The following is a 144,179-nucleotide window of genomic DNA, read 5'->3' on the forward strand; positions in this document are numbered from 1 at the left end:
ATTTCTAAGGCAGAATCAGTGAAATCTGTGTCTCATCACATGTTGGGGAGGGCAGGACTTGAGAAAAGGATGAGTCAAAATTTAAAACTTTGAAATACTGACACCATTAAGCAAGCGAAAGGACAACCCATGAAGAAAAGATGATATCTGCAAATTATACACCTGATAAGGGGCTTGTATTCAGAATATGTAAAGAACTCTTACAACCAATAATGAAAGATAAATAGCTCAGTTTAAAAATGGGCAAAAAGAGGCTTCCCTGGTGGTCCAGTAGCTAAGACTCCAAGCTTCCAATGTAGCGGGACACAGACTTGATCCCTGCTCAAGGAAGTAGATCCTATATGCTGCAACTAAGACCCAGCATGGGTTTCCCTGAAGGCTTAGATGGTGAAGAATCTGCCTGCAATGCAGGAGACCCAGGTTCAATCCCTGGGTTGGGAAGATGCCCTGCAGAAGGAAATGGCAACCCACTCTAGTATTCTTGCCTGGGAAATTCCATGGACAGAGGAGCCTGGCGGGCTACAGTCGATAGCATTGCAAAGAGTTGGATACGACTGAGTGGCTAAAGAACAACAACAAGACCTGGCACAGCCAAACAAATAAATATTAGGGGGAAAAAATATTAGGGGAAAAAAGGAAAGAGGTGCTCAAAGTACAGCTCTCTGCTTTCTTTCTAGAAGATGAATGAACACATCTTCCTTCTTGTTTCCTTTCAACCAGTACATTAGGAACAGCAACCACCTTCCCAACTGGAAGCTCCCAGTTATAACTCCCAGGGGACCTGGGCATCTGTTTTCAGAAGAGGATCCCCATGCAGCTGGAACCACAGCAGGGGCGCAATCCTCGTCTCAGGGGAGGGCTGCATTCCTGCCTGCTCCACGCTCACAAAGTGCCTCTCAGAAGGCCTGTGAGTTACCAGGAAGAACCCAAATGCAGGGAGAGGCATTCCTCCCAGGGGTGGGGTGTTGATCACAGTTCTAGGTTCTAGACCACAGAATCCACTCAAGCAAGTTTGAGCAGAAAGGTATTTATGAAGGGTTAAAGGCTTCCCGGGTGGCTCAAATGGTAAAGAATCCACCAGCCAATGCAGGAGACCTGGGCTTAATCCCTGGGTCGGGAAGATCTCCTGGAGAAGGGAATGGCAACCCACTCCAGTATTCTTGCCTGGGAAATCCCATGGACAGACGAACCTGGTGTGTACAGTCCATGGGGTCACAAAGAGCAGGACATGATTGAGCACAACACAACGACAGCAACAACAACAACAAAGAGGAAACAAAGCAGCAAAGGCAGACCACAGAACCAGGGGAGGGATGAAGAAACAGACACCAGGATAGGCTCTGGGAGGAACTCCCCAAACCACAACACACAACTGGGCAGCCATGGGACCTTTGGCTCTTGCATGACCAAGAAGCTTCAGAAGCAGGAAATCTTCCACCACAGGCACCTCTGAGGAGTGGCTTCCTAAATCAGGACATCCCCAGCAGCCACCAGGTCCACACGGCTTCTCCCACAGCCCCTGGCATATTTTCCTCCCAACATAACTCAACATCACAGGCGAGGTCATCTGGTTGGTAAAAAGTAATTCATACTTGTATACTTGGGGGCAAGGAAGTCAAGAAAATGCCATTTTTAGCTCCAGCCTCTCATTTACAACGGGTATGTGTGTGTCTATTAATCCATGTGTCCACCACACATGGTTTGGTACCTTTCACTGGGTCTAGTATATGTTTGTTTGTTTGTCTGTTTAAGATATTTTTTGATGATGAGGACCATTTTAAATTTATTGAATTTGTTACACTATTATTTCTGTGTTATATTTTGTTTTTTTGGCTCCGAGGCATGTGGGATCTTAGTTCCCTGATCAGGGATTGAACCCACACACCCTACATTGGAAGGCACAGTCTTAACCACTGGACTGCTAGGGAAGTCCCTACTATATGTTTTTAAGGGACTAAGCATGTTTACTTTTTTTTCCATTTATTTTTATTCATTGGAGGCTAATTACTTTACAATATTGTAGTGGTTTTTGCCATACATTGATATGAATCAGCCATGGATTTACATGTGTTCCCTGCATGTTTATTTTTTTATTTTATTTATTTTTTTTAGTTTACTTTTTTAAAACTGTGAGCAACTGGACAAAATTCTGTCCCTGAATCTCAGTGGCTATGGCCCTACTCCCCACGATCCAGTTTTCCAGATGTTCACGGTCCACTGTCCTGGACATTTAAAGATTGCTGTTTTCTACCTCTGTTGGCGTGTACATGGCTTTTTAGAACGTAGACCCAAATATTTGCCCAAACTGCAGCTAAAGATGATAGCTGCTTATCTAGAATGTGCTCGTGTTTCCCAGCTAGACAAGCCATTATTTTTGGCTGGCTAGCTCACGAGGCTTAGCAACTGCTCTTGACCTTTTCTGTTCCCCTGAAATGCATTTTAAAAAGTCCCTGTAGGGTGGGAGGATGAGGGGAAGGTATCATTAGGGAGTTTGGGATGGACAGGTATACACTGCTATATTTAAAATGGATAACCAACAAGGGAACTCTGCTCAATGTTCTATGGCATGCTGGATGAGAGGGGAGTTTGGGGAAGAATGGACACATGTATTTGTATGGCTGAGTCCCTTTGCTGTCCACCTGAAACTATCACAGCATTGTTATTTGGGTATTTTCCAATATAAAAAAAAGTTTAAAGAAAAAATCCCTGAAACCCACAAGACACACAGGTGAGGAATACCTTGTCAGTATCCTTGGGATTTATTACATCAAGATCTCTGAGTTCACATCCTCAGTCTCCCATGATTTCTTTTTTTTTTTCCCATGATTTCTATGTGTAATTTTAGATAAGTCATTTAACTTCCTGAGACAGCAATTTTTTCACCTATAAAACAGGCCTGGTAGCAACTACTTCATAAAGCTATTAAGAAAAGGAAACAATACATATAAAAACACTGTGCAAACTGAAAAATTATTGACCTGAGCTAGCAAGTAGACTTCATCTCATGAGCCAACTCCCATGAATTTATTAGTGCTGCCTGGAGACCTGGGTTGAGAAGGATTTTGAGGCTGTATCTGAGTTCATTGGGAAACAGCGCAATGGATGGGTAGAAATGGCTGTTGTGATCACCAGAGATTGCTGGCATTGGGAGGGTGTCACCTATATAGACGCCACCTATATGACATTACCATTCTGGATGTGTGGGTGCTATAATTACCATCATAATGGCAGAAGTCTTCTTTGGTGGCCTTAAGAAAACCAGCCATGAAAGAAGCAACAGAAAATCACCTGAAAAAGAACAAGGCTTGAAAGATCAAGGGAGGGACTTCCCTGGTGGTCCAGTTGGCTAAGACTCTACACTCCCAATGCAGGGGACCTGGGTTCCATCCCTGGTCAGGGAACTAGATCCCAGTTCTAAAGATCCCACAGTTAAAGATCTTCATTGCCACAACTAAGACCTGGCACAGCCAAAAAATAAATCAAATTAAGAAAAAGAAAGAAAGAAAAATTAAGTGATTTATTTTGTCAGACTAGGAATCCATTTCCCAAAACAGCAAACTCTGGCAGGGCCTCGGTGTGCTGAGAACAGGGCTGAACAACTTGGTTCCTTCTCACTTTCCTGGGAGCCCCTTCACATCTGTTACCTGTCACATCTCCAGGCCGGGCCCTCTTCCATTGCCATGACATGGACTCCCAGATCTATCTTGTCCCCTCCCATGGCTTCACACCCTTCCATGGGTATCTCTGGCTTAGATCTCCCCAGAGTTCTCCACCTGCGTATCCAACTGCTATCCTTACAGAATAGCATGGACCAAAAAAAATTTTTTTTAATAAAAACTTTTATTATTTTAGGCCATTGATATTGTGGAAATTTATTTTTCTTTATTTCTTCCTTTATTTATTTATTTTGCCAACTGTGCAGCATGTGGAGTCTGAGTTCCCCGACCAGAGATCAATCTCAAGCCCCTTGCAGTGAAAGTACAGAGACTTAACCATTGCACCACCAGGGAATTCTCTGCAATTTATTTCTTAGAGCAGCTAGTATTATCCTAACTTCCACAGTGGCCAGAATTAAATATTTCCATTTCATTGTCTCAACAGGTATCTCAAATTCAAGAGAATTTAAGGTAAAATTATCTTTATCCAACACCTCCAAACTTGCTCTCTTGCTTTCTGTCTCCCCTGTCCTCTGTCAGAACCCTGGTTGTCACCCTGCATTCCTCTCTCTGCTTCCCTCCTGAAATTCAACCAGAGACCAAATCCTGCATATTCTCTCCTGTCAGCTCTCTCCTCAACTTTCCCACTTGTGCTGCCTTGGTCTACTCACCAATTCTCATCTTTTTCTTGCCCTGACAATTGGGTCAGTCTCTTAGTTGGTCCCTGTCTGCTTTAGCTCTAGTTTATCCATCCATCCATCCAACCATCCAACCATCCATCCATCCACCATTAATCCATCCATTCAACCATGCATCCATTCAATCATCCATCCATTCATCCATCTATCCATCCACCCATCCACTCATCCATCCATCCATCTATCCATCACTCATCCATTCATCCATCTAATCATCCACCCATCTATCCATTCAACTTGCATTTATTAAATGTATTACCCTGCTAAATAGTATAAATACTAAAACAAATGAGTCTCTGACAGAGATGATTGGGAGAACCAACATTAATGAAATAGTCCTACTAATAAGTAAATAATTACAGGTGCTATGAAAGAAAATGACAGGTTGTAATGAGAGTATCACACTGGGGCCTTAAACTGGTCAAGCGGCCAAGGAAGCCATCTCCATGGAGATGACCTTTGAGCTAAGGTCTAAAAGATGGAGGAGGTGCACTGGCAAAGGTGGGGGTTGAGAGGAATAGGACTAAGATCTTCCAAACAGAGGGAACAGTGAGTGTGAAGGTTCTGAGGCAGGGAGGAGCAAGACACATTTGGGAACCTCAAGTCCCATGTGGCACAGGAAGTGTTAGTCGCTCAGTGGTGTCTGACTCTTTGTGACTCCATGGACTGTAGCTCGCCAGGCTCCTCTGTCCATGGGCTTCTCCGGGCAAGAATACTGGAATGGGTTGCCATGTTCTACTCCAAGCGGATCTTTCTGACCCAGGGATCAAACCCGGGTCTCCTGCATTGCAGGCAGATTCATTACAATCTGAGCTACTGGGGAAGCCCATATGGCACTGGAACCAGTCTTATTTATCATCATATTCCCCAGATCTAACAGAGTATCTGGCACATCATAGGGTTTCAACAGTTTGTGAACAAGCCAATGAATGAATAGATAAGTGAAGTGATGGGTGACAGGACAGATGGGCAAGGCACTAAGCTGAAATTCATGGCATACAACATTCACGATGTACAACCAAGGATTAGAGCTTCAGCCTCGTCCTCTCCCTACTCTGGGTTTGCCCACCTTCAGCCCCTGCTCCACCCTATGTCCACAGGTGTTTATACCCTGTGTATAATTGTCTGGTGATTGCCTTCCTCCTCCTTGATGATGAGTTCCACCTGCACTCGTCTTGTTTACCAATGTAGCCCAGTGCCCAGTCCACCACCTGCACAGAGGAAACACTGCATATAAGCATTTAATGAGCTGGTAGGTACAGGAGGCCAACACCAAGAATCAAAGTCATGGGGGCAGGTGAGGGTGGAGTCAGCTGTGAGTAAGACATGAGTCAACTGCCCGAGTCAGTTGGCATGAAAGAGGCTGCAAACCAAATGGGGCACACACACACGTTGGTGGCACTTAAGAGCCACTTCTGGAGACAAGCCCAGAGCCAGCACAGGTGAGCAAGGACGCAGGTGGAGGCAACACAGGGCAGGCCTGAGTCACCAGCAATGGCACACTTCCGGCTCTTCAAAAGGTTTGGCTTACACCTGATGGGTCATGCCATGGCTGTCAAAAGGAAACACCCACATTGGACACTATATGGCTTCTCTACCACATCATGGCTCTGTGAGTGTCTGGGCCGAGTTCCTCTGGGACACATGCACTCTCAGGGGAGTTCATTTTTCTATTAGCTTCAGCACCCTGCTGGGCTTCCCAAGTGGCTCAGTGGTAAAGAACCTGCCTGCCAAGGCAGGAGATGCAAGAGACGTGAGTTCAATCCCTGGGTTGGGAAGATCCTATGGAGGAGGAAATGGCAACCCACTCCAGTATTCTTGCCTGGAGAATCCCATGGACAGAGGAGCCTGGCAGGTTATGTTCCATGGGGTTGCAAAGAGTCAGACACGAGACACGACTAAGTGACTGAGCGTGCACACACCCTGCTATTGCCCACCCAGTCCCCTTGAAGTTGGATCCAGCAAGTGTGTGTTGGAGGAATGAACAGCTGGCAGAAGACCTGGCAGTCAGACCAGCTGGTGGGGAGGACCCTGAACAAACAGACCTTCTGCCAGGAAATCTAGCAACACAAGGCCTCCAGGATGACTATGAGGTTGTTGTCTGACTGCTTCCTGTTTGCTGCCTTGTAACCAGACTTCCTACAGTTGTCTATTCCTGTCCTCTTGTTTTGACTTACCAGCTTTCAGAATGATCAGCTTCACCATGTCATCTTGTCCTTTTAGCTCCTAGTTTCTGCAAGAGCTAAATTGAATCTTCCTGTATTTATTCATTAAACATTTGCTTAGTTCCTATTATGTGCTAGATACTAAATTTTCAGACTCAAGATTCTGAAGGGTCTGGTAGGAACAACAGCCAAAGAATAAAAATGCAGGACTTTCCTGGTGGTCCAGGGGTTAAGAATCTGCCTGCCAATGCAGGGAACACAAGGTCGATCCCTGGTCTGGGAGGATCCCACATGCCTCGGAGCAACTAAGCCCATGTGCTACTACTACTGGGCCTGTGCACCTAGAGCTGGTTCTTGGTAGCAAGAGAAGCCACCACAATGAGAAGCCTATGCACCCCAACTAGAGAGTAGCCCCTGCTCGCCACAACTAGAGAAAGCCTGCTTGAAGCAATGAAGACCCAATGTAGCCAAAAATAAATTAAAAAAAAAATTTTTTTTAATTTAAAATAAACACACAAGATGTCTCATTAGCACAGTAGGTAGTGCGTCAGTCTCATAAAATAAACATGCACAATCCGGGGTGATAAGACAACAAAGCACCCAGGGGCCACTGGGAACAGATACCCAAATCAAAATAATAGATGGTTTAATCTTTAGTGCTTTTTCTGACTTCATTTCCTCATATATAAGAATGACTAAAGAACCAGAATTGGAGGAATCTGGGTCAGAGATGCCACTCACTAATTGATTCCCACACACCCAGCCGTGGTGTGGTCCTTCAGACCATCTGGGAACAAACACCAACCCTGCATCCTTCAGGTTTCCAAGGCTCGAGCCTAGGGAGTTCACCTCGGGGCCAGCTATTACACACTTTGTGTGTGGCCACCCCTCCTTCTCAGCTGCCCGAAGGCCTCAATCCTTGGGCCTCATGGCTCTCTGCCAGAGAGACCAACTGTCTCAGTTTCCCCAGGACTACTTCCATTTTAGCATCATGCCGGGAAGCCCTTCAGTCCCAGGTAAACAGGAGAGCTGATCACCATCCTGCAGTCTGTACCCTTTGCCATATGTGCTGGTCTGCACACTTGGGCCAGGGCCGCAGGTCTGGGGCTCACGGAGGGAGAGGCGGTCCCTGGCGCACTTGGAGGGACCTCAGTGTCAGCATCTGCCCTTCTGATGTGGCGCCCTGCCAGCCCCAGCTCCCAGGCCTCAGGCTGTTCCAACCTGCTGCCTGCTGACACAGCCACACCTCAGCTGCTGAGTCAGTCCCCAGGGAGGCAGAAAGGGCAGGTCTGAGCTCCATGAGGGAGGACGGAGACCCTGCTGCTCTCATTCATTCCTCCGTCCTCTGTCTTAGCAGCTAGCAGAGTGTTCCAGGCCACAGTGGCCAAGGATGGATGCACTCAGAGTAGCCTGGGTCTGTCCATTCAGTGGGGCGTAGGGGACACCCTTGACCCAGGCCGCATGACCCTCTACTCAGGTCACCTCTGTTAGGACTGCACATAGGACGTCCAGACCCGAGAATCAGCCTAGAGCACCCACATTGCCTGGAATCCAGCCCTTCTCGTTTTCCCACTCCATGGGGACGCTTTAGAGCCGCGGTTAGGCAGCTTTAGGACCCATGGCCATTACCCGACAGCCCTCTGCCCCTTCCTGCCCCAAGGTGGCCTTGCTCCTGCCAGCTCCTTCCCACTGCTTAGAGCCAGGGCATCCACCTCCCGGGCTCAGCTCCAGGGTGCTGGCTTCCCAGTCGCCCACAGTCTGCAGCCTGGCAGCTGCCTGGACTAGGATCCTGTGTTTTACCCTGCACCTCCCCTGGGAAATCTCAATGTTGAGTTTTCTGAACCTCTGAGTTGGCAGCTCCCTGGGACCATCCCACTGTACCCAGCTGTCCTCTCGGGTCAGAGTCAGGCAGCTGATGAGGTGACAATGAGGCACCCAGGGAAGTGTCAACCTTCCTCTTTTCCTTCCCAATCAACACTCTCACCACCAGCTGGCGGCTGGGTCCCCTGAGAGCTGTGAGGAGGGTGTGGGAGGAGTGGGGGCTATTTCTAGACTAACCACCTCAGCGCTGAAAGGAGCCCGGCCTCCCACCTGTGCAGGGAAGCCATCTTGCTGCTTTCTGCAGAGAAGTCGCCTGTAGCCTCAGCTTAAATCTACCTGGTGGGCCATATCTAGTGTCCCATTTCCGGTGTCTAGGGACTGGTTGGGTCATGCCCATTGTTAGGAAGGAGAAGGAAACATGCTTCTCTCTTAAAAGGAAAGCAGCCCCTTTGTGTACAGACAGATTCCAGGGTTGAACTTTTAGATGAGCTGAGAGGGCACCCTTGTGTTTGGGGTAAGAACTCTCCTGAAGTACATGTTGTCATTGTTTAGTCGCTCAGTCGTGTCCATGGCAACCCCATGGGCTGTCTGTCACCCCCCAGACTCCTCTGTCCATGTAATTTCCCAGGCAAGAATCCTGGAGTGGGTTGCCATGCCCTCCTCCAGGGGATCTTCCTGACCCAGGGATCAAACCCATATCTCCTGTGTCTCCTGCATTGGCAGGCGGGTTCTTTAACCAGTCTAGCCATCAGGTAGCACTGGGGCTCTTTCTCCATAAGCCTGCGAGACCAAGGAAAGAAACCTGGGCAGATGGAGTCTGTCTATCAGGATGACCTGAGGCTTTTCAAACAGACTCCCAGTGCTGGGATGGGGCCCAGGGGCAGGGGTGGGGGTTTCAGGTTTTCTTGGACCAACTACTGGTGAGTGCAAGCTGGATCAGCAGGACCTGCAGCACAGAGAATCTGGATTTGATCGGGCTGAGAAAGAGCAAAGTTCTGAGAGCTCAGGATTCAGGCAGCTGCCGGCCTGAGCAGGAAACATGGGCAAAGTGCACAGAGAGCCTGCGAGAGGCCCCACAAATGGGGTGAGTGCACGGGGCCTGTTGTAATTGGGCTGTGGCCCTGGTCCAGGCCTCTACTGCTCCCTAAGATTTTTTTCTTGCTCCAGACACAGAAGCCATTTCCTTGAGTAGCAGATCACACCTTCCTCTCCCCACCAGGGAACTCCTTCCGTCTGGACTCTTGTGTCCCTGTCCATTCAGATGGGGACCCTGTCCTGTCCTGCTAGTTGGTCCTGCTCAGTGATGGTCTCTCCTTTGGGCCTAGTCTCTCCCCTTGTTCTAGGGGCCCATGCACTGACGAGCCAAGTCTGTGATCCAAACTAGTGCTTCTCAAAGTGTAAGATGCATAAAAATCCTCTGGAGATCTTTTCTTTTTTAAAAATTAATTTTTTGTCTGTGTCCGGTCTTAGTTATAGCATGCAGGATCTTCAATCTTTGTTGCAGCATATGGAATCTCTTAGTTGCAGCATGTGGGATCTAGTTCCTTGAACACAGATCAAACCTGGGCCACCTGCATTGGGAACTCAGAGTCTTAGCCAATGGACCACCAGAGAAGTCCCTGTGTCTGTTTTTAATATAAATATGACCTCAACATAGTACTGTTCCGTGACTTGCCTTTTCACTTAATATATTACTGAAATACTTTCCTAAATCTTTGGTTTTATTCACTTAAATTCTACAGGCAGTTTACAGACTGTCTGTAAACTGAAATATTCAACTGAATAGTTATTGAAACTCACTTAGCATTTCTTTGCTGTTATTCCTGATTTTATTTTTTAAATTATACAAACAGTATGTGAATGCATTCAAAGTGTAAAAAATTCAAAGTACAAAGAAAAAGGAAAAATCTCAGTCTCCTTCCTTCCTTCCCCACCCATATTCCCCCTGTCTAGCAACACCTGCTAGTGACCGTCTTTTGTATGCATTGACATGTATGTACATATTTATTTAGATAGAATCACACTGATTCCATTGTTATGCAACTTGCTCTGGTCATATACACACAAGTCAAAAGGACCTTTACCAGCCTTGAATTGCCTTTACCTTTTACCAGATTTAGAAAAAGGCACTCCTTCCTCAGATAAAATATTTTTGTTAGGGTATTACTGCACAAGCTGATCAGCTCTGCCAAGGGTACAAAGAGGTCTGGTTATCCCCAGCATCCACACTCTTACCCATATAACCTGAACTCCCTGGACACAGGGTACCTGGGCCTCCAAACAGCGCACCCTCCATTTCCAGATGAGGAATGGGTGTGAATCTTCAGACTCAGAGTTGGGCAGGAGGCAGGAATTGGTGCAGCAGGTGAACAAGAAGAGACTGCAGTGGGCTCTCTTGTGTGGTGGGCAACCTGGAGATGCTTTACCGACTGAGCTACTCGGGAAGCCCCTCAACCTGGAGATGAACTTAATCATATTCCACAGCTGCATAGTCACCCACAGGATGGCTGTACAAAATTTAGTCAGCTGTTCCCTTACTGACAGATAATTAGGTGGTTTCATTTTTTTATATTTATTTTTTAAAATTTCTTTATTGAACTGAAAGGTGCTTTCCCGGTGGCTCAGATGGTAAAGAATCTGCCTGCAATGCAGGAGACCTAGGTTTGATCCCTGGGTCGGGAAGATCCCCTGGAGAAGGGAACAGTACCCAGTCCAGTATTCTTGCCTGAAAAATCCCATCGATAGAGGAGCCTGGTGGGCTACAGTCCGTGGGGTCACAAAGAGTTGGACACAACTGAGCAACTAACACTCACTGGACTGTGGTGGGTCTTACGTTACGGCACGTAGGATCTTCTATCATCCTTGTGGTATGTGAAATCTTAATTGAGGCATGGGGGATCTAGTTCCCTGACCAGGAATGGAACCTGCATTGGAAGCACTAAGTCTTAGTGACTGGACCACCAGGGAAGTCCTGCATTTTAAATTTTGAAGACTATGGTGTTCTGGTATTGTGGAGGCCCCAAACTGCATGATTGAGAGTCTTGGTTATGTCCCTTTCCAGCTTTACATATTATGAAAGCAATTTCCTAATTTTGTAGGCAAGACATAGTCTCTCACTATTATTTGCATTTCTTCGCTTCCTGGTTAGGTTGCCTGTGTTTACAGCTTTGCTGGCCAGTTCCTTCTAGTTGCTTGCTAATTGTCTGCAGGCTACTCATTCATCTATTGCAAAAGGCCACATAATTTTAGCCATGACTGGATTAGATAACTAATTAGACAACATTTATAACTACTGTTTACCGAATGTTTTTGTGCCAGACACTGTGCCAAGCACTTTGCATAAACTCTTTTTACATTTAATCGATGTAGTGAAGAAAATGGAATTATCTCCACTTTGAAGATAAGGAACTGAAGCTCAGAGAACTTAACTTACCCCACATCACTCACCTGGTATATGAAGGAGCCACAATTTAAGTCTAGCACTGAGTGCCCAGTGTTCTAATCACTGAGCTCCTTTTTGGCCAGGGTCTCTTGTAACTTTAACACTCTGTGATTTATTGACCAATTCATTTGACAAACATATACTGAGTTTGGGGCTTACAAGGTGGCACTAGTGGTAAAGAATCTGCCTGCCCATGCAAGAGACTTAAGAGACATGAAAAAAAAAAAGAGAGACATGAGTTCGGTCGCTGGGTGGGGAATATTCTCTGGAGGAGGAAATGGCAACCCATTCCAGTATTCTTGCCTGGGAAACCCCATGGACAGAGGAGCCTGGCAGGTTACAGTCCAGGGTGTCACAGTCAGACAAGACTGAAGCAACTTAACAAGTACAAGCACAATATTGAGGGCGCACAAAGGGACAAACACACATCTACCTGGTATCCAGGCACCGGAGGGGTTGCCAGGTGCTACCTCTCAGGACAACACCCATAGTGCTGAGTGAAGGCTGTGCTGCAGGCAGATAAGGGATCAGGGGATCCAAAGTTACTGGAACCTGGATGAGTAGCTGAATGGAACAGGCCAGGAGGACAGGAACTGTGTAAGCTTCTGTGACCTGGCAGGACTAGGACCAAAAACAGGTAACCTAACTTCACGATTCTTCCTCCCTCCCACCTTCTGCCAGGGTTTCCCAAGGACCGACCCCAGATGGAAGCTGAAAGACAAGGATGCTCTCTGAGGCCATCTATGTGGGTCAGCTTCTCAGGGCCCAGAGTTGGGGGTGAATAGGAAAAAAGTGTATCCTAAGAGGCAGACAGAAAACAAAAATAGGAAAGGAAACTATCCAGCATCATCAATGGTGGGTTCTCAGCAACGACTGGGCATTCAGTTGTCTTGCTCACTGAAGAGGACACACCGTAGAAGTGGCCAGGAGTGGGGCCTGTTGGTCCAGGGTCCGGCCAAGGCAGGTCACTGATGCCTGAGAGAAAACAGGTTCTGATGGCTGTCAGAGGAGTTACTGAGAGATTTTTTAAATAATTATTTTAGAATAGTTTTAATTTCTTTTTAAAATAATTTTTTGGAGTATAGTTGCTTTACTATACTCCAATAATGTTAGAATGTTGTGTTAGAATAATTTTTAGATTTATAGAAAAGTTATAAAGATAGGATGGAGCACCCAGTTTCCCCTACTATCAACTACTTACTGTACATTTGTCACAATTAGTGAACCAATACTGGTACCTTATTAACTGTAGTTCATAAATACCTTACTGATATTTCAGTGTTGTTATTTGCTAAGTCGTGTCTGACTCTTGTGACCCTATGAACTACATGTAGCCTGCCAGGCTCCTCTGTCCACGGGATTTCCCAGGCAAGAATATTGCAGTGGGCTGCCATTTCCTTCTCCAGGGGATCTTCTCGACCCAGGGATCGAACTCACATCTCCTTCATCTCCTGCATTGGCAGGTGGATTCTTTACTACTGAGCCACTTGGGAAGCCCAGTGTTTATATTCAGGTGAGAAATGACAAGGGGGTTGTACAGGACAGTGGGGGTGCAGTACATTTCAGAGATATTTCTAAGGAAGAATCAGTGAAATCTGTGACTCATTAGATGTTGGGGAAAGGAAGACTTAAGAAAAGGATGAGTCAAAATTTAAAACTTTAAAATGTTGCCATTATTAAGCAAGTGAAAGGACAATTCATAAAGGGGAGATGATATCTGCAAATTATGTACCTGATAAGGGGTTTATATTCAGAATATGTAAAGAACTCTCACAGCCAACAATGAAAAGATCAATAACTCAGTTTAAAAATGGCAATAGATCTGAGTAGACTCTTTTTCCAAAGATGATATACAAATGACCAATACATGGAATGATGCTCAGTAGCCACTAGGAAATGTAAATCAAAACCACAAGATATCACTTCATACTCACCAGGATAGTTACAATCAAGAAGATATGTGTTGTCAGGACTTCCCTGGTAGTCCAGTGGTGAGGCCTCCACACTTCCATTGTCTGGGGCTCAAGGTTGATCCTTGGTCAGGGAATCAAGACTGCACATGATGCCCAGTGTGGCCAAATAATAATAACATTGTCAAGGGTGTGGAGAAAGTGAAACTCACTCTTTGCTGATGGGAGTATAAAATGGTATAGCCCCTCTGAAAACAGTCTAGTACTTCTTCAAACGACTAGACAATAGAGTTACCATAATTCCACTGTTAGGTATGTACTCAAGAGAAATGAACACATATGCCTCCACAAAAACTTGTATACAAATGCTCAGAGAAGCACCATTCAGAGTAGGCAAAACGTGGAAACAACTCAAATTATCCATGAACTGATAGATAAATAAAATGAGGTATGTCCATATAATGAAATATGATCCAGTAACAAAAAAGACTATAAAGCAATGATACAACATAGATGAACCTCAAAAATACCATGCTAAGTGAAAGAAGCCAGTCATAGAAGGCTGTGTATTGTGTGAATCCATATTTATGACTAAAATAGGCGGATCTATAGAGACACAAAATAAGTGGTTATATAGGGTTGGGGGGGGCAAGACTGTTAATGGGTAGAGGGTTTTTTTGGAGGGTGATAAAATGTTCTAAAATTGATTATGGTGATATGAGTACTACTCTGTGAATATACTGAAAACTACTGAATTGTACCCTTTTAAAAAACTGAACTATAGTTGATTTACAATATTGTGTTAGGGTCAAGGGTACAGCAAAGTGATTCAGTTATATACATTATAACTGAGTGTATAATATATATAACATTTCCATTATAGATTATTACAAGGTATTGAATAAAGTTCCCTGTGCTATACCGTAAATCTTTTCTTTTTTTTTTTTAGTTCTACCACTTTATTGCTACCAACCCATCTCCCTCCACCCTCGTGCACACGTGCTCGGTCATGTAACCCCATGGCCTGCAGCCCGCTAGGCTCCTCTGTCCATGGACTTTTCCAGGCAAGAATACTGGAGTGGGTTGCCATTTCCTTCTCCACGTAAATCTTTATCTATTTTATATATAGTCACGTTATCTGTTGATCCCATACTCCTAACTGATCCCTCCCCCTCTTCCCCTTTCATCAATTTGTTTTCTATATCTGTGAGTCTGTTTTTGTTTTATAAATAAGTTCCTTTGTATTTTTAGATTCCACATATGTGATATCATGTAATATTTGTCTTTCTTTGAATTGTGTCCTTTCAATGGGTGAATTCTATAGCATGTGTATTAAACCTCAATAAAGGTTTTCTTAAAAAAATTTTATGAAGACAGCAAAAGGATGAGGTTTAGCTTTAACTACTGAAAATGAGGTGTCGCCATTGGTCAAAACTGGGACCAAAGGAAGTAAGAATGTGTTTGGGGGAAGAAAATGAACTTTGGACATATCGAATGCCTCTGATAAGCAGACACTAGATCTCAAAGTCTGGAGCACAGAAAAGAGGAAGGACTGGAGACAATAAAGCAAATTATCATTTACTGAGTATCTATTAAGTGCCTGTGCTATAAACGCTGGTTTATGTACACCCTGCCAGTAGGTTTTATACAACCATGTCAATGAGAGGGGGGCCTTTAGCTCTCTTTCTTCCTGCTACATCCTGGTGCTTAACAACACAGCCTGGCAGAAAGTCAGCATGCAATGTTCACTGGATGGATACAAATGCAGTAGCTTTTAAACCACATAACAACCCTCTGAGGTAGGTTTTTGCTCATTTTACATGATTTGCACAAGACCACAAAGCTAATCAGCCTCCCTGGTGGTTCAGATGGTAAAGAATCTGCCTGCAATATTGGGGACCTATGTTCGATCCCTGGGTTGGAAAGATCCCTTGGAAAAGGGAATGGCCACTCACTCCAGTATTCTTTCCTGGAGAATTCCATGCACAGAGGAGCCTGGCGGGCTACTGTCTATGGGGTTGCAAAGAGTCGGACACGAACACTTTCACTTTCATAAAGCTAATTAGGGGCAGCGATCTATCTGAATTCCAAATCACTATGCAATGCTGTCATCTCTCAGTACAGACTTGGGACACAGAAGAGTGAATAGGCCACTGAAACCAATTTCTGTAAATTCATAACAAATATACATGAATACCCAACTGTGTTAGGTGCCAAGGTTAATACAATGATACACTGGGTAAGGAGTGTAATGAAATTTAAGACAAAATCCCTATGAACTTGCTCATGTCCTTGCCAGTTCACAAAGATCCTTCACAAATATTACCGTAAAAAAAGTGAAAAACTGCAAGTGTTAGTCACTCAGTCATGTCAGACTCTTTGTGACCCCATGGACTTCAGCCTACCAGGCTCCTCTGTTCATGGGATTTCCCAGGCAAGAATACTGGAATGGCTAGTCATTCCCTTCTCCAGGGGATCTTCCCAACCCAGGTCTCTTGCATTGCAGGCAGATTCTTTACTGCTTGAATGGCCAGAGAAGCCCCAGTCCTCTACATAAACACAAGTTTCATTCCAAGAGTGAGTTGGTTAAGTCCAATTTGTTTGAAAGTCCAACAAAGTTAGCCTAGGTACCCAACTAATACAATTGGCTATATAATACTGTACTGTCATAGGTTTATAGTATTTTTCACACAAATAATAAAACAAACAAACACAAAAAATAAAGAAAACATTTTGAATCTTACAGTACAGCACCTTGGAAGGTATAGTATAACAACTGGCACATGGGGCTGGTGTGCACATTCACATCTTTGAAAGTTTGCAACTTAAAAGGTTCGCATGTAGGAGACTTACTGTGTTGCGTTAACTGCCCCCCTGCCCCAAATCCCCAATAAGAAAATTTTATCATCACTCCCATCAGGTTTCTACCCTCCACCAAAGTGATAACTCTCCAAGGTGAATTCCATGTCACTAAATGCAACAGTCAATTCTCAGTCCTCTTCATACTTGAAGGACCAGTAGCTTTTGACACTCCCTATGTGACAGTGTTTCATTTGGCTTCCAGGACACCAAACTCTGTTTTCCTTCATCCTCTGATTCCTCCTTCTTGGTCTCCCCGGTGAATTCCTACACTTCTCCGTGAACTCTGAGTTCTCAGAACCCCCAGGGCTCAGTTCTTGGTCTTCTGAGTACTCATTTCCTGATCCACCTCCAGGCTTTAAGTGTCATTTATGATGATGACTCCCCAACCTGTAACCCTCCGACACCTGTGCCACAAACTCCAGGGTTATACATCCAACTGCCTGCCTGATGTCTCCACTGGGATGTGTAGACAGAATCTCCAGTGCGGTGTGTGCAAGAAGAATCTCCTGATCTCCCTTCTGGCTCCCTCTGTCAGTTACACAAGCCCCAAACCTGGATATTACCTTTACCTCTTCTCTCTCCCACCCTCCATCCCATCTATGAGTAAATTGTTGGTTCTACCTTCAGATTATACCCAGAATCTGACCACTTCTCACTGCTTCCACTGTTACCTGATCCAAGTAACCACTATCTCTCACATGGATGCTAATGTGCGAGCGTGCGTGCTTGGTTGCTTCATTCATGTCTGACTCTTTGCGATCCCAGGGACTGCAACCCGCCAGGCTCCTCTGTCCATGGGCTTCTCCAGGCAAGAATACTGGAGTGGGTTGCCATGCCCTTCTCCAGGGGATTTTCCTGATCTAGGGGCTGAATCTGCGTCTCCTGTGTTTCTTGCATTGCAGGCGAATTCTTTACCACTGAACCACGGGGGAAGACGTGGATGCCGACACTCTGTCCTAAAAGATCCTGTTTCTACACTTTTTGCCATGTTGGTCTACTCTCAACACGACAGGCAGAATGATCCTACAAAATCTAAGTCAGATCATGTGACTTTTCTGCTCAAAACCTTGCATTGGCTGCACTTCCACCTTTCACTCACAGTCAAACGCCATGGCCCCCAAAGTCCTATGTGAGCAAGTCCTCCCAACCTCTCTAACTTCCTTTCCTACTCTTCCCAGCTCACCTGGTTTCAGGGTCACTTTCCTTGCCATTCCTGCCTGGGGACCCATGTTCTAGCAGTTCTTTATGGGGAACACTGACTGAAACCACCCACCCTATCCAGGCACCACAGTAAGCAGGTGCATGAGTTATTTCATGACAGGAGGTCCTGCTAAGAAACACAGAACAAGCCACCATCAAACCAGAAGAATCTGGGAAAGGTCAAAAGGAGATGCCACATGTCCTGCCAACCTCCCAGAGTCCTCCGCTGGAATCCATCTTGGCTGAGTGATGCACCCGCCACTGGAAGGACCCTGAGTCACCAAATATGGGCCAAGCAAAATGACTGACCAGAGACAACTCGGAATCTAACTCCATCACCATAAAACCCGAGACTGTGAGCCACATAGCAGAGCTGGTCTCCTCGGTTCCCTCACCCTGCTGCTTTCTACCTGGGCACCCCTTCCAACAGTCTTTTGCTTTGTCAGCCTGTGTGTCTTCTCCAACAATTCATTTCCGAGTGTTAAAGAGCCCACTCTCGGGCCCTGGAAGGGGGTCCTCATTCCTGCAACAATTCTCTCAGTCTGGAATGTTCTTCTCCCAGGTTTTCATGACTATACCTTCATCTCTTACAATTCTGTTCAAACCTCACTTTCTCAGTGAAGCCCACCTTAACAACCCTGTTGAACAGGGCGACCCACCCTCCCCCAACCACCACCCTGCTCTACTTTTTCTTCAATCTGTACTACTTACCATCTTCTTACTCACAACAAAAAGACCTAACTGTGTTTTATATTTTTATTTCCCCAATGGGAATGAAGAATCTATAAAGGGAGTAATCTTTGTTTGCTGAGGTTTCCCAAACTCATTAAAAAACTGAGACCCAAGGAGGTTATCAGTACTGATCAAGGTCACTGAGTGACCCATCTGATTAGGAACCTGAATCCTGGCCAAAATCTTAAGTTCTTTCCATATAGTTCTTCCACCTGGTGACAAGAGGGCAGTGAACAGCTGAAAGTACCCCAGGTGGCCCAGGCTGCAAAATTATTCCTAGTATCAGAAGAATCCACCAAATTGTTCTAATTTACCATTTCCTCTCTTTTTTATAGTTCTTGTTCTATGATGCTTTCCTATTTCCCACTAAGTCAAGGACTCAATGTGGCTTTGAGGATCTGTCAAATACCTGACCCTAAAATGGTCTCTAGTCTCCATAACCTGATCTCCAGGTCTGCATTATCAGGGATGATGACCTTGGGCAAAATCCTCTTGTGCTGGGTGAGTCCACTGTTTGTATGTATGTTTTTACAATTAAATTTGAATGCGTTTTAAATCAACGTTCCTGGGCAAGTCCCCCTTCTAATGCTCACAGGAGGTTTAACTCTACAGGATGTTCCTTACCTTGCCCCTAAAGCATCTGTCTGTAACCTCACAACCTTTCACATTCTGTTCTTCCAACCCCACACTGCATTTTCCAGCCTCTTTAGGAGAGCAAGAAAATGTTTCTCCAGGTTGCCAGCAGGCTGAGCCTTACACACTCTCAGTGCCAAAAACCAATGCCACCTCCTCCTTGAAAACTTTCTGGCCCCTCTCTCTCCTCTATAACTAACCTCTTCTTATCCCAAAGACCTATTGCAAAATTAGTCAGTCACATCAATCTCTCTCTCCCCACAAGTGAGATCCAACTAGGGTGAAGATAGTGAGATTTTTGAAACGGAAAAATTTAAGGGGCACCAAAAAAGCTCAGTAATCAAATAACATTTTTTACTCTATTTTTTTAACATGAAAATTTCTTCCAAAATATTCCTAAACAAAACATCAAATATAAACTAAAAAGGACCCGCAGGACCCGGTCCACCTTCTACCTGCCAGCCCCATCTGAACCCCTACAATCACAGCAGGACAGAATGACCTCGAACTATGAGCTTGTACTTCTTGTACTTCACCGGAGCCCAAGGGTGAGAAGCTGCGGGGGAGCCGTTCTGCCCAGCACCCCACGCACCAGCGCAGTAGCTGGTAGGTCCACTCAGCTGGGAAGTGGACGTGCATTTCTGCAAAGAGTTTTGCAAAGGGGTCCGGGTGCCTGTGGGGGCGTGTGCGCCCAAGCATGTGTGTGTGTGTGGGGTGGGGGGGGAGGGACACACCTGTGCATGCTCGCTTCTACTAGTTTTCCAATCTTTCCAAGCAGTGGCTCAGGACCGGGCAGAGTAGTGCCCCAGGCCTTGGATTCTGCGCTTGCAAAAATGGGGGGTGGGGACACAATGCTGCACGTGGGGGAAAGCTCAGAATTCCTTCTTTCACAACTGGCAGGTGAAGCGCAACTCTTTCGGGCTACTCGATCCGGCACAGGAACATGCAGCCCCCTTCGAGGTAGCAGAGAAACCTGAACCTACCGCCCCAGACTCGATGAATCTCCTCTAGACCCCAGGAAACGTCCTCCCGTTATCGCCCCCGCTGCTGCTGGGAGGAAGCCCAGGCGGAGGAAGGACAGTGGAGGCGGAGAGGCCGGAGGAGCGTCTCCCCCTCGCTTCGCCCCGCCCCCTCTTACGCTCCAGCCAATCGCCGCTTGCTCCGAGCCCTGACTCCGCCCCTCCCCGCCGGGTCCGGCCTGCGGCTCCGCCCCGGCCGGTAATAATTAGGCTGCGGGCGGGGGTTGCCGCGTCAGCGCCGGGCGCCGGCCAATCGCGGAGCTCTGCCCCGTAGTCGCGTCACAGGCCGAACAACCAAACAGAAAAGTTTAATAAACAGCGGACGGAGGGGCCGGCGGCGGCGGGGCCGGAGCGATCAGGGGTTTGGCGGCCTCACCTGTCCCCATTCACCGGCGGCGACCGGCGGCGGCAGGCAGCGCGTCAGGCGGAGGGAGCCGCCGCCAGGTGAGGAGCGGGGCCCGTGGGGCCCGGGCGACCGGCGCTTCCCCTCCCCCTCCCGCTCCCTTCCCCCACCGGCTAAGGCGACGCCAGGCCCGCCCCCGGCCCCTCCCGGCCCAGGGGAGCAGGAAGCGGAGGGCGGCCGGCGGGCGCAGCAGGTGGTGGGCCGGCCGCCGGCCCGCGGGCCGGGGCCGGGCTTTTGCTGAGGGGTGAGGGGCTTCCTGGCCCCGGGGGCAGGGGCAGAGGTGCGGCGGACTCCCCCGGACGCGCGGCGGGCCCTCGAGGTCCCGGGCTTCCCGCTGGGGGCGAGGGCGGCGCGCCGAGGTGAGACCCCCCCCCCCCCACTGCCCCCGGACCTCGGGGGGTGGGGAGCCGCTGCTGTCCTCCGATTCCGAACAGTTGGCGGGCGGGGGCCGGAGGGACCCCGGGCGCCCTCTGGCGCGTCCCTGTCACCAGCCCGGGTCAAGTTCCTCGCCTCACGCCTCCCAGCCCGAGCCCTCTTGGAAGGGTTTTTCACCTGCCGTGTTTCCAGCAACCGGCCAGGGGGAAAGTCTAGCAAGTCAGACAAGGAAAAGGGGTTGTGTGCGGGGGGGTCTCTCTTTCCTCTGCGTTTGTTGGGTGGACTCAGAATTTCTCAGTTTTCCTCTGGAGTAGTATTTTCACGTTGCCGTCTAACTACGTAAACAAGAACAGAAGAATAATGCGTTTGAGATGATTTTAACTTTTATGTCGAAACTTTGTGCCAAACCAACCAACCACACGATTAAGACGCTGCGATGATTTATCTTCACACTCAGATTAGTTGTTCAGCAGTGTGAAGAAGTTACACGCAGACCATGTATAAGTTGTTTGGTGGTTAAAAAACTGGTTCGTTATTAATGATCTAATGCTTCGAGCAAGAGGTTTAAAGTCCTCTATCAAATCAAATTCGAAATTTGTTTTTTTAATGTAAAAGTCCATAGACTTTTAAGGTTAGTTACGTAATATTTATGTTACCAATTTTAGGACATTTTGCCGAGTTACCCTTAGTCCAGGGCTTCAAGGGAAAATGTTTTCTTTCTGCAGAATATGCACATTTATATTTCCCAAACAGGTTATCGTTTAAACTTTTATTTCTTATGCATTTTAAAATGTATTTAAGGGAAACATTGATTGCAAAGGTGTACAGGAGGAGAATTTCGGGGTTGTTGGCTTATTATCTCAATTGTGATAATTTCCTGTGTCAAAACAGGTCACATTTTACACTTTTAAGTATATGCAGTTTATTGTATGTTAATTACAGTTTTTTAAGCAAAGTATACAAAGTATATTTAATGCCACAAAGGTATGAACACACACAACACGGTATTAAAGTATGCTGTACACAATAGAGTATAAAGAGATAAAAATGTAATAAAAATCCATGCTTTCCATCTCCAAACCAAAAGTTGGAATATTACCAAAACTTGCATATGTTTATGAGTTTCTTATCTGTCTTATACCTCTGCCTGTCCTTACCAAGGTAATCATTTCAGTCTAGTGTTATTTTGTTTACCATTCCCTTGCATTTTTTTTTTTTTTTCTTTTTAGTTTCATAACAACGTCTGTGTGCTCAAACTGTGTGTTTAGTTTGTTTTTCTTTTGAGCTTTTTTATAAAAAGAATATGTAGCTGTAGTTCACTCGTTTCATTGCTCTGTTAATATAAAGATTAATATTGTGTTAATCTTCCACGACTCATGGGCCTTTAGCTGATGTCTTTGATTCTGTTTTGCTGTCACCAGCTGTGTCCCATGAACATTTCTTATTTCCTGGATCCTGGCACACAAATGCAAGAGTTGCTTTAGAGTGAATGCAGATTTCAGTGGGACATTTTAGGTACTCAGGAGTAAAATAGATTGAAATACTAGAAATAAATGAAAAACTTTAGGATTCTCTTTTATGTTTTAATGGCAAATTCATATCCATAGTAATTGGTTCATAGTTTTTGAACCATCTGCATGAGAAACCAGGATTCCTGTCAATCTGAATGAATCTTGTCCTTGGAAATCCCATGGTAAGAAGTCTGGCACTATTTGCTGTCAACTTTTTCACTGCAAAAATGTAAATATAGTAGAAAAAACATTTGATTGGGTATAAGGTAAATCACTTTTCTGGGGTTCCCTTTCCCACTTTTTAATCTCTGGCGAATTTCTTAAAACTTCTCTTGTGCTGTAGTACACATGTGTAAAAGAAACCTGTCCTGAGTTTATCCTAACAGTTATGCAGACTTGAGTTAAGTGAAGTACCTATCAAATGGCAGAGCTTTTAAGGAAAATGATTAGGGCCAAGGTGTTATTCTCTGGAATTACATTGAGTGTGTCCTTTGGAACACTTTTGAGAAAGGAGTGTGGTGAGTATTGATCACGATATGTTAGCAACACATTTAAGTACTTTTTATTCCCCCCCCACCCCCGTGCCTCAGATTTGGAATTTATCCTGTGAACAGCAACACAAAGATAAATTATGGAGCAGTATTAACTTCCTGAAAATTGTGTGTGTATAAGTAATATGAGTTTATGTATATCTTTGAATAAACTTTTTTATTTATAGGCGTGAGAAGTGTTTTTTTTTTTTTTAAGAACAGTGCATGCAGCCTGCAGACAAATGTCAGGGTGCTTTGTTTTGATAGGACTATTTTATCTTGCTTAAAAAAAACAAACCTCAGTTTTATATTTGATTATGAGGGCAGATTCCCCCCCCCCCCCAAAACCATCAGAAAAGTTACAAAGAATGAGTAATTATTAATATTTTGGCAGGTATCCCACCAGTCTCTCTGTTTCTGTTTTTCTTATCCTAAACAATTAAACGTTGAATTCTAAGAAGTACCAGGCTGCTTCTGTGTTCAAAACTTAAACCAAATATGATCCGTCTCAACACCTTTGTTGTACATGGTATGGTGGTGGTAGTCACCTCGCTGGTATCTTTGCTTCAAGATTCTCTCCCTTTCCTGGGCAGAACAATCGTTTCGATGTGTAAAGTAGATTATCTTATTCTCAGACTCCAAACAAATTCAGATTTTTTTATACTCTTGACCTACAGTGTCTAATGAAAATATAATAGGAGCTACAAATGGGAACCACATAAGTAGTTAAACATTTTCTAATAGCCACATTTACAAAGAGAAACAGGTGAAATATTTTTTAACCCAAAGTACTGTGATTCAGCAAGTAGTCAGTGTAAGAAATTTCTAAAGGGATATATTTTACTTACCTTTTTTATTTTTTTTAATTACCTTTTTTCAGACCATCTTCACCATTGGTTGTGTGTTTTCCTCTTAAGGTACCTCTTGGGCAGGCCTTGTTTGTGGTTGATCTAGACTGTCTTGCCCATCAGCCTCACAGGCTTATCTTGTGCTGCTCACCCTGACTTGTGCACCTACAGCAGTCCTGTATGCCAGGCTTAGTTCTCTTAAAATTGTTGTTCCTTCTGCCTGAACACCCAGTTGTATTTTGCTCAAATGTCACTCCTTGTGAGACGCCATCTCAGACCACTTTCCCTGTCAGCTGGCTGTTACCTTCTTTGTGTCCTTTGAGAACCTAACATCTGAAGTGATTTATCTGGTTATTGTCTATATCCCCTGCTTGAAGTAAACTGCTTGTGGGCAAGGATTTCCTCAGCTTTACTGTTCAGTCGCTCAGTCATGTCTGACTCTTTGCTACCCCATGAACTGCAGCATGCCAGGCCTCGCTGTCCATCACCAACTCCCGGAGTTTACTCAGACTCATGTCCATTGAGTTGGTGATGCCATCCAATCATCTCATTCTCTGTCGTCCCCTTTTCCTGCCCTCAATCTTTCCCAGCATCAGCGTCTTTTCCAGTGAGTCAGTTCTTCACATCAGGTGGCCAAAGTATTGGAATTTCATCTTCAACATCCGTCCTTCCAATGAATATTCAGGACTGATTTCCTTTAGGATGGACTGGTTGGATCTCCTTGCAGTCCAAGGGACTCTCAAGAGTCTTCTCCAACACCACAGTTCAACAGCATCAATTCTTCGGTACTCAGCTTTCTTTATAGTCCAACTCTCACATCCATGTGACTACTGGATAAAAACAGCTTTACTGTTAGGTCCCCATATATTGAAAATAAGATTTTTAAAAGGTACATGCCATTTTGTCTTATGAAAGTACTGTTAGTTTGGTGAAGAACATCTTAAGAGCTACATCTTCCTATGTACTTCTTATTTCTTTAGGGTTCAGCCTGTCTTAAAATTGCTTAAAGTATATGAACTTTTTTTTTTCTCTTGAATACTGACAAATCTTATCTTAAAAGTTCGACTAACATTGTAGTATAAGTTGACCAAACCTGTATGAAGTTCAATGAAAAATATGAGAGAGTAAAAAATAAATAAATAAATAAATAAATATGAGAGAGTACACCTTTCCTCCATATCTTTCCAGAAGTAATATTTTTTCCCTTCTTTTTCTTTTTGTAAGATTTGTAATTTATTTCTTAGATTAATGAGTTATGATAATGAATAGAGGTATAGGTTCTGGACATCTTCTGGTTTGTCTTTGGCTCATTGGAGTGGTGTTTATATTTAGGATAGCCACCCTTTGACTCATCCTACTAACATTTTCCCTTGCTCTTCATTAGCCTTTTGTTTACCTATTTATTTACTTTTTTAATAATTAAAAGTTTTGTCTTTTAAGAAGTTTAGGTTAATAACATTGTTTTTACAGCTTCTACTTTCATATTTAATGAACTCTTCTACCCAGATAACTGTTTTCTTCTAGTTCTTTGTGGTTTCATTTTTCACATCTCTCTCTTCCGTTCATCCAGAATTTATTTTGACTTAATATGTGAAGTGAAAGAATTGTCCTTAGTTTTCCTTAGTAGTTAATCAGTTATTTTAGCCCCATAAAAGAAAACTTTTTCTTTTGCCTTTAAATAAAGCTGCCATTGTCATAATACTAAATACATTTATGTTTGGTTCTTTTTAGCTTTTATTCAGTACCAGTCAGTGCACACTGTTTTAGTAACTGGGAGTAATAATGTGTTTTTCTTTGGTTATTTTGTTAAGTCTTACCATCCTCTTTGCCCCACTCCCCCTACAATTTTTAGTTGTTGCTTTGTTAGTCCTCGAGTTTTTAGTTGATTCCTTAGGGTCTTCGGGTTGTTTTTGGTCTTGAATTTTTTTAATTTAGAAAATACTGAAAGGGAACCCTCTTACACTGTTGGTGGGAATGCAAACTAATACAGCCGCCATGGAGAACAGTGTGGAGATTTCTTAAAAAACTGGAAATAGAACTGCCATATGACCCAGCAACCCCACTTCTGGGCATACACACCGAGGAAACCAGATCTGAAAGACACGTGCACCCCAGTATTCATCGCAGCACTGTTTATAATAGCCGGGACATGGAAGCAACCTAGATGCCCATCAGCAGACGAATGGATAAGGAAGCTGTGGTACATATACACCATGGAATATTATTCAGCCATTAAAAAGAATTCATTTGAATCAGTTCTAATGAGATGAATGAAACTGGAGCCCATTATACAGAGTGAAGTAAGCCAGAAAGATAAAGAGCATTACAGTATACTAACACATATATATGGAATTTAGAAAGTTGGTAATGATAACCCTATATGCAAAACAGAAAAAGAGACACAGATGTACAGAATAGACTTTTGGACTCTGTGGGAGAAGGCGAGGGTGGGATGTTTTGAGAGAACAACATCGAAACATGTATATTACCTAGGGTGAAACAGATCACCAGCCCAGGTTGGATGCATGAGACAAGTGCTCGGGCCTGGTACACTGGAAAGACCCAGAGGGAGTGGGTAGAGAGGGAGGTGGGAGCGGGGATCAGGATGTGGAATACATGTAAATCCATGGCTGATTCATGTCAATGTATGACAAAAACCACTACAATATTGTAAAGTAATTAGCCTCCAACTAATAAAAATAAATGGAAAAAAAAAAAAAAGAAAATACTGTTATTTCCACACTTAATGTTTTATGTTGTATAATGAAAATAATGTAATGCCATTAAGTTTTCCTTTGAGCCTAGTTTAGGTATTTTTTCTTTTAAATTTAACTTGTAATATCTTTATTAAAATCCCTGCTGTTGCGGTTTCCTTCAGCTGTTCCTCTATGCTACTTGGGCATTGTGCTAAGTGTTGAGGAGACAGATGAATGATACAGGATCCTTGCTGTCATGGAGTTTACTGTCCGTTGGAAAAGCTAGGCTGTTAACAGACCACTGCGTAGAGTTTTCAGGTTTTGACAACTGCTGGGAAGGAGAGAAGTAGGGTGTGCTGATAGAGATTGGAAGGTGCTAGTTGGGATGTTTGTTCTGAGAATGTAATGTTTAAAGTTAGTGATGGGGAAGTTTTCTTAACTTCCCCAGTCTGTCACAACATTTAAAAAAAAAAGTGACCCATTGAATTGGTTCTGTAAACATTTTTTGTAAAAATTGTCTTGCAAACAGGTTCAAGGCCCTGTCCCACCCCCTCCACGCCATATCCTCCAGTTGGATTACTGCCTCAAACCCTGTCTGGAATAGAAATTTTGGAACTGTGATTCTGACTTCTAAGATCAGAAAAGTACTGGGGCAAGTTTCCCAAGTAAAGGGGATGAAAAGAACCTGGTTCAATTTAGGAGGTGACCGGAGATTGGAATGGTTGGAGTTTACTGAGTGAAGAGAGTGGGGCACACTTTATTGCAAGACTTATTTCCAAGTGCTCAGGCTGCTTCTGCTTCACCACCTTCCTATCCTATTTATAGTCTGTGATCCAAATTGGTCACTTACAAATAACTTGGATTATTTTTCTCCTTGGTACTTTCCTTCGTTATTTCTACTGTATTTTCGCTTTCCTCCCACTCAGGATCTTTGCATAGGCTGTCCTCGTTTGCTAAATTGTGATTTCCTTTGATGAATTAACCCGTAATGCTGGCAAAACAGGTTAAGTTCTCTGTTGGGTATATTTACTCATTTCCCATTTCGCATTGGACATTTCTTTTGTAGATACTTGTAACAACTGCAATTCATTAAATGCATGTGATTTTTTCAGCAGTCTTTTTCTCCTAGAGCTGTACTTTTCAGTCTTGTAAGTTACTAGCCACTTGTGGCTGTTTAAATTAACTAAATTTAAATAATGTAAAAAATTCATGTCCTCAGTTTTACTAGTCACATTTCAGGTGCTCAGTATCCATATGCGACTAGTGGCTGTTACAGTGAACAGCGGAGATAGAGTCTTGTGCAGTAATGAAAATTTATTTTAATTTCTGAATAATCATGTGGCTAAAAGCTACAGTATTTAAGTTTAAGTAGCCACATCTGGCTATTGAAATATGGGAAGTCTGAATTGAGATGTGCTACAAGTATGAAATATAAGCTTGATTTCTAGCACAAAAAAGGGAAAAGAGCTCAGTTTTTAAGATATTGATTACATATTGAAGTAATGCTACTTTACATATTTCCTGTTAAAATATTTATGACAGTTAATTTAATTTTATTGTAGTGTTTTAAAGTGGCTACCAGAAAGTGGAAGATTGCATGTGACTCGCATTATTTTCTAGGTGGTCAGCACTGGTGTGACTCTAGACGGTAAGTTTCTACAATGGAGGGACAATTCGCTGTGGCTTTCACAGCAGCCAGTGGTGCCCAGCATATATATAGTAGGTGTTCACAATGTTTGATGAATGAATAAGCTTTTCAATAGGTAGAAAACACTACCTATTCAACTTTTGCTTTTTAAAATTGTTGGTTTTCTTCTGGACTATAATTTAAAATTTTTTCCCTATGACTGTTGAGAAAAGAAGCTTTTCTTTTGATAGCTGTATATAGAACTGTCCTTATTAAATAATTGCTGTGCATCATTCATCTTTTGGTTATGTTTTTCTGGCTTAGGCCACTAACCAGAGAGGGAATTTAAAGTCTGCCAACCTGTTTTCTGTCATTTCTTTGTGTAGCAGTTTACTTAGATGATCGATTGTGTGTTGTTTGGCACATGAAAATTCATGGCTATTAAATCTAAATAATTGAGGACTATGAATGCTTTTCTTTTACTTATACTTTGGTCTCCACATTATGATCCCTGTTCCTTTTTAATTTACATTTATTGGTGACCTTGTCTGTTTCTTTAGACTTAGAACAATTTACTGTCTTACAGAAAGATACCTCTTTTTAAGCTTGGTTTATGCTTTTTTACCTGTTTACTTCCTAAATGTTTCCTTTGTGCTTGGTATTCTCCTGAATGGACCCTCACTGCCCCCCTCCTTCTCCCCCATACTCACTTTGTATTTTTTTCTCTTAATGAGAAGATAGTCATCAGGAGTTGCAAACTCAAATACATACCTCACTCTTGTAGACACTGTGTATTTTTCAGGGAAATATTTCTTAAATATTTTTTTCTTCCATCAGTGGATCGTTTTCAGACTTTATCCTTAGTGACCCTAGTCATGTTTTGCTATTGTCACCAACCACCTTTCACCAGCTATTGCCTTAACAACCTGTAACACTCAGGGATATTACTGCCAAGGAATAAATTCTGTTGTAGGAAGAACATTTTGAGCCATTCTCAGTCCTTAAAAATTCCGTGGAAGTTTCCCCTGCTCTGAACGTAACAAAAGTTATTTCTAATAGTCTAGGTATTGCCTTTTTATTTTTATTTTATTTTTTGTGGCAAGATGGTATTGCCTTTTTATATAGGGTCTTTTTAATAATAAGTGAAATGAGACCAAGTTGTTTAGTGGCTTGGTCTCTTCTAAACTGTTTTCAGTTGATAGGTTTGTGAAAACCTCTGAACTCTCACAAAGAGTACGCCTTTTGAATACTTGATGTTGGAAAAGTGGTGTCCTCACATGCAATCAGGGAGCCTTGAGGGAGCCTTGACCCTTTTGCCTCCTCCCTGTTCCCAGGAAGCAGTGTTATTTTCAGATAACCTCAGTTGTGGTATCACTCTCTTTTTATTTTTTTCTGTTGCTTTCTTCTATTGCAGATTTAGAAGAGGAATAAAATACTCTTACTTTTAATCTGTAAGCCACCTAAAATGATATTTATCAACTTGCAGTTCTTTTAAATAGGTCCTGGAGGTCTTTGAACCATCTGGAATAGTTCAGTTTATATTTTCTTCTGGTTATAATTGGAGAGGATTTTGGTGTTAGATTAGTGTATGTTCTATGTCTTTTTTGTACACAAATAGTTAACTTTGATGTGAAAAGTTGATGTTAGAACAAAGGTTCATTTGGTTCCCATAGCTGAATACTATTTTATGTTTGCCAAATTTTAAAAGTAAAATGTTTGCTATCTCTTTTTCTATAACCCTATAGAATTTTGGCCATCTAAAACTTGTTTTATGGTGTAACTCAGGTTTGATGCTGTAACTCAGATTGTATATTTTTTCTATTGTCTGCTCATGTACCTCTTCTACTCCCAGGGTCTTTTTGCATGTGTCCACACAGAGGGAAGAAAACCTGAACTTGACTCGTGAAGTACTGGGCATTGAAAGCTGTGAATCCTTGCAAAGGATCTTGGGACTGGACCTCTGTGAATTGGCTCTTTCAATTTGTCCACTTAAAAGGCATAATAGATTATGCAGCTGTTTGGGCTTCTATGGGGTATTACTCCATATTCATGTCGAGTTGCAATTATGTGCATTTTCAGTTTCTTACAAAGACTTCCCTTTGTATTCAAAATAAGTTTGTTGGCTTTATGTTGTTCTAATGTATGAATTTTCTTTCAGGAAAAATGCTTGCAAGATTTTTAACTTAGAAAATGAAATTTAAATGAAAAATTCTTACATAAAGTAACTGAAAGTATATTTAAGAAGGAGCTACTCTGATTTGTTTTAATTTTGAATTTGTTTTTATGTCAGTCAATTTTTGGTAGAGGTGAATACTCTTTGTCATTCAATCAGATAATGATGAATGCCAGAGTAATAGTTAACGTTCAAACTCCTAAAAACATAAACGGTTCTAATTTAAGCATACAGCAAATTTAAAAATACAACAAATTTTGTAATGTACAAAGTGACCAAAGATCTTTGTTCAGAAGTCAGAATCTCTGTAGTAAAAATAACATTTAACGTAACTTATATTTTAAGAGGAGGATACCCTTCAGCTCTCCCTTAGGGTTACTATGCCACCTTAGAGTAATATCTCAGTAGGATGCAAAATAATGTCCACTTTTCTTTTAAAAAAACTAAAAAAGAAAATGACTTGAACCATCCTGAAGTTTATACTTGAACATGTTCGTTAGAACAACTTGTCGTCTCCTTTTGTTTTTGCGATGGATAAGCATTAACCTTGCAAAACATGACATCAGACCTGTAAGTGTGGTGACATAGAAATAATATTTACCTGATTTTTCTTCAGTTTTAAATAGAAATATCAGTCTGATGTCACTGAAAATTTAACTCTATTGTGATATTTATTTAATAACTTAGAAATTTTTGCATTCAATATTTTAGTGCTGTGTATTTTCATTTAAGATGTAGATTTATGTTTTAAGTCTTAGAGAAAATACTATTTTGTTCTCATTAGCAAAATTTTTGCAGTGGATTTCTGTTGCTGTTTTAGAATTTTCATACCAAATGTGAACTGTATTGAAAAAGGAATCTTGTCTTTATAAAGCATAACTTCACCCTCAGGCTCTGTAAAAAAAAAAATCAAATAATTTCGTTTAAAAGCATTGTATTTTAAACACTTGGTCATTGAACTGCAAATTAACACTTCTTCTGTGAGATTTTCATTGCTGTTACTTGGTTTATTTATTTTTTACCTAGACAAAAGAGGAAGCAAATAGTATATGATGGGAAAACTGAAACATTACCTACTGTTTCTTTAAGAAACCAGCTTATCCAGGGGGTTTTACTATGTTTAACCTAACCTGCTAGCAAGGAAAAGTTCTTTAAAATAATGGATATTAGCCGTATCCAATCACAATTATCAGTTTCACTAACAGGGAGGAGATTTTACTCTTCAGCCACTAGAATTGGAGAAGGTGGAGCTTGGTATTGAGGTTTGGTTGCTTTGGAGTACAGCTTCAAGTGAAGTTAATCTGAGGTGAAGCAAACAGAAAATTGTGGAGGTTTTGTTGGTAGGATTTTTGTTCTAATCTTTTAATGATCCTTTATTTTACACTTTTGCTCCTTTGTGCTTCTGTGTATGCTAGCTTTTGTCATTGTTGCTATTTTCTGATGCAAACTGAACATTAAAATTAAGCAGGGAAGCAGAACAAAAGGGCTGTTTGGACAGGAAATAGGTGTTCAGAGAATCAAACTTGACTTTCTTTTATCATTATTTTTAGTTCAGAATTTAAGTGTCATGAAAAAATACTTGCATAAAAATCATCTCCAGTAACAGTCTTTTCTCTCGGATTGGATGTTTGAAGAGTCATTTGTCAGTTTTTATAAATGACATCTTGAGGAGGAGGTCTGTTTATGTCATTTTCCTTAAACTTAAGATGTGAAGTTGCCAGAAGACAGATATATGTGGTAGGTTTAGATGTGTCCTTTTTAAAGAATTGAAATGCTTAATTTTTTTTTTTACCCCCCAGCATACATCCCCCCTTTTAAAACTTCAGTGTATTTTAAATCTACCAATGTGTTGGTGCTTTTTACTATGCTCATAATTTTAGTTTTGCTTTTTTAAAAGATCATAGATTCAGTTTATATAGAACAAGGTAAAACTTTGTCCTTCTTCCAAACTTCATTTCTTTCAAGGTAGACATAAGCAATTAACACCATTTTGAAACAGGAAATGAATGAATTTATATTTTTAAGAGGTGTAGATAGGCTGCCAAAACTTAAAGAGTGTCTGTAAATCTATTGACATTTCTTACTTAAGAAATAATTGTACTATGTTTCAGTACCAGAAGTTTCCTTTAGAGGCTCTTGTTTTTGTACTGTTGCTCTTTGATCTCATAGAAATTAAGGTGTAGAATAGTTTGAATAATTGGCCCAAATGCCACCTAAGCATTTCAGTCAGTATACTTGTATTTACTATGCTGCTGCTTTCAGATCACGCAAAATGTTTTAAATTAATGCTTTCTGCTCCATCTATTGCATAAGCAATACTATAATAGTAATAAAATCAAGAAAAGTCACCCAAATATCCACAAGATCATTGTGAGGTAGTCTTATTTCTTTCCCTATTCTATTCTGTACCATACCATATTCTTATATTTTTCCCATAATTGTGAATAAAGACAGTTTTTTATTTTTTATCAAACTATCATCTATTATTAAAATTGTTTTCATTTGCTATAGACTTCTCTTAGGTTAATGGGACCTTAATCTACCTAGTCTTTTGCCTGTTTTACATTTAGATTGTTCCTAATTTTTCACCATTTTAAATGGTATTGCTGAACAAACCTCTTTGTGTAAATTTTAAGATATTTTCCTCTTTATTTCTTTTGGGAAAATCCCCTGGAGTGGGCTTACCTAGATCAAAGGCTATAAGTATTTTAGTAGCCAAATTGCTTTTCAAAAAGGTTATTCCAGTTTATATTGCCACCAGAAAAATGTGCTTCAGAATTTCTCTAATGGGTAGCCCCTAAGTGTTCTCATTAAAGTGTGCCTCTGAAGGTGTCTGACTTGTTGATTAGTTTTTGCCTAAACTAATAGGCTATTTTAAATTCTGTTTTCCAAGATGTAGATGACTCTGAATCCATTTTCTGGACATTAAAATCAGCTGAAGGAAATTGGGAGCATTTTACCTACTTAAGTGAGCAATTATATCTTTGTTGGTTGTATTGTATGTGTTGCTATCAGTTAAGTACAGGGCTTAATGTTTTACATTGGAATTGTTACTCACACAAGTTTTCCTTAGTACATGTTTCTTCTGGTAGCACGTATCAGAGGATTTTCTTCTAAGAAAGAACATCAGAAACATTTTTAGAGAGGGAGCTGTAATACTTTACTCTGAACAGATGTGAATAGCCTTTGTCACTTTGTGCATTTCTGATATTTTAAGTACAATATAGAAACATAGATCTGTGTTATAAATCTAGGTTTTAAAATATTAGCACCTTTCTAGTATTTCTTAGGTTTTCATTGAAGGTAAGATGACCTTATATACACATAATGTGTAACTAGTCCTGTGTTCTTCCCAATTGTCTTTAAGAGCATTCTTTGGCAATAACTACCGCATTGTGTATATGTTTGGCAGCTAGTCTGTTAAATAGAATAGGCTAGGATTGTCAGGATGTGAACTTGTTAACTAATGTTCCAGAATAAACTTAAAAAGTTGTTTTAAAGCAAAATTCTATAAGACATTTAAAAAATCTAATTTATAAATAGGAGTCAGTAATAAGTCATGGGTTAAGTTCTAACTCACTGGTGGAGCCAGTAGTTAAGCATGTATGTATAATCTTGAATTAAATAGTCCAGCTCATTTTTCAGTTTAAATAATTTACTTTCCGTAAATTTTTGCTGATAAATTTAAATCTCTGGCTTTTTGTGTATTTCTGGGGGAAGTTTTTTTTCATGTATGTTTTGTTTGTTGTGGCTTAGGAGTGATTTTTTTTCCCAGATATTTTGGTTTTCTTAACATTTGAAATGGAAGAGAAAAAAAAAACTGATGACTTTTAATTAATGAAGCAGTTGTTGTGAAATACATTTTCTCTGCATTTAAATTTGCTAGGTGTGTCAGGCTTTTATACACATAATCTAAATACTTGATTCATGACAATTGTTTCACATAAATATTTAAAATTTATGTTGGTGCTTAAACATTTGTATCATATTTCCCTTGTTCTGAATTTAAGAAAATGTATTTAATTTTTTTCTTAACTGATTCATATTATTGCTGCCAGATAGAGATGAAGGTAATAGTAAATATAACAGTTTTAGTGAAAGTCATTTCACATTTGGCTATAGATTATATTTTAGTGAGTAGGCAAGATAAAGATTACCTCCTCTCCAGTACTCTGGTAAAATTAGAACTTTGGGCTTCCCTGGTGGCTTAGACAGTGGAGAATCTGCCTGCAATGCTTTTGAGAACAGATAATTTTCCATTGTTTCTCTTCTGTACCTCTACTACTGATTTTTGGTGGACAGTTTGAACTAAGGAGTATCCTTTTAGTACATTCGTTTCTACATTAGGGTAGAGGCCAATTTTCTAGAGGGAGAAGAATCTCTAAATGACCTAATATTGAGACAAGATAACAGTATCAATAATTCTATTTTATTCTTTTAGAGTGAAGGAAAAAAGTGATCTAGAGGAAGGATATTAAATGCATTCAGTGTCTATTGTTAGTCTTCATTCAAGGAGAATGCATTGATTTCTTTTTCTTAATGACAGAGGAAAAGGTTAACGGACAGAAAGTTGGTAAAATGTGAAAGAGCCTTGAAACTGTGGCTTAGTTACAATGTCTCTTTGTTCTGTGTAAAAGGGGACTTTACAGTTTTGCAATGTTTTCCCTTTATGGCTTCTTTATAAAGTAGGTAAATGTTTTAGGAGGTTTTTGTTTTTGTAACTTGAAAATGCTTATTTATTAACTAATAATGTATATTAACCTCTTTGGCTGAATCTGATTTTCTGTGTTTGTATATCATTAGAAAAAAAATGAACTCAAAACATTATGGTTAGTACTGTTTTTGTAGAAGTGAACAGATCTTTCTATCCTTATACCCATTTTCTTCCTCCACAAATAAGCATCTTAGTTACTTCCCCTACCCCCAGGTTTTTTGAAAGTACGTGATTTCTTAGCAGAACTTAGTATATTGACTACTCTTTACTTCTTGAGACTCCTCCCCTATGTTTAGTGATGTGCCTGGGCCTCCTTCTGTTTCTGATCTCTATCCTTGCTGTTTCCTCATTACAGCCTTTAAGTATTGGAATTTCGTAGGATTATGACCTTAACATTAACACTCTTCTCACTTTATACTTCTTGGATAATCTCCAGTCCCATATCATCAGTTAACATCTTTTTATATTAATGGTTCTGACATTAGTATCTTAAATACAGATTTTTTGTTTGCACTTAAGACTCTTGTTCACCGAACTCTCCATGAATGTTTCTTCTACACCTGTGTTAACTCTTCAAAGCTAAGTGGCTTATTTTGTCCTTTTTCCCTACTCTCACATTAAATGTGCGGTGGTATTACCATCCATATCAGAACCCAGGTGTCACTCTGAGTCTTCCTTCTCTTCTTCCCCAGTTAGCCACAACTTCCCATTGATTTAAAATCCACAGTAACTCTGGAATCAATCCTTTCTTCCTTCACTGTTTGACCTTCACTGTTTGACTACGCAAGACAACGCATGACTAAAACAGCACCCTGACCAATCTTCACTTTTAGTTTTGGCTCTCTGTAATACATTCTTCACTGTTCATTCACGTCTGTCTCTGCTTACAATTCTTAAGTGATTTCTTACCGCCTTTTGAATTTTTTACCAGCTGATTCTGTCCTAAGGGTTCTCTGAGGTAGTTACCCAACAACCTTAAGAGGGGGAAGTATTGTTACCTTCATTTAACAAGTGAGATGATTTAGAAACACTTCCTATTAATAATTTGTCTAGGGTTGCCTTAGCTGATGAGTGGCTAGCATACTTTGAACTGAAGTTTGCCGTATCAAAGTCCCTTTTAACCACCCAGCCGTGTGACTTACTAGGCTAACCCCTGCTTACTAATGCATCGCCCCCGCCCACCCCCCCCCCCCACATCATTCTGAGCTATTAGCAGTCCCTCCTTCTAAGACAGACTCAAAACCTGTTGCCTGAGGGAATTCCCTGGTGGTCCAATGGTTAGGGCTCTGTACTTCAAGGGCAGGGGGGCATGGGTTCCATCCCTGGTTAGAGAACTAAGAATCTGCATGCCGTGAGGTTCAGCAAAACAAACAAACAACTTGCCAGAGCTTAAAGATGAACGTGTTTCAAAGACGTATTTCTGACAGTTTTTTGGAACATGCCTAAAAAGATAACAGAACATTTTAGCATCCCTAGGATGTAAGAAGATAAAATATTGAAATATAGGAAAAATTAAGGTAGTTTTCCATGTGTGGTTAGTTTTGAATTTCATAGCTGTTGAATTCTTCACATATAATAAAAGCACGAGACCTGGTTGTCTAAGAGGAAGATTAGCCAAAGTGTGAACGCACTTCATCTGAGCAATTTAAAATGCTAATAACCTCCTTAAATAGATGTTAGCCAGAACCTTGTGTTCCTTTGCATCCAGGTGTATAAAGAATCTACCTGTGAACCCAAGTCATATAAGCTTCTGAGTAAGTTACAGATAGGGAAATAGGCTGCATGTATTCTTTTATATCAAATATTGTATCATCAAAAAAGGTTAAATACTTAAGCTAATCTTGTCTAGATTAGCTGGACATTCCAGTTTTAGAACATTTCCATCACTCCAAAAAGATTCTTTGAGTGTTTTTAAACCGGTCTCATTTCCATCCCCAGTCCTGGGTAACCAACCAATAGCCTGCTCTCTTCTCTGTAGATTTGTTCTTTCTCAGCATTTGATATAAATGGAATCATTAAATACATGGTCTTGAGTTTGGCTTCTTTCATCTAGGTTGTTTTTGTGAGGTATATCCATGTTGCAATGTCTGTCATTAGCTTGGTCCTTCCCTCTCTTTTTTTTTGCTTTTTCTTTTTTTCCCTTCTTGTTTCCTTCACCATCCGCCCCCCACTTTTTTTTTTAATCTAAGTGGAATCAAATGGTATTTATCCTTTTGTGTCTGACCCATTCACTTAGCATAATGTCTTCAAGGTTCATTCATCTAGTAGCATATATGAGAATTTCATCCCTTTTCAAGGCAACAATATTCCATTATATGTATGTTTATCACATTTTTGTTTATCCATCCACCGCCATTGGGTTGTTTCTACCTTTTGGCCATTGTGTAATGCTGGTATAAACACTGTAAATATCTGTTCTAGTTCTTGCTTTCAAATATTTTGGGTATATACCCAGAAGTGGAATTGCTGGATCATAAGTAATCCTATATTTAATTTTATGAGGCGCTGTCAAACTTTTCCCTAGAGGCTGCACTATTTTACATTCTTACCACCAATGCAGAAGAGTTCCAGTTATTCCACATCCTCAGCAAAATGTACTGATTTTCTGAGAATAGCCATCTTAATGGTGTGAAGTGGTATCTCATTCTGGTTTTGATTTGCATTTCTTAATGATTAGTGATGTTGAGCATCTTTTCATGTGCTTATTGGCCATGCTTGGGTATACCTTCTTTGGAAATAACGTCTGTTCAAGTCCTTTGCCTATTGTTGGATTAAATTGTTTGTTAAGTTGTAGGAATTCTTTATGTATTCTAGATATTAAGTATCTATATCTTTTGCCATGTGTTTCCTCCTAGGAGTTTTGTAGTTTTAGCTCTTATGTAGGTCTTTGATCCATTTTCAGTTAATTTTTGCACCTGGTATAAGGTAAAGGGTTCAGCTTCATTCTTTTGCATGGGTATTCTATTTTCCTGGCACCCTTTGTTGAAAAGACTGTCCTTTCTCCCATTGAACTGTCTTGGCTTAGTCCTTCTTTATTGCTAGATAGTAGTCATTTTCTTTATCCATTTACCAATTAATGGGCATTTGCTGCTGCTGCTAAGTCACTTCAGTCATGTCCGACTCTGCAACCCCATAGACGGCAGCCCACCAAGCTCCCCCGTCCCTGGGATTCTCCAGGCAAGAACACTGGAGTGGGTTGCCATGTCCTTCTTCAGTGCATGAAGATGAAAAGTGAAAGTGAAGATGCTCATTCGTGTCCGACTCTTTGTGACCCCATAGACTGCAGCCTACCAGGCTCTTCTGTCCATGGGATTTTCCAGGCAAGAGTACTGCAGTGGGTTGCCATTGCCTTCTCTGAATGGACATTTGGATTACTTCCAATTTTCAGCTAATCTGAATAATGCTGCTGTGAACATTTATGTGTAAGTTTTTGTGTGGCATACATTTCTGTTTCTCTTAAGTAGAAGCCTGGGGCTGGAATTACTGGGTCGTGTGATAACTGCATGTTTAGCTTTATAAGAAATGGCTTAACTGTATTCCTAAGTTTCTGTTGTGTTCTATGTTCCCATCAGGAATGTGTTTTTTTCTCTTTAACCTTGCCAACATTTGATACAGTAGTAAGTCTTTTTAAATTTAACTGTTCTAGTAGACTTGAAGTGGCATCTCTTTGTGGAGTTAATTTACATTTCCTAAATGACAAATGTTGAATGCTATCTACTGTTTTCTCTGGCTTTAGCCTCCTGTCATTCCAATTCTCACTCCCCTTCCCCACACTTAGTCTTAAGCTCTATCAACATCTCACTCCCAGTACTTCTTCTTTCTTTTCCTTCACCGCAGTTCCCTCTTCAATCAATTTTCTTCCTAGTATTCTTAGCTTCTAGTCTTGGAGCAGTTCTACCATTTATTTACTCTGCTTTTAAACCTAAGCCACTGAATGCAACCAGAGAAAGTCACAAAATTTTATGTTTTGATACCACTGTGAGTTTTTCTGTAGCTTTTTACTTTGATTTAGTTTCAAACTTACATAGAAGCTGCATGAACAGTACAAAAAGGTCCCATTCCCTCTTCATAGATTCTCAATTAATTGTTATGCTTTTCCCCATCTGCTTTATCATATTGTCTCTCTCTCTCTCTCTCTTTCTCTGTGTAAAAATATAGGCATATATATATTTTCTTTTCTGAGTTATTTGAGAGTAAAGCTGGAGACTTACCCAGGTTGCTATATAGCCATTAAGTGGTAAAATAGGGATTTAAATTCAGATCTCTTTTTTTGGTCTCCTTTGTATCTGACACATATTTGGTGCTCTGAGAATGCTTCTTGAATTGACCAATGACTACACCTTACCTGTTAGAATCTATATATATCTCGTCTCCTTTTGGGGTTTTAAAAGTATGTGTGCTTGGGCTTTGAAGTTAGACTTGCTGGATTCAGATCCTTGTTTTACCACTTGCTTATAGCCGTTTGACCTGAGCAAGTTCCATAATCTCACTAAGCCTCAGTTCGCTCATTTCTGAAGTGGAGATGATAATAGTCCTACTTGTAAGAGATATTATTGTGAAGATTGGAGGAGACATTGCAGGTAAAGAATTTATCATGGACCCTCTCATTTCTGTTCTTCTCTTGTCAGACTACTCTGATTTAGCTACAAGCTTCTGGCTTGTCCTGGCCCATGATCTTTTACTGGCAGAGTTGATGAGACATCTAAGTGAATTTCTAGACAGTTAGCAAAGAGAGGCATTTTAGGAGAAAGGTCTGGGCTCGAGTCATGTTTTGAAAACATTTGCGTAGAGCTGCTACTTAGAGCTTTGAAACTTGAACTTTGTACATAAGAAGACAAATTGCAGGTGATGAGATACTGAGATACAGGTCCAGGACCCACACACCTTTGGACATTTCAGTTTTCAAGTATTTTTTTATTGGCTTCTCAACTTTTGAAATATTTCAGAAATACCAACTTTTTGGCATCCATAAAATGTAGAGTCACATACCTGGAAGTAGTATAGAAATTTCAGGTAGTCTGATATTTCTGCCCATTTCCTGTACCCTTACCGACGGTACTTTTTTTATTTTCAATAAAATATTCTAGGTTTTGATTCAGAAGATAATGGTCATCATAAGTGTGACCCCATTTAACATGTAGGAGGAAGAGAAATCATCAAAGGAATTAATTCCAGAGTAAGATTTCTTTAATGTTGTATTGTCTTTTTAGTCAGTAAGGTGTCAGACACTATTCATTAGGTGACTGATTTATCAGAGAAGATGGGTAAAGGGAGGTGCACCTGAAATCAGAGGAAGTGTAAATGATAATGAGAGAAAATGTAAAAAAAAAATCACAAGAATCTGTGATGAATCTAGATGTTTAATTGCTGATTTGTATATGATTAAACTCCAAGCTATATTTTATCCTTTTGATTTGGATAATTTTCTCAGAGTAATTATCTCTTTGAAGGAAGTGGGTTGCCAGGACCTCTTGTCTGGTTCCTTTTACAGAATGAGTTCCATGTAGATAAAAATTTTAATACTATTATTTATGATGCTGTCTTCCCATGAAAATCAGGAGTAAAATAGTCTTGAAAAACAGCACAGAACCTTGCTGATTTGTCACCAATATCCTTGGTTTGGTTGTCTCTAATAAGGAACAGATTCTGGGACTTTTCCTGGTGGTTCAATGGTTAGGACACCTGCACTTGCACTGCAAGGGTGGGGTTCAGTCCCTGCCTGGTTAGGGAACTGAGATCGTGCATGCCTTGTGGTATAGCCAAAAACAAAGAAACAGTCCCAATTATAGGTATCTCTTAACACCTCACTCTGACTGTGAGCATTAGAATTTTACATTCTAGAATTTAAAATTTTACTGTCTGATACAGTGAGGAAGCTTACTTCTCAAGACCAAATCAATTGCAGTGATTATTTAGTTGACATTTTGGGATGGAAGCTGTTTTGTATTTTCAGTACCTTAATTCTTAAAATGAGAGTGCTGCATAAATTGAGGATGTGTCTTAATAGAGAGAGAACAATATCCTGGTTTGCTGCTTGTGTTTGCTTGATTTCACATTTATGGTCCATCTTAAGACAAAACAGGGGCTTCCCAGGTGGTGCTAGTGGTAAAGAACCTCCCTGTCAATGCCGGAGACATAAGTGACTCCAGTTTGATCCTTGGAACGGAAGATTCCCTGGAGGAGGAAATGGCAAACCCCTCCAGTAGTCCTGCTTGGAGAATCCCATGGATGGGGAGCCTGGCAGGCTACGATCCATGGAGTCGCAAAGAGTCGGATATGACTGAAGTGACTTAGCACAAAGACAAAACAAAAAATATATATATATGAATAACACAGAAACAAATATATTTCATACTAACCAGAAATCTTGCATGTAAAATGAGTCTAAAGTGGCTGTCAGTTTGTTTTGTTTTTTTTAAGCCGAGGGGAAGGAAACTTGAGTGTCTATTAACAGGAAAAAGAATTATTTTGTATTGCAGGTAAAATATTTTTTTCATTACCTGTCATTTGTTAAACTTAGCTCCTTAAATAGTTAGAAGAGATAAAAAGGTATTAAGTAATGTTCAAAGTACATAGGTAGCAAGATAATTGTACCCCAGAGCTTCTGTAAGGTGTTAGCCACAGCTGAGCATTTTTAAATGATCATAATCCCAGGAGGTCTAATTATTTCATAATTCACGTTTGCTTAATTGGAATGTATATATTGAATGGACATTCCATCTTTTTAAGGAAAACCTTTATTGCATAGTTAGTTGGTTTTAGAAGTTTAGAAAAAGCAGGGAAAGAAACCACATTAACCACAGAAGTTATTCTCTGCAAAATACACCCACCTTGGAATAATACTGGCATAATGGCATAATTTGTATACAGACATTTGTATGTCACATGTGTATGCTAAGTCGCTTCAGCCGTGTCCAACTCTTTGAGACTCTAGGAACTGTAGCCCACCAAGGCTCCTCTGTCCATGGGATTCTCCAAGCAAGAATGCTGGAATGGGCTGCCGTTTCCTTCTCCAGGGGATCTTCCTGACCCAAGGATTGAACTCACATCTCCTGTATTGCAGGTGGATTCTTTACCACGTGGGGAAGCCCCACATGTCGCATATGTTACCTTTTTTATTTAAAAAACAAAACAGAAAAGCTCATAAAATCCTTAGTTGTTTATGAGAAATAGCCATGTTGAAGGACTTATTTTGTCTCTTCCATTAGTACAGGAGGGTAACACTGACAGTATTCTCATGTGGTTTGGTTCTCATCCTCTGGAAAGGATTGAGGCAGTGTGTGATGCCAGGGTGCTTTTTTCTCTCTAAAATATTTGTTTTCTCATTGGGGTGCCTGTATCTTTTTGAATTAGTGTTTATATTTATATATGTATATATCCTATATGGCGTGGAGTTGCTGGGTCATCAGTTCAGTTCAGTCGCTCAGTTGTGTCCAACTCTTTGCGACCCCATGAATCACAGCATGCCAGGCCTCCCTGTCCATCATCAACTCCCGGAGTTTACTCAGACTCATGCCCATCGAGTCGGTGATGCCATCCAGCCATCTCAGCCTCTGTCGTCCCCTTCTCCTCCTGCCCCCAATCCCTCCCAGCATCAGGGTCTTTTCCAATGAGTCAGCTCTTCGCATGAGGTGGCCAAGGTATTGGAGTTTCAGCATCAGTCCTTCCAGTGAACACCCAGGACTGATCTCCTTTAGGATGGACTGGTTGGATCTCCTTGCAGTCCAAGGGACTCTCAAGAGTCTTCTCCAACACCATAGTTCAAAAGCATGCTGGGTCATAGGATAGTTCTATCTTTAGTTGTTTGAGAAACCACATGTTTTCCACAGTGGCTGCATCAATTTGCATTCCCACCAACAGTGTATGTATGAGAGTTCCCTTTTCTCCACATCCTCTCCAGCATTTGTTATTTGTGTCCTTTTTGTTTGACGATGGCCATTTCTGTTGATAGGTGTAAGGTGATAATCTCATTGTGCTTTTGATTTGTGTTTCCCTCGTGATTAGTTGTATTGAGCATTTTTTCGTGTGCCTGTTGGCCATCTGCATTTCCTCTTTGGAAAAATGTATTCACATCTTCTGCCCATTTTTTAATCTGGTTGTTTGTTTTTTTAATGTTGAGTCGTATGAACTGTTTATATCATTTGCAAATATTTTCTCCCATTCAGTACTCTGTCTTTCCATTTGGTTGATGGTTATTTTTCCTTTGCTATCCATAAAAGCTTTTAAGTTGAATTAGGTCCTGTTTGTTTATTTTTACTTTTATTTCCTTTGTTTTAGGGGATGGATTAAAAAAAATTGCTACAATTTAGGTCAAAGAGTGTTCTGACTATGAGGAAAACTCAAGACTTTTTAAACTTGCTTATCTCTTGAAATTTTGAATCATACTTTCCTTGGTCTTGGATTTTCCTGGTGCTCAGAGGTAGAGAATCCACCTGCCAATGCAGGAGATGATGCAGGTTCAATCCCTGAGTCAGGAAGATCCTCTGGAGAAAAAAATAGTAGCCCACTCCAGTATTCCTTTCTGGAAGGTCCAGTGGACAGAAGAACCTGGTGGGCTGCAGTCCATGGAGTTGCAAAGAGTCGAACACAACTTAGCGACTAAACAACAAAAACAACAAATCCTTGGTCTTTGATTCTATATGACTTAAAGCCAGGTTCTTGGGACTTTTAACTTGCTGGCAGTATTTTGAGGCTAATATTGGAACTAGTTGGACTTCATCCAGCAGATGTGAGACAAATAAGGAGCTGTTAAAGGGCCCATTGGTGATGAAGTAGAAACAGTTTCAGCTGAATGGCTTCAAAGAGTATGGTGCCTAGCAGTTTGTTTTGTGTTTCATAACTACACATAGAAACAGAAAAGCCTGATCTTGAAATGGCATGTATCCTAACAGGAACTTAAAATTATCAGAATGACCTCTATGTATTATTGAAACAAGATCCAATGCAGATTCGTGTGTTAACTTTTAAGTAGTTTTAAAGTTAATATGCTGCTTTTTTTCTTAATTTAGGGAGACTTGAAAATTACTGGGTTTTTTTTTTTTCAGCTTTTGAAGTAGTGAAATGATACACATAGGATGTTTTAATGGTGTGGAAAAGGTACTACTTTGATTTTACTTGAAAGGGAAAGTGGACATGCTCACTGACATGCTCAGTCATGTCTGATTCTTTGCAACCCCATGGACTAATACATAATACAGTCCATGGAATTCTCCAGGCCAGAATACTGGAGTGGATAGCCTTTTCCTTCTCCAGGGGATCTTCCTAATGCAGGGATCGAACCCACATCTCCTGCAGGCAGATTCTTGACCAGCTGAGCCACAAGGGAAGCCCTTCATTTTACTTATGAATAGTAATAATGTCTTTCTTAAATGACCTATGGGTTACATTAAATTCTTGAAAAGAATATCATACAAATTAGAAAGTTTTAAACACAGAATTCTCATCTGGCATACTATTTTTAGATTGTGGTAGATTAATCTGCTGGCTATTTAGTGGCCTGGAAAGGAGAAGGGAACTAATTTAAACTGGATTAGTGTGTTCTACACTGTTAAAGCATTCCTGTATTCTAAAAATTAAAGACGGAGATACTGGTAATTTGATTTTTACATGGGTGATTGGATTTTGTATAATTGATATATAAGGGTTCAGGGTTTGTTTTTGTGATGTGGGTAAATGCAAGTCAAGTGTTAATCCATTATATAAATATTTGAGTGCCTAGAACATCTGTTCTATGTAGGTGTGCCAAATACTAGAAATACAGAGGTTAACAAGACAGATGGCTCCTAAAATGTACTGTTATCAAAATATAGTGAGCTGAATTACATGGTATAACTTTGACCACAAAAGTGACTTGTGTATTAACATGTCTTGGAGCCTTTTTCATTTCTTTCTGTAGCACTCCCTTTCTCTTCAGAGTTGGGACCTGTATAGTACAGAAGAGCTAAGGGAAATATGGCAAATACAGATACAGGTTCATGATTTGTCATGTCCTGTATTAGGGGTTTGCTGGAAATTCAGATGAAGACCATGTTGATCTGACTTAATAAAGCCTCTGAAGTGAGCTGCATTTTCTGACTCACATGTGTATGTCTTACAGTCTCCTTGGCAGTGTAGGTTAAGAGTTGATTTAGAAGCAGGTAGGTGATACCTGAAAATTTGCTCCCTGTCCTCCAGAGTACATACATAGGTATACATAGAGATGCCCATGTGCACATCCCATATTTAAGGTAGAGATTTTAGATTTAAAGTTGGATTAAATTTTTAGGTTTGAGTGGGTCATATTTCATTCACAGTATGAGTTGTTCTGATCCTTTTATTATAACAGTGTTTACCTGCAGCATTTAGGAAATTGGAGTTTTGAATTGAGATCAGAGGAAAAGTTTGTAGAGCTAGCAGATAGGTTTGGTAGGGGAGAGTATTTGCCACATGCTACCTGAGAAAAAGGGAGAGAAGGCAGGGTTTGGGATAAAATAATTTTGCCTGTTTTGTAGTTGGGTAGAATCCATACAAGGGTTAGATCCCTGGGTGGGGAAGATTACTGGAGAAGGAAATGGCTAACCACTCCAGTATTCCCGTGGACAGAGGAGCATGGTGCTCTACAGTCCCTGGGGTCACAAAGAGTCAGGCACAATTTAGCAACTGAACAACAGCAGTTCTACAAGTGCCTACTAAAGTGCCTTTTTTAAAACAAGGTAGTGTTTGGTGCTATATCAAAGATTAATCTGATACAGAGCTTGCCTGAAAGAAGGCCACGGTTCAGTAACAGTGCTCCTGACTTGGAATTAGCTTAAGTACCAGTGAATATTCTACCAGTTAGGTTGCTCATACCTGACAGAGGGTGTATCCAGATTAATATAGGAGACTAAAATTCATCCTTTCTTCTTTGTCCTGACCCTTCAGTTTTCCCTCCAGTTCCTGCCTTTGTCTCTTTTAGGCTGTGAGCAAGGTGATGTGTTTTTCTGTTCCTTTTCGAGATGAACTGTTTGTGAGATTTCCTACTAGAGAGACTACTGTTCTGGGCCTCCTGACAAGTAAAACAAAAATGTGGAGTGTGGGCATAGGATGCAGATAATGATTGTATAGTCAAAGCTGTGTTCTTAACAGTTCTTGCCGTCTTACAGAAACTGACTCTTAGAGTTAGTAAAAGACAATTGAAGATAGGTTAAAGTGAGAGAGAGTGTGTTAAGCCATTGGAGAGAGAGGAGAACATGAAATCAGTGAAGTGGTATGTTGCTGTCAGGATTTTCTCCTTTCTTGCTATGTTCCTTTATTTTCTCTCTTTTTTTTTTCTCCCCCTTTCCTCTTTTTTTTCCTCCCTCTCTTTATTTTGTAGATTTAGACCACTGAAATGTTGTATACTATCCATTTATCCCTTGGCCTCTCAGTGATTAACATTCTCTTGTCTTTTCCAGGTGCTCTGTAGTCACTGTGGCATTGTCCACTTACTGTGGGCAGTGCAGGATTTGCTTGGGTGGGACGTTTGTTTATTAACAGTATTTCCCTTGTAGGTTACTGATCACTGATTATCTCTTGACTTTGGTAATGCTTTGCTACCTGGCATACCCAGAAATTAACTTAATTTGGAGTTTTTAGCAAGGACACATCCACTACTGCATATCCAATTGAAGAATAGCTGTGCTTTCTTGGGAAAAGTTTGTCTGTTTAACTGCATAGGGTAACAGGTTTGAGAAGAGGCATTCACTTGACTCTTTAGGTTGAGAAGAGGCAGACATTCACTTGACTCTTTAGCTCTCACATCGATGTTTTAAATGAGAACACTGCTTATAATTGATTAAAATGGATAGTCACAAATCAGTTTAGACTGATGTTGGGTTGGATTTGAGTGTACAGAGATAGCAATAGGAAATGATGGTTCTCTTGTTGTTTGGTATCTGGTTGAGCTCCTTTAGAACATCAGGTCCAAATATTTATTTTTCTCAGGTTTAATTTGGAAATTATAGAAAATTGCATTAATAATACAAATAGTTCCCATCTACCCCCTGGCAAGATTCACTCATTGTTAGCATTTTGCTGCATTCGGGCTGTCATTTTATTTTTTTCTGAACTTTCTGAGAAGTTGCGTGCACCCTGTCCCTTTTACCATGTCATATTTAAAGACGTATATTATCTAAGAACAGCATTCTTATAGTTTCAGGGACATTCCAGTTATCAAGGAAATTGAACACTGATACAGTACACTTCTCTAATACACAGCCCACATTCAGATTTCTCTAGTTTCCTCAGTAATGTTCTTTAATAATTTTTTTCCAGTCTAGGATCCAATCTTCAATCATTTATTGACTTGTCATGTCTCTAGTTTCTTTTAATCACAACCCTATCCTTAGCCTTTCTTTGTCTTTTATGACACTGACACTTCTGAAGAGTGACAGACCATTTATTTATGGAATCTCCCTCGATTGGGGTCTGTCTGATGTGTCCTTGTGATTGAATGTAGGAGGTGAGCAGGAATGCTGTGATACTGCATGTGATTCTCAGGGCCTTTCATCAGGAGGAGTGTATCCACTTGTCCTCTTTGCAGTGATACCAGCTTTGATCTTCCCATTAATGTGGGAAAGTTACTGTTTTTTTTTTTCTCCAGTAAGCAATTTCTGGGGAGATACTTTGAGACTTAATATATCTCTTCATCATCAAACTTTCATCCTCAAAAAATTTTAACATTCTTTGGCAGTTTTGCCAGAATCTATCGTTAGTATGGTGGTTGAAGTTCAAATCTTTGATTGCACAAACCCAGTAGTATAGGAGGGAGTCTGTTCCAGCTGTTGGGTTCCTTGGCTTTATAAAGTATTTTGTGTTGAACTGGAATTTCTCTTCTGAGACTTTGACACATTATTTCAAATTTTGTACTTTTATGCTACTTGTGAGATAAGCCTGCTGTTTTCTTCTTCATAACAACCCCTCAGAATGCATTCCACTTTTGTCTTTTCTCTCAGTTACTACTCCCATTTCTAACAGTTGTTTCTTGTGAGAGAGAGCTTTCCTGAATTTATAACCATACTGTTGGTTTCCTGCTAACATTCGTTTATCAATATCATAGATCTAGCACCAGATCCAGATACCAGTTTCATATATGGTTTATTCTAATACAGTAGATTGCTGTTGCTTATAATCTAGCTTGAGCACAAGGCTTTGGAGTCAGGTAAATCTGGCTTCAAGTCCTGTCTCTGCCACTTATTAGCTCTGTCCTCTTCAGCAGGTTCATAACATCTCGGAACTTCAGTTTCATAATCTGAAAAGAGTTGGTAATAATTGCAGCTACCTTTTAGGGGGGAATGAGGATTAAGTGTGCATGTAAAATTATAGGAATGGTGTCTGTTGCACTGCAATCACTCATCAAATGTTTATTGTTATTATATAGAAAGGATGCTTCTATTTTTACACCCAAGATTGGTGGAATTTATTTTTAGCTGTTGTTTTTTATTGTAGGCTCATTTAAATCTGTGGTGATAATCAGAAAGTTTCAATAAGTGCTACTGAAGCACAGTTAGACTCTTGAATAAATATTTTAACTTATTTGAATATTATTCTATCACTGACAACTTTGATAAAGTTTAGAGTCATTTCTTAAATTTATATGTCCATTATAAGTAGATTATAAAGACACAGACATTTGAGTTATTTTGACTGAATCTTAAAACCTTTAGCCTTTTATTGCATAGCAAATACACAATCAGTTTTTCAGCATTAAATAGTATTTTAAAAATTAGTGAATTTTGAGTGTTTGTATGCTGTTTCTTACGGCATTTTAAAACCATGTTGTTAATATAAATAGTAAATTGACTTTGTGAAACCCTAAAACTTTTCCTAAAATTTACTGTAGAAACTGAGTTTATTAATACACAATATTGGGGGAACATAGTTACCCAGGTATTTTAGGACATCTTGATTGAACGCAGTTTTATTTTCCAGATAAGCTGTCTAGAACACTTGAAGAACCTGTTTCAATAATGATACTATAGGAATTTGAGTCTGTAGGGAAATGTGCTGTAACCCTTCATTGTAATGTTAGAAGTATGGCTCCTCTTTCTGTCCCAACAGGACCAAGAGTCATATTCTCCTCAATCAGAGGGTGCCCAGGGATATTCTTGGTACACTCAGGGTACCCCATTGACTGTCTCTTTATAAAAAGTTCTTTCATTGGTGGTTATTTATGCTAAAGAAATAAGCTAAACTTTAGGAAACAAAGAAAGACCTAGTTTTGCTCACTTTGGGTATAAATGATTATAAAAGGTAGAAAAATCTATGTTACAGTTACATATTGTACATTGGTGTCAGATACCAAGTGAAATGTTATCCTTAACTTTACATTGCAACCCTTTTTATGTAGCTGTAAGAGTGAAAGCACTCCTTAAACTTTTAGACAATTAAAGTGTGCATAGTTAATTTGAACTGTCTCAACTCTCTTTCATGTTAAATGTGTTACAGGAATGAATCTGAAGTCTGCTGCAATAAAACACTGAAGGCTTTAAAATGTTTTCTTGCATAAAACTCAAACTTTAAGTAGCTGCTTATGAGGATAGGGAAGGGAGGAAGCTAATGTCTGTCTCAAGATACAGGACAGCTGTTTGCTCATCAACCTCAACTGTGTGAGTAGACTTAAGCCTGTAACACTGTGTACTTAGGCATAATAATAACTTACAGTTTTTTAATCTAAAGTACTTAAAGATACACTTAAGTCAGCATGATGAGGTATTTTTTAGGGTCTATTTTTTTCTGGTGGGTAGAATGTTGAGGGTGGAGTGGGTGATAGGTTTTTATTTATAAAGTATTTTTGAGAATAAAACTTAACAACTAAGTATCATTAGTGACCATGCATCTTTTTTCATTATTCTATTATTGTGAAGCAAAAGAAGAAAATTCTGTAGATCACTCTATTTTATAGTTGATTTCATCCTTTTAAAATTAATATTTTAATCAATCATAAAATGTATTTTGGAAGTATGATGTTAGATATTAACATAGAAAATAGCTCTTGGAAATAATTTAATAACTTAAATTGTAATTAATAATTTTTATAATAACTGTTTAATCAGAGAGAGTATATACTTCAAAATAAAGAAACTCTAGTTTACTGAATGCAGCTAGAAGTCTTTTACACTTGCCAACTTTGTTTTTAAAAGTGCCTTAATATAGATATTGTGGAAAGAAGATTCTCCTTTTTCTCTTACTAAAAGCTATCACCTTAAGAATCATTTTGGGATAGAGGGGTGTGATTTTTTTTTCTACTTTCTTTTTTGTTTTTGTTTTGGGTTTTTTCCTCCTCCTCCATGGATTTAGGAGTAAGATTCTTTAATTGAAATGTTTCCCATAGTAGAGAAATGCACTGTTTTATAGAAATGATAATTAAAATGTAAGACATTGCCATGAGCAGTGTGATGAACGTGTAGGTTAAGATTTATCAAATCTTACTCACTATTTAGGGAAGTATGAAATAAAAGAAATGCTGTTTGCAGTAAGATGAGCTTACTTTCTCTTTCACATCAGAATGTATTGACTGAAGGGAAATAAAAATTGACTGATTTTAGAATCAGTGAGTGAGAAGTCTCTTAGAAAGCATAATGAAGAACATGTAGTGAATATGGATATTCTTATGAAAGTAGTCAAAGGTTACATGCCAGAAATGAAGAGAGGAATGTGGGTACCTTCAAAAGTAGTTAAAAAACTTGAAGTTTCAGTCTGGTCGGTTTTTTTTTTTTTTTGCTTTTCTGGGCTGGTCAGTAAATGGACAGTCTTGTATGAATCCCCAGGGGTTACCTTAGTCCTAATTTTTCAGTGGCTCTAAAGAACTCGTGCTTAATGATGACAAGTCTCACTTTAGTGAGGTTTTAAGGTCTATAATATGAGGTTCAACTCTTCAGTTTACAGTCATTTGGCATTTCCCCTATAGAGGGTGAGTTTAATTTGGTACTATTTTGTGCAGTACTCTAGCACTCTATGCTCTTCTCTTTATTTAGTGTTTCTTTATTGTCGAATAAAGAAAATGTAGGTGAAGGAAGCCTTTAGTACATACTTAGTGCAAGTTTGATTTATTTATTTTTTTATTGAAGGGTAATTGCTTTACAGGATTTTGTTGTTTTCTGTCAAACCTCAACATGAATCAGCCATAGGCGAAAGTTTGATTTCTAAAGATGAAATTAGCAGAAAGGACACACAGTAGGAAACAAGAGAAGCTTATATATAAATAACTTTGGAGGATTTGGGGGAAACTGTATGCCAGTAGATTGGTCCTGTTTCCATTTCTCCTCCTATCGCTCTGAGATGATTCTTTGTGTCTGTGTTATACTTCTGCTGAGCAGGTAGAGCAGAGTGCTGAGAAACTGTTTCCTGGGCTAGGAAGTGCTTGCAGGAGAGAGTGAGCACCGTTTGTAAACTCTGCTTGTAAACTCTGCTTCTGCTTTGTCCCTGGCCTGCCCTACCCTTAGCACACCACATAGGCTTCTTGTTGATCTTGCACTCACTTCTGTGACAGAGTTTTGCTTAGATCATATGTACATTTTAACTTCTTATGTTGTTGTGTCTTGCAGTATGTAGTAACATGGAGTTCCTGAGTTACACTGAAAGCCATGTAACATGGTTAAGGGCCCAGGGTGTAAGTCAGGCTGCCTGATTCAGATCCTAACGTGATAGTGACCAAATGACTTAAACCTTTCTGTGACTCACTTTTCTAATCTGTAAAATAGATACAGTAATAATTTGTTACCTGATATGGGGTCTTGTGAGGTTTAAGTGAGTCATCGATACTTACAAATTATTGCTTTTATTTTAATCTTTTGTTTCTTCTTTGAGAGGACTAATAGTAAGTGGCCTATTCCAAGTCCTTAAAGTAATCAATTGTAAGGCTTCAGGATCTAGAATTGGAAACTCAAAAAGGAGGGTATTTTCACTTGGGTATCATGGAAGATCTCTCTTGACCAGTAGAATAGAGAACCTTACTCTCCTGTCTTCTGTTCTCATTCTGCTATATTAGCTAGCCAAGTTTCAGTTTTCAGTAGACATATGTGGCTAAGTGTATTGGACAGTGCTGTTCTAGACGGTTGGATTTGAATCTGTAATATATTTACATTAAACATGGCATATCTTGATGACACGCAGCTATATTTGTCTAGAACATGAAAGATTGGTCTTGGTGTCAGATGCAACTCCACAAAAGAGGAAGAAAGGAAGCAAAAATACTTACTGAAAAATATTGGTTAAAGTTAGGGATATTTTCTCTGAGTTTTAGGTCAAGTGATTTTTAGGCAGTTCAGCCAAGTCAGTATCAGTTCAGTCACTCGGTCGTGTCCAACTCTGTGACCCGTGGAGTGCAGCACACCAGGCTTCCCTGTCCATAATCAACTCCCAGAGCTTGCTCAAACTCATGTCCATGGAGTCGGTGATGCCATCCAACCATCTCATCCCCTGTCATCCCTTTCCCCTCCTGCCTTCAGTCTTTCCCAGTATCAGAGTCTTTTCCAGTGAATCGTCAGCATCAGGTGGCCAAAGTACTGGAGCTTTAGCTTCAGCATCAGTCCTTCCAATGAACACCCAGGACTGATCTCCTTTAGGATGGACTGGTTGGATCTCCTTGCAGTCCAAGGGACTCTCAAGAGTCTTCTTCAACACCACAGTTCAAAAGCATCAATTCTTTGGCACTCAACTTTCTTTATGGTCCAGCTGTCACATCCATACATGACTACTGGAAAAATCATAGTGTTGACTAAGTCAAGAGTCATTATAATGATATTTTAAAATAAAGGCATGTATGGATGAACTAAGCAGTGTTGAAGGTCTTGGGTTCTGTCAGTAGTGACTGCTCCTTGGATTAAAGTGAGCTACTTTTTACATTTAATGCTGGAGGAGTGCTTTCTAATCTAGAAGCACCTTTGAAAGCTTGGCAGTGTAATGGATGGCAAACTTAAGTCTTTCAGGAAGGACTCAGTACCAGTGTTTTATTATAAGAGAATCTTCCTCTGTTGGAGATGGTCCTGCTAAACCTTACATCACTCACTGTGTGTGTGTTTCTGCTTCTTCTGATAGCGAGAAGTAGAAACATGGTTTTATGTTCTGTAAGATCTTGCTGTTTTCTGGAATCTAATCAGGGGACAGAACACATTGGAACAGATAACCATTCTAACTGAAAAAGGGAATTAGGGAGGTTATTTTAAAAGAAATGTGAAAAATTTCAAGGAATTGGCAAGAGGTTTACAGCTTTGGTACCTTTTTCTGTGTTTGGTGTTCTTCCGCTTCTCCACCACCTTTTCAGATTGAGTCATTGGGTCAGGTTTTCACCCTTCTCTACTTAACTTTTCTGGATATATTATCCCATGGTACCAGTGGGGCAATTAGAGTTAAGACCTGTAGGTTGTACAGGCTGTATTAAAAAGGAATTGAAGGAGTCAATTGGCATGCCTAACTTTAGTTTCTTTAACTGATTAAAAAGAAGGGAGGAACTCTATGAAAGTAGAGTGTTTTGGGTACATTGTATAGTTTTGTGGCTCACAGGGATTATTGAAATTAAAAGTGACATCTGTGTATATACATGGAAGTCACACATCTGTATTCCTGTCCTAACACTTGCACTGATCCTTACAAGCAGAGCCGTCTGTTATAACTTTCATCTTTCATGGTACCTCAGAGAGCAGTACAAGTGTATAAGCAAGGCCCCTTAAGTGAAGAACTGGAATAAAAGAAAGAAAAATCGACCTATAGTCATGTAATTTTGCTGTATCTTTTCTGATCACAGTCTAAATTGCATAGTTTTGAAGGTGTTTTTTCATCTGTCTTATATTTGAGTGCCTCTTGTGTACCTGCCATTGCTCTGGAACAGAAATTGGCAAACTGCAGCCCATTGCCACCTCTTTTTGTTAATAAAAGTTTTATTGGAACACAGCTACGCCCACTTATTTAGTCGTTTGGAGAAGAAAAGTAAATGAAAACACATAACTGTGGGAACCAATGGGAAAATTTGAGTGGGCTCCCTATTTTGCCAGAAAAAAAAAAAAAATGGTATTGTTTTGTGCAGATAATGACTATGTCAAATTCTTTAAGATATGCAGTATGAAACCTGCATAAAATTGAGAATATAAAATTGACTACAACTTTCATTATAAAATCACAACATGATGTGCTAGCTTAAGCACATTGCTAAATGAAGCCCTCTCTGAGTGAACTGAATTAGAAAAAGTATCCTGAAGCTCAAGAGCATGAGGCTAAGCGTCTTTGTTTACGGCACAAACTGTATAACATGTAGTGGTCCTTACTGGTAAACCTAGATCCTGTCTCGAACAGCAAATTCAGTTTCTTTAGGAGGAGCCTATTGCAGCCTATTTGCTTTGGGGTAAATACTTGGTTACTGCAGGTTGTAGTACATGGCTGCTACTTTGCAGCACAGTTTCATTCACGCATTCTGCAAATACTGAATATCTACCATGTGCCAAGCATTTTTGTAAGTTATCAGTGGACAAAATGGACAGTATCACTGCTGTTGCAGAGGTAACATTTTAGTAGAGGGAAGATAGATGAAATAAGTATAATTTAATAGTAAACATTAAGATAAGGGCACTGAAGAAAAATAAAACTGGATAGGGTAATAAAGGATGCTGTTGGTTATTTCAAATAGAGGGATGAGGGAAACCCTCCTTCAGAAGATGACAGGTGAGCCAAGACCTGAAGGAGATGAGGGACTCCTGTCCTCCTAGTGATTCTGGAGGGTAGAAGTTACAGCAGTTACAAAGGCCTTAAGACCGGAGCATGCCTGGCAGTGTGCGTGATCCGGAGGAGTGGGAGAGGAGGTCAGGTAATGGGGGAACAGATTATAAAGCGCCTTTATGTCGGTAGGGAGTTTGGCTTTTACTTGGTCAGCTGGAGGATTTTGAGCAAGCATGCAGTGTGCTTTGTTTTACAGTAAACATGATCACTGGCTGTTGTGTTGAAAAGACACCATAGGAACGTAATAAGAGAAGCAGGGGAGACAGATGTATCAATAACTGTATTGGTTATCAGCTGCCGTATACCACATTACCCCAAAACTTAATGGCTTAAAACAACAAATGTTTATTGTCTTGCATGGTTTCTGTGAGAAACAGAGAAGCGACTTAGCTGTGGAATTTTGGCTCAGGGTCTCTCATGAGGTTGCAGCTCAGATGTGAGCAGAGGTTGCAGTCATCTGAAGACTTCACCAGGACTGAAGGGTCTGCTTCCAGGTTCACTCACATGCCTCGTGGCCTGAGGCCTCAGTGACTGAGCAGGTGGAACCCTCCCTACAGCTCCATAGGGCCTTGCCCAGAGCGAGTGATCCACGAGAGAGAGCAGGCCAGCAGCCGCAGCGTGCAGCGTCTATCATGACTAGACTCAGATACAGACCATCACGTGCACAGCATTCTGTTGTTATCCAGACCAACACCCAGAAAATGCGGGTGGGGACCACCAAGGGCTTGAATGCCAGGAATCCTGGGGCTCTCTGGGGGTCATCTTGGAGGCTGGCACCTGGTTTACATGGTATTGTCTCAGTGTCCTCACAGGGCAAAGCCTGCCTCTCTCCCTGCAGTACCAGTGAGATCCAGGGAGGAGTGACTGAGTCATAGGCCAGACTCGGATCACATGCCCACCCCTGAGACAGGTGTGGCTCTGAGGAGGCGGGGTTAGGCCTATCCCAGCAAGTGAGAGGTTCTGCTATCTGAAAGGGTAAGGAGGAAGATGTACCAGGCAGACAGAAACTGTCAGTTCAGGAATATGATATCTTCATGTCCAGTTATTGAATGCTTTTATAATTATTAAGACACCATGGATGTTATTTAGCCTTGGTGAATAGAAAGCAGTGTGCTAAATAGAGGACAGTTTGTACCAAGAGCATTGCTGTCATTTTTTCCCATCATAGCTACAACTCTTTGTGTAAATTATACCTGCTATTAAAGATTTGTGTGAAATATTGCCTTTCATAGTTTTTTCCCCTTATTGGGTGATGAACATATACTTAATTAAGAGATGAAGCTTAGGGAGCAAATAATACTTTAAATTTACATTGTCTGGATTAGAGAGAGTCCCACAGTTAATAGGACCTTTGCCCCTGGGAGTCCCAGGCCCACCTAGACTCCCCACATTCTCACCGGTGATGATTACATTAACACCATTTGCTTATTTAATTCAGGAGTTGGCAGACTTTTCGTTCATCACCTATTTTTGTTCAGCACATGACCCAAGAATGGCTTTTGCATATTTAAGTGGTGTATTTTTAAGGTAAAAATCAAGAGGGGCATTTTATAATGTGAAAATTCTAGGAAATTCAAATCTTGGTGGTCATTAAGTACAGTTCTGTTGGAACATTGTCGGTGGTTGCTTTTATGTGACAACAGTGAATTGAATAATTGTAACAGAGGCTGCATGGCCTTGCAGCCTAAAATATTTACTATGTGGTCATTTACAGAAAGGTTTGCTGGCCCCTGATTTACACATTTTTGGGTGCAGCAGAGTAGAGTCATCTAAGGTGGGAATGCCAGTCAGAGTTTTCCTGAAGCCTATCTTCTTCGCCTGGAAGTACCATAGTGGCCTCGATTTGTGAGACCTGTTGTGCTGGTCGTTGAAAACTTCTTTACGTCAATAACCAGGGAAGTGAGGTTTGAGTATAGTAGAATTGGCTCGGAGGTCTCTCATCCTTGTATAACTGAGTGTGTTGAAACTGATGGATTAATTATTTGCCGGGAAGGAATATGTGGTATCCCCCAGGATGTCATCCTCGTGTTAGCTGGACTCAAGCCTTTTTGTCCTTCAGCCCACACAGCGGCAGGAAAGACAAGCTAACATAGGGACCTAAGAACTGCTGTACAGAGAGAGTGCTGCAGGGCACCCTCAGGACAGTAGGAGCCCTAACTCAGAGTGAGTAGGGTAATCCTAGACTATCAGAGTGAACAACATCATCGCCACGTCTTCTCTTTCATCTATTCGCTTTATGAATGTCCCTAGGTTTTTTGTAACCTCTGCAGAGGTTCCTGACCCCCAGAACATGTCTCTTGCCTATATGATAGCTGATGGAGCCAAATGCTCAGAACTCTATGGGAAATTACTGAATGCTGCCAGAAGACATTAATCTCAAACACCTGTGACAGAATGGGTATTCTTTTGATCAATTATTATTAATAAAACAAATTATAGAAGAATGTTCTATGTTACTCTTTTCTGAGATCTCCGTTTGATAAAATTGCAGAAGATTAGCCAGTTCTGAGTAGTAAAGGCCAGGGGCAAAGGGAAAGTTTGTCTTTATCACTTTGTGCCTACAGTATTAGTTTGAAGTTTAGTTGGCATTCTTATGTAACTCAGCATGTATATTTTTTCTTCTCCTGAAATTAATAGTAACGATTTCAAGTTGAAACGGTTCTGGTGTTAACCTAAGAATTAAAATTCTGATGCTTACCAGCCAGGTAACTGAAAGTGAAGGTAGCCTTGCGTTGGAGAGTATAGGCTCTTTCTGAGAAGGATCCCAGCTAATTGGTTTAATTTTGGGAACATCAGTCTACTATTGTCAGGTTTTGCTGTTTTCAAGAGGAGCTGAAAATCTGGGATTTTTTGTTTGACGTTTCCCCAACTTTTGAAAGTTAACAATTAGTTTAAAAAAAATTAATATGTGCTGGCTAACCAAACATGCACATGCCTGTGGGTCAGATTTCACTTGTTTGCCAGTTCATAACTTCTGTATTTAACTCGTCATTGTAAACCATGTATCCTCCCTATTTATTTCAGGAGGGAGAACAATGAAATGAAAAATTATACGTGCCTTTTATAACTGGTTTGGATTACTGATCATTCTTGCTGAGTGACTGTTTCAATATATGAATCATGGGTACTGTGGTTGAAACATTTTTCATCAGTCTGTTTTCTCCCCCTTTCAATGGAAAGTAACCCTTTTGGGGGGCCTGATGTGAATAGTCCAACAAAAATGAAATGTATGTATTCAACAAAATACTTTGTAGTATTCATATTAGGCAAAAAGGGAATTTGAAAAGGAAACCATTAGCTGGGAAATGACTTGTATAACCTGTAAAGCATCTGAGTAATGGGTGAGCTTAAGTGCCCCCAAAAGGCGGTACAGAGAATGTCTGTTGGAATACAAAACAGAGGAGGATCGAGGTGGACAGAAATGAAACCAGAAGAGAGAGAATTTAAGCTGATTCCTGAATAGGACTGTCGTAGGCAGAGTGAAGAAGCAGACGGCATTTATGAAGGAAGGAGCAGTATGAGTTAGATTCTTGTTTCCAGCAATGAGCATGATTTGTTTCAAACAGATGGGAGCAAAGGACCCTCTACTTTTAGGCAGAGCAGAGATAGAGCAGTTACTTAGTTTCCACTCTGTGCCAGGCACTGTATGGACGCCTTCTGTATACATTGTCTTACTTGATCTAGTTAGATAAATATGAACACCTTTTAAGGAGTTGAAACCTAGGGAAGTTTAGTAACATGTTCAAGCTCTTTTGGCAATAAAAATGGCAAAGCTGGGCCCTGACCCCAAGCCTATTCACTTTTCACTTGGCATTTACTTTGCAGGGAAATTGGACTGGTTACAGTAAATTATGTAGAGCTCAGAATCCCAGGTCTAGTACTCCTTCCTGGAGCACATATAGAGTAACTGAACTGGAAGAAATATGATGAGAACTTGGTGTTCAAGAGAATTTAAATAAGTGGATTTTGAGGAGAGGCAGTAAAACAGAAGAAAAAATACTATTAAAATAACCCAGGTGTGAAATGATGAGAATCAGAATTGGGATGCAAAAGAAAAGAGCATGAGATATTTCCAAATGAAAATTATTGTAACTTGGTGACTGAACTCTAAGGAATGAAGCAGAGTGAAATAAGTTTGATGTGTATTTGCAGTTATAATTGAGTCTATGTTGGATTCATTCATTGCTGTTCTTTTGTCAGAATTTTAATAATTAGTAATGAACTTTCTTTGTAGTCTTAAAAGTATGATCTTGAATTTTTTATGCTAATGAAAATTTCTTAGGTTAAAAGACATAAAGGAAAAAAGTTTCTCAAGAACTTAGTTAAGCTAGTTAAAGCTGCATAATTAAAAATTTTTAAAAGCTGCATATTCAACTTTAAGGTTGAATAAATGAATGAAATTTTAAATTACCTTTAAATGAAAAGAATAAGAATTCATGAATGTTTACAAATTTGTAGGTTTGGCAGGACAGGATGGACTTTAAAAGTCATTCTCTTTTAATTTTGTTTTTGATTTAAAAAAAAAAAAGACAGTGACCTCAAAGCTTACAGATATGTGGCCTTGGGCAAGTTATTAGGTTTCTTTGAATATCAGTTTTCTCATTTAAAATAGGGATATCAGTAATACCGATGTCATAGGGTTCTGGAGAGAATTAAGTGAGATAATATAAATAAAACAATAAAAATGGTTTGTGACCCGTAGTAAACTCTGAGTAACTAAGTATCCGAGGAAGGTAGAGAGGACAGTCAGGTGTGGGTTTGATTATGAATGTTATTAAGAGTCAAATCACATTTTCTGAATTCTTTTAATTCGTACTTTTTTTTTTTTTTTTTTCCAATTCCACCATGCTAATCCATTTTTCTCTGTATCTCTGAGATCTCAGGCTTTACCTCCTTGGATTTGTGGTTCTATAATCCCACAATACCTAGAGCAATCAAGGAATTGTTCTGCTTTCTCCTTCTCTTTCCTCTTTTCTTCCCGAAGGCCAGGTTCGTTGTCCCTTCGTATTTACCTACCAGAAAGGTACTGGCGCATGGGGATACCGGGCTTTCAGTTTCTCCAGAGCCACCCCATCTTTGCCACTACACATAAAGGTAAACTGGGACACCCTTTTATGGCTCTTGGTCTTTTTTCTGAGTCTTCATGGAAAGTTACATTTTGTGGCCTAACCATGAATAAATAAAACTGATTTTTTTCCTTTTATTTCTCTCTTCCTGTGAAATCCTTTGTGCTTTTTATCTGCCACAATAATAGTTGGTTTTGAAAGCTTTTGACTTACAAAATTACTGCTAATTTGCTACTGTGCAGGGTATTTTGGCTTGGGGAAATTGTTACGTTTTGAATTTTAGTCTTACTGTTCAAAAGCAGAGGTTGTGATACAAAAAGCGTCCTGGTCATGTTGTACTTCTTACCTGTGACTCTCTGCTTGAGTTTTTATAGAAATAAGATAATTCTCTTTTCTGGATGCTTGTAATTGCCAGCATATATTGAAAAATTTGTCCGTACTGGTAGGGAAAGTTTTTAATTCTTATATAATTTTAAGGTCATTAATATGCAGTATAGAATAGTCGGTGATTTAGAACAGTGTTTCTTGGGAATTCCCTGGCTGTCCAGTGATTATGACCCGGCACTTTGACTGCCTGGGCCGAGGTTCGATCTGTGGTTAGGGAACTAAGATCCAGCAAGCTGTGAAAATAAGTAAGAACACTGTGTCTCAATCTTTTTCCTTTATTGCCCTCCACCCCACTCCCAGGAGTCTTTTGAAACAGTTTTTCCTTATTGGCTTCCTACCTCCATAAAATTTTAATCCCACAGATGCAGTTACCTGTGTATGTATTACATGTGCATCTGTTTCATACACACAGAGTAAGGGGCTTTGTATTCCCATCTCCAGGGTCAGTGTCTGTCTTCTTGAGCTGGTGCTGCTTGCCATGCTAGTTACAGCAGCAGGGTCTCAGAATTTTTGGTTAGGACCTTAGAGTTTTCAAAAGTTATTGAGTACATTGAAAACCTTTAGCCTGTGTCTGTCATATCTTGTGAGAATTTCACCATATTACAAATTAAAGTGAGACAGTCACAAATATTTATTAGTTATTAATTTATTTAAAAGTTATTATGAAAAATAACTCCCCCTTCAAAGGGTTCAGTAAGAAACATGACATTGTTATGCATTTTTGCAAGTTCTTCAAGGTCTGGCTTAGAACAAACAGCTGGATTCTCATGGTTGCCTCTGTATTCAGTCTGTTACAATGTTTAAAAAAAAAGCTGGTGTCATACAGATATGTAGTTGGAAAAGGAAGGAGTATTTTGATAACCTTTTCAGATAGTAGATATCTCTCTTCTTTGATATTACACCAAAATGTGACAATTTGTAGTTTATTAAAGGGATAAGTTACAGTGTGGAATCTCATACTGTGTAAAAATTTTCTGTTCAGTTACTCTGAAACCCATGGGTCTATCTTTCCCTTTGAGTGAGTGTTTTGTTCATGAATAATTTTGTACCATCGTACGTTGGTCATTTAGAAAATATTGGTTTCCTGGCTTATGCAGATCTCCCAAATGTTGGTAATAGAACCAATACTTACATGTCATTAATATCACCACTAATCAGCTTCCGTGGTGGCTCTGATGGTAAAGAATCTGCCTGCCATGCAGGAGACATGGGCTTGATTCTTGGGTTGGGAAGATCCCCTGGAGAAGGAAATGGCAGCCCACTCCAGTAGGCTTACCTGGAGAATCCCATGGACAGAGGAGCCTGGTAGGCTACAGTCCATGGGCTCACAAAGATTAGGACTTGGCCGAGCGACTAACACTTTCACTTTCACTTTTTTCACTAATCATTTCAGAGACTCTCTAAATTTAATTACTTGTCAAGCTTTTTTATTTTATTATTTAAATATTGTCCTTGGCAGTAAATACTATTAGTTATTTTTCTTGAAGTAATAGGCTTCATTCATTTCTGAGAAAATATCTGATATAATCAAGTCTAAATAATCAGTTTGTCAGTTCTTTGAAACAAAAAACCTGTTCTGTGAAGATGACTCAGCTTGTAACCCAAACAATTGTTCAAGTGCTTTTTCTTCACTCACCATACCTTTGTATGCAGCAGGAATGCTTTATGTGTATTTCCCAGTTTGTCACACAAAATATTAGCAAGTTGTGTGTGTTCAGTCTCAGGATTTAATAAATTAAGAATTTTGCTGTGACAGTATGGTGATCAAGAATATAATGGTACTGTATGTCATGGTTTGACTCCTTGATGAGGTTCTAGGTTCTTAGCACCTTTGCTATTTACTCATCATTGGATTCTGAGATGACTTGGCTTCATAAAGTAAAAAAGATGTTTTTCAAAATGTCAGATTCTATTCCTAGGCCTAAAGGTCTAAAGATTATCAGCAGTTTTAGGTTTTTCTTTTTAAAGGTAAATGCTAAACCTGCTTTGTTTTATAATCCGGTCAAATGCATTATTGCTCTTGGTTCTGAAATTTGCATTAAATCCACCCCATTCACCCTTCAATCCACAACAGTGTTTGCAAAAAAAAAATGTTAGTGGTAAACAGTGAAGGTTTCTTTCATTGTTTATCAATTCGAGAAAACTTCAGTGGCAAAACACTGTCCTTCATTGTTAGTCTTATCATTTATGATGTCTGAACATAGACTCCTCTGTAAAGACACCTGCACCCATTTTGGAGTAACCTTCATTTCATTTGGGAGGCTTTTTTTTTTAATAAGATAGGGCCTGTTATTACCATCTGTCTCGTCATTCATGCCAGAGAGCCACGTGCCGTGTGGGAGAAACAGCACACAGGGTTCTTCTGTCTGCTGTAATTGATTATTGCCTCTGGTTCCCAACAGTTCTTCTGATTGTTAGTTTTTAAATTTTAAGTACTTTAAATATTTTGGCCCAATTATATAGTAGTACTTCATTTAAAAGGATTTTAAAAGTACAGAGAAGATACACATCAGAAAAAAAAAATGTTAGCTTTCCCATCCTTAGATTTATTCTTTCTTATAATTATTGATGATTAATAGGTTTGTCAGCATTATAAATAAGCTGTGACATCCATGCCTTGTGTATATGTGTGTATGTATTTATAATTTTTTTCTGATTCTACCCAAGTTATTCTGTTGAAGGAGATGATGGGTTCAAAAGGGCAATCTTTCACAAGGCTCTTAAGATGAATTGTCAATGTAGCTTTCTAAAATGACTGACTCAATTTCTCATTTTACCAGTGTTGTATTTCTCCACATCTTCACCAGCATTCATACTATGTTAAATGCTTTTTAAACAGAAAACATTATGCAAGTTAAAACATGAACTTTTTAAGCAAAAGTTAAGTGATTAGGCCTTACTAATACAACAAAGAGCAAACTCTATTTCTCATTCCTAGGTGTCCGAGCTGAACTAAACTTAAAGGATTTTTCTTACCATTCTGATGGTGTGGAGTCTTTAGATCAGATACCTTTCTCTAGTTCATAACATTGTTGGAGCCAGTACAATCCTTTTGTACAGTGAGGGTCGGAGATAAAAGTTCAGTTTTTGTATCCTTTCGATATTTTTTTTTTCCTCTCTCTACTTCAGACAGATGTAGAGTGGTTTAGGGAGGAGTATATGTGCATTTTCCTTTATTACATAAAGCAGATTTGGATAATGTATGATTGTAGTATGTATCAGAGTTCTCTGCTCATTCTGTGTAAATTTCAGGTGTGCAACAGAGGAACATGGCTCAAGAAACTAATCACAGCCAAGTGCCTATGCTTTGTTCCACTGGCTGCGGATTTTATGGAAACCCTCGTACGAATGGCATGTGTTCAGTGTGCTATAAAGAACATCTTCAAAGACAGAATAGTAGTAATGGTAGAATAAGTCCACCTGGTAAGTAGTTCTTGCCTGGTAAGTAAAACACAGTGCTGTTCATAACTGAGATACACCTGAATAGCACAGGATACCTGGCACCTCTTTCTGCTTTCACACTGTACTTGCATTACTACATTTACATCAGGAAAATGTCTCATTACACATTGTAATGATCATTGGTAAGGCAAGAGAAAGAGGAGTATCTCCACTCATTGAAAAGAACTACTGTAGATCCATCTCAGACTTACGTGCTGTGCTCGAGAACTGTTATCTTACTAATTAATAAAATAGATGCACACTCCAAGTATGTAGAGTTGTCTTGGAAAATAAGCTCTGAAGGAGTGGGGGCTGTGTGAGGACCTTGGTTCTTTTCTCTAGGATGACTTCTGAGGCCAACGTAATTGTAGGAGAGAGTTCCACATAGATAACCACAGATGACTTCAGAGAAAGCCTTCCTCCGTTCTGCATAGGAAGGAGAGGTGGGGCAGTTTGACTCAGAGAAAAGGGTGTTTGTTCATCCCCAGTTCACTTGAGTTCTTTATTCATTTTTATGTCAGAGGATTCTCCTGGAATTGAAGTGGCTTTTGCTTCAGTGATTGTGTAAAAAGGGATTTTGAACATGAACTTTACTCATCTAGGATAGTTCTCATATATGTTAATGCCTGAATGTGTAGGTTTCTGTGGTTAATGAAAGTGCAGGCTGTTACTTAGTTCATTTAAAATTGCTTGTGGAGTCTTTCATCATTGCTTCCTGTTCAAGCCAGACTTCTTTAAATATTCTTGAGGCTAGAATCAAGTGAATATAAGTTACTATATTGTTTTGTAAAATCATTATCTACATTTTTGCCTTATGAAGAACAGGTAAAATAATATAACCTGAGTGCAGATTTTAATTCTGAATTTACATTTGCCTTACTACTGAATTCTTTTTTATTTTAAAGATCTCATTGTGCACTATTATTTGGAAGACATTTATGAATTAAAGAGTTTGGGCAATAATCCTAAAAAACAGTCGTTTAGGTCTTGACTATGTATATTTTGTATGTGGTAAAATTAGCATCCTTTTCATAGGAAAATTATTGAAAACTTTTAGCTAAAGTAATGAACCAGCATATTACATAGTAAAACAAAACCCATATACTGTATTTCGTGGGAAACTGGTCTTGGTTTTTTTAGATAAGGTGCCAGCCCGCCCAGGGCACAGAGTCACTAACGTGCGATGTGGTCCTGTTGCAGCGCCTTCTGTCACAAGTCTGTCTGAGTCCTTACCAGTCCAGTGCACAGACGGTAGTGTCCCAGAGGCTCAGTCAGCGCTAGACTCAACAGCTTCATCTATGCAGCCAAGGTAAGAGGCCGCCTCTGAACTGTGACCAGAGAGCTATTGAAAAGTAAGACATTTTTTCTGTATCTGGTCAGTTCTGTTATTTAAGGAAAACGATCTAAAGTCACTTTAGGATTAACTAGCAGAAAATCGTATCTGTCTCATTATTATCACTGACTAGTCAAAAAAATCTTTTTATTGGTATTACATTACGGTGAGAGTAGGGAGTTGTCTTAAAATTTAATGAAAAGATGTTGTTTTTCAGACAGCTTTTTTTCTTTTTCTTCATAATGTATTCTGACCAACCCCTGAAGTCCTTTTGAAGCATGTTAAGTTCTTCTAGTCATAGGCCTTTGATGCTAACACTAGTGCTTTGTATTAAAAAACGGGTTTGTCACAGGTTCTCTGTTTAATATCATGTGATCCTGTTCTCTGTTTAATATTATAATGTCCTGATATCTATTTGTATTGTAGTGTATTTTCTTTTTAACTGAAGTCTTTTAGAAGCTGGAAACACAGAAATATTTGTTTCATTCTTACCCTGCTGTTAGGAAACATATACTAAGTTTCTGCTCTGAAGTTCCTTTTTCTGGTTCTCCTGTGTCCATCAGTACATCATATACAACTTTGTGTTAGGGTTCCTGAAGCATGTCTTTATCATACTAGTGTTCATTTAGTGAATTCATACACAGTGGACACATTCTATGGCTTTATTTCAAAATTAAAAAATTTCTGGTCCAAATTGGTCTCAAATTTCAAAATTCTGTAGTTATGTAGAAGTTATTTTTTTTAAATTTCTGATTAATTCCTGTCTTAATGATCTGCTTAAATAATGTTGAACTCTTACTTATTAATCACTTAATTTCTAGGCATGAATAGAGGTCATCATTTAAAATCTAAATATTTTTGTTTTTCTAGCCCTGTGTCAAATCAGTCACTTTTATCAGAATCTGTAGCGTCTTCCCAAGTGGACAGTACATCTGTGGACAAAGCAATACCTGAAACAGAAGACCTGCAAGGTTTGTACATGATCTAGCATATGTTTGGTCATTTATGTAATGTTTGAGTATTCCTAGCCAGGCACTCTCCTAGATGCATGTGTTTCTTAAATTACCTGCCTGATACATATTTTTTATAATTGTTTTCTTTATGATCAGGGTGTTTTACATTCTTAAGTATTTAATTGACTGAAATATAGGGAGCCCTTTCCTACTTACATGTAATTAGGTCATCAGCATCAACATAGAAATTTAAAAATCTGTTTTGTTTGACAAATATAATTAAATGAATGAGTGGTTGTGTTATACTGTTCTCTTTTACTGTTTTGTCTGTTTTAACCTAAATACTCTTTCCTCTGCCATGAACCGGGGCTGCTGGTTTAAGAGGAATCTCTTGCTTTGGACTTGGATTACCTATTTACTTTGACTGGCAGTGACCTCCCTTTCCCCACGTGTGACTTTGAGCCCAACAGTCATGCTCAGTTACTCTTATTTATAGCATGGCATCTCAAGTTCTTGCCCATGCTCTTTGTATCCCCATTATGTGAACCAAGGTGAAGTGGATCTAGGAAGACTGGAATATGTGTATGAAGGCTTTCTTAGTGGGCAGAGCTGGTAGAGGAGACATTTAGGATGCTGTGAAAAAAATCTATGCTTGGTTAGTTATATTCTACTAGTGTGTGGAAACGATGTATTAATTGAGAAGGATACTCTGGGAAGAAGCCCGAAGATGAGCTGTATGTCATTTGATCTGTGACATGATTTAAATGGACACGATGCCGTACCCATTGAAGCCTTCCACTGTACATGGTGTTCACAGGGTGATGATAGGTATACCTGGCAATCTTAGCTGAAGTTTGCTAAAGTTTAAATTTAATTAAGCTAGCTAATTCCCCTTCTTCTGACTTCATGCCCAACAAATGATTGGCATAATTTGCCTCCTTACACATTTTGCTGTAGAAGGAAAATGTAACTGTCTGATCAGCATAAATATTCCCTGCAATTATGAATATTGTAAATATTCATGATTATTATAAGTGAATTATTATTATTTTTAGTTAAATAGAAAAGTTTAAGGGTGGATGGAGACAAAGGATATTTTTTAAAGCATAAATAGAAAAATTCCCAAAATTTAGTTACCCATTAGACATGGGAAATAAGACAAGGGTGGTGTTAAAGCTTTCAATTGGATGACAGTTGAAACGACAGTGATGTGTTTGTTGTCAACAGGGAAGTTGAAAGAAGTGATGGTGAGACAAGATTTTAGATAGAGCAAATGGGAAGTGGTCACATTTCAAAACTTAAAAGACTCAATTGGAGGTAGTAGGTGGGTAAATGGGTGTTTAAATGTATGAGCAGTCTTCTGTCTGAGGTTTGGAAGTCCTTGGCCCAGTTTGGAAGATGAGAGGCAGAATGGAGAAGAGCAGGTAGGGTACCAAGTCTGCACCAGGGAGAGGATACATTATCTAGATCCTGGTTACTTTCAGGCCCCAGATGCAGAGAATTGAGAAACAGGGGTTGCTTGGCAGTCTCCAGAGAGAGCCAAGGATGGAAGAATGAAAACAGGCTGCTAACCATGAAGGTGTTATTTACGTCTTAAAGTTGAACAAATTTTAGAATGTTGATAGTGAGAAAATATATGCTGCTTAAGAATAAAACTGGTTGTTTTACAAGTTTGACCAAAAAAAAAGATTTTAAGTTGGTAAACTGTTATAATATGAAGACTCATTTATGGTATATGGATAATAACAACAGTTTTCTTCACCTAGTGCTGAGCACATTAATGCAAAAGATGGTCTTGATGCTATGTTAAGAGAAATTGTGCATGCTGAGTCACTTTAGTTGTGTCCAACTCTTTGCAAACCCATGGACTGTATATAGCCTGCCAGGCTCCTCTGTCTATAGGATTCTCCAGGAAAGAATACTGGAGTGGGTTGCCATGCTCTCCTCCAGGAGATCTTCCTGACGAGGAATCGAACCCATGTCTCTCATATCTCCTACATTGGCAAGCGCGTTCTGTACCACTATTGAGGTTTTAAATAGTGGGGTTTTAAATTGTATAGACTCCTTTTTTTTTTCATGTGTAATTTCAGTGATTTAACTTAAACCAGTATTAACTTAAGTACCTTTCAAGAACTTAGCATTCATAATTTCAGCATAGCAGAATCATTGAACAATCAGGTATAAGTTTCATACGAGTTTGAGAGGGTTAGTTTTCCATGTGTAAAATCTCTTAGGCTAGTTTTTTTTTTTTTTTTTAAAAAAAAGTCTTTTGCTTATACTGTTGAATTGAAAATGTCTTATTATAAACCCTCATACAACTGTGTATCTGTGCACACACTCATGACACACAGTATACCTGTGATTTCCCTATTTGATAGGAATAAATGCAGAGAATATTTTTTTCATCTAATTAATAGATGGACAAAAACAAAAGACATCTTTGACTCAAGTGCTGTAGTCATTTGAGCTGGAACTGGAACCTGGGCACCTGACTCCAGGCCATTATTCTTTCCACTAGACAGCTGTGGTGCTTCCTAGAGTAGGCTGTGTGTGTGTGTGTTCCTGCTGCCAGCTCCAGCCCCCCTCAGTTCCCAGGGTAGGGTCAGCTGGTTTGGTGATTTGCCCAGGTATCTGTTCTCTCTCTTCCTTATTGTTCCACTTGTATCCCTCAAGCAGAATTATTATTAGATAGGAAAATCATCCCAAATGGAAGCAGGCACATGAGTAGCCGCTCTGTGCCTAAACCAGAATTCCCTAACATTGTTTATTGGAGTTTTCAGAGTGGTGTCCTTGAAACAGCTTTTTTCTCTGTAGGTATTCTGCTCATAATCAGGTTATGCTGTCACCAGGTGGGTGGTACTGCTTCCATTTGGTCCTCATGGCTCTGAAGAATTTTTTTTCATGTTTTTTTTTTTTTTTGGGTTTTTTCATGTTTAATTGAGAATTTACTATATTAAAGCATCTTTCTCTTTTAATTATGCCTTGTGATTTAATAAACAGCAGTATCTCACTTATACAGTGAGGAATGTGTATCAGTTAGGAACGACAGGTTTCCAGTTTATTAAACCCATAAGTTAGGGTGTAGGGCCAATAATTTGACCTGAATTTTGGTGCAGATGGCCTTGGGTTCACTACTTAATTTACTATCTTAATTGTAATGTTTTAATCAATATATCTTATTCCCCATATTTTAAAGGTTTTATATGAAATATTCTGAGAATTTTGAACATACTTAGTAGTCCACTGAATCTTGGTTTTAGGATTTCTTTCCCTTATACTGTTTGAAATCTACGTAGTTCTGACTCAGCAATATTTAGAAAGTTTGCATGTGACCATTTTCTTACACATTTTCTTTCTTTCCCCCTCAGATACCCAAGTAGTGTTTGTGTGTTGTATGTCTTTTATTGGTCAAATACATAATTATCAGAAAATTTTAAAAATAAGCACTTTCTAGAGTTATTAACATCTCAATGTATAGTTTAGCTTTTCTGCATGTGTATATACATACATACTTAACATACATATATGCATTTAACAAAAAGGGGGTCATATTATATAAACTACTTTGTAATTTAACTGTGGGCATCTTTTCATGTTAATAAATAAATAAATTCAGTTATCCGCTGAATAAACAGATCAGTGGGGGCAGGTGAGGGTAGCAGCCACCTCCTCTCAGAATCTCATTGCACAATTAAGTTTCACCACCTTCATATTTTTGTCAGCTTCCATATCAGAAACGGCACAGCAGGCATCTGAAGAGCAAAGCAAGTCTCTTGAAAAACCAAAACAGAAAAAGAATCGCTGTTTCATGTGCAGAAAGAAAGTGGGACTTACTGGTAAGGGCCTGAGTCACAAGGTTTAAATTAAGATTTTATTTAAGATAATGCTTGACTTAATATTAATGGCTTCAGTTAAGATTATTTCTATTTCCATGTGAGTTAATAATGGATATGCTTCACCTCCTGAATTTTCTTAAGTAAAAGTAGCTTTAATTACATACCTAATAGTGAAATGAGTAGCTTTTCTTTTAAAATTCATTTTGGCTGCATTTGAGAATGTTAGATAAGTAAGGTCAGTGTGCCAGGCTCTGTGAAAGGGCAGGGGTGTGGCTCCTGCCTTTAGAGCGCCAGATTGTTGTGTGAGAGAGGGCATTTAAGTACTTGGTGAGCCGTGTGTAAAACGGCCAGTCATTGGTTGGTGGTGCGGGCTCACAGAGTTCATACATGTAAGGTGATAGACCTGTCCTACAAACCCAATAAGTAATCAGTACATGCTGACTGCTGTAACAGAGCTATTAGATGGTATTAAGAGAGGGGAAAAATGTTTGAAATACTACTTGGCTATTTGGCAAAGAAAGTACATTTAAATTCAGTCAAGTAGATTGCTTTGGGAGTTCAGAGATGTGTGTAGTTATTGATAATTCATAGGAGAGGAGCAGAGGCCCATCAAAGAATCCGGAAGGTAGGATGTTTCAGCTGGGTCCTGAAAAATGAGTGGGACTTACAACTGATGGACATAGGAGCATTTCAGGCAGAAAAAAAGATAGCTTGAATGAACGCTCAGAGAAAGGAAAGAATAGGGCATGTTTAGGGACCATAAATAGGGAATGTAGCACAATATATGTGCACAAGGGTGTTTGAGACCATCAGATGAGGCTGATGATGTGTGCTGTGGTTAACTGATGGGGAAGAGTGGCAGCTATAAATAGTTTCCATTTATTGTGTACTGTGTGAAGGGCATTCTGCTGAATACTCTGCCTAAGAAACTGACTTAACAATAGATGGGATTTTGAGCAAAATTATGTTTTAGGAAGGTTATGTGGCTAAGGAGTGAACAGAAGAGGAAAGGAGATTTATAGTCTGATATCAAAGATGTTTTAAGACTGGCTTATGCTTTCGCAAATGTATTTATTTAAAGAATACAAACATGAACAAATAAGGCATTTTAAAATGTGTGTATATATATATATATATACTATATAATATATATGTATAGTATCAAATACTGTTTTTAAATCTCAGAAACTTAGACTTCATGAATAGAAGGCTGCGACTTGGTAATTTCCATCTTGTCCAGTCTTGTTAGTCTGGTGTTACTTTTGGCTTCATTTTTCATTCTTTATTATGAAGTCACAGGAGACTTCCTGGTGGTCCAGGAGTTAGGACTGCACACTTCCACTCCCTGGGAACTAAGATCCCACAAGATGTGTAGTGCAGCCAAAATAATAATAATAAAATTTTAAAAATAAAATATGAAGTTACAGAATATCTTTTGGAAGTTTTTTTTAAAATGTGGCAAAAGAAGTTTGTATCAAATGTCAATATTTAAAATATTGATTCCTGTGTTCTAACAATTCCATCATACAGTAAAATCCTTTTTAGGGGTGCAGGACTAGTTTTATTTAAAGACTATTCACCCTGCTTATTTCTCTCTTTTGGCTTCAATTCTTGGGGCATTTCCCTAAAATAAGTAGCATTTATTGCATGTTCACTGTATGTTAGGCAGGTAATACTTTCTCGTTTAATTCTTACTATAACTGATTTCCAGAATTAGAGGTGCAGAAGCTGGGGCTCAGGGAGGCTTGGTAATTTGCCTGTGTTAGTAAATAGGTTCATGCTTAGGCAACCGCAACTGGATCTCATGCTCTTAGTCACCGAGCCAGATTACAGTTCACATCTCCATTGGAGATTGGCCAAGGAAAGCTAGTGTACTGTTTTTTTTTTTTGTTAACAGTTCTGTCCAGAGTTTCATCTTTCTTAACTAAATCTTAAGGTTGTCTTCTGACAGTATGCTTATTTTTTCACATTGTAGTATTTGAGAAATGTCTTACATTTTCAGTTTATCAGTCCTGTTTTTGATAGGAAGCGGTTGTGTTTCAGGTGAAGAAACTTGAGCTCAGAGAAGTGGCTGTGACTTGGGCTGGCACAGACCTGTTTGTAGGTGGTAACAAGAACTGAAGCCATCAGCTGGTGAATTTGAGAGTGTACTAGGTGGTGCAACTGCTAGTTTGGAATGATTCTTTAGATTGCTGCCCTAAAGACATGATCTTTTTAACATTAATTATGTAGAGAGTTTAATATTTAGACCTTGCACTCAACTCATGTACGTGTATTAATCCATTTTCAGGGTTTGAATGCCGGTGTGGAAATGTTTACTGTGGTGTACACCGTTACTCAGATGTACACAATTGCTCTTACAATTACAAAGCTGATGCTGCTGAGAAAATCAGAAAAGAAAATCCAGTAGTTGTTGGTGAAAAGATCCAGAAGATTTGAACTCCTGATGGAATACAAAATCCTTTGACCATCTGCAAACTAAAAACTGACTTGAGGTTTTTTTTCCTAGTCATTGGGAATGTAGAGCAATGTATCTTGCATAGACCTTTAATCATACATGTCATCAGAAGAATAGATTTTTGTTTTTGTTTTGAAAATGACTCTGAACATTTATTTCCATTGCAGTTTCTGTGGCTGAAAAAAGTAAACTTTACGAGTATTATCCTTTTAAGATCATTTTAATTTTAGTTGAGTGCAGAGGGCTTTTATAACAAATGTGGAGAAATTTTGGAGGGCTGTGATTTTTCCCAGTATTAAACATGCATGCTTTAATCTTGCAGTTTATTTTCTCATTGTGTATGTATATATAGCTTTTCTCTGCAGCACGATTTCTGTTTTGATAATGTCCTTTAGGGCACAGCTAGTTACCAGTAACTGAATGTATCTTAATCATTATGGCTGCTTCTGTTTTTCCTTAACAAAGGTTATACATATGTTAGCATATAGTTTCTTTGCACCCACTATTTATGTCTGAATCATTTGTCACAGGAGAGTGTGTGCTGATGAGATTCTAAGTTTGTGTGTTTTTAAGTTTTTTTGAGCGAGGGAAGGAAAAGCTGTACGCATTTCATTGCTGACTGCAGGTTTCTTTCAGATGATGTTCATCGGTCTGTGTGTATACAATATGAAGAATGATCTGAAGTAATTGTGCTGTATTTATGTTTATCCTCCAGTCTTTGATTAAATAAAAAGGAAAACCATAACGTTTCCTTGTGTTACTTTTTCTCCGTTACTCTTGCTGGTAGTTCATTTTGACTTCTAGTCCTTTAGTTTTCTGCTTTACTGATTTTGTGAGATGAGCTCTCACATCTATCTGTGACTGATACTTAACGATGATAAATAGTGATCTTACATTCTCATGAGTTGAACGTGTCATATTTTCTAGCTCTTGTTTGTTTCTCTGTTCTGAACTCTGTCACAACGAATTAGTTCTAGTAGAAGCTTCTTTTTCTAGTAGGATTAGAGAAACTGAAAGAGCATAACTCAAACATGGAGAGCAGGAGAACTGTGGAGTAGAAAGATCTCTAAAAAGCCATTTGTTCTGTGGTTTTTAAACTTACCTGGCAGCCAGCCTTTTAAAAACTTGAAATAGTATGTAAAACAGATTAAATAGTATTTTACAATACAGATTTCTAAGTTTATATTTGTTTACTTAATACTTGTGTATTCCATCTTAGTATGTGTATTCTCCCTCCATATGTAAAGATGACTTAGCATTGGAATCTGTAAATATTAAATAAGAGAAAACCATTATGACTATCTTAGTAGATCCAATTAAAGTATATAATAGGATTTAACACCACCCAGTCATAATAAAAACTTCGATAAATTAGGACTCGAATTTCCTTAAGGTGATAGTTTCTGTGTAAATCTGTAAAACAAAAAACAAGCATCTGCCACAAAGAGGAAATTTCATACCCCTTTAAATTCAGAAACAAAGGGCTGGTTTTCCACTATCACTGCTTTTGTTCAAAATTGTGTTGGATCTCCATCCTAGTGAATAGAAAAAAAATTTTGTAAGAAATAAAAAGTAGGAAACACTAATTATTTGTACATTACACATTCTTTTTTTGTAGAAAACCCAAATCTAAAGAGAAAGTACCAGAAATACCAGGGTTTCATTACAGAGGTAGGTGTAACATTTATTTTCTGAAGCCAGTTGCATTTCTTTGTATCAGTAACAATCAAAACTGGAGGACACGTTTTACAATAGTATTAACACCAAGTACCTAGGAAATTAACAATGTATGTTGAAGACCTCTTTTTAAGAAAAAATTTTCAAACATTATTAAGAGATAATAACTAAGACCTGAAAAAGTAGGGAGAGAGAAGTTTGCGACTAGGCAGACAATGTCAAGAAGATGTATTTGGTACCCAGATAGACCTATAGATTCAAAGCAGTCTGTATCAGAGTCCCAGCAGGTTTCCTCCTGAAACTTGTTAAAGTGATTCTAAATTAAAAGATAAAGATGAGCCCAAGGCTAGGACATTTCAATAAAGAAAAATCAGGGAGGTGGGCATTTTTCCACTCTTATGTAAGACTCATCATGAAGCCACATTCATTAAAATAGCATGGTATTCACTAAGGGTCGTACAGAATCCTAACAGATTAGACCAAAATGCCCCAAAAAAGCCATGCATGAGATGAACTGGGTATAAGAGATACGGCACACCACACTGGGGGAATGAGACTGTGATCATGACCGCTAGCCCAACTGGTCATCAGCATAGAAAAGAGGTGAAAATTGTTCCCTATCTCATACCACAGCGAAAAAATTCATGAATTAAATGTAAAACAAAATTTTCTAACTCTCAAAAAAAGATGATTACTGCTTCAACCTTGGGTATAGAAGGACTATATAAGACACAAAGCATGGACTGCAAGTGTTACTGATGAATTTGTCTATTAAAATGAGGCATTTTAAACCAAAAATACCTTATGGTAAAACCATCAAAGAAAGTGAAAAGCCAGGTTACAAACCAGGAAAAGTTAAAATGCAAATCAATACCACAATTAAGATACTATTTTATACCCATTCAGTTGACAAAGATTTAAAAGTGTCTAGCAGTATCTAGTGCTTGAAGGGTTGCTGACATTAACCAAAAAAGTGGTTCAGTCTTTAGGACGGTTTGGAAACTAGTACCTTTTAAAACTGGACTTTCAAACATCCTATAATCCACAAATTTTACTCTAAGTATGTCCCAGAAAAACCTGCATATAGAAAACAGTACACAGGTAACAACAATTTTCAAAGCCTTGTTTACAGAAAGCAAAAATCCAGAAACCACTCGAAATTCCCCTTTGAAGAACAGATAAAATGTGATATATTCTTACAATGGATTATGAATAGTGATCAAAACTAGTGGGCCCTAGAGACAACAACATAGAAGTACCTGAAGTCCACAGCCTTAATTACAAAGAGTTTTAGGTGACCACATGTTAAAGTCGGAAGTCTGGGTGACGGTATTTTGTTTTGATATGTTTTTCCCACGTACGTGATTTATTCCTTAAAACTTTTATTTAGGAGAAAGCCCCAGATACTTAAGTCAAAAGAGGTGATCCTTTTTAAAGATTATTATACAAATTGCTTAATTGAGACTTTAGTTCTAAGTAACTCAGCTTACTAGTATGCCCACCATTTCTAAGGTAGACTGTTTCTAATGTTTTTGGTTTTTTTAATGAAACCAAAACCACAATTCATGGAAAGAAAAAAATGGGTAAGCTGAACTTCAAAGTTAAAAATTTCTCTGCAAAAGCCATTGCCAAGAGAACAAAAAGACAAGCCGCAGACTGGGAGAAAATATTAGCAAAACACGGTGACAAAAGACTTAACCCTAAATAAAAAATAACTGTAAGAAAGCAAACCCAGTTAAAAAATGGTCAGAATATCTAGACACCTCATCAAAGAAGATACACAGATGGCAGATAAAACAAAAAGGTGGTCAATATGTCATTGGAGAATAGCAAATTAAAATGAGATGGCACTAATACCTACAAGAATAGCTAAAATCCAAAATACAACGCCAAATGCTATCGAGGATGTAGCGCGACAGGAATTTGAATTCATTGGTGATGGGAACGCAACATGGGACAGAGGAAGAAGTTGGGCAGTCTCAAAGTTAACCATGGTCTTGCAGACAAGCAGTTAGTTGCACTCCTAGATATTTGTCCAAATGAATTAAAGACCATGTCCACACCAAAACCTGCACCCAAATGTTTTTAGCAGCTTTATTTATCCATAATTGCCAAAAATTAGCCAAGATGTCCTTCATATGTGCCCATAAACTGTAGTACATCTGTATAATGAAACAGTATTTAGCAATAAAAAGAAATGAGCCATCAAGACACAAAAAGACAAGAAGGAAACTTAAATATATATTGCTCAGTGAAGCAGTCCAAAAAGACTCGCTAATATATGACATTCTGGATAAGGCAAAACTACAGTCTCAAAAGGAGCTCTGCGTTCAGGTAGAAAAAGGAAGGGATGAAAAGGTGAAGAACAGGGCCTTAAGGCAGGGAAACAGCTTCCACGACACTGTAATGCTGGGTACATAACTATGCCTCTGTCCAAACTTATAGAATCCTACAACACGAAAAGCAACCCCCTGGGACTTCCCTGGGGGTCAGGGGCTTAGACCACCTTTCACCGCAGAGTGTGCAGGTTTGATTCCCAGTTAGGGAGCTAATCCTGTGGTGCCTCCAGGCCTAAAAACCAAAAGAAGTCAGAAGTAATATTGTAACAAATGCAATAAAGACTTTAAAAATGGTCCAGTTAAAAAAAGGCCAACTCAGCTGGCATATGTTTAAAAAACAATGAGAAATAGCTTCGAGGTAGTATTCCATTAAACCATGGATGAACAGTACCTGCAACAATTAAAAGCAGGCTAAAGACACACAAAAAAAGAGGGCCGGAAAGAAGAAAATTTGCAGAAAACCTAGCCCTTGTTGAGCTGGTTCATTTAGGTCTGTTCAGAATAGTCGAGAAAAAGGGAACTATGATAGAAGACAAAGCACTTCAATGAAGCAAATGTCTTCTCTTGTTAAGGCTCTAGCTCAGAAATGCTTATAGTGCATATTTTAGAGGGCACACTGTGTGTCGGACTCCCCAGGTGGCGCTAGTGGTAAAGAATCCACCTGCCAATGCAGGAGATGGGAGAAACAGGTTCCATCCCATGGAGAAGGAAATGGCAACCCACTCCAGTATTCTTGCATGGAAAATTCCGTGGACAGAGGATCCTGGTGGGCTTCAGTCCATGGGGTCCCAAAGAGTCGGACACAACTGAGCAAAGCAGCACACGTTTTCTTGGCACACCATGGACTTGGCTTTTATACCATACACTTTAGCATCAGAAGGCTATATATTGGGCACTCGTGAGCGACATTCGGTTCTCTGCAAGGAGTTCAACATTTAGAGGACCTTGGAACTGACTGAGCTCAGGTAGTTCATGTGCAAGGGAAATTTGTAGGGTGGGAGAAGGGGAATGGACAGACTCCTGAGAGTTGCCCAAAAAGGCAACTCCCCTGCTCCAAGTGCAGGCAGCTCCACATCCTACTCATCTGAATGGCAGGGGCCAGCCTGTGGCAAGACATTTTCTCTCTGTGTTCAGAAAGCCCTCTCCAGTTCTGAGAGTCAGAGGCAGCTGCTGGAGTCTCCTGTGCTGCACTTTTGCATCCGAGGGAGGCACCGAGCTTAGTGCTACAGAGGCTCAAACCAGCCCTTCATGATGGAGGTGCCAGACTCACCTCCAGTCCTGAAAGCGTCCAGACCCTGCCACCCAGGAATTTACCCTCCAACAAGCAGAGTAAGAAAAGGAAAACATTTTGTGTGTGCAGATCTCCATGGCTCCAGTACTACAACAGTCTCAAGCACTGCAATTTCTTCAGCCGATGAAAATAATAACGAAGCTAATTTGGCCACAAGAAAAAATGTTCAGGAGAGAAGTCTAAGGAAAGATTGAAAAATGGCCTTTCTGTAAAGATGGAAAAAATCATGCACATACAAATAGAATGAGCAAATAACATGAAAACATAAAAACTGCAGGATGGCGGGATTACAGGCAACATTTTTTTCTTTAAAATTCTTTTTTTATGATTGTTGTACATGCTCAACACACTCCCTCCCAGAAGAGGAGAAAGAAAATACAGTGTACTTGCAAGTTATTTACTTCAGTTTTTTTCCCAAATAGAGAACAGCTTTGGTACTTTTCAGACACTATATATAATTAGTGGGTTGGCAAGTCTATTTTAAAACTATGAAATCTTACTCTCTCTACAGCCATCTCACGCCCACACCCCTTCTCACACACACATCAGCCCCATGCCCTTCCCCCAAAAGGTTGTTGATTTTCTCTCTACATGGCTTTTATCAGAGAAGGAAATGGCAATCCACTCCAGTATTCTTGCCTGGAGAATCATGGACAGAGGAGCCTGGTGGACTACAGTCCGTGGGGTCGCAAAGAGTCAAACACAACTGAAGCTTTTGTAATCTAGGCTTTGCTAGCTTGTGTGTTCAGTGGAAGTTCCTGGCCCGTTGCTCACACAGCACACATTCAGTAAATAAGGAAGCAGTTGTGCACTATCCCCAATGCCTGGATAAGGTGGGGGTGCTCATTGGTTATCGATTAATTGCCATTAGTCAACAGTTTTGTATTATTTACTTAAGTGTTTATGGAGCACCTATTCTGTGCCAGCCATTTTTGCTGGGCGTTAACAAAGCTACACAAAGAGTAAGACAGTTCCTGTCTCTAAGGGGAGAGACCAGGCCAGTATGGAACAAGCAAATAGTTCATTGTGTGTACTTAGTCACGTAGTCATGTCCAACTCTTGGCTACTCTATGGACTGTAGCCCACAAAGCTCCTCTGTCCATGGGATTCTCCAGGCAAGACTGCTGGAGTGGGTCGCCATGCCCTCCTCCAGGGGATCGTCCCAACTCAGGGATCTAACCCAAGTCTCCTGTGCCTCTTGTATTGGCAGGCGGAATCTTTACCCCTGAGCCATCCTAGGAAGCCCAAATAGTTCATTGCCTTGCAGCTAAACAGTCGCTAGAATTCGGTAGGTATTAGGTGGTACCTGGAAGGGGAACCAAAAATAAGAGTCTGGCTGCTCCTCACTCAAAAGCCAGTGAAGAAGCCAGGTTGGTGGAAAGGAAAGTTTGCTCTATTTTGGATGCCAGCAGAGAGTGGGGTGGGGTAGGCGGATTCCTGTCCAAAGGCTGGCTGCCCCCCACTGACAGCGGGCAGGACGTCTTATAGACCGAGGGAGAGGGCTCCGTGCAGAAACAACACAGTCAGCTCCACAGTCGTCTTCAAATTGGTCATGGGTGGTCCGACCAGAGTCATCTTGATTGTTTTAGGTATGGTTAATCTTCAGTTCCAGGGTCGGTTTGTTTTCATTTCTTTGAGGCCAGTTCTTGGAAGTGTGTGGCAGCTTAATGTCATGGCCACAGCCTGGTCATCATGTGGCTAACTTCTTCCACCTGGTAGGGGTTTCAGTCTCTATCAACACAGGAGCGCTCACACGACATGGTGCAGAATATTATCTGTAGCCCTTGAGAAGGAATGAAAGGTCCTTGCCTTTGTCTACTGATTAAACTATTATTGTTTTGTCCTATTTGACTACTTTTCTTTGCTTCTGCATTTTCTCACTTCTCTGATTCAACTTATTCTTTGGCTAAAAGAGAAAAGGCAGGCTGAGGACATGGGAGTGGAAAGGAAGAGGCCTTCTGCTCTGTTACGCCATTCAGAAGGCTTCTTATAATAAAGCCACAGAACAGAGTTTGGACCCTTTCCTCTTTCTTTTCCCCCTTTCTGGAACCTTTGGAGAGGTTCCACATCCAGAGCCCTGTACCAAATTCACAGATGTGAAGCCCTGTGCCAGGGTCATCTCAGAACTGACCGACCCCCATAGCAATTGTTGCCATGAGCCCCCCTGACCTAAACCAACCAGCTCCCTGACTCCAAATTAGGTAAAATACCCACTCTGTAGGGTTTCCCCAGTGGCTCAGTGGTAAAGAATCTGCCTGTAATGCAGGAGCCACAGGAGACATGGGTTCAATCCCTGATCGGGAAGATCCCCTGGAGGAGGGCATGGCAACCCATGCCAGTAGTCTTGCCTGGAGAATCCCATGGACAGAGAGGAGCCTGGGGGGCTACAGTCCATAGCGTCTCAAAGAGTCAGACATGACTGAAGTGACTTGGCACACACGCACGCACCCACACTATAGCATCCTAACCAATCACCCACCTAATGCCATCCTCCCAGCAGGAATTTTCTTTGTCTTGAGGCTATAAAAATTGGCTACTAGCCCATGAAAAGCGTCGCTCTCCCTTGAGCCTGCCCACTGTTCCAACAGTGCCTCTATTCTAATAAATTGTTTTCCTCTCATTCCATCTTATGTCTGAAAATTCTTTTCCCAACCCGCACAGGGACCCTGACAGAACCTATGAAAATGAGTCAGACCACCTACCATTTCCAGAGACTGCCCTTCATTCCTTCTTTCCCAGGGCAGACTTAACCAATATCAAGGCCCACCCTTGGCAGAGGTACTCAGGACAGGAGATGAGAACCAAGAAGAGGCTGAGCCAGACTGAGCCTCTTACAGGGTAATCACTGGTCAGCCTCAATCATCGCTGGGCCTAGGGAAGGGGGTCAGCCTCTTGTAACGCCCCCTCATCCCAGGCCATCTTATCTCATATGTTCCCACCGACCCAGTCCCTCCTCCTTCCAAGCCAACCTGCAAGACAGCCTTCCTAATTCTGAGAACTTGTGTGTTAATTTTTAAAAATTGAAATATAGTTATATAATATATACAATATGTTACAAGTGTATGATATAATGATACAATTTTAAAGCTTATATTCTATTTATAGTTATTATAAAATATTGGCTACATTCCCCCTCTAACTCTGCAGAGTGTACCCTTGCCTGACTACTGAGTACTTTTTTTAAACTGTGCTAGGATCTGACAGCATCCTGGATGGTTAACTGTGTCTGAACATTTTTTTGTGTGTAACTTTTGGCCATCTATATGTCTTCTTTGCAGAAATGGCTATTTAGGTCTTTTGCGCATTTGTGAATTGGATTGTTTGGGTGTTTTGATATTGAGTTTCACGACTTGTTTGTAAAACAGACAGCTGGCAGGAAGCTGCTATATAGCCCAGGGAGCTCAGGTCAATGCTCTGAGATGAGGTAGAGGGGTGGGATGGGGGCATGGGAGGGAGGCTCAAGAAGGACGGGATATATGTATAAATATAGCTCAAACATGAATTTGAGCAAACTCCCGGAGAGTAGTGAAGGACAGGGAAGCCTGGCATGGTGCAGTCCAGGGGATCGCAGAGAGTCCCTGGACTGAGCGATTGAACAATAGCTGATTTCACTTTCCTTGTACAGCAGAAGCCAAGGCAACATTGTAAAGCAACTAAACCCCAATTTTTAAAAAGTGTGTCTGAAGCACCCACACAGATAACCTTGTCATGTTGTGTTCTCAGAGCCCTGGATGTAACTTTGTTTCTGAAAAGTTCTAGCTGACTGGACAAGAGTGATGACAAAGCCTTGAACTCTCCCTAACATTCTTTCCCTCCTTCCCTCCTCTCCCCTTTCCCTCCCTCCCCTTTCCCTTCCTCCCCTTCCCTCTTTACCTGTCACTCACAATTTTAGTACTTGATTTTAACAGCAAGATACTTGGTACGCACATTATTGCTGATCTCATTGAAATGGCAGCGTTGTTTTAGAGGTGAGGACAGAGGTAGGAAGACAGGGAAGAACTGCTGGGGGACTTGGGAATGGCTGTTGACAAATGCGTGCTTCAAGAATGAAGATAACTGAATCTGATTTAGGGAGTTGGACAGTGGATGACAGGAGATATAGGGCAAGATGTTGCAGGAAAAGGAGGTGCAACTTCTTATTTACTTTTTGATCTTTCTGTTTATTATTCATTATGAGATGTTTTTGAAGGGAAAGGGTTATATTTACAAACCTTAGGATGATTCTCCAATCTTTAAAATGCTCTTTTAAAGTAATTTCTAGGGGACTTCCCTGGTGGCCCAGTGGCTAAAACTCTGTGCTCCCAATGCAGAGGGCCCAGGTTTGATCCCTGGTAGTGGAACTAGATCCCACATGCTGGAACTAAGAGTTCGAATGCTACAACTAAAGATTCCATGTGCCACAACTAACACCTGGCATAGCCAAATAAATAAATAAAAAATAAATTTTTTTCAAATAATAATTTGTAGGATTTTGGCTTAAATTTGTTTTCAAATGTACTCAGTCAGCTCTGCTTGCATATCAATTAATTCATTAACTTTTGCCTCTAAGGTTGTATGAATTTCCAAGCAAATTAATCAAAAGCCAGTGTTTCAAATACTGATTTGTGTATTGATATGTATTGTGCAGCCTATACTTTAATAATTTTAACTCACTTAAAAAATACTTTGTGAGGTTTGTGAGAAATTTGCATTCCTATTATAAATGTCAGTGCTGACCACTTTACCTTAACAGCTATACTCTCTCCTTTTCTGATTGTTTTCTTAAAGGAGAAAAGCAAAACTCAAACACTAAGAAATGGTTACCTCTCTGGTTGAATGTCCCTTGGGAGGAAAAAGTAGTTAATTGATAACCAAGTCTGTGCCAGGCATTATTTGACTATCACAGAAATCCTTGAGTAGGTATTGTTGGTACCTCTCTTTTTGGAGAAGCTCTTGAGAGTCCCTTGGACAACAAGGAGATCAAACCAGTCAATCCTAAAGGAAATCAACCCTGAATATTCATTGGAAGGACTGATGCTGAAGGTGAAGCTCCAATACTTTGACCATCTGATGCAAAGAATCAATTCATTGGAAATGTTGGGAAAGACTGAAGGCAGGAGAAGGGAGCGACAGAGGATGAGATGGTTGGATGGCATCACCAACTCAATGGACAGGAGTTTGAGCAAACTCTGGGAGATAGTGAAGGAGGAAGCTTGGTGTGCTGCAGAGTCAGACAGGACTGAGCAAATGAACAATTCTTTTACAGATGAGGAAACAGATGATTGGAGAGGGTACTGTCAGAGGTGGCTCTCAAATCTTCATCCTTTTAGCTTCATCCTTTCCAGAACTGGAAAGAGTATTACCGTGTAAATTTGTTCTTCCTCTCCCCTCCCTCCCTTCTTTTTTCCTCCCTCACTCCTTTTCTCTCTCTTCCTTTTCTTTTTATATTTTCCCCCTCAGTCTCTCTTTTCAAACTTTACACTCAAACACATAGAGCTACTGTATGCCAGAAGCTCCACAGATACTCCATGATTCATTCAATTCTATCAACTCTGTGAAGTAGAAACCAATTATTATCAACCTCATTCAGAGAAGAGAACTGAGACAGAAAGAGGTTCAGTAACTTGTCCAAGGTCAAACAGCTTATCAATGTCATTTAAACACTGGAATGTGAAATAAACAGGTGACTTAGACTTTCTAGAATATTAATTTTCATTAGTTTAGGCCTTCCAAACAGGCATGCCTGTTCCTTTCACCGATAAAGTGAAAATACCATAGCTGACAGATGAGCATAGCTGATGAAGGCAGAAAAGATGCGACTGAAAACATAGCTCCAGCCCGGGAAGCGCCGTCTGGCTTCTGAGTGTCTGCTGTGACCAGGACACCCGACAAGACTCGTGTTGAGCTCGTGTTGAGCTGAAGATCGGGTCATGCAGCGGGGGGCGGGGGTGGGGTGGGGTGCGGGATGAGGCTGAAGTCACCCGGGGCAAGCGCCTTAAATGCCAAGATGGGTGTTGCTCTTGGTAGGAACAAGGGCCCTGCCCTCGGCAGCTGGACCGAGGTCGGAGGGCCCTCTAAGAGGAGGCTGGGCTGCGCAGAGGCAAAGCTGTAGTGGGAGGGACAGGATGGATATTGCGGGGTTGGAATTTGCTGAGGAGCAGGCCTCGTGGAGGGGCGGGGCCCCAGGAGAGGCGGGGCTCGAGAAGGGGAGGTCTTGTGGTGGGCGGGGCCCCGAGAGGGCGTTCTCTTGGTGGGCGGGGCCCGGGAAGGTGCGGTCCCTTGGTGGGCGGGGCTCAGAGAGGGGCGTCTCTTGTGGGAGGGGTTCGGGGAGGGGCGGAGCCCTCGAAAGGGGCGGGCCGGGCCCTGCTGTGTCACCGGGTCAGCTCTGGCGGGAGGCGGGGGTTCTGAGGGGGCGGAATCCGCAGGGGGCGTGGCCCAGCCTGCCCATCTGTGAGAGTCCTGTCCCGCAGGCCGCGCGCACCCTGCCTCCCTGTTCCGTGCTCGCCAGCATGTCTTTCGTACCGGTGGCCGAGGATTCTGACTTCCCCATTCACAACCTGCCCTACGGCGTCTTCTCCACCCGAGGCAACGTGAGCTGCAGCGCGCGCTTCCGGGCGCGGGGAGGGAGGGCGTCCCCTCCGCCCGGGACCCCCACCCTCCTGCCCCGCCCCTGGCCTCAGTCCAGCCTTGCCCCCTCTTGCCGGCACCAGACCGAGCTGGATGTGGGGCCCGTCGTTTCCCGGCTCGTCGCCCCTCGCGAAGACCCCCGGGGTCGTTGGGGCCCCATGAGTGGTGCCTCCCCTTCTGGGAGTGCCTTGGGAGGGGGCTGGAGGCTGGGGCTGATCGCCGAGGGTGAATGTTGGTTAGGATCCCTCCTGCTGTTGGTTCAGATCCCTCCTGGTAGCTTTCCAGATGTGAGTTATTGAAACCGTCAGCCTGTTTCTGCACATTTGCACGAAAATTAAATGCAAAATGAAACGAAGCATGGCTCTCCCTCTCAGGCAAGCAGAGCAAGTTATATTAAATATTACTATTACAGAGAAGTTGAAGCGCAGTCATACTGCCTACTCCGAAGTCATTTCGCTCTGTTTCCTTCGCTGGAGACACCACATTATGGCCGGTTGTTCATCCTCCATGTTAGCCCCTCGCCTTAGAAATATTCATTGACCCGGTATGCTTAGTAACTCAAAGGGATGAGTTCATTCACATCAGAGGCCTGGGATCCTAGAAGTTAATTTCTTTACCTCTAACTGGCCTTCTTTCAGCTTCTTGAGCTCCCTGGCATTCCCTTGCTGATCAGAAGCCCTTTGGGGGTAGGGAAATGAAATTTCACTTAGTAAGTGTAGTCCGATGGGCAGAAAGAAATCTTGAAAACTGTGGGGTTTATCAACAAACATATAAGAAGTTCTGTGGGTGGGGAAAGCAGATTCCCTTGGATTCATTCATGGCATTTTTGGCTTAGCTTTCTGCTCCCAACTTTCATGGTAAGCTCCTGATTATCTCTGAGAAGCCTTGAACTCCCGAACCTGCTTGTGCCCAGCAGTGTTCAGGAACCGTCTGCTAAATGGAGCTTGTGGCAGTTAGCACCTTCTGGAAAGTGGTTTCCTGCCCCCATGACTGATCCTTGTCCCCATGTGCAGCAAATGCTTGGATCTAGAAGAGTCAGCATGTGGTTTCACAACTGCCAAGCCTGACCAGATGTCGCAAGGATGCCAAAGGTTAACAGTCCCCTGAAGGGCCAGAGGCATGTTAAACCTTAACCTGTTGGCCAAGCACACTCTGCTGGCCAGCACCGCCCGCCCGCCCCCTGCACTCCTCTAACATTCTGCTCTCAGGCAAGGGTCCGCACTTTTCCTGAGGGGGCAAATCTGGAGGACAAATCGCTTAGGCAGAAGCCTTTGCAAGAGGCAGGGGGTGTGCTCTGACTTGCTATTCCAGAGAACTCTAGAATGAATGCTCCTTAGAGTGTGGCCAGTAGCTTGCAGACTCCATGCCCCAGCTGTTTTCATATTAGACTGTGCAAGGACTACCACTGTACAGAGGTTCACTGCCTTCTAAAAAGAATGCTGGGGGTTGTGAGTTGGCTCCCTTGGCATTCCAAAAGGCTGAGGCCCTTCAAGTGGAACTGGCTGTGTTGAAGCTCTGGCTGCAGGCGCTGGACATTCCAGAGGTGGTGACCACCTCTCCAGACTGGTCTGGTCACCAAGGCAGAGTCCTCCCTCTCCTGCATGCCAGATGCCAGCCGTGCATCATTTGGGTGGAACAATAGTGAACAAGGGTTCCCAGGTGGCACTAGTGGTAAAGAACCTGCCAACCAATGCAGGAGATGTAAGAGGCGTGGGTTTGATCCCTTGGTTGGGAAGATCCCCTGGAGAAGGAAATGGCAACCCACTCCAGTATTCTTGACATACGTACACTACTAGTGGAAAGCTGTTGTATAGCATAGGAAGCTCAGCTTGGTGCTCTGTGATGACTTAGAGGGGTGGAATGGGGATATATGTACATACGGCTGATTCACTTTGCTGTATAGCAGAAGCTAAATGAAATCATAGAGCAAGTATACTGCCATAAAAAAAGAGAAGTCCCAACAATTAATGGAGGGACTTGCTATCTCGAGTCCTAGGTCAGGGTTGGAACACACAAGCTGCTTCTCACCTTTACTTGCAGCTGAGGAAGCAAGCTTATGATTATGATTAGGTCTTGGCTGCTGCTAGTGGCCTCAGCTCCCTTCTTCCTCCAGCAGATTGTGGGCGCCAGGGTCAGAGAAATGGCTCAAGGGTCCACCTGCAGATCCCCTTAGCAGGCATCCCCCAGGGGTCCAGGTGGCCCAGCTCATTGTCCAGGGAGCCTGAGGCCCAGGGAGCTAGCAGTGGAGCTGGAAATGAGGCGCTCGGTTCTCCAGGCAGCCTCCTCCCGGGTGGCCTGGGGCCTCAGGGCCGGGTGAGGGTGTGGCTCTGGTCTACACCTGTCCCAGGGGCTGATGTGCGTGGAGAGGTAACCATCTTCTCTTAGTCCCCCAGAATGAGCAGCCAGTGGAGATAAAGCCAGTTGGTAGCCCTACCTCTTAAACTCACTGGACCTGAGATGGCAAAGCTGGTAGTTCAGGAGAACTGGAAGGTCAACTCAGGACAAGCCCAGCTGATTGAGTCTACAGACATGCTCTCAGGTTCCTTCTTTGTTTGTTTTTTTAAAGCTTTACCAAGAGTCAAATACTTTCTATTTATTTATTTGGCTGTGCCGGATCTTAGTTGTGGCTCGTAGGATCTTCATTGTGTCATTCGAGATTTTAGTTGCTGCACACTGGCATGTGGGCTCAGTATTTGTGGCATGTGGGCTTAGATGCTCCATGGCATGAGGGATCCTAGTTCCCTGTCTAGGGATTGAACCTGTGCCCCCTGCATTGCAAGGTAGATTCTTAACCATTGGACCACCAGGGAAGTCCCTCTTGGATTCCTCATTGATAAACCAAGTTCAGCACCTTGGGAACAAAGGCCAGGCTTTGACAAATACTTGAGACATCTTCACACTTAGGCTTAAAGCCTGGATCTAATGGTGCAGAAAGGAACTTCCCTTGAATATTCTGAACAGTCTGGCTTCCTGCCCCCTCATGCCCTGAACTCTGCCCTGATTGAGCCATAACAGAGTACATTAACCCAAGCCCCTGACCCTCCTCTGTGCCTGGGACACTATCTACTCTGCTGTGCAAAGGAATTGCCCCCAAGAGAAGGCCTAGGTTTAACCTAAGAAATAATCCAGTTGCCTGGTGAGGTGGTGAGCTCTCTGTCACCAGGGGCATTTAAGTGACACCTGAGAAACTTTGCTGGGGACTTTGCCTGGATAAGGGGCTTGGATTATGCAGGAAACAGATTCTTTCCTCTTTGTGTCCTCAAGGCAGAGATGGTGCCAGGCTCTGCCCAGACAGAGATGACAGGGCAGAGCCTGTCTGAGACGCAGACGCAATTTCAGCCCTCTGAGACGCAAAAGCAGCTGGGGTATGATGCTAAGGATCCGATTCCTCAGCCCCTCTCCACAGTGTACATGCATGCATAGTTGTTTCAGTTGTGTTGGACTCTTTGTAACCCCATGCATTGAGCCCCCCAGGCTTCTCTGTTCATGGGATTCTCTAGGCAAGAATACTGGAGTGGGTTGCCATGCCCTCCTCCAGGGGATCTTCCTGACCCGGCAATAGAACCTGAATCTTCTGCATCTGCTACATTGCAAGCAGATTCTTTACCCACTGAGCCACCTGGGAAGCCCTTCCTCTCCACAGAGGGCCATCTATAAACGAGGGCCCTTGGGCTCTTAGATAGACAGACTTGCTGGGTAAGTGAGCCCAGCCCGGCCAACTGCTCCCAGTGCTGACCATGCCATCTTCCTTCCAGCCAAGACCAAGGATCGGTGTGGCCATTGGGGACCAGATCCTGGACCTTAGTGTCATCAAGCACCTCTTCACTGGGCCGATCCTCTCCGGACACCAGGATGTCTTCGATAAGGTAGAACATTGGGATGTGGCTTGCCCTGGATCTCAGTGGCCATTTGTTGCAAATGCCACTAAGAAAATGCTCTTCAAAAAACAAAACAAACAACAACAAAAAAGAAAATGCTCTTTACCTTCCATTTCTTTTCTTTTTAAAAATCTATTTAGCTGTGCCAGGTCTTAGTTGTGGCAGGCAGGATCTTTGTTGCATAATGGGGATCTAGTTCCCTGACCAGAGATCGAATCCAGGCCCCCTGTATTGAGAATACGCAGTCTTGGACCACCAGAGAAGTCCCTGCCTTGCATTCCCGACAGCAGGGATTTTCCTTGGATAGTCAATCATTCAGTTGTATCCAACTCTTTTCGATCCCATAGACTATAGCTAGCCAGGCTCCTTTGTCCATGGGATTCTCCAGGCAAGAATACTGGAGTTGGTTGCCATGCCCTCCTCCACGGGATCTTACTGGCCCAGGGATCAAACGTGGGTCTCCTGCATTGCAGGTAGACTCCTTGGATAAGTTTGAGGCTGTTATGAGACAGACAGGCTGGCAGGAGGCAGCCTTGGTAACCTATAGGGTGAGTTCTGAGGTGAGATGACTGTCAGTCTCTCCACAGGCCTGGACCCTCCCCAGTTGTCTCTGACATGAAGCTCTCCAACAACTGGTTAATTTCCTCATTTTAAGACGCTTGAGTCTCTGCTTGTTCCAGGCTGGTGCTGGGCCCTCTGAGGGAGGAAGCCAGGAGATCCACTCTCTAGGTTTAAATACAGCCTAGGAGGAATGGATAGCTGGCCCCAAGTGCCCTCTTTGTTGCCACCACTTTAGAAGTCAGCCTGAAGGACACGTACATGGGCAATGGATGTGAATGTACTCCCCTGAGAATGGTCAAATGCTTTTTTAAAAAAAAAAAATATTTATTTACTTATTTGCACAGGTCTTAGTTGCAGCACGGGGTATCTTTGCTGCTGCGTGTAGAGTCTTTGCAGCATGTGGGATCTAGTTCCCTGACCAGGGATCACACTCAGTCCCCCTGCACTGGAAGTGCAGAATCTTAGCCAGTGGAACACCAGGGAAGTCCCTGTCTAAGTGCTTTGATGTGCATCCTCTCCTTCCATGGAAGGAAGGTGATATTTATTGAGTACTTCCCTATGCATCAGGAGTTTTACACATACCTCTCATTCAATGCTCACAATGACCCTCTGGCACAGGAATGGGATCCTCATTAGATTTGATGAGGGTCTAATTTGAAACAAGACACAATTCTCCCAGGTCACATGGCTGCAAGGATTGGAGCCAGGACTGGAACTCTGGCCTTGATAATCCACAAGTGCTTTTTAGGCCACACCTCAGTGGCTCAGAAACCTTTTCTTAGCTCATGTGAAGGGGGTTGGTGCAAGACCCCTGCAGACTGAAGGCCTCCACTGGAGGAACGAGCCATTTTCATTGCAGGCTGGGCCAAGCTTAACAGGGCAGCCATCCCAGAAGGCAGCTCTTGGGCTTGGCCAATTGCCTATAAGGCCATGTGGGGATGAAAACCCAATAGGAGCAATGACACATCTCCTCCACTTGATGAACAAATGATGGAACTAAGAACTACAGTCCTGAGGGTTTGAATGAACTGGAGATAAGTGACAGGGGCCCCAGAGAGCTGCTAGGCTGGCTCCTGTCAACAGGAGGCGTAGTGCAAGGGGCTTTCCCACAGGTGATCTCCTTTCTTCCTCCCCATCTTGGTCCTAGCCAACTCTCAACAGCTTCATGGGCCTGGGTCAGGCTGCCTGGAAGGAGGCGAGAGCATTCTTGCAGAACCTGCTGTCTGCCAGCCAAGCCAGGCTCAGAGATGACGTGGAGCTTCGGCAGCGGTGAGGAGTCCGTGGACCTTGGTGGGCAGGGACAAGGAGGTCTGTCTGGGCAGAGGGGGACAGTGTGGTCATCAGGGACATTCTGAGTCATGGCCCGGCTGCTTTGGCCTCATTTTGGGTACATTTTGGTGGGAGGGCTCTGGGCCAGTGGGGATTACCTCTCTTGCTGGACTGGGGTGTCCAGGCCATGTCTGGCACCCCTCCCATGCCAGCCCTCCCCCCTTTTCACTCAACTATTCCTCATCAGCATCATTCATGTGCTTGTCTGGTCTCCAAACTAGGGGTAATTTGGTTCATTTCCTAGAGTGGAACATAGAAGCAGGAGGGAGGCACCTTGCCTTTAGTGGGTGGACGTCCATCCTGGTGAGGCACCAGGCCTGCCTGGAAGTCTCACTGAAGATCATGAGCAGGATTTGGGGGATGATCCAGGCTGAGCCTGTGGATGATCAGAGCAGGGACCCTGCTTTGCTGAATGCTTGACCCTGAAGCCCCTTCTTTGGTGTTTCAGTGCCTTCACATCCCAGGCTTCCGCTACGATGTATCTTCCAGCCGCCATAGGTGAGTCTAGTCTCTTTAACAGGATGTGCCTGGAGCAGCTGCCTGCCCAGGGCCCTGTCCCTGCTTCCTGTGGGGAAGGTCACAGAGAAGGGGCTCTGGGGCTGTCAATGCCTCCCCATCAGGGACCCAGGCCCAGCCTTGACCCAGGCGTCTCTAAAGGCCAGCACTTTCGCCGAGGGTAGTTGCTCACTGCTTAGATTTGTAGCTGGCTCCCTGGCTCCCTGTGTGTGCAGGAACTCAGTCTCCTTTCCCAGAGGGCTGTGGTGGGGGTGCCCAGAGCGCAGTCTATGAGTCAGCAGCTTTGAGGAGAGAGGCCGGAGGGTCCTGGAGGGCCCCAGGTTGAGCCGTGGGTTGGATGTCTGATTGGAGTTTCACTCTGAAAGTTGCAGTTGTCCAAGGACTTTCCTGGGGGTCCAGTGGCTAGGACTCCACACTCCCAATGCAGGGGGCCCAGGTTCCATCCCTGATCAGGGAACTAGGTCCCACAAGCCGTAAGACCAGACACAGCCAAATAAATTATATATAGATATATATGATGCTGCTGCTGCTGCTGATACTTAGTCATGTCCGACTCTTTGCGACCCTTGGGTTGTAGCCCCCCAGGCTCCTCTGTCTGTGGAATTCTCCAGGCCAGAATACTGGAGTGGGTTACCAATTCCTCTTCCAGGGGATCGTCCTGACCCAGTGATCAAACCCGCATCTCCTGCACTGCAGGCAGATTCTTTACCCATTGAGCCATTCTGGAGAATTCCTACACACACACACACATAAAGTTGCAGTTGTCCAAACCCTCTTGGCCCAAAGCAGAGAGTTACAATCAGGCAGAAGGCTGAGCCCTTCCTGCTTGTCCACCAGCCCGGGTGGTGGGGGAGGTGGGCGGGGCGGCGCCTGGGTGCTGAGTCAGCCTGGGCTCCTGGGCGCTGAGAGGCCAGTTGGTCCTGCCAGTGCTTCTGGGAAGATGTGACTTCTGACTCTGCCCCTGTTTCTATGGGCCACGTCTTGGAGCAGCAACCCAAGGCTTGCCTTGAGGATAATCTTCCAGAAGACAGGCACGCACAGGTTCAGTATATTTACTGCCCCTCATCTAAGGGTTTGAGGATGAAAGGCAGTTGGGATGCTGTGCTCAGAAGCTCGTAGCTCAAACCCAAGTATAGTGAGAATGGAATCGTTTCCCTTCTAATCATCACCCCTGGGCTCCCCGCTTCTCCTCCCATTCCCCCTTCATGTCCTTTCTCTTGGTTCTTCCCTTTGACTTCTTTCTAAATGCTCCACCTTTGCAGCAGCTTTCCTGAGGTATGATTTACACAGCCCACAGTTCTCCCATTGTCAGTGTGCGGTTTAATGAGTTTTAGACAATATATACCGCTGTGCAGTCACTCCCACCATCACACTGGAAAACACTCAGTCAGCACAAAGCGTCTGTAGTCAGTCCCTGCTCTCACTCCAGGCAACCATGGCCTGTCCCCAGTTTTACCTCACCAAGTGATTTCATATAAATAACATTACACCATATGCAGGTCTACTGTGTCTCTCTCAGCTGGTATTCCCCCTCATTATTCTTTCCCTCATATTATTTTTTCATAACATGTATTCTTTTATTAAATGAAAATCAGAGACTTCCCAGGTCGTTCAGTGCTTTAGACTCGATGCTTCCAATGCAGGGGGCACGGGTTCGATCCCTGGTCAGGGAACTAGAATCTCACATGCCATGTGGCACACACACACATAAAACAAACCACTCAGTTTTGTAGTCTAGGAGGTCTTTAAAAAATGTTTTAAAAATTGTGATAAAATACACATTACACAACATTTACCATCTGCATGATTTTTAAGTGTATCACTGGTATCCAGTACATGACATTGTCCCCCATATTATTTTTAGCTTTTTGGAACAGGAGGTCCTGCCCACTCAACTGGGCTGCAAGCACCACCGGCTGTGGTGTGGGGTGAGTGGGTGAGTGGCTGGGGTTCTTCCTCTGTCACTGTCTTATAGCCTGGCCTGGACACCATCTTTTCCAATCCTTTTTACGTGACCATGAAATGGACTTTGTGTATAGATACGGAAAACAAACAAGGAAGTAGAAGCTGTTAATTTTCTTTGGCAGGAATGCTCTGAAATAGTGTGCTGGTTCTACCCTGGGCTCCTACCTGGGCAGGTCTTATTGCAAAATTCAGCAGCGTGTTGTTCTCAAGTAAATGCTGGAGCAACATACACTTCTACTACACTTTATAGTGTGTCTCACACAAGTTTTTTTATAATTTTTTGGAAAGATGATGATTTAAAAAAAGATTCAGTCTTTGAGTCTGCCTGGATTCTCTCAAAGGAGAAATTGAAAGTGGAATAACCATGGCAGCAGTGACCCCCAGTGGGGTAAGGGAAGGGATTTTATTTGGGGCCTGCTGTGTGCCAGGCATGGGCTTCCCTGATGGCTCAGTGGTAAAGACTCTGCCTGGGTTGGGAAGATCCCCTGGAGAACGCAATGGCAATCCACTCCAGTCTTCTTGCCTGGAGAATCTCATGGACAGAGGAGCCTGGTGGGCAAAGAGTTGGACGTGACAGCACAGCAAGAACAACGTTGTGCCAAGCACTGGGATAAGACACATTATATAGACGTATTATTTCCTTTACTGCATTTTTATGCCTGTGATTGGCATTATTACTCCCAATGGAGAAACTGAGTTCTAAAGCATCAAAGGGACTTTCTCAAGGCCACACGTAGCCAAGAAACAGCAGAATCAGAATTCACAGGTAGGTTTGATCCCTGGCCAGGGAACTAAGATTCCATATACCTTATGGTGGGGCAGGAAAAAAAAAAGAAGAAGAAGAATCCTTTAATATAGCTAATAAAAAAGGATGCTGCATCCACAAATCAAGAAGGTGTCTTTGGGGGACTTCCCTGGCAGTCCGGTAGTTAAGACTCTGTGCTTCCAATGCAGGGGGTGCACTGGGTGCAGGTTCAAACCCTAGTCAGGGAACTAAGATCCCACATGTGTGGCCAAAAAAAAATAATAAAAAGAATTTTTTAAAGAAGAGGTCTTTGGGGGGAAAAAATAATCTGGTGTCTTAAAAATGAAAAGTGGCTGGACTGTGCCCATCTCAGAGTCAGGGAGGGGGTCCTGGGCTCCCGCCTGTCCTCCTCCCTCCTTGGGGAAGCCTGGCTGGGTTCCTATCATTTGTTGCTGGACATGTGGAACCCCCTTGCATGATGGAAAGCATGTAAGACACAGAGAATCACTTACAGAGAAACAAAACTCCACATTATAGCTCTTCTCTTAGTAACAGAAACATGGAAACAAGTGCCTTTTTTTTTTTCATAAAATCATAGGTCTCAGGGCCAGAAGAAACCTGCTTTAAAATGATGCCTTCAGGTAGATCATTCTATTGTCATTTCATAGATGAGCAAGGCCCACACAGTAGACAACATGCCCAATTGGTTCTTAAATTTGTTCCAGTCTTCATCACCAGGCCCCACTGAGACCTTGTTCTTGGCACTATGTGTGTGTTAATTGCTCAGTCATGTCTGACTCTTTGCGGCTCCAATAGACTGTAGCCCAGACAAAATGAGGCCTGGCCGGGGCTGCTCTGAAATGGCTTCAGTTTTGCAGAGGGATAAGACCTGCACACTCAGGACCAGGGCACAAGTGGGACATGGAGCCCTCCGGCCAGGAGAAGTGCTGGCTTGGATGCTGAGTGGACTTGGAGGAGGGGCGGTCCAGCTAGGGAGAGTGGGTGTGGCTTCATGGTCTAGGGGCTGGGGCCTAAACTGAGCTGCCAGGGTCTGGACACACAGACACAAGGAAGACGCCAGTCCACCCAGGGGTAGTCACAGCTTGAACAAAGGCCTGGTAATCGGAGCTGGTGGGTGGGAGGGGTATCAGCTATTCATTCACAGATTTCATTGTTTGTTTCAGGAAATCGCTTTTATTTTTATTATTATCTTTACAAATTTAAGAACTTATTTTTTATTATTAACTTGGAACTATTTTTGATACCCTTTATTTATTTATTATTATTAGACCATGAAGTGCGGCATATAGGATTTTAGTTCATGGACCAGGGATCGAACCTGTGCCCCTGCAGTGGGAAGCTCGAAGTCTTAACCACTGGACCTCCAGGGAAATCCCCTAACTTGTTTCTGATTTTTCACTTGGGAGTTCTCAAAACAAATTTTCAGTGGTGTAAATAGCTTTTGGATGTGCCAATGTTGCCGGGCATGTGCCTCCAGCGCCTGCTGGCTAGTCTTCCTGGCTCAACTGCCCAACCCTGACCCTTGGAAGCGGCCCTTCCCCATCCTTCAGCATCCAGGTCACTGACAGCATCTCCGTCCTTTCCCCTGCAGGCGACTACACGGACTTCTATTCCTCTCGGCATCACGCCACCAATGTCGGGGTCATGTTCAGGGGCAAGGAGAATGCGTTGATGCCAAACTGGTATGTCCCGCACCCTGGTGTGGCTGAGCTCCAAGTATGTATTTCTGTGTCCAGCAGCATGTGGTTCTGGGAACTTCCAGGTCCTCTCAGTTTAAAGGAACCAGGGAGGAAAGCCCACAAGGGCCATGACATCACTATACCTGGAAACAGCGACCCCCAACTTCTGGTTCTCCTCTCGGCTCAGCCCTGGACCTGCTGTGGAATCGTGGGGCAGTCCCTTGAGACTTTTGATCTAGACAACATGAGTTGAAATTAGATACTGAGTCACCAACATCCTTCCAGCTCCTTTGATTTGTAAGCTGTGAATTACAGTTCTATTGGTGAATTTTAATGCTGGTTCCTCTGGGAAGCTCTAGAGGAAGAATCCATTTCCTTGACTATTCTGGCTTCCAGAGGCTGCTTGCACTGCTTAGCTTGGGACCCCTTCCTCAGATGACTGCAGCCTCTAGGCTCCATCTGCAACAGTGCTAATTCCTCCTTTGACCTTCTTCCCTTTATAAGGCTCCTTCCAGGTGGCTCAGTGGTAAAGAACCCACCTGCCAATGCAGGAGACATGAGAGACTCAGGTTCAATCCCTGGGCTGGGAAGATCCCCTAGAGTAGGAAATGGCAACCCACTCCAGTATTTTTGCCTGGGAAATCCCCTGGACAGAGGAGCCTGACGGGCTGTAGTCCAAAGGGTTGCAAAGAGATGCTGCTCATGACTGAGCAGTCACACACACACGCACACGCACACATGGTTACATGTAGGGACCACCTGATAATTCAGAGTAATCTCCATAATCTCATGATCATTGACTTCACATCTGCAAGTCTCGTTTACTATAGAAGGTGATATTCACAGCTTTCAGAGGTTAAGACCTGGTATTTTTTTTTTTAATTTTTTATGTTGGAGTATAGTCGACTCACAATGGTGTGATGGTTTCAGGTGGACAGCGAAGGGACTCAGCCATACATACACATGTATCCATTCTTTCCCAAACTCCCCTCTCATCCAGGTTGTCACATAATACTGAGCAGAGTTCCCTGTGCTGGACATGGATATCTTTGGAGGGGCTATTATTTGGCCTCACACACATACATGCACACTCATACATGTACACACATACACACATACATATACCTACATACATACAGGCTTCTCATTGCGGTGGCTTCTTGTTGTGGAGCACAGGCTCTTAGGGCACATGGGCTTAGTTGCCCCATGGTATCTGGTATCTGGCATGTGGTGTCTTCCTGGAGGAGGGATTGAACCAGTGTCTCCTGCATTGTCAGGCAGTTTCTTCACCACCTGGACCACCAAGGAAATCCTTTCTTTTTAATGTTGAGCAATGGCTGCCTGAGGCGAAGACCTGACTCGTTGGAAAAGACCCTGATGCTGGGAAAGATTGAAGGCAGGAGAAGGGGATGACAGAGGATGAGATAGTTGAATGGCATCATTGACTCAATGGACATGAGTTTGAGCAAAATCCAGGAGATGGTGAAGGACAGGGAAGCCCGACAGACTGAATAACAACAACAGAAAATATTCCATTGTCTATCGAGACCACATTCTTGCTCATCCGTTTATTTGTTTCTGGACATTTGGGAGTTCTTTTCGATATTTGAACCATGTATGTGTTGACTCACTTTCATTTTTATTTTGAAAGCATTTTGAAATTTAGTCACTCAGTCATGTCCGACTCTTTGCCACCCCATGGACTGTAGCCCACCAGGCTCCTCTGCCCATGGGATTTCTCAAGCAAGAATACTGGAGTGGGTTGCCATTTTCTGCTCCAGGAGATCTTCCCAACCCAGGGATTGACCCTGCATCTCTTGCATCTCCTGCATTGGCAGATGTATTCTTTACCACTGTGCCACCTGGGAAGCCCTAGGTCCTTATTACTTATCTATTTTATATATGTGCCTGCATGCTAAGTTGCTTCAGTTGTGTCAGACTCACTGTGACCCTGTGGACTGTAGCCCACCAAGCTGCTCTGTTCAAGGGATTCTCCAGGCAAGAATACTGGAGCAGGTAGTCATTCCCTTCTCCAGGGGATCCAGGGGATCTTCCCAGATCGCCCACATTCTTTACCATCTGAGCCACCAGGGAAGCTCATGTATGTAAATGTTGACTCCCTTTTGTTTCATCTGAAAACACTTTGAAATTTCATCTGTACATGTAACAGCATCAAGGCTTCCTCTCGCCTTCCTTCCTCAGGCTGCACCTGCCGGTGGGCTACCACGGGCGCGCATCCTCCGTGGTGGTGTCTGGCACCCCCATCCGCAGGCCACTGGGGCAGATACGACCCGACGACTGTAAGTGCCCCCAGTGTCCAGACCTTCCAGGCTCCGCTCCTTGTCCCCACACACCTGGCACCCACTAACCTCTCTCTCTGCTGTTATTCCAGCTAAGCCTCCCGTTTATGGTGCCTGCAAACTCCTGGACTTCGAGTTGGAGATGGTAAGCCCTGTCTCGGTGTTTTACTGGCGTGGGGTCTGCATACACACTAGGGCAGGAGGGCTCTCCCAGTGGCCGCCCTGGACAATAGCCCGTTCCCTCATCTCAACCATGTTGATGGCAGTTCTGGGTCCCCACCTGGCCTTCGGAAGTACCGTCCAGCCTCATTACTCACTGATTCTGTATTTTTAAGTTCACTAACAGTTCATTTGTAACCTCCAAATCAGTAATCGGAGAGGTTTTGAGGGGTCACCTGAAGACACACACAAGGTGGCAGAAAATTTGAGTCTCAGGTTTAGGTGGTCCTCGGAGTGGCTCCTGGTGCGGGTCCCCTGGTATGCACTTTGGGGTCCCCTGGTTGGACTGTGAGCATGGGCATCTAGGTTGATTGGAGGCAGGCTGGATCTCCCTGTATTTCCAGTCCTGCCTGGTGATATCTTTGGATTCCATCCAGGGGAGACAAATAGTCACTAGACCCAGGAGGGCATGCCGAGCCAGCCTCTGCCTCTCACTGCCTTTGTGAGGCTGCCACGTGGCCCCTAAGAGAAGGTCTCCCCAAGCCAGATGCCCCAGAGCAGGGCACAGAGCCCCAGTTTAAATGGGACCAGGGTCTTCTCTCTGGGAGTATGGAGGACTTTGCAGGCAGATGCTTTACCTTTGTTGGTTCCTGTCAGGGGGTGGGCAGAAAGTAAATGGAAAGTCAGAGTGTGAAGAAATCGTGTATGGGTGGGTAGGGGACACAGATCATCTTGATGATGGTGGTGAGATTCTCTATAAGATGGCACCTTTCTTTTTATAATCTTGACGAAAAATGTGCAATGTTTAAACACCATACAGAACGAATATAACGGACTTGGGTCTTGCAAACGTCATATTTGATTCTGTGCACTTCTGGTAGTTATTTCCCCAACATTTTCCCCCAGTGATGTCTAGACACTCTCTTTTTTCCTGTTGTGTTAATGATGCTTTCCTTTCACAGATATTCTTGGCTACTCTCTGCCAGTTTTCTGCACAGTGCTCTCTTATTAATTTGAAAGTCTGTTTTGTATTTAAGGGCTTCCCCGGTGGCTCAGATGGACAAGAACCCGCCTGCTAGTGCAGGAGGTATAAGAGATGTGGGTTCGATCCCTGAGTCGGGAAGATCCCTCGGAGAAGGGAATGGTTATCCATTTCACTATTCTTACCTGTAGAACCCCATGGACAAGGGAGCCTGATGGGCTATAGACTATGGGGTCGCAGAGTCGGAAATGACTGAGCGACTAATACACTTTTGTATTTAATAGAAATTAACCCTTCACTGTAATACATTGCAAATATGTTCTCCCAGTTTGGTATCATTTTGATTTTATTTGTTGTCTTTATGCAGAAATGTTACAGTTTTATAAAGTCAAACACATCAATCACTTCCTTTATGGCATTTCCTTTTATGTCATCTTAGACTCTCCCCTCCTGAAGAATTTAGATTTGGGGCGTGTTTTTTTTTCTAGTACTTGTTAGAACCTTACTCTGCAAAAATGTAGATCTCTCATCCACTTGGAATTGTATGATGGTTAGGGGGTGGAGTATGCCCCCACAGGCTCTCTTTGCCACATCATGGAGTCAGCCTTCTGATTTTTTATGACGTGAATACAAACCCTGGTATTTTCACTTTTCACAAGCCTTGTGTAGCTGTCAGATCTGAAAATGCAGTTTGGGAAAGGGCAGAGGTGTAGGCTGAAGGAAGTGAAGAGGGCTGCCGTGGTGATCAGGGACGGTGTGCAGGGGTCTGGGGTGGGCACTGGCCCGCTGCTGCTCACCATGGCCCCGGGGTGGCTGTCTGTCAACTCAGGTACAGCTCATGATGTAGAAATAGGGTGGATTTGTACGGAGCAGTCCAGGTATCAGCCAGGGTTTGGAAATGCCTGACCTTTGCCTTCCAGGCAAGTGCCCCAGGGCAGCAGGTCAGAGCAAGATTCTCATCAGCTTTCCCATGTCAGGCTTTCTTTGTAGGCCCTGGGAACAAACTCGGAGAGCCAATCCCCATTTCCAAGGCCCACGAGCATATTTTTGGAATGGTCCTTATGAACGACTGGAGTGGTAATTATGGGGAGTCGGGCATCCTGGTATTGAGCATCCTTTGCACTCTTGGGTCTGGGGGAAGGCTGGGTGTTTGGGACGCTTTTTGCAGAAGCCAGGGTGGTCTCCCGGGTCTGGTGTGGTCAGAGGCAGCAGGTGGTCAGTGGTTGAGAGCACAAGCTTGGGTATCTAACAGACATCTCGGCTCTGAGCTCTTGGCCAGTCACTTGACCTCTCTGAGCTCCAGTGTTCTTATAAGTCGAACAGAGGGACATGGCTAATATGTTTGAGCAATTTTGTGCCAGGCCGCAGGGCTGAACTCCTCCTGTGGACTCTCCTGCCAGATCTCAACTGGGCACTGGTAATACTGTTGTTGTTTAGTCACTAAGTCATGTCCGACTCTTGAGACCCGGTGGACTGTAGCCTGCCAGGCTCCTCCATGGGATTCTTCAGGCAAGAATACTAGAATGGGTTGCCGTGCCCTTCTCCAGGGGATCTTCCCAACCCAGGGATTGAATCTACGTCTCCTATGTCTGCTGCATTAGCAGGCAGGTTCTTTACCACTAGTGCCACCTGGGAAGCCCAATGATAATATTACTATTCCCATTTTACAGGAGTGAGGAATGAGGCACAGAGTGATTTCAGCTGGTTGCTGAGCTAAGATTTCAAACCAAACAGCTCCATTTCTGAGTTCGTCTCAACCCCTCTGCCTTATGTAGGGGGAAACTGGTGCCAGGTGTCCCAGGAACTATGAGGTTGAGATTCCAAACCCTCTATGGGGAAATATCCTGCCTGCTCCCCCCTTTCATTTAAACAACAGAAAAGCAAATATAATTTGTAAATACAGGAGTGCACAGAAGAGAATTAAGGAAGTGAACAAAGCAGGCAGCTTTTATACCTTTTTACAAACAAATAATAAATTTGAAAACAACAGACAAAACACAGGATTTTGGGTCTGGGGTGCTAAATTTTTGAAGAAGTAACAAGATTTGTTTGCAGACTCTTCTTGGCCTTGAATTCCTCTCTTGTGACAAATATGTCTCTCTCCCTCCTGGTACTAGAAGAGTACTTTTCTTTTTCCTGCCCTTTGGTCATCTCGCTCTTGGCTGCAGCCTAACACTGTGACCTCTGAGGACCTCTGTCCTTGGTCCTGGGGCAACCAGCTCGTTGGGGTTGGAGCCCCAGGGGTGGGGCAAGGCTGAGCTGAGCGTCTGCTCCTTTGTCAAGGGGAGAGGGGAGACTTGGCTGGTGGCCCTGTCAGCTTCTGTCAGCCCTGCTTGTCCCTTCTCCTGTAGCTCGAGACATCCAGAAATGGGAGTACGTCCCCCTTGGGCCGTTCCTTGGGAAGAGTTTTGGAACCACCATCTCTCCATGGGTGGTGCCCATGGATGCCCTCATGCCCTTTGCTCTGCCCAACCCGGATCAGGTAAGATGCCCTCCGGGAGAAGTCCCACACCCGGGCCCCTCTGCCTCCCAGCTCTGCCATCCATCTTGGAGAGGGTCTGGAGGGTGAGCTCTGTGTCCCCAGCATGCCCACGTGCTGGAGGTCTTGACTGCAGGGACCTCTAGGCAAGCATGGTGCCAGTCATTCTGCCTTGTGTTTTCCCTGTTCCTTGCACAGTTCTGGGAAAAAACATAGAGTTTTGTAACCTTTAGAATCCTCTGAATCCACAGGAACTGGCTAGCTGGCAGGAGAAGAGGTCCCTTCCAGTATCACCACATTGCACAACCTCCCGGGTCGCCAAGCTGTGTTCTGTTTGGCGCCCCCTGGAGGCCAACTGGCAGACTGCAGTGTGGAGTCAGACCACAGGGCGTCCTGGTCCCTGTACCACTGTCCTGGCCGGACTCCCGATCTTGGTCCTCACTCCTCAGGCTGTCACAGTCTGCTGCTGCCTCCATCCCATCACCCCCAGTGACCTCCACCAAAGTGCGCTTGACCTTGACTAATGCCATGGCCTTGTGCCCTCTTCAATATGGACCTCTTTGCTGTTGTCCAGTCACTCAGTTGTGTCCGACTCTGTGACCCCATGGACTGCAGCACACCAGACTTCCCTGTCCTTCATCATCTCCCGGAGTTTGCTCAAACTCATGTCCATTGAGTCAGTGATGCTGTCAACCATCTCATCCTCTGTCGCTCCTTCTCCTCCTGCCTTCAATCCTTCCCAGCATCAGGGTCTTTTTCAATGAGTCAGTTCTCTGCATCAGATGGCCAAAGTGTTGGAGCTTCAGCTTTGGCATCAGTCCTTCCAGTGAATATTCCCAGGGTTGATTTCCTTTAGGATGGACTGGTTTGATCTCCTTTTGACCTTTTGGCAGCCCCCTACTGTTCCTAGACACTCTGCCCCTGGCTTCTAGCACGTGACCAGTCTCAGTCCTCCTGTGTCTCCTGCAATGCTCCAGTGGACTCTATCCTCTACGTGGGGGCAGCCTGGGCTAAGCCCTCAGCCTTGCTCTTCCCCTAATCCCGGTCCTGCTCCCCTGAATATCTGACCTTGCTCACTCATGGCCTCTGCCCCCACCTCACATGTGGCTCCCTGGACATGTCTCAGCCTGCTGTCTTCTCATGGAGCTGTACTGAAACATTGGGAGTCTTTCCCTGCAGACCAGTTCCTCGTGAGGCTCCTTGGGCTCTCTGGCAGGACCCCCTACTCCCTCCTCCACCGCTCCTGCCACAATCTCCCTCCCCATCATGTTCAGTCTCTGAGACTTCTCTCCTCCCTCCTCGGTGAGTCCCACTCTCCGAGGACTGCCTGGCCCGCAATCACATCCCTGGCTTGTCCCCTCCAGGCTTTATCCCTGGTCCAGCTCTTTGCTCACAAGCACTGCTCACCCTGACCGAAGACCTTTGGGCTCTATCTCCTTATGTACCAGTCCTTCCCAAATACTGTTGAAGTGCAACCTTCAGGATTCTTGCCACTTTTGAATGATGATTTACTGAATGCTTTTCTTTTTCTTTCTTTTTATTTTCCCATCCCTACAATGGTTCTTTGGGCTTCCCTGGTGGCTCAGTGGTGAATCTCTCCGCCAATGCAGGAGATGTGGGTTCGATCCCTGGGTTAGGAAGATCCCCTGGAGAAGGAAATGGCAACCCATTCCAGTATTCTTACCTGGGAAATCCCATGGATGGAGGAGCCTGGTGGGCCACAGTCCATGGGGTTGCAAAAGAGCTGGTCATGACTTAGCAATTAAACAACAACAAGGGTTCTTTATATTGAGATTTTATGGTTACAACCCAAGTAGTGCTAAAAATGAGTAAATCCATACACTACAAAAATAGCCACAGAATTGTCTTAGATATAAATGTATGCAAGCATCTACAAAGGATGCAGGCTGAATGCTTTTCTTTAAAGCAGCTTCCATTTGAAAACATAGTATATTTAGAAAAGGAACTTCTAGGTCCCTATCTATGTCACTAGCCACCAAGTCAATCATGAAAAGAAACACATAATCATGAAAATAAAGTCACCCCACATTAGCTCAGGGATCACTAAGGAGTCACAGATGGCTCTTGGGGAAGACACTGCTTTTGGACAAAGTACAGACCTTCTGGCCTGGCTGTCAGAGTGGCCTGTATCACTGAGTCCAGGAGCACTAGGGGGCTGTGCACCCTTTGTTGACCACCCTGCCCTCTGCCACCCTCACCCCCCGGGTCCAGGGACACACCACTGTCCTGGAAAGAGGGGACGCCCCTTCTTCCTGGTCCTCCTGGCCAGCTGCCCTGTTGTGGGGCCAGCCTGGCCAGCTCGGCCAGCCAACCCAGCCCCTCTGTGTTCCTCTGCCCTCACAGGACCCGAAGCCCCTGCCGTATCTCTGCCATGACCAGCCCTACACATTCGACATCAACCTCTCTGTTGCCCTGAAAGGTACTGCCCTGGGATCGGAGGCTGTGTCCAGCTGGGTGGACCCCTGAGGCTGCTCGGCTGGGCTGAGTTAAAGGCCAATGGATCAGTAGTGAGAGAGCCCAGCTTTGCAGGCTACAGCTGAAGTTCAAGTCTTGGTTCTGTCCCTGACCAGCTCTGGGACTTTGGGCATGTTACTGAGTCTGTCTGTTACTAAATCTGTCCAGTTTGTCATCTGGCAAATGGGATAATGATGGTATTGACTTTTCTGTGGCAGTCCCCCAGCTCTGAGACCATACCCTCTGAGCTTATTGGTTCATAGACTCTTTAGGCAGAGTCATATTAGACAATGGAAAGCCTAAGCCACAAAACAGTTCCCCTTACAAGGTGGGATTCCCCTCTCCTTGATAAATGGAATTAAGTCTTCTTGTCAGTGTTACTTGTCTTCCCAACAGGAGAAGGAATGAGCCAAGCAGCTACCATATGCCGGTCTAATTTTAAGGTAAGCTTTGAGGCTGGGCAGACTGCTTTTGGAGCTGAGGGAGACCTTTCTTCCCGGCAGGACCAGGAGAAAAGCATCCATGTTGGGATGTGATGACGGGTCAGCACGTGGTGGGTTGTTTCCATTTTTTGGTAGAGCTACTGTGAAGTCTAGTCCATGTCTCTGGGTGCATGAATGTGCATATGTCTGGATATCCAGGGATAGAAGTGCTGGGTCATAGAGGGTGTGTATCCATACTTGGCTGAGGAGTCCTTCCAGACACTTTTCCAAAGGGCTTGTTACAATTTGCACTCACCACAAGCAGCATCTGAGCATTTCGGCTGCTCCACATCCTGGTCAACAGGCGAGCCACTGGCATTTTCATTTCAGCTGTTCTGGGGATTGTGATTTCACTTTGCATCTCCCTAAAGATGAATGCTGGGAAAGACCAAGGGCAGGAGGAGAAGGGGGCGGCAGAGGATGAGGTGGTTGGATGGCATCACCGACTCAAAGCACATGAGTCTGAGCAAACTCCAGGAGATGGTGAAGGACAGGGAAGCCTTGGTGTGCTGCAGTCCCTGGGGTCGCAAAGAATCAGACATGACTGAGCGACTGAACAACAACGACAAGGATGAATGCAGCTGGGCATGCTGTCATATGCTTGTTGACCATTTGAACATCCTCTGATTCAATGTATTCCTGTTTCTTCTAGTTTCCCTCTTAATTTAACTGTATTCTGGGCTCCTTTGGCTGCTAAGAAGGAATGAGGGGGCCCGCTTGAGGGGGCTTTTGTGCAAGAATCCATTTCTGAGGTTTCCTTTGCCTGGATGTGTAGCTTCAGGAGGGGCAGACCTGAGGAGCTGTGGATTTGAGGCACAGGAGTGCAGCCCCTGAGATGCTCGGCGGGCCATGGTCCTTGGTCCCTTCCCACCAGGCCTGACCTCCCGCAGTGCTCCCTCATCCCTCGGGCTGCTCTGAGGTCCTGTTTGAGTTGTTCAGCGCTGTTGTCCAGTGTCTATTCTAAGGCCTGAGGTCTTTGCTCATGAGACACTTCTGCTACAGTAAGGACCTAGACCCTGTCAACTTAGGACTCTGGGGTGATTGCAGGACAAAGTGGGATCATGGACTCCTGAGCATGCTGCACACTGAGGGTCTGAGCAGTGAGGTTTGCAACTCCAGGAGTGCTTCTTGGAGAAGGTGGGTTAGGGTCGGGCTAGAAGGAGCTGAGGAGCTGGGGCTCTAGCTGGTGAAGGGCCGGGGAGAGAACTGGGGTAGGTCACAGGGTAAGTGCAGGAGGCCAGTTTGTCCTTGCTCCTGGGACTGGGAGAGAGCCCGGGGCGGGCTGCTGTGAGTGGGGCTGGCTGCTCCGGGCAGCTCGGGAGAAGCCGGTCCTGTCCGTCCCCATCTCTGTGTCCTCGCCCACAGTACATGTACTGGACAATGCTACAGCAGCTCACCCACCACTCTGTCAATGGCTGCAACCTGCAGCCGGGCGACCTCTTGGCTTCTGGAACCATCAGCGGGCCGGTGAGTATGTGATTGCTTCCCCTGGGAGCTGCCTGCGTGGAGCATCCCTATTCCCTGTACAGACTGGAGGGTTCTCCCTCGAGAGGGGGGTCCAGCCTGAGCAGGCCTATCTTACAACCCTGTCCACCTCATAGCTTCATCTATCTCTGGGTGCAGAAGGGCTCCTTTTTCAAATGCAGAAGAGATCGGGATAGGGGTGAGAGGCTGCCTCTGTCTACAGGGCGGGGGAGGGGGGGGAGTAAGAATGACACAGGGGGCCACTGTTGTATCTGGTTGTGACCACCTCACAGCACATCCTTCCAGGATGAGATGGCCCCACTGCTAACCGCCCCCACCATGAACCTTTGGTGATGACTTTGGTTGGTGCATGGACTAGCCACTTCCTGCAAGGTCCAGACCTTAGGCTCTTTTTGATGGATCTTCCTAGCGAGGAATGGTGGGGGGGGGGGGCAGGCATAATGGCATCTGGGTAAGCCCCAGCCTCCAGAGTGGGCAGGGGCCTGGCAGGATGGGCCTGGGCAGGTTGGTCCAGCATCCCCCCAACCCCCAAGTCCTGAATGAAGTGAGCAGGGCACATAGGGTGCCCAGGTTTGAGGACATTTCCAGGGTGATTCCCACCAAGGCAGGGTCTCTGAGGGCTGTGGGGTCCCTTGGTCCTTCCCAGGCCTCACTCCTACCCCTCGCCTTGCTAACCACTGTCTGCACCAGATCCGACCCGCCCACCGTGCTATAAATACCGTGCTGTAAATACCGTGCTGTAAACACCATGATGTAAATACTGTGATGTAAATGCCCATGACAACTTCTTCCCCTTCCTGCTGTGAAGGAGCCAGAGAGCTTCGGCTGCATGCTGGAGCTGTCGTGGAGGGGCACGAAGGCCGTAGAGCTGGGGAACGGCCAGACCAGGAAGTTTCTGCTGGATGGGGATGAAGTCATCATGACAGGTGAGGGAGAGCGCCAGGCCCACGGACGGCATCTCCTCCTTGCCGTCCTCGCCGTCTGTCCGGGAAGTCATCTGTCCCAGCTGTCCCCACTCCGGCCTTCCCGGCTCTTGTGTCTGCTTGTTCTGGCCTTCACCCCAGCCCTGCCTGCCAGGGACTGGCTTTATTTACTTTTAATGTTTTAGCCAAGCTGTGTGGCATGTGGAATCTTAGTTCCCCGACCAGGAATCAAACCTGTGTCCCCTGCAGTGAAAGTGCAAAGTCTTAACCACTGGTCCACATGGAAGTCCCTGCCGCGAACTTTAAATGAGAGTCTTCCTGGAGCGAAAAGACTAGGGAAGTCCAGCTCCTTGGTCTCCCTCCTCCCAGATCAAAGTGATACAATCATGGCAGGTTTCACATTCTGAACTTTGCAGTGCAGAGACCCTGTGCCTATTACCTAACTGAGTTACTGACAAGATTTCTAGCAGCCCATTCTGAGGGGCTTCCCAGGTGGCGTTAGTAGTGAAGAACCTGCCTGCTAATGCAGGAGATGTAAGAGATGCAGGTTCGATCCCTTGGTTGGGAAGATGCCCTGGAGGAGGGCATGGCAACCCACACCAGTATTCTTGCCTGGAGAATCCCCATGGAGAGAGGAGCCTGGAGGACTACAGTCCATGGGGTCACAAAAGAGTTGGACATGACTGAGCATATGAGCATGCACAGTCCAAGCAGGTTCAGGCACCCTTACCCCTTGAGGGGCCGTTATGCCTATCATTTAATATTGCTGGAGAGGAAGGCGCCACCGTGGTCAGAGTCACACAGATTTAGGTTGGACTCCCACATCCCCAGTGGCCCTGGGACCTTCCTCAGGTTATTGAATCTTTCTGAGACTCAGTTTCCTCATCTTTAAAATGGAGCTAAGGATACAGTGCCTAGTCTCACAGCATGGTTGTAAGGTTGAGACAACCCAGTTTAATCCCTCAGGGGCAGGGGCTGTGGGTCCTGCTGGGGTTCCGATGGTGAACCAGGGAGGCTCAGGGCCCGCACATCTGGGGTCATGCTCCACCACTACTGCAACACCATTTTACAGACGTGAAAACAAAGGCCCAGCAGTGGGTAAATGACTTGCCTCTGATCTTGCAACCAGTAGGTCAGGAAAGAGATTTCCCATCCAGGTAGCTTGTTTTGAGAACCCTGATTCTTCACCCCTTTGATAACATCTAAAGAGCCTCACAAGGCACGCGTTACTTTGTGAGCACTTAAAATTGGCAACAGTTGTCATCGCTGTCCTCATCATTATTGATGTTTTTTTCCAGAACCCACTCTTGAGAAGGCCCAGCATCCTGACCCCTTCTTTTTTTTTTTAAAAAAAAAAGCATATTATTTCTAAAATTTTATTCATTTATATATTTTAATGACTGCACTGGGTCTTTGCTGCTGTGCACGAGCTTTCTCTAGTTTCTGCGAACTGGAGCTACTCTCTAATTTCGGTACTCTGTACTCCACAAAAGAGAAGCCCCTGCAATGAGACGCCCTGGCACCCCAACTAGAGAGTAGCCCCTGCTCCCCACAACTAGAGAAAGCCCTCATGCAGCAGCAAAGATCCAGTGCAGCCAAAAATAAATAAAATTTTTAAAAAGAGAAGAGGAAAATGGAGATAGGTGGATGGAAGTCCCAGGAACAAGAATAAAAATTATACTTTGGCAGGTGGGGCATTTTGGGAAGCTGGAAAACTGAGCTGTCACTGTGGACACTCGTTCCCATTGGGATGCAGTGGGGAGCAGGCAGAGGGTCTATGCTGTGCTTAGTCACTCAGTCATATCCAGCCCCTTGGACTGTAGCCCACCAGGCTCCTCTGTCCATGGAATTCTCCAGGCAAGAATACTAGAGTGGGTTGCCATTTCCTTCTCCAAGGGATCTTCCCAACCCAGGGATCAAACCCAGGTCTCCTGCATTGCAGGTGGATTCTTTACCATCTGGGCCACCAGGGAAGCCCCAGACAGAGGAAAAAGCTAGTGAGATCAGCACGACCAGGCTGACATCCCAGAGGAGATGAGCACACTTTTCCCTTCCATGTCCACAGTTGATGGAACCTAACTCAGTGAGGCCGGGGAGCTGCCTTCCTGCTCTGCACAGGTCTCGGTGACACGCTCTGACTTGGGTGTAGACTGTCCTCACTTCTCTGGCCTCTCTGGGCCCCTTGTCCCTGCCTGGATACACCTGCCCCCAGCTTCTCCTCCCTGGCCTGGAGAGCAGCAGCCTGGGGACCCAGAAAGACGGTTCTGGGTGCAGAGCATCACTTCCATCCTCAGGGCCATGGTCATTGGGGGACATTTGGCATCATCTGGAGCCAGTTTCGGCCAACTCTGAAGGGCAGCCAGGGATGCTGGTAGACATCCCAAGTGCACAGGACAGCCTGTCTCGAGAATCATCCATCCAGATCAAACTGTCCCTAGTCGCTAAGGTTCAGAAACCCTGTTCAGACATCTGCCCTCCAGCTATAAGATGGGGAGGAAGTGGTTGGCTCTCTTACCGAGATGTCATTGTGCATCTGTGCTTAAGGAAGAAGGCAGTGCCGTTTGCTGGGAGGGTTGGTGCTGTTGTGCCCAGGGCAGGAAGGAGCCATGTGATTGACAGAGAGCCCAGCTTTGGGGGTGGGGAGGAGAAAGACACTCCATCAGTGTTTGCAGCTGTCTAGGAAGAAGGCTCTTAAATCCTCGTGGCGTGACTTGTCTTGATAGATGATTGATGCATTTCTGCCAGGTTTTGCTTTAATAGACTTTTTTCCCACCTGGGGACACGAGTACTTCTGAGCATCGAGATTCAAAAGTGACTGATGGAAAAATAATGAAACTGAGCAACAAAATAGGCAAGGATGTTGCTCTGGACCAAAGGTGACCCTGAGTGTTAGGGATCAGTGCTGGGGTGGCCAGGATGTCCTTGGGGATGCCAGGGATGGTGAGGGGCAGGTTTGGGGGTGTTGCTGTTGGGTCCACTTGGCCACTTTCCCAGAGAAGGCCAGCAGTCAGAGTAGTCCACGCAGGGAGAATGAGGCGGCTGGCCAGGCAGGAGGGGGCAGGTGGGAGGAGACAGGCTGGGTCAGCGGGGCTGAACCACAGATGGCTGGGTTGACTCTGCCTGGGCTCACTGGGAGGGCTTTTTGGGGACGTCCTTGACCCATCTCCCAAGGCTGCCTTGGGTCTCATGCTATTCCCTCTGTTGAGCACGCCGTTTTCATTGTCCCCCTCCCGGCGAACTCTTACCCACCCATCAAGTCCCCACTCAGGTGGGGTTCCCATCAGCAGCAAGTTCCCTCGTCTCTTCTCCTGTCTCCTCCACACTGCTCTCCCAGCACCTCATAGACTTTCCTACTCTGACTCATATTAGTTGGGCAGCTCCTGCTGAACGGATCCTTCTCAGGTACAGGCACAAGGGCCTCCTGCTGTCTGCCTTTCTGGAATTGATTGAATTTGTTAAACATCTGCTCTGGGAGAAGTGTCATGCTGGGGCCTCACCCAAGTGTGTCATTAAATCCCCACCACCCCGAGAGGAAAGGATTGCTGTTCCCATTTGTAGACAAGGGAGTAGCTGAGCTCAGAGGTTAAACAAGCTGTCCCTGGGCCCCCAGCTTATAATTCTCCTAATAGCTGACATCGACCATTTGCCTTGGGCCAGGCACTTCTGGGACTTCTCTGTGTATTAACTCATGTCATCTTTGTAATAGTCTTGCTCAGTGAGTACTGTCATAGATCCATTTCACAGATGAGGAAACTGAGTTCCCAGGAGACCCAGGTAGGTGGAGGAAACAGGCTTTGAACCCTGGCCTCAAGCTAATTAGCAGACCTAATTAGGATTTGAACTCAGACTCACACAGCGAGAGTTGACCTCTGCCTCTTCCTTCACCTCTCAGGAGAGCCATCGCTCCATCCTTGCACTAGTTTCTGGGGTCCTTGACAGTAGGATGGGCCTGGAGTTCCATCTCGGTACTCTGCCCAGGTCCTGGGGAGGGTAGTTTTCTGTCAAATATACCTATTTGTCATCCTGATGGTGCCTTTCTGCCCCAGGCCCAGCCGTGTGCTGACCGGTGCTGTGGCTGCCTGGGCGTTGGTTCCCTGAGCTTGGCGGCTCTGTGGCTGACCCCCTGTCCTCTCTCTGTTGCAGGGCACTGCCAGGGGGACGGGTACCGCATTGGCTTTGGCCAGTGTGCGGGGAAAGTGCTGCCGGCCCTCTCGCCCGCCTGAGGTCCTCTCTGCTCTCCCAGAAACATCAGACTGGCACGCTGCCCCCTCCACCTCCCTGGGGGGGGGGGGTACCAGGGGCCCCCACTGTGGCTGCAGGCCTGGTTCTTCATTCAATAATAAAGCCGCTGTGCTCCGTCTTCACGCTCTGAGCCTGGCACGGCTGTGAGTGCACAATGCCTACTTGTGTTCTTGGTTTGTTCTTGTTCTGTTATTTTGTTTGTTTGTTTGCTTTTTTTTTTTTTTTATGGCCACACCATAGGCATGCAGAATTTCCCATCCCAGGGACTGAACCCATGCCCCCTGCATTGGAAGCTTGGAGTCTTAACCCTGGACTACCTGGAAGTCCTTGTGGTTTTGGTTTGACTTGGTGGGTCAAAGCGTGTACCGCTTCCTCAAGAGGCATTCTTTAACTTGATTTTTGTTTTTTATTAGTGAGGGTGAGGGTCTGATGTTTTTCATCAGACATCCTGGGCCTCCTGGTATTTTCCAGAATATGGGAAAAGAATGACACTTGTATTGATGAAGAGTTCTCCAAAGAAACAGAACCTACAGGAGATTTATGGGGAAAGAGGTTTATTTCAAGGAACTGGCTCAGGTAATTGGGCTTCCCAGGTGGCACTATTGGTAAAGAACCTGCCTGCCAATGCAGGAGACGTAAGAGACATGGGTTTGATCCCTGGGTCGTGAAGATGCCCTGAAGGAGGGCATGACAACCCACTCCAGGATTCTTGCCTGGAGAATCCCATGGACAGAGAAGCCTAGTGGGTTCATAGGGTTGCAAAGAGTTGGGCACAACTGAAGCAACTTAGCATGCACATGTGGTTGTGGAAAGTCCAAAATCTGCAGAGTGGGCTGGGCAGCCCCAGCCTCAGGGAAGAGCTGCAGTGTGAGTCTGAAGGTAGTCCCCTGCAGAGTCCCCTCCTCTTCCAGGGAGATCAGGCCTTTTTCTCTTAGGGCTTCAGCTGACTAGATGAGGCCCATCCATATTATAGAGGATAATCTGCTTTACTCAAAAGTCACGACTTCAGTGTTAATCTCATATGAAAAATACCTCACAGTCACATCAGGACTAGTATTGGACCAAATTTCTGGGTACCATGGCTCAGCCAAGTTGACACACAGATTTACCCATCGCAGTACCTCTCACATTTGTGGAGTCCTATCCCCAGGTCACAGGTGCGAGGCCTTGTACCAAGGCCACAGACGCGAAGCCCAGCACCAAGGTCACCTCTGGAACTGACTGAGCCCCCTAGCCAAGGTTGCCGTGAGCCACCCTGATCCTTACTGGCTAGTTCCCTAACTGGTAAAAATACCCACCCTAAGCAATCACCTAATGCCACCCTTCCAGCAGGAATTTTCCTTGTCTTGAGTCTATAAAAGTTGGCTACTGACCCATGAAAATGGTCGGCTCTCCCTTGAGCCAGCCTGCTGTTCTAACAGCATCCTGTGGGGTCTCCCTGGTCTGTCAGGAGGTCAGCCTGCTGTGCTTGCTGAGCTCACATCATCTTTGCTCTTCGTTCCTAATAAACTCGCTTCTTTCTGAAATGCTCTGTGTCTGGAAATTCTTTTCTAACCTGTGCTTAGGTTGAATTCATAGGTCCACCTCTGCTTGGCCAAGAATATACATGGAGATTCACTTATGTCTCAATATTTAAGAGAAATGAGTGAAGCCACAAACTATTAAATAGTCTTTATTCTTCTCCCTTGGCCTACATGTTTTCATAAGTACGAAACAAAAATATCTGCAAAGCTATGGTTTTTATATGAATGAAAATTCACCGAATATCAACTATAAATGAATATAATTATCATTGCCCTTGAAGAATGTTAATGCGATGGCGATGGTGGGATGAGCACTAAAGATACACGAATTCATGAATTGCTATATCAATTTTTTTAAAATAAAATTTTATTATTTAAGTTAGTTTTTCTTGCCTTAATTTCATTAGAATCACTACTTATCCTTTCTTAAGCTATTCACATAATTTGGGTTTTCTTGCAGACTAATATAAATGATGATAAAGTAAATTGAGTTACACTCAAAGTGTATGAAATGTAAATATTTTCAACACCTTAAATGTTAAAAATTGAAAAATTTACTTTATATTCATTTCCAGTTATTCTTTTTTAAAAAAGATTTTTTGATGGGGACCATTTTTACAGCCTTTATTGAATTTGTTACAATACTGCTTCTGTTTCATGTTTTGGTTTTTTGGCCCTGAAGCATGTGGAATCTTAGCTCCCTGACCAGGGATTGAACCCACAGTTCCTGCATTGGAACGAGAAGTCTTAACCACTGGACCACCAGGGAAGTCATCAATAATTTTTCTTTGACATTCAAAATTATCTAATAAAATTATAAGGTAAGATACAAATTATAATTAAAGAACATTAACACATCAAACTTATTTAAATCAAGTTGAAATGTTTAAATTAATTTTTTTAATTCAATTAAATCCTACTAAATACTTGTTATAAAAATAAAACTATTTGCAGTCCTAGTGTTCAGTGTCATCTGGTTGCAAAGTAAAGAATTAGTATCACTCTCTATTTTATGTAAATATAAATTAATATGAATTAGTTGACATTGCAACATGGGCCCTAATTGCCATGTGCAACTGTTGTGAATGCCATGCCAGAACCACATATTGAAAAACAAGGAAATGAATTTAGGGTAGGACTGAGAAATGACACTGGGGCAATCATCTGCTGCATTCATGCTGCAGGAAGTAGTTAATGACCTTCAGGGTCTCTTACCACGGTGCTTCTGCTCCCCTGCGCCCCCCGGAGGAGGGAGGAAGTGTCCATTGAGAGCACTGGCATGGACCCACCACACAGCTGTGTGGCGTTCACACGGGCACTTTTGTTTTGAGGGCATAACCCAGAGGTTTGAAGAGATGTTCCCCTGGGGCTTGAGTCCCAAGGAGATAGGGGCCTATGTGTTCTTTTTTTTTTTTTTTTTTTTTCCACTTTTTGGCCACACCACTTGGCATGTGAAATCTTAGTTCCCTGACCAGGGATTGAACTATTGCCCCTGCAGTGAAAGCTCAGAGTCTTAACCACTGGACCACCAGTGAAGGCCCCCCCCATGTGCTCTTGAATACATTCATTTGTGTGTGTGTGTGTGTGTGTGTGTGTGTAATAGGCTGGGTCCTCTGGAGCATGGATCCCAGGGAAAGCCTACCTCCTCCCCAGGCCTATAGGCAATATTGCGCCTTTACCTCTGTCTCTGGACCACACACTGTCTCAGATATCTTTTTGTATAAATAAAGACACTTGAGGACTTCCCTGGTGGTCCATAGTTAAGACTTCTTCCAATGCAGAGGTGTGGGTTTAATCCCTGGTCAGGGAGCTAGGATCCCACATGCCTTATGGCCAAAAAAACAAAAACATGAAACAGAAGCAATATTGCAGCAAATTCAACAAAGATCTTGAAAATGGTCCACATCAAAAAAATCTTTAAATAAATAAATGAAGAGACTTGTTCATTTCCCATAACGAAAGAGTGGTAGAACTGAGACTGGACTCCATAGCTTTGAACTTCTAGGTCTAATTGTGAAACAGTGGTTGGAACCTTGATTTTGATCCTTGGAAGTGAGCTTCTCAAGGCAGGGTTGTGCTTGACTTATCTTTGTGTCCAAACCCGGTTACACAGGTTGTTGTTTACTTCAGTCATGTCAGACTCTGTGGCCCCATGGACTATAGCCCACCAGGCTCTTCTGTCGATGGGATTTCCCAGGCAAGAATACTGGAATGGGTTGCCATGCCCTCTTCCAGGGGATCTTCCTGACCCAGGGCTCGAACCTGCATCTTCTGCATTGGCAGGCAGGTTCTTTACCACTGAGCCACCAGGGAAACCCAGCACAGTAGCTGCTCATAAACGTGTGTGGCATTGCATCACAGAGTTGCCTATCTCATCACTATGAGCTCAATATGAAGCTCTTCCAAATTCTATTAGAGCTGCATTTGGTAATCCAAGAGAAGGAAAAGGGCTTCCTAGGTAGTGCAATGGTAAAGAATCCACCTGCCAATGCAGGAGATGAGATTTGGGTTCGATCTCTGGGTCAGGAAGATCTTCTGGAGAAGGGAACGGCAACTCACTCCAGTATTCTTGCCTGGGAAATCCCATGGACAGAGGAGCCTGGTGGGCTACAGTCCATGAGGTCACAGAGAGCTGGACATGACTGAGAATCTGAGCAGAGCAGAGAAAGAAAAGATCATGTGTTTAAGGATGGTCGTTGCGGCGCTCCTGATGCAGCCCAAGTTCCAGCCCTGTGGGTGTCGTCCCATCCCAGCCCTCCAGAGTCATTTCTTCCTTAGTGTCTGTTCACAGGAAGTCAGAGCCCCTATTCCATCTTCAAGATGACACCCAGTATTTCCCCACTCAGTGGGCTGACTGATATGAAATGGGGCTGACTTGTAATATTTGTTGTTGTTTAGTTGCTCAGTCATGTCTAACTCATTTGTGATGCCATAAACTGTAGCCTGCCAGGCTCCTCTGTCCATGGGATTTCCCAAGCAAGAATACTGGAGTGGGTAGCCATTCCCTCTTCCAGGGGATCTTCCCAACCCAGGGATCAAACACTCATCTCCTGTATTTGCAGGCAGATTCTTTACCACTGAGCCATATGGGAAGCCCCCACAGAAATACAGGAATGCAAAAACCAGATTTAGCACTACAATATTTTATGACAGTAGAAGGTAGCTGGAGATTCTACATGCTATCAAACAATATGATACATATAATTACTGGGAGGAGGCGTGGATTAATCAGCTGCTTCTCTGTGTAGTCAGGCTGAAGGATTCTGAGTTCCCCGGTCCCTCTTAATGACTGTATTAGGCCAGAGGACACCCCTTTTCTTGGAGAAGTGAGCACAACAGAACCTAGTGAGGTCACCCTGTTCCTGGTGCAGAAGGGAGGAGAGAGAGTGGACCAAACTTCATAAGAAGCCCGAGAGGCCTCATGATTGACACTGATCCCCTTTCCTAGAAAGTCACAGTTTGAAAGTCGGTTTTGAAGCTCTCGCTGGGCCATGCCTAAGATCTGCTGGCAGGAAGAGCATCTGGGGCTCCATGCAGGTTCCTCTCCCTCTGTTCCTCCAGACCTGCTGGTCATCCTTCCCTGTCCTGCTGTGTCTTGGGAGGAGGAAGACCTCCATGGATGACATCACCCAGGCTCATGCCCTCTGGCTTCTGCCTGTGCTTCAGTAAAGGAAGCACAAGCTGAGGGTGGAATGTAAGAGGAGAAAGAAGGCAGGGGTATCCACGCTCCTCACTCCTTCCCTGCTGGACTAGGGTTTGGGCGGCTCCCTGCCTACCTATGGCTCAATAACACTTGCTTGTTTGTGGTTCCACTGTTCCCTCCCTAAGCAAGAGCTGGCAATGGCTTCTTGTGGTCATCAATCCTGAACTAGTCACCGTCCTTTTCTCTCTCTTTTTTTATATTTTCAACATTTTTTATTGAATAGTTGGTTTACCATGTTGTGTTTAATTTCTGTTGTACAGTAGCAAAGTGACTGTTATACATGTGTGTATATATATATATATGTATATATATATATATATATATAGTTTTTCATTCTGATTTATTACAGTCTACAGAGTATAGTTCCCTGTGCTATACAGTAGGACCTTTTTGTTTATCCAGCCTATAGATATTACTTTGCAGCTGCTAATACCAAGCTCCCAATTGTTCCTTCTCCTATCACCTCTCCCGGCTTGGCAACCACAAGTCTTTATGTCTGCAAGTCTGTTTCTGTTTTGTAGATATGTTTATTTGTGTTGCATTTTTAAACCCTGCCTACATTTTTGAAAATATTCCCTAAATTAGACCCTTTTCAATCAATCAAACCCTCTTCAGTTGCTTCCTGACTAATAAAGCCATTGGTACCAGGAGTGGCGTCAGGAAACAGGCTCTAAAAATAACATGCTGGAATTGGGTTTCTTGCACATTAGATGAGCACAGAGTCACCTCCTGACTGGGGAAGGCAGGACATGAATAGTCTGTATCATGTGATGCTGTCACATTTATCAAAATATTATCAGTGTTGGCATAGGATGGAGTGCACATTGAGAGTAAAGCGCTAGGAGGAGAGTTATTGGTGGGACTTCCCTGGTGGTCCTGTGGCTAAGGCTCTGGGCTCCAAATGCAGGGAGCCCACATTCTACCCCTGGTGAGGGAACGAGATCACACAAGCCACAACTAAAGATTCCACATGCCACAGTGAAGACTGAAGATCCCATGTGAAGCAGCTAAGACCTGGCTCAGCTAACTAAATGAATGAATGAAAAAATAAATATTAAAAAAAAAATCATTGACAGTTAGTTGCTAGGGGAATATTGATGATTACATGGATTCTAGGATGGGTGGGCTGCTCTTGATTGTCCTGGAGAGTTTACATAAAGAGGAAGATAAACTCCAAATCTTGAATTCATAACTGAAGTGTCAGATGGAGAAGCAGAAGGCATGCATGCAGTGGTAAAGTGATTTTCCTTAGGTGTAGGACAGACGAAGGTCTGGCTTGCAGAGTTGTAGTGCCAGGGAACCGTGCAATGCCAGGTAATTGTGTGTGTCAATAAAGTCTCTTAGCTGAGGCAAGGACCTTGAAACTTGCTAAAAATACAAATTATAGGACTTCCACTTTGCTGTACAGCAGAAATGAACACAACATTGTAAATCAATTATACTTTAAAAAGTAAATAACCTCCCCCCAATAAAAAAAACAATTTATAGTACTTTGATTGACAAATTAAAGGACAGACAACAAAATCAACTGAATTAAACATTCTGGAGTGGGGGTCCAGAAATTGTGTTTGAACAAACTTTCCAAGTGATTCTGATGCACACTAAAGTTTGAGAATCACTGTACCAGAAAGTACTTTCTGCTGCATCCAGATCAATAAAGATAATAAAAGGAGTTCACCTTCATCAGGCAGGAGGTGGTGGGACACCTTAATTGTATTCCCTCTGGGGTTCGCCAGCTCTTCTCTTTGTTGTATTGCGTGGGACCCTGATCATCTTGTCAACCCGTAGCTCTCACAAGTGGCCACTATGTTGATGCTCGTGCTCAGTCGCTCAGTCGTGCTATACTGATGACATGGTGCTAACTGCCTCTGCTGAGTGGGGAGTAGCAAGGACCACAAATGGCATGGGCTTGCCAGAAGGTGAAAGCAAACCCCTGCAGACTGGCAAGCGGATTCTTTACCACTGAGCCACCTGGGAAACCCATCATCAATGTATATTAATGCCAATTAAAATGAACAAATGAATAGCTCTCTTACTTCTTAAAGTGAAAATCTTCGTTCCAAATAAAATTCGCTTTCCTCACTTCCATGGGGAAATGATTTGCTCACACAGATCCTGCTGTCTCTTAAAGCCCACTTCCTGGAGCAATCTTTCAGGCCAAATTCATCACCAGCCCTTCTGATCTGAATAGATCTCCTTTTGAGTTTCTTATGACTTGGCTTCAAGTGTCTGATCTGGTCTAACGTGGAAAGTCTTCGGCAGCCACGTGTCCATCTTTCTCTCCACCCCCCGTTTGAAGGCAGGGACCCCCAGGCACTTCTCTTCTGTGTTCTGGTGCAGAGGGGCTGCTCGGTGGCCAGGCAGTAAGGATGGCAGCCCTGACTCTTGCTTCTGCCATCACCCTGTGTCTGGAAGACTCAATGGTTAGCAGGTACCCTCCAAGGTCAGTGTGGGGCCTCTGCATGTGCCCGCCATATTTCAGAAGTTTCTTGGGTTCCAGTGGCCGGGGACATGTTGGGATATCCCCTTAGGTGAGAAACCTCGCTTTTCCTTGGGCCGTCCACTATGAAGAAAGAGGCTCAGTGGTTTATAAACCTTTTTGGGTTTTTGAGGCAATGTGCAACACCTTCGTGTGTACCACTCTGCTGCATGTATTGGGTGCATCCTAAGGTTGCTATGTTTTTTTATAATTTAATTTAATTTTTATTTTTTGGCTGGAGGATAATTGCTTTGCAGTGCTACTTTGGTTTCTGCTGTACAACATGAATCAGTTATAAATATATATATGTGTATGTATATATATATTATATACATATATGTACCCTCCCACATGAGCCTCCCTCCCACCCCCCACCCCATGCTGAGATCATTCTTCAGGCATCTGGGTCTCCTCATCTTGTACTTGTGGGCAGAGAAGGGGACCACTGAACTGTCAGGGTGATTTACTTCAGCATCTGAGGGGAAACGGGGCTGTTGCAACACAATGGCGACAAGGAAGATTGGCTCTAGAACCCAGGACTTCACTGAGGAATCTCTAGTTACTTCTCACCCCATATCCCTATTCTTTATGTCTAGCCTGGGCGCGTGAATTTATTTATTATCTTGGGGCATGAAGTAATTAGTTAATTAGTCATCTGGAGGCATGCATTTATTTAATATCTGGAGGCATTAATTAATTAATTATCTGGGGGCATGGATTTGTTTATTTGCTATCTGGAGAGATGAATTTATTTATTATCTGGGGGCTTGATTTTATTTATTTATTTATTATCTAGAGGCAGGAATTTATTTATTATTTGGGGCTTGAATTTATTATCTGGAGGCATTAATTAATTAATTACCTGGGGGGCATGGATTTATTTATTTGCTATCTGGAGAGATGAATTTATTTATTATCTGGAGGCATGAATTCATTTATTTATTATCTGGGGGCTTGATTTTATTTATTTATTATCTAGAGGCAGGAATTTATTTATTATTTGGAGCTTGAATTTATTATCTGGAGGCATTAGTTAATTAATTACCTGGGGGGCATGGATTTATTTACTTATTTATGGTCGAGCTGTGCAGCACATGAGATCTTAGTTCCCAAACCAGGGCTCGAACCCAAACCCCCTGCATTGGAAGCTCAGAGTCTTAACCTCTGGACCACCAGAGAAGTCCCAGTACTGGTTAGTTTTCATCTGCTCTATTTCACTAATATATATGAACCCTATCACCCAGAGTTCCCTGTTCTTTTGCTTCTGTTGTTTTTGGCTGCTGGGACAGGAGACTAGAGGGCAGAGGGTGAGAAATCTTATTCCCTTTCCACTGAGCTGCACTTTGGCTGCCTGGAGCCATGGCTTTGGTTGGGGAGGGGGTCCTCTTCCAGTGGCTTCTGGGGACACCCTCTCCTTCTCCTTTTTTCTGGCTAAAGTGGTGATGGATTTGCATTGTCATGCATGGTCATCCATGGGTATTTTGTCCCCTTCTTTTGTTTCCCTTGACCCTGACCAACCTCTGTAAATATTCCATTATTGAACTGTCTTCATGGAATGCTTTGGGGGTATATCTCTCTCCTGCTAGGATTCTGAGTGATACAGGTCCCCAAGACAAACTCCCCAGGAAGGAGGAAGTATCTTAGCCGATGATGACCAAGGACCTATGGATTCAGGGCTGGTATGGCTGAGGCTGTCTGTCCCTTTGGACACAGCCAGCCTCGTGTACTGTTTGGATGGAGTGACTGGGTATGTGAATGTGGACCAGGGAGCTTGGCTCAAGCGCCTCTCAGCAGACTGGGCCATAAACAAAAAGGGCATTGCAGGCTGTCCTCCTTCACACATGCAAGACTGTGGATGTGGAAGCACACTTGTGGACACGCCAGGCTTTGAAATTCTCCCCACCTGATGTTTCGAAGCAGAACCAGCTCCTTTTGGATTGAGTTAGCCTCAAATTCTGTGGCAATTTTATAGGAGAGGGAGTCATGGGTGTTTCAATTCAATAAGGGACTTCCCTGGTGGTCCCGTGGCTAAGACTCTGCGCATCCAATGCAGTGGGGAGGGTTCCATCCCTGGTCAGGGAACTAAGATCCAGCATGCAGCATGGCATGACCAAAAAGAAAAAAAGAGTAGCAATTCAATAAGAACATGTAGATATTTGAGCAACTAACTGTAAAAAATGAAACAGAGTTGATGGGAATTGATAGACCAGGCAGGTAAAACTAGTGTCCTCTATTAGTCATACCAGCCTGTCTGAGCATTCTCAGGGGTCATGCTTTTGCTAGCGACCATCACTGATTTCTTGCTTCTGCTCTTTTTCTCTACCTCACCTGTCTCTAGCATGTCATCCCTTTCCAGATAACATTCCTTCACATCACCCACTTCCCAGATGTCTTTTATCCCGCCCCCCCAGATGTCTTTATTGCCCCGCAAACACCACGGCCACAAGGTGGATTGTGTATCAGACTTTACTGAGAGTTTGGGGTAACAGGAAGGGACTGGAGCAGAGCACAGAACAGGCAACAACTTAAAATCAGCCACCAGACACCACTGTCTGGAGACTCCATCACCCATACCATGCAGCAGTGACTTTTTCTCTGATCATATTTTGCCTTAAATCCTGGGTTGAGGTCAACAACTCTTTCTCTCTGATGCTTTTCATTTTCTCTCTGCCAGCTTCCAGTCTTCAAAAATTCTTTCCATTTCTTTCGCTGAACAGTTTACCTCTCCATCTGAAGTCCTAACTTCATCTCAGCCAGCTACAAACCGGCTAAGATGCTCTGATGACAAAGGACCATCTCCTCCATCCTTTAGCAGCTAAAGCAACAACAAAAGCTTGAAATTTCAGTTGGGTTATCCCTTATTATGATCAAATATTTAGATGGCTCTCCCTCCACCATGTGTCTCTAAGCTGCAGGGGGTGTCATTTAAATATTTATTATCCACCATCCTGAGCAAGCCCCAGGGTTCATCATATCTGTCTTAAGCTTTCTTTCTTTATTTTTATCTTGCAGCATGTATACTAGGGAAAAATGAAAGCAATCCAAATACTTAATAACAGGATTCTGGATAACTACACACATGCACTAGATGGTATGGTTTAGAGCCACTAAAATGATAAATAGGAAGACTGTAGCAGAAACATGCTTATGCAGAAATGTTATGAGATACTGATTAAAATGTTGTAACAGGAGGCTTTTATGAAAAAATATATCTTGCATGTGGACAAAGATGAGAAGGGAACACATGGACACACAATGGAAATCACTATTATCTATCTGGAGGCTTAGAATAGGAGTGATTTTGAAATGTTCCATCTTTTGCTGAAATGTTATTATTTCCCTTTGCCACCAAAAAAAAGTCAGAAGAGATAGGGTGGGAAATATTAGCAACTCTAGGTGTGGGAAAGAAATAAGTGAGACCAGAGGACCTCCAGGGCAGTGCTTCTCAAACTAATTGATCATATCTCTCCCTAAAAACATATTGATACATTTAATTAATGTGTGTGCATGCTCAGTCACATCCAACTTTTTGTGACCCCCATGGACTGTAGCCTGCAAGGCTCCTCTGTCCATGCAATTCTCCAGGCAATAATACTGAAGTGGGTTGCCATTTCCTCCTCCAGGGGATCTTCCCAATTCAGGAATAGAACTTGAGTTTCCTGCATTGGCAGGAGGATGCTTTACCACTCAGCCACCTGGGAAGCCCAGGTTCGTGCAGAGAAATCACTCAGTGGATCTTGCTAAGAGATTCCTGGGCCCCACCTGCAGAGATTAGAGTTCTGGAGGTCTGGAGTAGGGGGTCCATGATTTTGGATTTCTAGCAAGTTCCTCAATGTTGCAGGAGCTATTTGTCCTTCATCAGGGTTTCAGTAGTACAGCCCTCGGGCACCTGTTGTTTCCTCCTTAGAGCTCTAAAATATCTCCAGGTGAGGTCTTCAAGACCTCTTGTTCCTCGGGATCTGTTATTTGCTGATTGGGAGTTGGTTCTGATTGGCACTGTAAATCCAGGCTGATGAGCTTTTCACAGAAGTGCTTGCTATCTCTGAGGTAGGCTGCAGAGTGAAGGCTGCTGCTGGGCCTGAGGCAATGTACAGGGTCCTTGCTCTAAATCGTCCCCTCAGACGGAGCCTCCAATGCATTTGTCCACTGCCTTCGCCAGCTGTCCCTTTCTGCATCCCACACAGTGGGGGGTGGCGTGGGGAACAGCTGGAAATGCCCTGGAATGCTGCCTGCACAGCGGTGCCCCTGTTCACTTTCAGGTCACCTCATGGTGACGGTGCTTTGGAAAGCTGTTTCCCAGGTGACCCGGGATGGGGCGGTACTGAGGGCAGGGATGCGGGTGATGGGAAGGGAGCCTTGAGCTTCTTCCCAGCTGCAGGTCACTTCTGAGGGAAATGGCAGGCATGCCTTGGAGGGATGGAATAAATACCTTCAGAGTCAGGGGGTGTTCAGGCGGTCTCACTTAACTTCATATTGTGTTTGCAGGATTACTGATGACAATGATGATTACTTAAATTAATAGACACCATATTCCTTGAGGAGCTGGGTGGGAGAGGTTGCTGTGAGCATTCCTCTGACCAGGTCCTGGCTGGGAGGTCTGGTCTTTCAGAAGGGCCCTGGGAACTGAGGAAAATCCAGGTTCCAGATTCCTCTGAGAGAGAGGAATCCAGACCCCTCCTTCTCCTAGTTCAGACCCCTGGCTTCTCCTGGGGGTGGTAAAAATCAAGAAAAGACACGAATGTTTGCCCATGTTCTCTCATTTCATCCTCACAACAACCTTGAGAGGTAGATGTTCCCTCATTTTACAGATGAGGAAATTGGGGATCAGAGAGGCTGAGTTATTCGGGATTATAGGGCAAGATAGAAGAGGAGTTGGGACTTGGGACCAGGTTTGTGGACTCTGGTCCAGTATTCTTGCTGCAAGTCCTTAGATTTAGGTGATAGAGTGTGAGGTGGGTGAGAAGGGTGGGAAAAGAGGGAAAGGAGTCATTATAATCAACAACTTATTCCTTGTCTCCCCCCACGGCACATTTACATTCAAAGCACTCCCCCTCCTGCCCTTCCATTCACATGAGGCTTACACAAAACAAAAAGGGCAAGGTTTTTCCTCCGCCTTTATACAACGAGGGGACGGAGGCACAGAGAGGTAAAGTGACTTGCTCAAGGTCACACAGCCTTAGAGTGACAGACAAGAGTAGACCCCAGGTCTTCCTGTCTGATATTCATCTCATATACTGTGTGCTCTCAAGAAGTCACTGGGTGAAATAATTTTGCATGAAGAATAGTGGAGGAAAAAAGAAACATATGACCAACAGAGATAATTATTACACCATGACCTATCCACCAATGGAATACTCTGCAGCCAGTAAAAATGATGGCTCTGAAGAGGGTTTGATGACATGAGAACGTGTTCATGCTCTAATATGAAGCGATGCAACACCATGCACACAGTTTGACTATTGAAAAATATATGTAAAAATACTGAGAGAAAATATATCAAGATGGTGGCTTTGGGGAAGTGGGATTATAAGTATTATTTTCCCCCTTTCCTTCTATTATTTATCTGTATTTTTCCAAACTTCTAAAATACACATTTCATTTATAACAGGAAAAAATATATCCTTCTATATTTTAGTTTAAAAAAATATTGCTGGGAAGCAGCCCCTGTGCCTTTTGTGAATTTGAATCCATCCACTTCCCTGGGTCACCACTCTGGCACCACTGCCAGCCCGTGGGAAGGGGGAGATTTCAGGTGGACATCTGTGCTCTGCACCCCTGGGGCAAGTGCGTGTGCCACTTGGCATGATCAGGGCAAGGGTGTCCTTAAAACCTGACCACTGTTACATGATCTGTCCTGTATCCAATGCCAAATGGGGCTTGGCATTACCCACAGTCTCACAGAGTCCCCAGCCTGGACCCGGGCTACTGACTCATGGTCCTCTCATCCCCAGACTGGCGGGCCATGGCACTGCCCCCAGCACCCCACGCATCTCGGCCTGCTGCTCGTGTGAGCGTGGACAAGGCTAAGGTGAACCTTCTCCATCCCCGGCGGCCGAATCTGTTCCTGCCTGCCTCCAGGCGCTGGCAGGCTGGTGGCCAGGGGACGGAGGTGTCCCAGGGCAACCTCATCCAGAGAGCGCCAGGGTCTCGGTCCCTCCCCACTGCCCCTGCCTGCCCGCGCCTCAGTCGTCCAGGTGCTGCTCCTCCCAGGTGGACGTGGGGATGGCACTGTAAGGGTCCATGATGACCTTGGCACAGCGGATGATCATCACGACGAGGAACAGGCAGAGGAAGACGAAGCAGGCCAAGGTCAGTCCTTTGTCCACGTCCACGTAGACGGGCTCAGGCGTGGGGTCCTCCATCTCTCAGTGGCGGCTTCGGGCTCCTCCTCCGGCGCAGGGTTGACTGGTACCATCTTCCACCCCTGCAGAAAGCCAGGGCAGTGCAGATCAGAGGGTTATGCCCACGTACCTGCAGTGGGGGTAGGGGTGGGGGGGCGCAGAGCACAACCCTGGGTTTTTATGCTCACCCCTGGAGTGGAAGTTGGCTCCTTCCCCTTTCCTCCTGAACATGAGAGCTGAGACCTCGTGCCCAATGAGGTCTCTTCCCAGAGGGCACTCACCTGCTGGTCAGAGTGATTACCACTTCATAAGGGCCACTGGGTGGGCACGCACCCTGGGTGGGGCTGCTTCAGGGGGGAGGCGGGGGTGACCAGACATCACAGCTGGAAACCAGAGAGAGCAGTGACCTTTCCTTTAGAAAGCAGGGACCCAAACTGGCAGCAGCTGAAACAGAATAGGACAGAAGAAGGCTGGTCACTTCCCACGATGCCTAGACTTGAGCTGGACTGGCAGAAAAGTCTGGCCTGGAGAGTTCCTGCCTGAGCATCGTGGTGGGAGCAGCCACACTTTACACCGATGCTTTTTTTCTTTCCTTCTCTCTCTTAAAAAATATAACATTAAAAATTGTGATAAAATAGACATAACATAAAATTTACCATGGTGACCATGGTTAAGTGTAGAGTTCAGTGACTTTAGGACATTCAAATCTTCGGGCAGCCATCACCAGAGTCTCCAGAGCTCTCTTCAACTTGCAAAACTGAAACTGTGCCCATGAAACAATTGGGATGAATTGGAAGATTGGGATTGACATATACACACTGTTGATACTATGTGTAAAATAGATAACTACGGAGAATCTGCCGTACAGACAGGGAACTCTGCTCACCGCTCTCTGGTGACCTGAATGGGGAGGAAATGCAAAACAGAGGGGTGTATGGATATGAGGCCCATTCTCTCAGCTGTATAGCAGAAACTAACACAATGTTGTAAAACTATATTCCAATAAAAATTAATTAAAGGTAAAATAAAAATACAACTGTAAAAAATTGTTGTAAAGTATACATAATATAAAATTTACCAAAGTGACCATGGTGAAGTGCATAGTACAGTGGCTTTAGGGCTGCGTTTCACAGCTGGACTCAAGTCTGGCCTCTCAAACACAGACTGAAATCCTCGGCTCAGCGTCTGCCCTAAGTTAATATCAGAGACCCCGCACCTATTATAAAAGTCAGACCTTGGAGAAATTGTCTGGTGGCTCTCCCCTGTCTAGTCTGGGGCCAGAACTGGGCCCTATAACCTGGCAACGTGCCCCAGAGGAAGGTTATCAACATTTTCTGGATCCTTCAGCTGGGATGAAAGCCAAGAGTGTGGATGCAAAGAACAGATTCTTCCACCCTCCAGATGGTGTGCGTTGATTAATGTTAATTACAGGGCGGACACACATCCCTTCCAGCCCCGCTTCCCATTGAGGACCTGACCCCCAGCAGTGATGCAGCTGAACTCAGCTGCCGTTCCCTGGGATCTGAGGGGCCGACCTTCCCAGGGGTCAGCTCAGTGGTCCCCAGCAGAATGTAACCGTCCTTCAGCATAGAGCCTGCACAGGCCAGACACTCCATCTGCCACCTTCTTGGGGGTGGCTGGAGGGGAACTTGCTCTAGAGTGAGCGTTTCTGATCTGGGCCAGTGAGCGACCCTGAAAGGAATGGCTGCTGGACTGACCTGGCACAACTGTGAAAGTGAGAGGTTTTAGGGTTTGGGGGCAGCAGATCCAAATGGGGGCTTCCCAGGTGGTACCAGTGGTCATGAATCTAATGCAGGAAACACAGGAGACATGGGTTTGATTCCTGGGTCAGGATGATCCCCTGGAGGAGGGCATGGCAACCCACTCCAGTATTCTTGCCTGGAGAACCCATGAACAGAGGAGCCTGGTGGGCTGCAGTCCATGGGGTTGCAAAGAGTTGGACACGAGACTGAGTACATACTCTCCTAAATAAATGCCTTATCTCCAACTACAATCCCATTGAGTGTCAGGACTTCAGCATATGAATTTGGGGATACACAATGCAGTCAGAGCAGCATGTCAGTTTCTCAAGGGCAGGGTCCAAGTCTGACCAAGGGCCACTACCAACCTGGACCCAGGACAGGCCCCCGCCTTGTGGGTTCACAGGAAATGTCAGAGAAGATGCAAACTTGCTTAGCTTCTGCCCTCCGGACACCAATGGTATGAAGGCAAGGAGACTGAAAAAGCACGTCACTTATTACTTTGGGGATAAACAATCAGCTGTATCGACAGCGCGAATTCAATCAGGTAACAAAGACCAGAGCTGATCACGCGCAGTAATCTGCTGGTTCTATAAATAGTGGCGGAGCCATTATGAAAGGTGACCCGTCAGAATCACTTCCCCAGATGACAGATGGGTTAAGTGGAAGGCATTTGCTCAGGACACAGAAGATGCCCAGTGTCATAACCCGACACTGATTGTGTTGTCCTGAGGGACTGCACTGGGTGGCCCCACTCCTTCCTCAGAGCAATTAACAGGCTTGCCAGAGGGAGATGATGAGTCTGTGCTAAGAGATGATTAAGACCAAAAATGACTTAGGAATTTGTTTGGAAATCAGTGATTTTTAGAAGACGGCTGCTCTCATCTCCCTATTCTAGGCTTCAGCTGCCACATTTCCAGCCTCCGGGCAACCCTGCTCGCTACAGACTGGCCCCCACAACCCAAACTGGCTCTGCCCAATCTATCCTGTTACTGTTCTGAAGTCAATTTTGGTATACTGAGTGGTATGTCTCAATCAAGTTTTGTATGTTCCGTGCTTTGTCTCAAGTTTGAAGTCGAGGGGAGATTCTGTCAGCAACCAAGGACCTCTGTTCAGACCTGAATGGTGGGTATTACCTCCACTGGCAGGCCTTGTCCCTACACTTGTGTTCCTAAGTGGACAGTTAACCACCCCCTACATCGTCTATTTGCTTAATATTACTGGGAATGTGTGCTCAGTCGTGTCTGACTTTTTTGGGACTCCATGGACTGTAGCCTGCCAGGCTCCTCTGTTCATGGGATTCTCCAGGTAAGAATACTAGAGTGAGTTACCATTTCCTCCTCCAGGGGATCTTTCTGACCCAGGGATCGAACCCATGTCTCCTGCATCTCCTACATTGGTAGGCGGATTCTTTACCACTGAGCCACCTGGGAATCCCAAATCAATATACTGTGCAGTGTTAAACACACTGCACCCTTAAACTCTTGGTGAAATTTAAATATTAATAAAATGGTATATCCATAAGTACAGACCATAACTACTAGCTGGGATGGAAAGATGCATGGAGGGGATGGAATTCATGCAATATTGTGGAGATAATTTGTTATTTTCTAATATTTAAATATTTTGATTCTTATGTTTGATCTATAAAAAACATGGGCTATTTTTGCTCTCTTTCCCCAGGTATGGAAAAATGCAAACAAATCAATCAAAGGTGCACAAGAGCACACTGTCCAGCTACTAGAGAAGGAGCGACTCACTGGGAGGCTGTTGGAAAAATGCATCTTAGAAGGGAAAGGAAAACTAAAATGAAGGTGGAACAAGAGTATACCATCTTTGGGCACTTTTGCAGTCAGACAGGGCTTCCCTTGTGGCTCAGATGGTAAAGAATCTGCCTGCAATGCAGGAGACCTGGGTTCGATCCTGGGGTCGGGAAGATCCACTGGAAAAGGTAATGGGTACCCACTCCAGTATCCTTGCCTGGAGAATTCCATGGACAAAAGTAGCCATATAGGGAGGGGAAAGAAACTGCACAAAGATATGGAGGGTTTCATCAGCAGTCTTGCTGACACTGTAACATCAAGGTCTGAGGCATGGGACTTCCCTGGTGGTCCAGTGGTTAAGCTTCTGTTCTTCTGATGCAGGGGGCACAGGTTCGATCCCTGACTGAGGAAGTTCTGCATGTGGTGTGGTATGGCAGAAAAAATAAAAGAAGAAAGTCTGGTGCCCTTCCCAGTCTGCTGATCCATCAGGTGTGGCAGTCATAGCCTTGGTGGTGGCAAAAACAACAAGGACAGTCAGAGGAAGGGCATCACTAAGAGATCATGAGAAGCAATGAGAGAACAGGATCAAGGCTCTTCTTGTCCTTACACTAAAAGATCTGTTATTTGTGGTAACCTTAGTGAACTTCTATTCCTTATAGAATCACTCTCAAATAGAAAACCCTACTTTCTAGTGACTCTAGATGATTGTCAAAAAGAAATCTTCATTTCTGATAGGCAGTAAATTGAATAGTGCCAAGAAGGGCACTAACTTTCTACTGGTTATGAGGAGCAGGTTTAAAAAAAAAAAAAGATAATGCTACATTGTTAAAGTGTATATGTTGTTTGTTAGTCCTAAATTTTTTATGAAATAAAAAGATGCTTACTCCTTGGCAGAAAAGTTATGACCAACCTAGACAGCATATTAAAAAGCAGAGACATTACTGTGCCAACAAAGGTCCATCTAGTTAAGACTATGGTTTTTTCCAGTAGTCATGTATGGGATATGAGAGCTGGAGTATAAAGAAAACTGAGCACCGAAGAATTGATGCTTTTGAACTGTGGTGTTGGAGAAGACTCTTGAGAGTCCCTTGGACTGCAAGGAGATCCAACCAGTCCATCCTAAAGGAGATCAGTCCTGGGTGTTCATTGGAAGGACTGATGTGGAAGCTGAAACTCCAATACTTTGGCCACCTGATGCGAAAAGCTGACTCATTGGAAAAGACCCTGATGCTGGGAAAGATTTCAGGCAGGAGGAGAAGGGGATGACAGAGGATGAGATGGTTGGATGGCATCACCGACTCAGTGGACATGAGTTTGAGTAAACTGCCGGAGTTGGTGATGGACAGGGAGGCCTGGTGTGCTGCGGTCCATGGGGTCACAAAGAGTTGGACATGACTGAGCAACTGAACTGAACTGACCTGAGTCCTAAATTGTATCCCAGTCTTTTGCGACCTTGTGGACTATAGCTCGCCAGGCTCCTCTGTCCATAGGATTTCCCAGGCAAGAATACTGGAGTGAGCTGCCATTTCCTTCTCCAGGGGATCTTCCCCACTCAGGGATTGAACCTGGGTCTCCTGCATTGGCAGGTGGATTCTTTACCACTGAGCCACCTGGGAAGCCAAAATATAGCTATAAGACAATGTAAATGTTAATAATTTAAAAAACAAAAGTTACAGAACAGAAAAACTTCATAAAGATAACTTGTATCTAAAATTCTGCATTATTTCAATAAAAACTAGTAGAGGGAAGGTGGAACTAAATCAAAATGTAATAAAATTTTTATATAATTTGGGTAGTGTAAATATTTTAATAATTTTAATTAATTCAATAATTTAATGCAAATTTTATTTTAATACTGATAGAACAGTGTAGCTTAAGATATGTGTTTGAACATTTAAAGATAACACCAGGAGAATGATATAAAATAATTGACTATTAAATTAGTTAGCTGAATAGACATTTTTATTGCCTATAGGGAATATATACTGATTTTAAATGTTTACAGAACATTTATAAAAATTGATTTGGTGTTTATTTACAAAGAAAACATCTATATATTTTAAAAAGTACAAATTTTACAGGCTATACTTTCTGACCACAAAAGATTAAACAAATTAACAAACCAACAAGCTATTTGATTTTAATAACATTAAAAAATAAAGATTGAGCTGATGAGAAAATTAAGTATAATTACAGAATATTTAGAAAATCACTCTAATGAGACTACTACATATTAGAAGTTATGGAGTGAGGTGAATGACAGCTGTTTATTATACTCAGGGCCAAAACCATAGTTTTCATGATTGAACAAGAAGAATTAAATGCAGGGAAAGAAGAAATAAACTGAGACCATTATAAAAACAGCATCAAGGAAATCCGGAAGATGAAATAAGTCAAATTAAAAGCAGAATTTAACAATTCACAAAACAGAGCACCAATAGAATTAAAAATAAACCACAGAGAAAGGTCTTTATAATAGTTTGAACCTGGATAAACCTCTGGCAAAATTAATCTAGAAAAAGAGAGAAAAGACAAGTATACACCTTTAAGAATGAGAAAAGCCAACTGACAGGAAAAGAACCAGATGCTGGGAAAGATCGAGGGCAGGAGATGAAGGGGGCGGATAAGACAGTTAGATGGCATCACCGACTCAATCAGCGTGAGCTTGAGCAAGCTCTGGGAGATGGTGAAGGATAGAGAAGCCTGGCGTGCTGCAGTTCACGGGGTCGCCAAGAGTCGGACACGACTGAGCGACTGAACAACAACAGGAGTGAGAAAGAGGATATAACCATGGGTACTAAGGAGATTAAAAGCACAAGGGGTGGTGCTATGTAAAACCCATCAGTACATTTGAAAAACTCAATGATATGGATGTTTTCTAGAGTGTAAATGGTCAAAATGGACTTAAAATGTACTGGAACATAAAATTAAGCAATCTCCAAGAGGTGTTTGTCAAGAGGGTCTAAGTAATCCAAGTTGGGCTGGGGTACAGCAGCCAGACCAAGGTCAAGCCCATGAAGCTGCATGAAGTCCTCCAGTGCATCGTGGTCTACCTGGAGTCCCCCTGGACTGAAGGGCACCCCTCCTTGTTCTGAGAACTGGGGATAGTCTGGGAGCCACACTAAGGTTCCTCTCCTCTCGTACATCTGTGCTCCCCTTTGCCACTCTGAGATTACAAAACAACAAGAACACATTCATCGCCAATATTTCTACTGAACAGCTCAAGCTCCAACGTCACCAAGTTTGAATACATTTCCTGGGACTAAGAAGTCCCCAAGGTGCTTATTTATGACTAGAGGGCCAGTTGGCTCATGCCTTCCAGATGGAGTGTCCTCCTAGTACCTGAAGGATGCCACATCACCTGGGGAAGATGGTTGATATTAACAGCTAGGAAGTTTTTACCTTACAGCATAGCTGGTTCTTCCAGGTGCGGGCTCGTCCAGCCTTCCCAAGAGCTCTGTCAAGAGACCCCACGTCACAGCTTCTTAGCTTTGCTGCCATACACCAACCATATTCCTGGGCCTCTAGTTAGCCTCCAGGATGGCTGACTGCCACCCATCCCAGGATCCACAGCCTCAGAGGTTCAAACCATTCCTCTCCTGGAACTTCCCTTCTGGTCCAGTGGTTAAGAATCTACCTTGCAATGCGAGGGGATGCAGGTTCAATCCCTGGTTGGGGAACTTAGATCCTACATGACTTGGGGCAGCTAAGCTCATGTGCCACAACTAGAGGACCCAAGCACCGCAACGAAGATCCCGTGTGCCTTAACTAAGATCTGATGTAGCCAAATAAACACTAAAATGCTACTCTCTCAATTCATCCCACCCTCTCCTTCCCCTTCAAGAGGGAGGGGATATATGTATACCTATGGCTGATTCACTTTGTTGGTACTGCAGAAACCAACAGAACAATTACCATCCAAATTAAAAAAGAAAAGAATAAGCAAAAAAAAAAAAAAGCATTCCTCTTGTACAACAGAAACCAACACAACAATTATCATCCGATTAAAAAATAAAAATTAAAAAAAAAAACAAAAACTAACCTGTTCCTTTCTTAAGAGACCACCAATTCCAGGCAGGGACCTGCCCCAAAGTCTAATGCTTTTATCCTCACGATGACTTTATTTCAGAGGCTGTGTTGCTCTTTCCTTCCTCCGGATATTGCTTAGGCAAGGCGTGAGCTACTGAGGCAGATTTCCAGAAAGTGAATCTCAGGGGCAAAGGGCTAGAGTCTCAATCAGTATCCATTCATGAGGCTCTCAGACGACTCATGAAAATATGCCCGCCTCTCCCAGCATTTCTCTAGGTCTGCACATCAGCAGTTTATTTCCCAGAAAGAAATGTCAGATTTCCACCTCTTTGAATATTCTGCCACACAGAACCAACATGGCATTTAAAAAATGTCTGTCTTTATCTTCTCTAGCGATAGAGAACTTTGAAGACCATCTTCCTGTCTGAGAGGGCTGGGGCTCCGTCAGCTGCACGGCGCATATGTTTTCTGCCTCTACTTGTGTCACACGTATGGCAAGAGAACACTTTCTGTTGACAGTATTTCCCCCAAATTCACGCAAATCCCTTCTGCAGAGCTCCACAAATTGCCTTCCTGCATTTGAAGGGTAAACTAACAAGAGCCCAAAGTTTTGCAAACTGGCAAGTTTTCTGAAGAACATAATTCATTTCCAGCCATGAGTTGAGATGTTCGCACTTCCTTCTTACAAATTTTACAAGTGTTCTCTAGCAGCAGGGGGGCCAACAAGCTGACATTTTCTATGCTGCAATTCTCAAAAGTAATTTGAGCCTTGTTTTGGATAATCAGTCTTTCAGTGTAAAGTCAGAAGCAATGAACTTGGACATCATCCAACCCAGTGCCATTATTTTAGAGTTAGGGAGACTGAGGCTTAGAGAGGGCAAAGGACGGGACTAATGATCCCTTTATAGGACCAACACTCTTTTTTCTTTTTTTTGGCCATACCATGCAGCATGTGGGATCTTAGTTCCCCAACCAAGGATCAAACTCAAGCCCCTTGTAGTGGAAGTGTAGAGTCTTAACCCCCAGACCTCCATGGGAATGCTGGTTGCTGCAGAGGACAGTGACGTGACACTTTCCATGATCGCTCCAACAAACATCTCTGGTTTTCCTGAATTCCTTCCAATGGCAGAAGGTAGGTGCTAGTGCCAGGACCAGAGGTGTAAAATTCATCCTGTATTTTTCGTCTGTGCCAGTGATAAGCTGGGCCTTTGTCCTACTATGGATTGCATAGCAACACAGCTCTAAAAAGAAAAATCTAGGAAACTGAGACAAAACTGCCAAGGATGAGGGCTGGTGGAGATTTAAGCAGGCAAGGGGTCGGAGTCCTATTTCAATGATTATGGTATTTGCTTACTACTATATTTAAAATGGATAACCAACAAGGACGTAATGTACAGCACAGGGAACTCTGCTCAGCGTTATGTGGCAATCTGGATGAGAAGGGAATTTTGGGGGGGAGAATGGATACATGTATACCTATGGCTGAGTCCCTTTGCTGTGAACCTGAAATTATCACAGCATAGTTAATCGGCTACCCTGCCATACAAAATAAAAAGTTAAAAAAAAAAAAAGACTATGGTGGTGGCTATTGGTTCCTGGCAAATAATTTCCACCAAGTTAAGCAAGCTTTATTTCTCTAAGTTTTAATTCCCTTACGTAGAAATAAAGGGGATGATAGGATTATTGTGAGGATTAAATAAAACATGGGAAATTCTCAACACAGAAACTGACACCTAGTAAATGCTGAATAAATGCTAGCTGTTCCTATTAATTCTAGTATTCTAACAATTTTCAGGATCTTTTGAGAAGAACATGTGGATTTTTCACTGTCTATGAATAAATACTTTAATGTTGAACCAAATTTACATCCTGGAATAAATTCTACTTGGTATACTATTTTTAAAACACTGCTGGATTCAAATATTAATATTTTATCTAGGGGATATTACAACTATGACTAAGTAAAATGGATCTATTGATTTTTTTGTGTGCCATTGTGTTAGATTTTTGTATCAAGGTTATGCTAATTTCTAAGCACAAAAGGAAGATTTCTGTATAATTCTGTCTCCAGTAGTTCCTATCTGTTCCATAGAAGTTTTTTGAACTCAACTTGTGTAATCTTTTTTGGAAATGCGTGATGAAGAATACTTTTCAATTTAAAAAAATGTTTATTTATTTTGGCTGTGCTGCGTCTTCGTTGCTGCATGCAGGCTTTCTCTAATTGAAGCGAGCAGGGGCTACTCTCTAGTTGCAGATGGCAGTGGTTTCTCTTCTTGTGGAGCACAGGCTCTAGGGCACAAAGGCTTCAGTAGTTGTGGTGCAGGAGCTTATGGGAACATTGCCAAACCAGGAATCAAACCTGTGTCCTCTGCATTGACATGGGGATTCTTAACCATGAGACCACCGGGGAAGCCTCTTTTTCAATTTTTTAATGGATGTTGGCATATTTAGATTTTCTACTTCTTATAGCAATTAGGGAAACAATTTTCTGCAGGAAGAAACTGTCCATATTACGTAAATATTCAACTTCAGTGACATAAAATTGTAATGGTCTTCTCTTACTGGGGCTTCCCTGGTGGCTCAGCAGTAAGGAATCTGCCTGCAATGCAGGAGACCTGGGTTCTATCCCTGGGTTGGGAAGACACCCTGGAGAAGAAAATAGCAACCCACTCCAGTATTCTTGCCTGGAAAATCCCATGGACAAGGGAGCCTGGAGAGCTACAGTACCCGGGGTCGCAAGGAGTCAGATATGACTGAGCCACTCACACTTTTCATTTCCCATATTGATACATGCTAGTTCATATGTTTTCTCTGTTGCATAGAATTCTGTGGTTGGACCACGATTTGTTCATTTCCCCACCAAATGATGAACACTTGTATTATTTCAAATTTTTAATGATGAAAACAACGTTTCAATGAACTTTCTTATGCATATACCATTGGGCCAGGTTTTTTTTGCTATGGTGTGTTAACTGGACTGCAATTCTTTAGTCCTATAATTAGACTCTCTCTAACTTTCTTGTGCTCAGTAGCTCAGGGGTGTCTGACTCTCTGCGACCCTTTGGACTGTCGTCTGCCAACCTTCTCTGTCCAAGGGATTTTTCAGGCCAGAATACTGGAGTGAGTTGCCATCTCCAAATCCAGGGGATCTTCCCAACCCAGGGATCAAACCCATATCTTCTGTCTCCTGCATTGCAGGCAGATTCTTCACCTGCTGAGCAACTGGGAAAGCCCCTTGTGCTGTGCTTAGTCGTTCAGTAGCATCTGACTCTTTGTGACCCCATCTCTGTCCATGGGATTCTCCAGGTAAGAATGCTGGAGTGGGTTGCCATGCCCTTCTCCAGGGGATCTTTCCAACCCAGGGATCAAACCCAGGTTTCCAGCACTGCAGGCATATTCTTTACTGTCTGAGCCACCAGAGAAGCCCCTTGTATAGTGCCAAGTTTTCCTCCAAAGTGGTTGCTCTAATCCACACTTTCTCCAGCATTCTTTAGAAGCTGCTACCATTCATATCCTTGGTAGGACTTGGTATTGTCAGACTTGCATTACTACTGTTCTGGTGGTGTGAATGTATGTCATTGTGGATTTAACTTGCATTCCCCTTATTTCTAAGGATGTTGAGTATATTTTTTACATTTACTGGGCATTTCATTTTTCTCTTTTTGAATTGTTGGGTTACTTTTCTTTTTCTTGTTTGTTTCTTCATTTTAGATATCATTCCTTTATTGGTCCTGCGCTTTGCAAAATCTCCCCCACCGTTCACCTATGGCTTGTCCTTTAACTTTGTTCAGAGAATCTTATTTACACTTGCTCATATTGTTTTAAATTTTAATGTAGTCAGCCTCATTCATCTTTTCCTTTATAACTTATACTTTCTGTAACTTTTTTTTAGGTCATGTTATACAGTATATGGTTGTAAGAGGTGATGCGATGGATATGATGGATGGGATGTGATGGATGTAATGGATATGAATATGAGAGTTGGACTATAAAGAAAGCTGAGCACCAAAGAATTGATGCTTTTGAATTGTGGTATTGGAGAAGACTCTTGAGATTCCCTTGGACTGCAGGAGATCAGTCAGTCCTAAAGGAAATCAGTCCTGAATATTCATTGGAAGGACTGATGCTGAAGCTGAAACTCAAATACTTCAGCCACCTGATGCAAAGAACTGACTCACTGGAAAAGGACTCAATGGACATGAGTTTGAGCAAGCTCCTGGAGTTGGTGATGGACAGGGAAGCCTAGCATGCTGCAGTCCATGGGGTTGCAATGAGTCAGACATGACTGAGCATCTGAACTGAACTGATACAGCATGTGAGATCTTAGTTTCCCAAAGAGGGATCGAACTGTTGTCCCCTGCATTGGAAGTGTGGAGTCTTAACCACTGGATCACCAGGCAAGTCCCATTTGTGACTTCTTAAATCCTTTCCTATCCTGATGTCTTGGATATATTCTCCTATATATATTTTCTAAAAGTTTGAAATTCTGTTTTTCTTACTTAGATTTTCAATCCATCTGAAACTGATTTTCATGTTATCTGATATAGAGTTTAGAGTGTCTCCCCCTATGGATAAACTATCATCTTATCCCATGTACTGACTAGTCTGTCTTTTCCCCAGTGATTTGTAACACAACCTTAAGCTTCCATCTACACACTTCTGGGCTCTCTATCCTTTTAAAATTTGTTTACTGTCTCTCCTTGTGCCAGTACATGCTGTCTTCAATTCCATTATAAAAACTTTATAGTTCATCTTGATATATACTAGTCCAAGTCCTCCATCTTGTAATTGAGAGCCCCTTGGCTCCTCATATATGTTAGAATCATTTTGCTGGGATGGTGACTGGCATAGCACTGAATTCATATTAGCAATGAACTGCCATCTTGATGGCATAGAGTCTTTCCACTCGTGACAAAGGTATTCAGGCTCTCATACATGTTCATTGATCATCTTTCATCATTTTCTCTATGTGAAAATGCTTATTTTCTGCTTATTTCTGAGTACTTAATATATATGTTATGATTTTCTTTGACATAATTGGGGAAAATTGAACATAGATTGAATATTGTATGATATTAAGGTTAATTAGAGTTAGAGTTGATTTGTGTTGGTTATGATAGAGGTATTGCAGTTATGACTATATAATGTAACTTCTTAAGCCTATTTGTTACACATAAACACAACACACACACACATGCATGTATCCTGTTCCTCAGAGGAAATCACTATTCTGATATCACCATGCATTAGTTTTATCTGTTTATAAACTTCATATAAATGAAACCAAGTGTGTACTTTTTTATATCTGACTTCTTTTGCTCAAGTTATGGTCTATGACTTTTTAACCACATTTCTGCATCTATCAATAGATCATTTTTATTGCTGTGAAGTATTCCATTGTGTGACCACAGCACAATTTATTTATTCACTCCACAGCTGTTGGCCATTTGGGTTATTTCCAGCTTGGGCCTCTTATGAACTGTGCTGCTAAGAAATTGTTGTACTTCTTTGCTTATCTTTTGGTGAATATATGTACTCATTACTATTGGTTGTATTCCTTGAGGTCAGGTGGCTGGACTGTATTGTAGTTGTATGCTCAACTTCTGCAGATATTGCCAAAGAGTTTTCCAAGTTAGATGCACACTGGCATGCCTTTCAGCAATTCCAGTCCCTCTGTGTCCTCATCAGCATCTGGTATTTTTAGACTTTTACATTTCAGCCTTTCGGATGGGTATATTGTGGGTCATTTCCTTAATGTGAAATGAGAAGGGTTTTGTGTTTTTTAGCTATTTGTCTAGCCTCCTCTATGAAATGCCTATTCATGTCTTCTGAGCATTTACTTATTGGGCTATGTGTCTTTTTCTTTTTGATTTGTAGGCATGACATATATTCTAGATAAGAATCTTTTGTCAGATCCATGTATTGCAAATATCTTCTCTCAGCCTTTGTGTTTCCTTTCCCTTCCCTTACTGATGTCTTTAGTGAACAGAAGATCTACATTTTAATAAAATACAGATCATTAATCTTTCCTTTTATGGTTAGTGCTTTCCACATCCTATGTAAGAATTTTTTTCCTACCCCCAAATCATGAAGATCTCCTATGTTTGCTCCCTAAAATTATATATTATATCACAGAATTATAAAATATATAATTTCTAGGAGCAAATGAATGTCCATGTTTGGTGTTAAGTAAGGTTCACATTTTTTCCCCAGACATCGATCTCTCTGGCACCATTTACTGATAACACCATGTTTTCTCTTACTGTATTACAGGTCAAGTGATCCATATAAGTGGGTTGATGTAATGATTTAAAAATATGTCCCCAAATCCTTCCAAAAGGGGCAGTCCATGGTCCCGCCCCCTGAATGTGGATGGGCCTCTGTGGCTGCCTCAAGGAATAAAATGAGGTGGAAGTGATGTCGTATCACTTGCAGGGCTGAGTTAGAAAGGGTCATATAACCTTTGTGGTCTCTCTTGGACAGTGGCTCTAGGAGCCTTTTGCCATCATGCCAGGAGCTGCCTGGGGCTGCCACCTGGAGAGACTGCCTGAGACCGCCCGTGGCCGAGGCTGTTCCCTTTCCAGCTGTGTGCATCTTCCCAACCCACATGCCAGCCATGTGAAGAGACTTGGAGACCCCAGCCCCAACCAGCATCTGCCTGCCATGACCTGAGGGATCCAGAACTGCCTAGTGGAGCCTACTTCAGCTCCCAGATATGTGATCAAAATAAATGATTACTATTTTTAAAAATTATTTTTAATTGGCAGATAATTGCTTTACAACGTAGCGCTGGTTTCTGCTGTACAGCAAAGTGAATCAGCTCTACGTCTACATATAGCCCCTCCCTCTGGGGCCGCCCTCCCACTCACCCCCACCCACTCCCCTAGGTTAAACAGTTACTATTAAGTCAAGATTTGGGTAGTTCATTACACAGTGATAGATGACCAGAACCGTCTATTTCTGGACTTCTTTATCTTGGTTCTGTTGTCTTCCTTTTTACCGAAACCACATTTTGTTATGCTAGCTTTATCCTAAGTCGTTCTCAGCTTGTTGGGATGTTGGATATCCTCATATTTCTGTCTGCTCACTTCTATGAAAGGAGCTATAGAAATGATATTGGAAGCCACTGTGGCTCCTTCAGCAATTACTTGGGTTTGACACCCCCAGGCATCTGCTCTAAGAGCTGCGGGGTTCCACCCTGGGCACAGTGACTGAAGCGGGGAGCAGTGGGCGAGTTTTATTTCGGAGAATTTGGACCAGACACAGAGGGAAGAGTTTAATCCTTCCCGCCTCCCTGGGGAAGGTGGGCAGCTCAAAAGCCACTCTGAGAAGCAAATCCCCAATCACAGCCAATAAAGAAAGAATAGGGCAAATAACCACACGTGTATGTATGGCTGAGTCCCTTCACTGTCCGCCTGAAACTATCACAGCATTGTTAATCGGGTAGACCCCAATGTAAAATAAAAAGTTAAAAAGAAGAAAGAACAGGGCATCTTCCTGGTTTGGCTCCTCTGTGATGGGTTGAGGGCAGAGCTTTATAAGACCCGTGTTTCTCTAACATCCATCCGCCTAACCTGGTTTCTCCTCCAACTCCTGCAGTGAGGTCTTTTTTTTTTTTTTTTTTGCTCTTAAGATTTTTTTGATATGGATCATTTTTAAAGTTTTTATCGAAATTTGTTACAACATTACTTCCGTTTTATGTTTTGGTTTTTGGCCCCAAGGCATGTGGGATCTCAGTTTACCAAGCAGGAATTGAACCCGAACCCGGGGACTGGAAGGTGAAGTCTTAACCAGTAGACCACCGGGGAAGTCCCTGCTGTGAGGTCTTTCCTAAGAGTTCTCCTCCCCCTCAGTATTTGCTGGGTAGGGGGCGCCAAATGTCCCTTCCCCCTGCTCTTCTCCCTGGCTCTCCTGCTTGGGTTAGCAAGTCTCCAAGAGCATATTCTCCATCTCATTTAGGAAGCAGTCCATGCACAAGGTGCTGGGGGCAAATGGCAAGGTTCTCCTGCAGGAGGCCCTGGCATGGTTCTCAGATTGGAGTTTTTCAGATTGGAGTTTTCTCCTGCTCCCTGGGGCTGAGTGCTCCAGCGCTCCTGCTGCTCATGCCTGCTGCTCTGGCCCTGAGCCTTCTGCTGCTGCTGGACACACACCTACTCCTGTCTTGTGGGAGTCAGCCCCTGACATAAGAGCTGAGCATTCAGTCATTGGTGTCAACCTGATTCTGTCTGCTTCACAGCTTCCAGAAATTTTTATACCCTTCTGCTCCACTAACTCCTTTTCCAGCACTGCTACAGATGTCTACATTTTTGTCAGTTTTTTAAAAAAAATTAATTTGTTTATTTGGTTGCATCAGGTCTTAGTTGTAGCGCAGCATGTGGGATCTTAGTTCCCTGACCAGGGATCAAACCCAGGTCCCCTGCATTGCAAGGCAGATTCTTAACCAGTGGACTACAAGAGAAGTACCCATTTGGTCTACATTTTATTTCTTTGGTAATTTTAGTGGATGTAAAGAACCAAGAGAAGGAAAAACATAATCAATTCTTCATTTTGAAATGAGCAAGATTTGTCCCCCTCCCACCCATATCTTTTTTGAGAGCTTCCCTGATGGCTCAGGTAGTAAAGAATCTGCCTGCAATATGGGAGACCCAGGTTCAATTCCTGGTTGGGAAGATCCCCTGGAGAAGGGAATGGCTACCCACTCCAGTATTCTTGCCTGAAAAATTCCATGGACAGAGCAGCCTGGCGGGCTACAGCCCATGGGGTCGCAAAGAGTCAGACACAACTGAGTGACTAACACTTTCACTTTCACCCATATCTTTGCTCTTTTGTCTATTAACCAGTCTAGTCTTCGTATCTTATTTCTGGGGATCATGGTTTACTGAGTTTTATTGAGTGAGCACAGCACATTCTATTTAAATTTTACCTCTGTTCTGTGAAATACATAATCTCCTTCGTGCTTCCCCCGAATCTTGAATTCCAGCTCCTTCCTTAATGTTACAAAGAAAAACAAATCAAACACAGTAAACTTGTCATGTAAAGAAAATGTCCCTGTGTTTCCTACAGCAGATTGAATGTCCTTCACAGGCACCCACCTTGGTGAGCAGTCGGGGACACTGACTCATCAACAATATCACAGTCTTCCACTGTAAATATCACAGTCTTCTACTTCAGCTTTTCAGTTTCCTTTATTCATTCTTTATCTGTCATTCAACTGCCCACTTCACACAGAGGCTGACTTCAATGGTCCATTGTTGTTGATGTCGTTGTTCAGTCGCTCAGTCATGTCCAACTCTTTGCGACCCCATGGACTGCAGCATGCCAGGCTCTCCTGCCCTTCACTATCTCCTGGCGTTTGCTCAAATTCATTACCACTGAGTCGGTGATGCTCAATGGCCCATATCTTTATGTAAACGAGCAGGCTCTCTGAGTTCTCTCTCCTCCCTCCTCTTCCTCCAGCTGATTCTGGCTGTATGAGGGGTTAGGACGTCCTAGTGGTGGAAAAGAAGGCTCTTCAGATCCGAGCATCCCCCTCTGGATCCTTGCTGGCTTCTGGTCCTGGAAGGGCTACTGCTGGAGTGTTCCTGGTCCCTTCTGGACCTTTGGAACGATGGGCTTTCCCTGTTTCCAGGTCATCCTCCATGGTCTCACTTCCTCCCACCCCTGGGTTCTTGCCCCTCTCACACGTGACACCCAGGATGTTTAGTGATGTCTGACCATTGTGCACAGGCAGTGGGGAGCCAGGAGCACCACCTCAGCCAGTGAGCCTCTGTTGGGTCCACTCCTTACTATTTATTGATTAGACTATTTTACAGATCTGCAGAGTGGATGACACTTGTGGAAAACTGATAGCAACGCAGATGATTCTTGCCCAGTAGCAAGGCAAAGAATTTTGCCTGGAAGAAAAATCACCCCAAAGGTTACAGTTTATTGCTCTGTACCATGTTAGAAATTCTGCCTGTAAATCAGCAATTGTATTCAAGCAGTCTTGCTTTCATGGACTTGGAACAATTTACTTTTTCCAATTCTCTTGGAGTCAGCCTTACCAGCCTGATAGTCCCTTCATTAATGAATTGAATAAATCATTGCTCACTTTATATACTGGGATTCCCAGGTGGCTCAGTGGTAAAGAATCCACCTGCCAATATAGGAGATGCAGGTTCAATCCCTGGGTCAGGAAGATCCCCTGGAGGAGGAAATGGTAACCCACTCCAGTATTCTTGCCTGGAGAATCCCACAGACAGAGGAGTCTGGCAGATTATAGTCCATGGGGTCGCAAAAGAGTTGGACAGGACTGAGCTAATGAGCACACACAGAAGGTGGTACCTGGGTTCCAGGGAGGTAGAGGGTGTGGATTCTGTGTCTCCTGGTCATCCTGGTTTTTGTTACTCCCCCAGCTCTTCTCTGTTCAAGCTGTTGGCTTTGGTAACTTGAGGCTGGTGTTTCAGTTCTTTGGTTGACATGGCTTTTCACCAGCTCGCCCAGGTTGAAGAGTCTCTGAACCCTCCTCTCTTCTCCATCCGCCTGACATCTGTGCAGCTCCGGAAGAGGGTGGTGAGCCTCAGCACTGGCTCCAAGGGCACACAGAAAGCAAGGAGCTGGAAAAGGCCAAACTCCACAGCCACCTCACTGGGACCACTAAGTTTGGTCAGCTGTGTTTTTAAACAAGTCCACTTCATCCAAATTGTCAAATTGACCACAAATTGTTTATACCCCTCTCTTACTATTCTGTAATATCTGTAGGAGCTATTGTAATGCAGCCCTTTAATCCCAACCCCCCCTTTTTTTTTAACTTATGTGGATTGGAGAATAGTCGCTTTACAATGCTGTGTTAGTTTCTGCTACTCAGCAGAGTGAATCAATCACACAAATGCATACACTCCCTCTTTTCTGGAGCTCCTTCCCATTCAGGTCACCACAGAGCACTGAGTCGAGTGCCCTGTGCTGCACAGCAGGTCCTCATTAGTCATCTATTCTACACTGAGTATAAGAATACAGGCTTCCCTTGTGGCTCAGCAGGTGAAGAGTCCGCTTGCAATGTGGGAGACCTGGGTTTGATCCCTGGGTTGGGAATACATGTATACATATATATGTACATATGTATATATGTGTATATATACATATCTATTATATACAGAGTGTGTATTGATACTACGGGTCAGTAGCATTGATATGATGGGTCAGTAGTATCAGTCAGTAATATCACTCCCAATCTCCCAGTTCATCCTACCCACTCCCCACCACCCTTAGTATCCATATGTTTTCAACATCTGTATCTCTATTTCTGCTTTGCAAATAAGATCATCTATACTATTTTCCTAGATTCCACATTCATTCCTGTTATCAATAATTAGCATTTTCTTTCTGTTTCTTTACCACTTTATCAATTCTATGAATCTCTTCAAAATGCATGTTTGGGTTTGATGGTTTGGATGCATGTTTGCTATCTATCTAATTGAGATCTACCTTGACTTTCCTATATCCTTCCTTTGATATTGCCATTCATTTTCCACCTCCTTCCCTTGGAAGCATATATCACTGATGTTGGACCTTTCTTTTTTTCTAACCTGTGCATTTAGAGCTATACATTTTCCCATAAGTAGTGCTTTAGCTGTAACCCACAAGCTCAAAATGTTTTTTTAAGTTTGTATTTACTTAGAAATTTATTTTTTTTGCAGTGCTGGATCTTTGCTGCTACACACAGGCTTTCTCGAGTTGTGGACAGCCTGAGCTGCTCTTTCTTGTGGTGTGTGGACTTCTTACCAAGGTGGCTTCTCTTGTTGAGGAGCACAGGCTCTAGGGCGCATGGACTTCAGTAGTTGCAGCTCCTGGATTCCAGAGCATAAGCTCAGTAGCTGTGATGCACCAGCTTAGCTGCTTTGAGACATGTGGGATGTTCCTAGACCAGGAATCAAACCTGTGTCCCCTGCATTAGCAGATGGATTCCTACTTACTGTACTACCAGGGAAGTCCTCAAAATATTTTAAAATCTACATTGCAAATCCTTCTTGGACCTATAGGTATTTAAAAGTGTGTTGCTTAATTTCCAAGCGTTTAGAGATTTTCTGGTTGCCTTCTTGTTATTGATATCGAGTTTAATGCTGCTTTGAAGTCTGACCACTACTTCTCTGTGTCCATCCCACTGTCCTAAAGGGGCAGGGACCCCCAGTCCTCAGCAATCTCTCAACTTATCTAATGCGCCTTGCCCCTCCAGGTCCAAGTGAGAAGAAAAGTTGGGGGACACATCTCATCACCTT

General features: G+C 43.0%; 2 protein-coding genes across 9 annotated transcripts; both read left to right on the forward strand.

Annotated features, from left to right (window-relative positions):
* Nucleotides 1–20,416: 20,416 nt before the first annotated feature.
* Nucleotides 20,417–72,949, forward strand: ZFAND6 (zinc finger AN1-type containing 6). Of its 8 annotated transcripts, none has more exons than XM_061158839.1 (8): nucleotides 20,456–20,582; nucleotides 28,064–28,149; nucleotides 49,458–49,618; nucleotides 63,425–63,595; nucleotides 64,754–64,922; nucleotides 65,817–65,917; nucleotides 69,622–69,735; nucleotides 72,026–72,949. In XM_061158839.1, the coding sequence occupies exons 4-8, from the start codon at nucleotides 63,442–63,444 to the stop codon at nucleotides 72,172–72,174; spliced, it is 687 nt and encodes a 228-aa protein (XP_061014822.1). In that variant the 5' UTR covers nucleotides 20,456–20,582; nucleotides 28,064–28,149; nucleotides 49,458–49,618; nucleotides 63,425–63,441; the 3' UTR covers nucleotides 72,175–72,949. The 8 variants fall into 8 exon arrangements, with proteins under 8 accessions (XP_061014829.1, XP_061014823.1, XP_061014822.1 ...); XM_061158845.1 differs by having other exon boundaries at nucleotides 64,814–64,922; nucleotides 72,026–72,948; XM_061158840.1 differs by lacking the exon at nucleotides 28,064–28,149 and having other exon boundaries at nucleotides 20,445–20,582.
* Nucleotides 72,950–83,935: 10,986 nt separating this feature from the next.
* FAH (fumarylacetoacetate hydrolase) lies at nucleotides 83,936–110,445 on the forward strand. The gene is made up of 14 exons (XM_061159622.1): nucleotides 83,936–84,069; nucleotides 87,862–87,972; nucleotides 89,693–89,814; nucleotides 90,323–90,372; nucleotides 94,713–94,803; nucleotides 97,003–97,100; nucleotides 97,193–97,245; nucleotides 99,219–99,318; nucleotides 100,593–100,723; nucleotides 103,085–103,160; nucleotides 103,592–103,638; nucleotides 105,043–105,144; nucleotides 105,971–106,088; nucleotides 110,229–110,445. The coding sequence occupies exons 1-14, from the start codon at nucleotides 83,989–83,991 to the stop codon at nucleotides 110,306–110,308; spliced, it is 1,260 nt and encodes a 419-aa protein (XP_061015605.1). The 5' UTR covers nucleotides 83,936–83,988; the 3' UTR covers nucleotides 110,309–110,445.
* Nucleotides 110,446–144,179: the final 33,734 nt, after the last annotated feature.

Source organism: Dama dama, chromosome 13, assembly GCF_033118175.1.
Source record: "Dama dama isolate Ldn47 chromosome 13, ASM3311817v1, whole genome shotgun sequence".
Lineage (NCBI taxonomy): Eukaryota > Metazoa > Chordata > Mammalia > Artiodactyla > Cervidae > Dama > Dama dama.

What these genes read in the sequence shown, in the direction of transcription:
- FAH (XM_061159622.1), top strand. Translation starts at nt 83,989, where the DNA reads ATGTCTTTCGTACCGGTGGCCGAGGATTCTGACTTCCCCATTCACAAC. An exon ending in CCTCTCTGTTGCCCTGAAAG is followed by an intron (nt 103,161 to 103,591) that starts GTACTGCCCTGG and finishes TCTTCCCAACAG; the next exon opens with GAGAAGGAATGAGCCAAGCA. An exon ending in GGATGAAGTCATCATGACAG is followed by an intron (nt 106,089 to 110,228) that starts GTGAGGGAGAGC and finishes TCTCTGTTGCAG; the next exon opens with GGCACTGCCAGGGGGACGGG.
- ZFAND6 (XM_061158846.1), top strand. Translation starts at nt 63,442, where the DNA reads ATGGCTCAAGAAACTAATCACAGCCAAGTGCCTATGCTTTGTTCCACT. An exon ending in TGGTAGAATAAGTCCACCTG is followed by an intron (nt 63,596 to 64,753) that starts GTAAGTAGTTCT and finishes TGGTTTTTTTAG; the next exon opens with ATAAGGTGCCAGCCCGCCCA. An exon ending in GCTTCATCTATGCAGCCAAG is followed by an intron (nt 64,923 to 65,816) that starts GTAAGAGGCCGC and finishes TTGTTTTTCTAG; the next exon opens with CCCTGTGTCAAATCAGTCAC.